The 144,179-nt window shown below is 36.1% G+C and overlaps 2 protein-coding genes across 2 annotated transcripts; one reads left to right on the top strand and one right to left on the bottom strand.

The window, feature by feature from the left end:
- Nucleotides 1-25,077: 25,077 nt before the first annotated feature.
- On the bottom strand, nucleotides 25,078-142,075 carry LOC145686648 (Golgi-associated PDZ and coiled-coil motif-containing protein-like). Its single transcript, XM_081760129.1, has 8 exons — nucleotides 141,949-142,075; nucleotides 132,613-132,740; nucleotides 58,744-59,072; nucleotides 46,390-46,660; nucleotides 40,287-40,412; nucleotides 39,555-39,682; nucleotides 36,019-36,168; nucleotides 25,078-29,985 (listed from the first exon to the last, which is right to left on the bottom strand). Exons 1-8 carry the CDS (start codon nucleotides 142,034-142,036, stop codon nucleotides 29,538-29,540), a joined length of 1,668 nt encoding a protein of 555 aa, XP_081616255.1. The 5' UTR covers nucleotides 142,037-142,075; the 3' UTR covers nucleotides 25,078-29,537.
- LOC145686647 (uncharacterized) lies at nucleotides 91,636-123,554 on the top strand. Its single transcript, XM_081760128.1, has 8 exons — nucleotides 91,636-91,968; nucleotides 100,754-100,930; nucleotides 102,232-102,402; nucleotides 106,221-106,595; nucleotides 109,605-109,922; nucleotides 112,657-112,807; nucleotides 116,778-116,988; nucleotides 121,800-123,554. Exons 1-8 carry the CDS (start codon nucleotides 91,873-91,875, stop codon nucleotides 123,391-123,393), a joined length of 3,093 nt encoding a protein of 1,030 aa, XP_081616254.1. The 5' UTR covers nucleotides 91,636-91,872; the 3' UTR covers nucleotides 123,394-123,554.
- Nucleotides 142,076-144,179: the final 2,104 nt, after the last annotated feature.

The raw sequence follows: 144,179 nt of genomic DNA, 5'->3' as shown, positions 1-144,179 counted from the left end.
AAAAACTAGTTGACTACCGACCTCGGTAGTCGTAAAGTCTAAGAGGCAAGGACATCGTTCACGAGGTTCTCGGTTTAAGTTCCGGAGTCACCTGCGCCGAACCGAACCAAGCTGATGGCTAACCCCAACCGAACCGATGGACTCGTTCGGCAGAATTGAGCCGAGTCGATGATTTATCCTAACCGAGCCGACTCGAGTTGTTCGCTTAGTTGCACCGAGCAGAGCCGGTTGACATCACTACCCGCGTTGGGCTTCTGCTTGGGCTCAAAAATTCGACCGTGCAGATCTCAGCATTGATCGTAAGAACTACTGTATATACTTATATTGGTGCTCACGACATTTGAGGCTGTCTCGTTATAAAAATCTATTGTCATCTCGTTATCGCGACGAGACGAGATGCGAGCAGTGTCCCCTCTCGTGAGCAACACTAAAAGTATTCGACAGTACTGCTTCTAATCTTATGGTTTCTTTTTCCAGTCTAATCAATTCATGATTTCAAAACGAGTTAAAACGAGCTGAGCAAGCGAACTATTTATCAAACTCGACTCGAGAGAATTACCTGTGACTGGAAACTTGATTTGAATTCGAGTCGAGTTTTTAGCTCGACTCGTGCCTATCCTTAAGCTCAAGCTTTTCAAGCATTTTTTAAAAGTTCATGCCATTTTCTAGCTTCTTCAGGACTAATTGCAATCTGTGGTCATGATGGATGTAAGTTGATTTTCCATGCTTCTCCGGATTACAATTGAAGCCCTGTCTCGCAAAAGCATAAAAACTAGACGTCGCAACTATTTTAAGTACACTCGGATGCTTCAAGATACGTGGTATACTCTTAGAAATGCTGCAGTTTAATTTATTATGCCAATCCTTCACTGGAGTGTGTCTTTGACTATTGCAGTTCTACATTTCTCTGAATGTTTGGAATGTTCACACATTGTTCAATGAAATGATCGTTTAACTCTTCGATTTTCTGGCCAGACGGACAGTCCTCCATGACGTTGAGTCAAGCTTCATCGATCCTGCTCGATGATATTAATGTTAACGCACTACACATAGGAACATGATGACGTACATCTTCATTGTTGAGGTATTCTTCGACGAGACCTAAAAAACTTCCATCAGATGCTCTGGTTAAAATGATAATTGCAGCCAGAAACCTGTAAGTTAGGAAACACCACATGCTATGCATTGATTGCAGCAAGCTCAAAATCAACTTTCAATACTCGACATAAATTCTAGCCAGACTATATTTTAAGAAATGTAAACAGTTCCTTGTATGTTCGCTCTATTTTACCTGGCATCGATGCATACGAAACTGGTATAGCCAATGTCTTATAATATGTAGGTCCTACATCTGCATGTATGGTGTACAATTGGGAAAAATACTTGAAGCTAGTATTAGTTCAATTGTTCGTATTTATTTTAATTTGTGTTTGCTTCTTTTCTGTTCTTACTTAGTTGATATTTGTTTTGTCCTCACACCCCCTACAGTGAAAGCGGTTTTAGGATGAATCACATGATTGACAGGTGGACCGTGTGAAACTGCACGACACCTGCAGAATGATTAATCCGATAAGAAAAACAGTGCGAAATTGCTCGATAATGAGCATCGTGTGAAACTGCACCGTGCGAAATTGCACGGAATCGTCTCGAAAGGGTTAAGCCCCGAACATAGTGATTTTCATCTTTATTTATATATATTTCGTGTGTGTGTGTCTATCTTTGTACTTTGGAAATTGAAACGTCCTGGCAGAAGTTCGCCTCCCATCACATTTGTTTCTGGTTATCAAGATTGGAGTGTATTCTTACTAATCAGTGTTGAGTAGCTACATCATTTTTATTCTTTTTTTTTAAAAAAATCCATTTCTTTTTAAGGGATTTAGTTTACCAAAGCTCCTTTATACATTTATTCTCTCTGAATGTTTGAGAGACAAAAACCTCAAGAACTACTCGATGGATCACCACCAAATTTGGTCAGGATATAGATGAATAATAGCTAGGAACCGAGTTCGTTGCTGGAGGCGATATTCAAACCGGAAGTGGTAGACATAAACCATCATCGATTTTTATGTTGATTGCTATAGTGTAGAAACGGTAACAGATATAGACAAGTAGTATTCTGCAATCGATTTAAGCGTCCCAAGAACACATTTAGTTTCAATCCTTAACTCTTTACTAGAAGCAAAACTGATAGAATTCCACTGCAACTTCCGGTTTCAATATTGATCTATACTGAGCAGAAAGATAAGAGATAGCGAGAAGCTATATTTTGTAATTTAGTTAACATTCTAAGGTATCATCTTCCCTCTTAAGCCTCTATTCAAACCGGAAGTGGCATAAATCAACCATTTCCGGTTTGGTGTTAATATGTACATATTCCATTTCCACTAAAACTGGAAGTGGTAGAATTCTTACATCCTCCTAGTGCTCTGCCCTCTTTGTGGAGAATTGGTACTACTTCCAGTTTCAATAATAATTGAGAAAATATCACACCGTATAAACCAAACTCTCTCACGGAGTGTACACATATCACTACTACTTGTTAACCAATAAGAAGAATGATATTTGTGTTTTCTTTGAAATTAATATAAATTTTAATCATATGATTTTACTGATTTCATCTTCCAATCTAGTTAAATGTTCTTTGCTTGATTAAAATGGATTTGCAATATATATATAATTTTAATGTTGCTAAAATTAGATCAGATTATTACATATTAAAATTATACATAAACAAATATAATTGTAATAAAGTGAGAGAGTTAAATAGATTTAAAGAAGAACAAACCAGTAAAATTCCACTCCATTTCAAAGAAAACACAGAAATGAATAAATCAACGGGCTAAAATGAAAATGAAATGAAATCTTTAAGTTTTACGTCCCACGCTTATGTCGGTTAGGCTAAAGGAGACGGTGATGATGAGAGATGAATGAAATGAAGAAAGTGAGAGGAAACGGGAGAACCCCGAGAAAACCCACGAGCACGGTGTTTGTCCACCACAAAGTCCACACGGCGCGAGCTGGGATCGAACTAGGGGCCCCAAGCACCGGAGGTGAACGCTCTAGCACTGAGCCACCGCGCCCCCACGGGCTAAAAGACAAAGATGGCACATATACTCCACACAGTTAAGTCAATTACTTTTTCAGTTGCTTCGCAATTCTGTGTTGCGCTCAAAATAATGTACTTCATTGGAAGTCGAACCCAGGAACATACGCTCGCACTACTAACCAATGACAAGAAAGTGCCGTACTTATGAAATTTCACGTGAAGTACAAAGAGAAGTGGTTAAATACAAGGTTAAATCATAAGTCTTGCAATATTGTGGAATACAACATACCTGCACTTATTATAGTACAATGAAAGTGGGTTAATGTTTTAAATATAGGTCCTTATATTGGACTTTTTTGCAGCCACCTTCTTACCAGTTACCCGATTCCACGCAGGAACAAAAAAGTCTGTCACTGCAGTTTTCATCTCCTGCTGGTTGGTGAAGCATCGTGATTACAGGAAATACACCATGAACCGAAACAGGTAGTAATCCGAAGGGGCAAGGTCAAGACTATATACTGGATATGGATCAGTTTGATGCCGTCAAGTTTTCTTGGATTTTTTGTTATGTTTTTCGAGCCGAATGGGGTTTTGTGTTATCCTATTGCAGCAGGTCGCGCTTTTGTTTCACCAATGCAGGAAACTTTTTGCTTAGTGCAGCATACATCCGATCCAATTGTTCGGAATAAAGGTCACTATCAATGGTATGACAGTTAGACATAAATTTGAAGTGAATTACCCCCTCATAGTGCAACCATACACAGAGCATGACTTTATACTCGAAACGGACGTTTTTGACGAGCAGTTTTGGATGTTAGCCCTTGCTCAACTACTGTTTTTGCACATTTGGACTTCGGAATACTTCACTTTTCATCTTACGCAACAATCCATTTAAGGAAACGCACATTACGCGGAGTTTGCAAAAGTTGTCGGTACACATCCACTATCCTCTGGGTCTGAACTGGGGTCAATTCATGTGGCACAATGCGACAGCTGCTGATGGTTTTCCCGAGTTCATGAAGGAGACACACTATAGTGGACTGGGACATACCGATTTGTGTTTGATAATTGTCGTGTGCTGGTGGATGGATTTTCCTCAATGACGTATAGTATGACTTCAGAATCTGTTACACTGGGGCGGTCAGACCTTCGCTGATCTTCGACATTTTTACAACCTACACGAACTTTGTGGAACCAACAAGTTGCTGTGAAGTGGTTCACTGTACCTGTGCTATCACATGACAGGTATTTTGGGTCACTACCGCAGCATTATGCCCAAGTTTTAACTAATACAATTACAGTTCACGTATCAAATAGCCTGCTGATGAGCACTCATCATCATCGCCACTAAAAACTGATTGAATATACAAAGTGGCGGCCTCCGTGTTAAATAGTTAGCTTGCCACACTACCTCTAGGGTTAATTTGACCTTGTACTTACGATCGACCACAGCGTATACCCGTCTACTGTTTGGGCTGTGGAAATATTACAAGCCTTATAACTCATCTTTGTGAAATGAAAAATGAAATCTGAGTTTTGCGTCCCACGAATATGCCAGATAGACTAAAGGAGACAGTGATGATGGGAAATGAATGAAATGGTGGAATGAAGAAAGTGGAAGGGAACGGGAGAACTCCGAGGAAACCCATGCACACGGTGTTCGTACACCACAAAGTTTACTTGCTGCAAGCTGGGACCGAACCAAGGACCCCCAGAGGTGAACGCTCTACCATTGAGCCACCGTGCCCAAACTCATCTTTGTATAACATGTGACAACATAAGTATTCACACTCAAGAATTTACAAGAATGTCAATAACCAATTATATCGTAGCTAGTTTGCACTTAGGAGATGAAATGGAGGCGTGGGGATGTTCCTGCTTCTCCAGATAGGTTATTTCGAAAGAAAAGAAAACAACTATCTAAGGTACCGGTATTTCTCGTCTACAAAGAGTCTAGTCCCTCCACTCTGGCGACATCTTTCGATAAACAAATTTGGATAACAAGAAAATTTCACTTTGAAACAAATCTCAACCATTTTCTTTTTCATACATGCAGTATTTCATTTCAATAGATAACATCATGGACCTCCACATGTTATAGGTTTGACAGTAAAGTTCAGGATTGCTGCTGAAACTTAAAATGTTGAAATTGCTGGAGCAAACCTCTTTCATGATTATTCAGAGTAGTCTCTCTTTTATTTAACACACAATTTTTTCACGAGGTGTCTAAAAATCATTCTCTGCGGAATGCGTTTGAAAATCTTTGAGTTTAACGTCCCATGATCATGTCCTTTAGGCGAAGGAAGACGCCGATAAGGCAACTGAATGGTGATGGAAGAATTGGTTGAACACGAATGTAGAAAAAAGTGTTCGGGAGCCAAATACGGGGAATAAGGAGAATGGGTGAGAGTAGGGCCCACATAGTTAGCTAACGAGGAAACGGTCTTAAGTGTAAACAACCGATTTGGCTGGGGTCGGGATATGTGTTACGGGAGACCAAAGTAGGAGACACGTATTTTGGCGTTTGGGCCCATACGCAGAAATTTCCGAAATACAGGGCCCCAAAGTGGCCCTACATGCTAAAACTAGGAAGCGAATGACATTACTTGTACACAACCGATTTGGCTGGGGTCGGGATATGTATTACGGGAGACCAAAGTAGGAGACACGTATTTTGGCATTTGGGCCCATACGCAGAAATTTCCGAAATATGGGGCCCCAAAGTGGCCCTACATGCTATAACTAGGAAGCGAATGACGTTACTTGTACACAACCGATTTGGCTGGGGTCCGGATATGTGTTACGGGAGACCAAAGTAGAAGACACGTGGTCAGCAGATGCCCCGTGGTCAGCAGATTCCCCTCGACGGCTCGTTCCAGCTGAACATATGTTCAGAATTGCATGGGTACCACATACGCCAACTTCATGGCCTTATTGAAAATCTACCAATATAAGACTGTACATTCGACATTCCTTTTTGTGGGACTTAACAACAAACACAAGTCTCATACCTTTGGATATATTATAACATATTCCAACCCAGGCCAACATTCTGTACCAGTAACGTCATTCGCTTCCTAGTTATGGCATGTAGGGTCACTTTGCGGCCCCATATTTCGGAAATTTCTGCGTATGGGCCCAAACGCCAAATTACGTTTCTCCTACCATGGTCTCTCGTAACACACATCCGGACCCCAACCAAATCGGTTGTGTACAAGTAACGTCATTCGCTTCGTAGTTATAGCATGTAGGGCCACTTTGGGGCCCTGTACTTCGGAAATTTCTGCGTATGGGCCCAAACGCCAAAATACGTGTCTCCTACTTTGGTCTCCCGTAACACATATCCGGACCCCAGCCAAATCGGTTGTTTACACTTAAGACCGTTTCCTCGTAAGAACTGTGTCACATTTACTGCTAAACAAGGAACAAACCTCCCTTTTTCCCAGATCCTCTTATAGGATCTGTCTGATTATTTCGCAGTTGATGTACAGGACATTCTCCATCATGCGAATAGTCATGCGATAGTTTGACTGCAGCAGGTCGCGGACAAGCTTCACGTTATCTTCTGAATGACTTTGTAATGTTCCATCAACTTACTTGATGGCATTACAAATATAAAATTTCTGTGTGTTATTAATGTCTAAATAGTCATTTATTTGTTGTTGTATTACTATAATTTATTTTATTTCATTCGTAATTATTAAAATGAATTATTCAGTTTAGTGGCAAATAAACACTTAAAATTCTGCGCCTGAAAAGCTAACGTTCCATGAAGAAGAAGAAATTTGATTGTGAGAAAAAAAAAGTGATTTTTAGTAATTGTGGAAATTGAACATTAAATATAACAAGAAACAAAATAAATATCTGTAATTAAAGCGTAATCCAGGTAAAAGACTCGTAATAACATTTTACTATCCATTGAAAGTTATAATTTGATTGAAGGTCAATTGATAATGAAAATCACGTGGTACTGAATAGTTAATTTCGTCCTCTAGAACCAAATTCGATAGACCTACAACCTGCCGCCTGATATCCAAACTTAAGCAAATTCAATGTGATTTAATTAATTAAGAATTTTATACAAGGAAATATGTTTACGAGCATCCTTTGCTTTCAGCATGTGTAAGCTGTTTGTTCGTATCTGTTCTGCACTTACTTTTAACTGTAAACAAGACGGGGATACTCAGCGTAATAATATAAACAATCACCCGATACGAGTGACAAAATATCAATTTGTGAAATAAGAAGAGTATTATTACGACGTTGCGGTAGTCAATGAATATATGACAAATAAAAGTAATATAATTGTGAAATGAATAATGTTTAATAATATGGATAATGAGTGATTAATTAATTAATGTTGCTGTTTAAGATTTGATCACTACGAATCCTGGTGTGTTTTCTGACTGATTGACTAAATCTTGCTCCTGAGTTTCTACAGGTGCTATTGCATTTAATAGCCTGTCAATGTTCCGTGCTTTTTTCTTGCATGTCCTGTAACCTCTATTATATTGTGCTTATGAATGTGGGGCCTGATCACTACTTACCATGTTTATAGTAAGTGCATATATTTAGCTATTATACTATATGAAAACATCTTATACTAAATTTACAGTGCCTATTGATAACAATTCAATAAACTTACAGTGAATGAAAGCAATTACTATGGGATATTTGGTGTAATTTGTTATTTAGAAATAATTTATTTAGAAATTATGATATTATTTTGTTAGAAATCCTCATTACTTCTCCGAATATTGGTCAAAGTTTAACCTGATGGGTTAACTTCCAAGGAGGGGTCCTGTTGTTCTGACACGAGTCCTGTGATCTTCCGGCTGGGCCAACGAATTCATTAATTCGTTTGCAACTAGAACATCAACGTTGTACTATCGTCACGAGTCATCTTGAGCAAGTACAGTGTGTTCACAAAACTACGTAAGATTACCTTCAAAGAAGTGGTGAAGAGGGAAGTGCTATGATTTGTTGACAGACGTCCATCCCTGTGGTGATAAGAAACGTGCTCACTTCCATAAGGAAATCGGGCGTATTAGAAGAGAAGGCATTTTTACGGTAAAGAGTTCTCATCATCTCGTAGATCTCTGTTGCTGATTTCCCTAACTTATATCGAAACTTAATGATCGCTCTTTGTTTCATGTTGCTAGCCCTTTAATCCATGATAATGGAAGCGAGTGTAACTTCGTCGATCGACGTTGAGAAGACCACAGATGCTCTCCTCACCAAATCTTCACAACACCTGCGAAAGAAGAAGATCATAGTGTTAATCCTACACCATAAACAATTTTCCGTCATCAGCAGACAGAGTACTACTTAGAGTCTTGAAACTCTATTTTCAAACCTTGTGTGTATACTACTATCATTGTTTCCTCTATTAATCGTACAAAAACTAACTAAACTAACTAACTCTACGACCTATGGAACCCGGAGATTCAATGCCGCGTTCACAAAAGCTCCCCACTGACTTCTATCCTTAGCCAACTGAATCCAGTTTCTACTTCGTATTCCTGTTTCTGCGAGATCAATCTTAATATTGTCCTCTCATCTACGCCTAGGTCTTCCTAATGGCCGTTTTCCGATTAGTCTTTCAGTCAAAATTTTGAAAGCGTTTCTACTTTCTTCCATTCTAGCTACCTGCCCTGCCCACCTAAGCCTCCTAGACATGATGACCCTGAAAATGTTTGGTAACCATTTCGTTTAGCTGAGGTCGTGCCAAGTTATCAGTCCTTGTCCGAGGCTTCTGTGAAAGTTTCTGTACAAGTACCTTTTTTTACACGATGAGGTTGTTAGCCTTATCCAAACCCCCAAGCTGGAGAACTGACCTTGTCGTTTGTCCACGACTGCTTATTCAGTATATTCGCAGCTAACCTCTTATCTAGAGGCCTTCTCCTCAGTCCGCAACCTGAGGACGCGCTATGCCGTGGTGATAGGAATCCACGTTACAGGGCTATTGTTCGTACAATTCTAATAAATTGATCAATACAATTTTCACTTATGCATAAATATAACTTAAGCCGCTTAATTGAGAGCTTTTGTTTCAGCTAAAAAGAAAATACTATTTGATTATTTATTGTTCATTTCATAACAAAAAATTATCTTACCTGAAAGCAGCTACTTTATTATCAGAAGAAAAATGTAGAAAATGGTCTATTGCAATTAAAAGTAACATTTCGTGTTGATGTACTTAGATGACGTGTTAAGAAAAAGTTTCCAAGTAGGAAATCAGAAATATCTCCTAGTCCTGAAGACGTTAGACTTACGTACACATTAACGATTAATATCTCATTAGACAAAAATTAAAATATGAAATCACATCTTTGATTAATGTCAGAGTAGACAAAAATTAAATTGTGTAATATGTTCTCTTATTTTCTTTTCATGTTTATTTTAAAACTTTAATTATTATCCCATTTTTTTTAATTTTATACTTTATTCATTTCTTGGTATACTACTTATAATTAAACAAATTCTAATTTCTATTTTGTATTTTCACACGTATTCAATTAAACATTTTTCAGTTGCAATAGAAGTTGTAGTAGAGTAACTAAGAAATCATCTAGATTTTTAAATATTAGTAAAGTTATTTTACATTTATGAAAATGAAAACAGAAGAACTAACAAAATATTCATTCTTAAAAGCAGTGACACTCAAATGCGTGGTCATACTATTTCAATGGTATATGAATTGCACATATTTTTCTTATTACAACTTAATATAAAGCAAATCCTTTTAAAGGAATGCCCTCCGTCAATACGTAGGAAAATTACAACTGCTCTTTCCACATAAAACCTTACATACAAACACCGACAACGTTTGGGAGGTGATTCCTGACACCAAGATAAGACGAAAAGTATAGACCAACTTGGGTGCACAAATGCTTCCTTTCGGAGTTGTAGGCCGCCGGAAACATGAAAAAAAAAAAAAAAAAAAAGAACTTTAAAGGTCCGTAGCTCCAAAACTATAGGACCTACCGTAGTCGGGTCAAGACTTCACTAAGGAACTCTATGTGCCCTATCCTAATATCCAAGTTTAAGGATCCTATGGTACTTCCGCAACAATTTTTATGAGGATTATTTGGTAAGTACTTCAAATTAAATGACCGTAGCTAAACTCCCTCTTTAAAAATTGTTACGTGAGTATGTTGGGATTCAGAAACATGTATTTTTGGATAGGGCACATGCTAGTTCCTAAGTGAAGTCGTTACCCGTCTATGTAGGTTCCATAGTTTTGGACCTATGCGACTTTAAAGTTCATTTTTTCATGTTTTCGGCAGCCTATAACTCCGAAAGGAAGCATTTGTGCACCCAAGTTGCTCTATAATTTTTGTCTTATCTTGATGTCAGGAATCATCTTCCAAATGTTGTCGGTGTTGTTTTTAAACACCCTGTATATATGGGTAAGACAATGATATGCGCTACTTTCGGAGAAATTAAGTTAGGCAAAGTCGGATTTAGGTTTGATGGGGACCTAAGCATGGCCGTGCCGTGCGGGGGGCGAGTGTGGCGGGGAGTCTTTAAGTATCACGATGAGCATAGGCACCCTATACACGGAAATTAAGAAACTAGTGATATTTTAGGAAATAGACATTACTTACATCATAGAAGTCTACACAACACGAAGCACTTCTACTATATGCACACTTTATTTTATTTATTATTTTTGTTATATTTTGGAAATGTACACCCAGTTGTTTCCTTTAATTTTGGGGGGCCCCAAGAGAGTGAGGCACCAAGCTATAGCTTGTTTAGCTCATACGTAAATCCGGCACTGGAGTTAGGTATATTAGGTGGAATGGATTGGGATTCGACTACAGAATAGTATGTAGGTAATTTAATTTCGCAAATGTTCCTATAGATAGCAAGGGAAATTGTTTGGTATGTGACATCGCATTGTACTGCAAGGGAACGTTGACCTTTCTTTTCCAGTGTACTCGAAAGTTAAAAAATATGCCATACCATTATCTTCCCCCGAACCGCTCATATATATATATAATGTTTCATCGAGTGCGTTCGTTAACGTTTGTGCGGCAGGCCCTTCAGTCAGTAAACTGATCTTTGAAAGGAGGGTAATTTAGTTTACTCTTAAGCAATACGGAAAACAAGGTTCTCATTCGGTACAGGTTTGCGCTGCGAAGACTTGTACATAATGGCGCCCTAGGACTTAATGATTTTTCCAATTTACAGCATTTTGTACATAACAAATTACTTTTCAAAGCTAAAACCTACTATATTAAGACACCTATTAAAACAAGGGTGAAAATTGTCCACTAAGAAAGAGAAATAGCAAAGAAATCAAGCAACTGATACTCAACATCGGACGAAATCAACTGCAAAAAGCATATTTTAACCGTGGTTCGACATCGGACTGGAATGAACAATATGTAGACTCCCACTTGACAAGGGACCACATTATCTGATTGATATGAACACCGATAATTGTATATTATTGAGATATGTGATTCCTCTGAATGCTGCAACGGAATATTACGGAACTCCCCAGTAGCTATGTGAATAGAGCATGCACTTTGGCATGGAAGAGTAGGGTTCGATTCCCGGCGGAAGTTCATGTGGTTCGGATTCCACGTTAAACTGTAGGACTACGTCTCATATAGCATCGCTGCCGAACAGGACGTTAGTCTCAAATCCAATCCAAGAAATTATTTCATTTGCTCTGTTTCAGTATTATTTATTAAATAGGCTTACTGTGATGAAGAAATAGCAGAAAGCTGAAGCAAATAAAAATAATCATTACATAAGATATTTTTACGGTAGATCTAGAGATATTTTGGCTTTCTGACCTGGTAACGCTCAAAGTAATTGCTTATGTATTCAAGGGAGAAAAGGTTTGTGATTACGCCGTGAACTGAGCTTTTAAAATCTGAAGCATTTGAATGTTCCTGTGAATGACATAATTACAATTACTTTTACACTACTGTCAAATCAGCCAATATAGTCACAAAATAAAGCAACAGCTACAAAAGAAATCTTCACGTGCGATGGTAATAGGGGATCTCGGCCACTGTCGTCACGAACAAATTTTGCAGTAATGGTGACGTGAGTGAAACTGCAAATGAGTTTCAGTTTTGAACTGCTTTCCCCCCCTCTTCGAGTGACATGATTTCACACCCTGAACATTTTACCTATTTCTGTGATCATGTTGATAACTCTTGTGCCACTTAAGTTATAAATTCGCATGCTGAACATGATAAAATATGATAACAGAAAGGAAACAAAAATATAGTGACAGTTGCTATGTTATTCTTAGCTGTAGTTTAGCGCCAATGCTGACCGTCATAAATAGACATCATGAGCACGTGTTTCAAAAATATAAAACTTTTGTCATGCTGATGTATAGTAATTATGCGTTTGACTTTATCGCTATTTTTACGTTACACGCTATGGTCAAATACGCAAACTTACCATATATATATTCTATATTTTAAAGCGCTGTTAGGCCGTGTCCAAAAGATAGGTCTACAACTGTGCATTCGAAGTAGGGTTATTTTGTGGAATATGGGCAGTCCGATAATATGGGCAGAGCTAAGCTTTTCATAGTACCACTGGAAGAGGAATTAGGTAGAAACGAAACCTTGTAGTTGGGAACACTGTGTGGAGTATTGGCACAACGAAGAGACAGCGTCGTGGTGTTCGGCTTCAAGTTCGTGGTATTTTGAAAGAAAAAATGGAGGCAATCTGCATATTTTCTATTGTATATTTTATTGTTTGTAAAATGTAAGGCATTGCAAATAAGAGATTCACGCGAAATAAACGTTTGGTTAGAAAAATCACCTTGGTGAGTGTAATCTGTGAACATTGCATCATAGTTATCCGAAATTGGAGGGAACTCGCACGATGGTTTCTTGCTGCAGTGTTGCAACTTACTAAATAATATCACTACGGGCAAAATGAGCATATACGTTTTGTATAAAACGGGCAGATGCATTGAACATAGGATAAGTACATTTTGGAGATAATCGAATGAAAGGATTCGCATAGTCAAGAAATTCTTCATCATGAAAGAATACAGGCATATTTGAAAATATATATTTCTGAAAAATTATGAAATTTACTAATTTATTTTCTTAGCAGCATGCCACCAATAAATTCCGTGCAACAGGAATTTGGCCGTTTAATCCACATGCAATTCCAGACAAGGCTTTCCTCGGAGAACACGTGAAATGTGGTATTCAAGCAGAGTCTTCTGCAAGACGATCTACAAGCTCCAATGCAGAAACCTTCACAACAACCTGATGGAACTCCTGGTCCTTCCGGCATACAACGATGTAGCAAAGGCTTACAGAGGCAACAGCAACAACAGCTCCCTCCCACAACACTTTTTTCATCACGTTCGTCAGATTCGTCGGTAAGTTTGGTGAAGGACCAACAGCAAAGTCTTCCAGACATTCTTCGTTCTATTTCTCCTGTTCCGAAGACAAAGCTCCCAGCCAGGAGAGTGAACTCTCGACGTCGATGCACAAGAGAACTTACTAGCGACGCGGAAATAAATGAATCAGTTGTTAGAAAGAAAAAAACGGGAAGAGAAGGCAAGTTTTCAGCCATCTAAACAAGGGAAGAAAGTAACAACAAGCAATAGTGTTTAATCGAAATGTCTTATTTGTGCCGTTGATTTTTATTCTGGAACACATGGAGAAAGGCGGGTTGAGTGTCAGATGTGTGCGGTATGGTATCACGAGTTGTGCGTTGGTACCGGGTCTAGAGGTGATTTTATCTGCGTTAAATGTAAGATATAATACAGACGTTGCAGTGAAACAATGCTCATTAGAGAACAACTGTACGTGGTGTCTAATGTATCCAAATATGAGCGTAGTTTGAGATCGTGGCTTTGATCTCTCATTATTTTCATGTTTCGTAATTTAGTTTTCTTACTTTTTCATATTTTTTGCATTTTTTTCGTGAATAATGGATTAAAAACAAATTGGTTAAAACAATTATTATTATAACCAAACAGTACGCCTGCCCATATTATCCAAATTACCTGCCCATATTACACATATACTTCGGTTAATATGGGCATTTGAAGTAAGGTTAGTATTTAATATTTCCTCGCAATGCCCTTATATATTGGTGAACATAAAATCCATGAAAGGGTAAGTAAGGTATCACTCTATGTTTCTGTAACATTTCCTGTCATATTATCTATTGATGAATATAAGTAATATTACATTTTGTATTTTTCTGCCCATATTACCCAAAATTACCCTACACTTATTTCCGGAATTGACGTCACCTAGTGTGCGTCAAAAGGTCCAAGTTCACAAATCAGTGAGTGCATAGTGCGTAGTGTGCGAGGATGTACACTACGTGGTATGTATACTTATCTGCTTAACATGGCGGTTCCTCGTAGTAGAAACAACGATATTGTCAAAATGACCTAATAAAATTTTAAAAGACATATTTTTAATATTTTTGTGAGCTGAACTTATAATAATTTACTTGGTAAATATGCAAATTAGTGATTTTATAAGTGGAATATAAAAATACTACACAAATAACAAACGTAATGTTATGTTATGTTTTCTGAGTAGCTATGCAATGGAATTTCAAATAGTGTAGGGTAGCAACAAAATAATTTCTTTAGTAATGCTATAAGAACATTTGTGCTTAAAATATTACATGATTTATGTAGCGTAATTGTGATAATTAGACTATCAGTAATGCAGCTATTTGCACGTAAATTACAAACTTTAATCGCATCCGACCCCCGATAACAATAAAATAGACTTCATTTTAGGAATTTCCTGGCCAGTCGCCTGTCAGGCAAGTGGTCTGTCTTTCTCCAGAGTTGAAAATAAAGGGCGCTGCCAATGTACCCCGGAGAGAGGATTTTTACTTGTTTCTTCTTATATATATATATATATATATATATATATATATATATATATATATATATATATATATATATATATATATATATATATATATATATATATATATATTATCAGCAAAAATTCTGCAAAACATGGTTTGACAAATAAAAAAAATAGAGATTTCTTTTCGGTAAAGAAACGAAATGATAGACATGACAAAATTGAATCTAGATGCAAGCCTTGCACAGTTGGAGAGTTTATTATTTTTTATTTTAAATTAAAATTTCAGTAAACGCAAAATTTTAAGACAGTTTTATGTAAAAAAAAAAAATGTAGAAACCATAGAAATACGTAATATTGGTCAAAATATGTAAAAATATGTCATATGAAACTTGAGTTGAAGCACTCTACAGGTGTGAATCACAAACATTTAAAGATTTGACGAACCTACATATGAAGGAAAAAATATGTAATTACATACAAATCCGAACATTAGTATCAATGTTCCATGTTTCACCACGACGAGGCGCCGAACGAATTGCTTATCAAAATTTAATTTGACGAAGTGTACACTATCTACTGGGCACTCCATTTGAATGCTCGAAGTGTTCCTTCGCATTTTTGGACACGACCTATTACTGTAAGAATTTAGCGTCTTATATCGAAGAAGTATAAGTCGATGTAGGAATGAATACTTACGTAATAAAGTCTTCTTAAGTATTGAGTTCTTAGGTACTTGATATCTGCAATATTTATTTTTAATTTGTCACTTTATCCTAGCTTTCTAATTTCCACCATCCCTAGTCCTATTTTTTAATCTCTCAACGCATTCCAGCTTCCTCAATTCCAATACCCGTAATCTTAATATTAATTTTTAACCCACAATTCATTGCAGCTTCCTAACTCTACTATCTGGAATCCTAATTTTTAACTTACCACTGCATTTCAGCTTCATAATTTCTACATTTTCACATACCTTTTACAAGCATAGGATGAATGAGATAGTTGAATGAGATGTGATGGCAAAGCCCTACGGCGTCATCATTATTGGTTAGCATCCCATGAATCGGTTCCAAAACAGCCGAAACTAGCACTGCACCAGAAGGACCTCCTGTGTGTTTGGTGGACTGCTTGCGGCATCGTGCATCGCTCAGAGCATCAATGCAACTGTGTACTGTCGGCAGTTAAGCCGTGTTCAAAAAACTCAAAACTCTGGATCCAGCACTTCTATCGCAAAGCGGTCCTCCTGTTACAGGACAACGCTAAGCCCCACGTGGCTAGGATGACCGGAACACCATTCTAGGCCATGGATGGAAAACATTTGTATCCGTCATACTCCCCGGACATTGCATTGTCCGATTATCACCTGTTCCACTCCTTGGACAATCAGTTTAGAGGACGCCATTTCAAATCCCTAGTAGAGGTGCAAAATGCACTTGATACCTTCTTTGCTTCATGACCCACCAAGTTCTACTGCGATGGAATCCATGGCCTTCCGGAACGTTGGCAGAAGGTCGTCGATCCTAATGGGGACTATTTTTGATCTTTCAGGTACATCTTAGTTGACATATCGATGTTCAAAGGTGATGGGTGAAAAAGCGACAGAACTTTAATTATTGACACTTTCGTTAAAAATCTAATACAAATGTTTTTTGTACTCGGTAGCCATGTTTCTTCAAGCTGTGAGGATGAAAAATGAAAGAATATTACTGTTGAGAATTAAATAAAATAAAAAATCAATTTTCTAGTAAGAAAACATTATGAAAAATCTGGACTATAGGAAATTGCAATCTAAGTAAGCTTTTGTGTGGCCGAATACTGAAAGAAATTCTGTAAAACAAATAAACATTTAAAAATAATTAAAGGTTAGGAAAGAGGTCATGGAGGGCAAAAATTAGAACAAAACACTACAGAAACGATAATATAAAACTTAAATTGGTTGATTTTAAGTCTTTCATAGTAATTTTTAACACTTCAATGCAATTTTAGTTTTAAGATACAAAAAAGAAAATAAAAAACGATATAATTTAAGGAAACTGGAAAGTTGGATGAGTCAAATGGAAGAAAGGAATGAACATATTTGTTGAGCTACATTTCCAAAATGGCGGATGTGCACTAATCATTACGTATTTAAATAATTATTTTTGCAACAGTGTCGCTTCTATCAAGTATCAATGTTCCAAATTATGCTATGCATAAGTATACGAAGTCTTATAGAACGGGTATGTCTGTTCACAGGCATTATTATGAAGAAAAAAAAAAGGTAAAAAGCAACGAGGAACAGTTCTCTGATGTGATTCAGTGTCCAAAGAACAAGTTCAATCTTCCTTCCTTAAGAGGCCTTATCCAGGCGAAATTAAAATACCGCTAATTTTACAGTAATTATGCGATATCTTCAAATAGATAAAAGATAATCGAAACGTGGAACAAGAGCGCCCTAGACAATATCATTTTATATGAGATACCGTTATCACGACTCACTTATCTCCTTTCGATTTCGAGCCATTTTGAAAATCGGCATTTATTTTCGCGTTTCTAAACGGCCGAAACCGGAAAGCCACTAGGTGACTTGCGATAACGGTACCTCACGCAAAATAATATTGTCTAGGGCGCTCTTGTTCCACATTTCAATTATGTTTTATCTATTTGAAAATATCACATAATTATTGTAAAATTAGCGGTATTTTAATTTCGCAGGGATGAGACCTCTTAACCTTCTACTCAAATCGGGAGCACTTAAAGTAACCCATTTACGGTTTCACCGAATCCGTGTCCCAAGAATAGTCCCATCTGTACCTTTATATCTCTACTAAAACCAGGTGTGATAGAAATGTACTTCCGTATCCGGTTCCAATATTGATTTCCAGAATGCGAAAACAGTTAAGATAAAGCGAGAAATTGCTTTATGATATGGATTCAGTTTATTCTAAAGATTAAGTTGCATCACCCCTTTATCCCTCTACTAAAACCGGAAGTAATAGGAATCTACGATTTCCGGATTCAACACTGATCATCATTGAGAAAAAAACTAATTTTGGGATAAAGATTCAATGTCTAGTAAACAGGCCCTATCACCGTTCTTATCTCTCTACGTAAACCGGAAGTAGTAGTGAATTTTTACTACTTCCGGCTTCAACATGTATCACCATGGAGCGAAAACGGTAATAGGATGTGACAAACGATTTTTGAAATGGATTCAGAACCCAAAGAATAAGTCCCATTTAAACCGGAAATGGTAAAATCTAGTAATAGTGTTGCTCGAAAACTAGACAAAAAAGAGTATTTTCAAATTTGAGATCAAACGAGAAATATTTCGAGTCTCGTGGACAACAGTAGTTCACTCAAGTTGTAGATCTCAATGCTACATGGTTCAAAGCATAAAAACTATAAATTGATAAAGTAATTGTGCGAACATAATGGAAAGCATTTATGAACATTTGGAAGTACTCAGGTCATTACACAACATATTCGTACTTCAATCTAAATGTGGTTTAAATGTTGTTATACCACACTTTCCCAGGACCTCTCGTAACGCAGAAGAATTCTGATAACTTCTAGATGAAATTAAGAAACTAGCAAACCCGCACGTTCTGCGCAAGCGCAGGACACTATTGTTGTCTGAATGATTGAATATGATACAAAATTAAAAATATTTATGGCTAGTTTTAATAACACGTTAATAACATCTTTAATTAAGAATTTCTCGATAATTACTCGAATTTAAGACGTCCTCGAATCTCAAACGCACCCCAATATCGTTGGCTGATCTTTATATATCCCTTTCCCCTCCTCATGTTGCAGAGCACGGCATGATAAAAAAATTATCCCACGCCCTAATGTCATGTATGTTGAAAATTTGATCGGGATCGGTTGAGTGGGTCAAGAGTTAAGTTCTACTTCTATATATATATACATATATATATATATATATATATATATATATATATATATATATATATATATATATATATATATATATATATATATATATATATATATATATATATCCTCCCCTCCTCCTATCCTAAGTTCTACTGTCAAAGGGATATGATGAAAACCACTTCAGGTCCGAATCTCATGTATGTATATACATAATTTGATTAACATCGGTTCGGTGGTTTAAGCGTGACAAAGACAGTCACTTTTATTTATTTTTTTTTACATATATGTCCTCCTTCCCCTCCCCTACATAGTACCGTCAAAGTAAAATGACGAAAACATCCCAGGTCCGAACTTTATATATGTTGAAAGTTTGATCCAGATCGGTCGGGTTGTTCAAGAGTTATTAAGTTTTATTCATTTTCATATATTTACCCTCATCCCCTCCCCCTAAGTTCCACCATGAAAATTAAATAATAATAAAAAGTTCCCAGGTTCGAACTTCATCTATGCTGAAAATTTGATTGAGATCGAACGAGTGGTTCAAGAGTTATTAACTCACGAACATGGTCACTTTTATTTTTATATTCATTGATTTTTGTATATCTCTCCCTCCTCCCCATCCCCTACGTTGTTCCGTCAAAGTGAAATGGTAAAATCCATCCCAAATACGAACGTCATCTATGTTGAAAATTTGATCGAGATTGCTCGTTTGGCTCAAGAGTTATTAAGTTTTACTTATTTTTTTTAGAATTCCCCTTCTCCCCCCCTAAGTTCTACCGTCTATATAAGTGAATAGCTTAAAAACACTCCCAGGCCAGAACTGCATCTACGTCAAAAATTTGATCGCGATTGGTCGGGTGGTTCAAGAGATTAAGAGTCAGAAACATAGTCACTTTCAATTTGGGTCTGAAGTTTTTTTTTTTTTTTTTGTTCACAGGCACCGCTATTATTAAGAAGAAATAAGAGCATAAATTTTATACAACACCAGACGAGAAAATTTTTTGAGACGTATAATATGAGGAAAGCTTTCCGAGAATTGAGACGAGGGAGAATGCTACAAAACTTTAAAAGAGAGACGAGAAAACCTTTTTCTCGTCTTGTCTTGTCTCGTAACTTATGCAACACTAAGCACCAACTTTTGGCTTCAATATCGGTTCCTAGCAGAAACTAAGAGATAGCAAGCAGTTGTTTTAGAATGGATTCAATGGATTCAGAGTCCCAAGGACAGATCTACGTTCATCCTTATTCCTCTACTGCAACCGAACCTAATATAGATTTATTACATCTGGTTTCAATATTAAATTCCAATAGTTTGGAAGTATACCACAATTTCAAACAATTGTGAAACAATTTTTTTTTTTTTTTTTAATTTTAAGTTGTACATTTTGCTATTATTCTGGAATTTTCTATGACTATGTACTGCTTTAGGGGCAGTCCACATATTACGTAACACTATTTTCGACCAATTTTTACCTTCTCCCTCCCCCTTGTCACATTTCGTAACGCAAAGCCTAACCTCTCTTCCCTTTGTTACGTAACACTTTTTGATTTTCCTTTATTCACCAATTTTGCTTATTTTGGGGGTTATTACAATTAAAAAAAAGAAACTATTTTTAATGGTAGTACTTACCTTATACAATGTTTGTATTCTGATTATACTTGTAGTGTTTTTCCACAACAAACCAAAGTATTAGAAAATGGCAGTGCCGTAATAATATTTCCGTAATGGCAGTCCATGACTTCATTTCACTTGCCTTAATCAACAAACTCCCTTAGCCTAACGGTCATAATCGTAGGACGTTAAACTGAAAAAAAGTCATGGGATCTTCTGTATACACAACTAAAGCAAATTAAAGAAGAAAAAGAAATGAAATTAATTTTCACAGATTAGGCCAAGTGTAAAATTTTAGCAGATGTTAATGCATTTTTCTTAAGAGAAGAACTTAACAGTCAACTTGAATTCCTAGAGAAACGAATTTCCATAAAAATAAGGTGTCTGGGGGCAGTGGCGGATCTAGGGCAGTGACAAAATAATTTAACCTATTATTTATATATTTTTGAAAGTTTATATATACCTATTATAATCTGGATAATGGCTGCCCCCCCCCCGTTTTCACCTTCTAGATCTGCCTCTGTCTGGGGGAGAGGAATGTAGTGACGGAGCTAAAGAACGTTCACTGGTTCCAATAGTTTAACATATTTTAATATTTTTGATTGTGCAAGCGAGAGTATTGAGGAGAGGTTTGTTCCAAACAAAAGTTTGCTTATTGATTGTTCCTGGCTGGATCCAAAAACGAATTATGAAGTAACAAAGATCCAAGTGGAGAATTTTCCTAGTGATGTCTTGCAGATTATTTCTCTTCTATCGAATGTGAATTGAATTAGCGTATTGATAGGAGCTAAATTAGTTTGCGAGTAGTGCAATAATTTCGTTTGTGTTCAAGGAAATGCATAAGAGAAACAACTGTGGAAAAGTTAAGGATGATATACGGCAAGTTTAGGGCCGTGCCGTGGAAAATCAGCGCCCGGGGCGAAAGTATACGACGGCGCCCCCATACATATATTCCAAGCAATTTTTCCTATCTTTTTTCTCCCGAATTTTTCGCATCCTTACTCCGGCGCCCGGGGCCGTCGCCCCGCTCTCCCCCCTCACGGCACAGCCCTGGGCAAGTTCTGAAACCGAACAAGATATGGAAGATGAAGTGACAAAGAGTGAAGCCAGTTGTTAGATGAAGAGAAAGAGTTTACCTGGTGCATTTCCTGTTCTATATGAACTTTCATCTCAGTTTGATCTATTCAGTAATTTATACACTGTGTTCAAGTTTGTAATAACTCTTCCATGCATCCAATGACTTGCGAGCATGTCTTCTCTACAACTTAAAATCTGGCATGTACGCAGGAATTTATTTCGAGAAGAGTCCAAAGCTTGTGAGGAGGGGATTCAAATTCAATATGAAAATAAATTATATTAAAATTTGTAAGATTACCTCTAAAATTAAACTAAATTTATAGAAAAGTCTGGATTTCGGGAGTCTGGATCCCCAGTATCCACTCCCAAGGGCGCCCATGTTGTGGTTTCCAAGGGGGAGGGCAAGTATAAGCGACGTTTCAAAAATAGTTTCATTTTGCTGTAACTAATGTAAAAATTCTATTGGATTTTCGATATTCTGAAGTACAATTTCCTCTAGGGGGGCGAGCGCCCCACCTTGCCCCCCTTAATGGGCGCCCTTGTCCACTCCTACTTATAATTAAATCCGATGTTCATTAAGTGAAAATTTACTGTTTCCCCTAATATTAATGAATGTATAGTAAGACTTGTTTTTGAATATTGATAAAATGATAACCAAATCAATGAAATTGCTTTATCAAATGATGAGTTGAAACAGAAGTTAACGTATTGAGTGCTTTTATTATTATTATTATTTTATAAGAAATAGCTTTCTGTTTCTCTTCGTCAGTATTTTTTATTCTTCGGTATCATTGCCTATGGGTGTACAAATTACAGAGCCAACTGGGCTCGCAAAATTTTTTACTATAATTTATGCACGAGGGTTTGTATTATGTTCCGGCATACAAGATGATTTTGGAACGGGGAGACTATAAAAATGATCGAAAACGACCGACATTATTATCGAATCGATTCCATAGATTCAATAATTACAGCATTCCTAAGCATAGATTAAAAATCCAGGATATTTAAAAAGAAGGTTAAATATACATGATATTTAAAAGCTGTTTTAATTGGTTATTACTAATAATAATCTCTACTATTTTGATTTTTTTTTAATTCTGGATAAAAGTACTAGAATATATTATAATAAGGTATTATTACGAGGGTAAGTCAACTGAAAACTATAAAAATAGAAATAAAAATCCGCATATGGCGCCAGTGAGCTGTAAGTTGGCATGCCTGTTTACGATAGTATGCCGGATGTCTCCTAGGTGGCAGCAGCCGGCAGATGCACAAACACCGGCGCAACAACAGTTCCAAAATGGCAGCCCCACTAGCCACATGCACCAGCGAGGAGCAGCGTTCTGTGATTCGGTTTGGAAAACTGCCGTGTGACAATAGACGAAATTGCAGCATGTGTACACATGAGTCATGGATCGGCACATCATATTGTGAATGATGTTCTCCAGTTTCATAAGGTGTCTGCAAGATGGGTGCCCCGACAACTGACGCCTGAACTGAAACAGCGACGTGTTGATGCGTGCGAAGACCTTTTGTGGCGTGCTGAACGTGACGGTAATGCCTTCCTGTCACGAATCGTCACTGGTTTGGTTTCGAATTTCCATCTGTTTGGTCCTCTCAAAGAAGCAATGGGCGGCAGGAAGTTCCACTCCGATGAAGAGGTACGCAACGCGGTGCACGAGTGGTTGCGCCGTCGCCCAAAAGACTTTTTTCTGTAGGTATTCAGGCTCTTCCGAAGCGCTGGCGGACTTGCATTGAACGAGGAGGGGACTATGTTGGAAAGTTATTTACTTCTGTACCCTGTGTGACCAATAAATATTTTTAAAAAAATATTTATGGTTTTCATTTGACTCCCCCTCGTATAATAGTACGTATTATAAACAAGGAAATTTAACAGTAATAATTCAAGAACCATAAATTTTAGTTACACAATGGGGGCAAACTGATCAAAATATGCAGTTTTTCAAACAACATAGATTTCCCAAGATATACATACTGAGGATAACAACTTATCGTTGAAACATTAGCGTTGATTTGCTATTCAGGCGCTTTAGTGATTACTTAAGTTTTAAACAACCGAACTATGCTATCCATTTCTATTGCTGCCTGTCAACAGGTATCAGAGCAAAGACGGTAAGAGATATCGAGAAGCCGTTTTCTGGAATCGATTCAGCGTTCCAAGAACAGGTTCCATCTCATCCGTTAACTATCTGTTTAAAGCGGTGTAGAAATTAACCGTTTTCGGTTTCAATGTTAATTGCCATACAACAAACACGGTTAAGAGATAACGATTAACTTTTTTTTTTTTGAATCAATTCGGCGTCTCAACAATAGGCTCCAACTACTCCGTTAACCCTTAATGCAAACCGGAAGTGGCAGGAATTAACTATTTCTGGTTTCAATGTCGACCGCCATAAAACAAGAACAGCACGAGATAGTAAGAAGCGGTCTTTTACAATAGACTCTGTGTCCAATAACATGTTCCGTTTCCTCCTCTACCTTTTGTTCAAGCGTAGAAATCTAATATTACTGGTTTCAAAGTTATTCGTCATAGATAGCGTAGAGCATTTTTTTTTTTTTTTTTAAATTGATCATGCGTTCCAAGAATGTTCCATTTCCACTCATATCCTTACTATATATAAAACTACATCAACTCCTTGACATAAAATAATGGGCACTTCCGGTTGACGTGGAAAATTTAAAATTTGGCATGATAGCAGCTTTTCGGAACCTTCAGGAAAATTGTCAAAAGTAAATATTTTTAATTTTTAGGGAGTGTAAAGGGGAATGAAGAAATTTCCCGTGTTATTTAAATGGCCCTTTTTTTAACCTCTAATCTCCTGTTTTAGGTACTTGGAATGAAAACTTGAAATTCGGTATGCTTGTACGTCTTCCATAGGATTATTTAGCAAAATAACTAAAAATAAATAAAAATCCAACTTTAGAATGATTTTATGGGGAACTGAAAAATCTTGAAGAAATTTCCCTGTTATTTATATGGGACATCATCTATACCCCAAAATGTTTAGGCATTTCCTGTAGGGCTACAATGATGAAATTTGGCATAATTGTAACCTTCCTAGAGTAACCCACAGAAAAATTGCCAAAAGTGAATACTTTTAGTTTTTAGGGAATCTAAAAAGGAAATGAAGTCTTCATGTTATTTAAATGGGTGTTTTCTTGGGATACAAAATTTTATTTTTTAGGTAGTTGAAACACGAAAAGAAACTTGATTGAAATTCGGTAGAATTGTGGGTGTAAAAGGTGCGAGGCCGTAGGCAGAGCAAACGTAGGGCGCGCTGTCAACACCCTCTCACAACGTGGGGCTTTGACAGGTATTCAACGGTTACCAGACATCTGGCGAATGGTTCAACAGGCTGGCGGAGACTACATCGAAGGACTGTAAGCTTCTTGAGATGAGTGATTCATTACACTCCATTTCACAACTATGTTGCAACTTCGAGTTAAATTACCCTTAATTTAATTTACATACCCTTTTTCCAGTAAAATGCACCCTGCTAAGTAATGGAAGTATTTTTCCTTTATTTGTAATTCTTAGCTAGAATTAATAAAATAATAAATCAATAAATAAACAATACAAAACAACTCCTTCTTTTTGCAATCTTTATTGTATTTGAGTGATCAATTTTACATTTCAGTTACTCACTGGGAGCAAATACAAAAACACGCAGCTTTTCTTGTAATGCTACTTCTGCTTTATATTTGGCATTTAAACGTACGCATTTTTGTTCATTAGTTCCGTATGCATGTCCACAAACAATTTAAGCGTACGGAACTTACAAAAAATTATTAGCTATCCTTTTTTGTTAAAATAAAAAAAAGCAAATCTTATAAAGAAGTATCAACCTTGCTTGTTTAGATATATCCAGATCAGAATCGCTTCAATACAATTATATGTCACGCTTACATCTCCTGGAGTCTAAACCAATAAGTGGAGGCTTAATTTCAGCATTAAGAGGTGATACGTGACAATAAAATTACTTATATCTGTCTATCTCGTTATGTAACCTGTCCCAGTCAAATTTCCATTTACATATTACTTCAAGGTCAATCAGCAACTTAAAGCTAGAATTAGACGTGAAGTTGGACGAAGAAAGAAAGAAAAACAATGGAGTTTTTGTGCGTATTTTATTATAGATCAAAGAAACAATGGAGTTTTTGTGCGTATATTATTATATATCAAAATGTATTCTTCACTAAAATTAATCGTAGTAGTGTGTTCTAAACTATATATTTCAAAACTCAAAATCTTACCTTGTAACCAGGGATGAAAGTGGATCTGAAAAGGTGGGTGAACGGTAGATAGCGGCATGTCGCCACGCCGTTCCCCGGCCTATCCTTTCCCATTGTAATTTTTTAGGAATTGGGGGGACGCCATATATATATTTTCGAGGTGGTGGGAACGGCGTCTCCCCGCACTTTTGTCCCTGCTTGTAACATCAGTTGCAATTCTCTTTAGGACATCAATTCACTTTTCAATATTTCAGTTCTCCCTGAGACTGTGTTTACGCGTGGGTGTGACTTGGGATCATTTCTTCTTTTGCAGGTTATGGAATTATAATCTAACGTAGTCGCACAGTGACTCCGGCTTATGTAATACCTGCACGTGAACACATTCCCAGAGAAAACTGAAATATTGCGAAGTGACTTGATATCTAAAGAGGATCAGCAACTTGGGTACAGGGTAAGATTTTGAGGTTCCACTAAAATTGCTTAATTAACATCGGTAATGGCATAAACAACCCAAGTTTACGAGGTCTCTTCCAAGCGATTCTGACTAATATTCGTGCTATCACTCCCAGTATAGTGCAAGTAAAATCACGTTAATTTTGAAATAGAATATACCACAAACCGTATATAACGAAAGTGAATAAATAGAATACATAGATGGAAAAGAAGAGTTCAAGCGAAAGTTTCAGCTCTCCGCGATGCTTAACTTCTAAGGGTTCGCAGACCATACATCAGAAACATTATGTACTTTCTAACTCAACCACACAAAAACAATTGCAGTATTCTGATTAAATTTACCGTATTTAAATTATAGCGTGTCACATGGTTGCTCCACATGTCACCGTAAATAAAACATTAAAAATAAAATCTAAAAATCTCCTTTGAAAGCAGACTGTCACAAAATGAACCCAAATACAATGGTATGGACTAAGTCACATTTTTTTTTCGAATATCAGGGGAAAAAATTCAGTATTCTCGAGTTACCTTCGGTCAATTATTATTATACACCTTTCTTCTCATCAACAATTTAATAGTTCCGAATTAATTTCTTTGTATAATAGTAATGAAAGACTAAATACTGACTCCTTAAAAATTCTCTGAACCCGCTCTTGCTAATTGTATAAGTTGGATATATTTGTGAAAATCAGATGGCCAATTTAGACAGGTTCTTTATTTATTTATTGTTTAATTTATTATTATTATTTAAGATCTTGTTTAGCTGTTCACTTATCAAGAGGGATGTTTTTTTCTTTCTTTTCAAAGGGGGGCACACAGTAGACAGAATCCTGTTGAGCGACACTCAAAAACATAATAGATTGTTTTGAAGAAAATTATTTTACAATGGTTTACAATAAATGTATTATTATTATTATTATTATTTGTAAATGTAAAATAATGACGATTTTAATCTTCAAACTATTTTCATGATTCAAAAAATTAGACGATTTACACACAATTGATACTTTTCTCATTTTAATGTATTTGTGTCCTTTGATAGCCAGTGCAAAATGATGATGAAGATATTCCTTTAACTTTATAGCCATAGTTCTAAGTTCGTACTCAATGTGTTTGCTAGAAAATGATTTAAATAAGTTTTAGTTAAACATTGAAAGGCTTTGGTTAATATCTATTAATAAATATACTCTTCTAATTTACACATATTTTAATTGTTTTAAAGAGCCTCAACTTTACAGCGTAATATCGCATACTTCTTGTAAGTAATAATAAAATGAAGGACAGTGCCATATTCTTTAAATATTTTCCCATGATACCGTGCAGAAAACAGCATTTGTCAAGACAATGTAATTGTTTACGTTTCGCCCATTCAATCAGCATTCTGTACCCTGTGGAGACGATCACCTCAACTGTTACCTCCTTTCCAAATTGATTTCTACATTTACTTTCGTTTTCTTGAAGATCAAAAATCAGTAAGTTATACTTCTCTAGGCCATAATAATTATTACATCTAACCATAGATCGCGTAAACTTCTCTTTTCTCAATAAACAACGAATCCAAGTACACAGTGAAACAGCAAAATTGTTAATTCAGATGCTAAATATAATCCGTAAAGAAGTTTTTTTCGTTATGAGGTTCATTCCATGACACAGAAGTAAAAGGAAAGTTTCATTATTTTCTTATCCTATTTCTTGAGACATTAGGAAGCGGAATCTTACTTTTTCTTTGTAAATAATGAAAAGAACAACAAACAAACAAACAAAACAAAACTAGCATATTTGAAAATATGTAGGAGATTGATAATTCATATTGTTTAAAAATTTATATTGAACTTACTGACAAAGAAGAAAAATCTCATCAATTAATTTACGTAGTAGTCCTAAGGCATTTTTCTTTGGTATAATTTTCCGTTGGATCTACCCCTCCCACTTGCGTAAGTTAGTTTTCTGCGGAAATCAGATAGCAAATCTCTCACTGTACTGTTTTGGTAATAATAATAATAATTATTATTATTACTATTACTATCATTTACTATTAAAACTACATGTTCATATTGTTCATCTTGTGGAAAATGAAGTATGTATAAATGAATTTTCGTATTTTATGAGAAATGCAAATTAATATTTTACCAAACTTCACTTACACTGTAATCTAGATAAACTAATAAACTAGTCTAATGAGTAAATGGGCAATTTATGGGAATACTAATTTCTTAATTTAAAAAAAAAATAACATTTAAAAATCCATTCCTTACATTCTTTACGTAATTTATTCCGTCTGATAAATAATTAAGTAATTTAATAAATAAATAAAAAAATAATAATAACATGAATACATGGGACTAGTTACCAAAAATGCGTACGTATTTTCACAGAAGTCCTTCAGAAATCTTACTTCAGAACATTCATAATAAATAAATTCATCTGATCCAAGAGCTTTATAACAAACGTTACTAAACAACGGAAAATTAAGGGCAAATATAAATAACATATGATAAGCAGGTACTTCTTCAACACAAAGGCACACAAATGAAACGTGATTCATTAAGAAGAGTGAAAAAAATAAGTGAAAAATAAACAGGGAAACCCACATTTTCTGGTATACCTTTTGCGTTTAGTTTACTATATATATATATATTACAATCTGCCACACGAATTCATTGCACATAATTAAGTTATTCTTCGTTCCAAAATAAGGATTCGCCTGTAATTACATGCAAACGCATGATTTTACTATGACCAGATACAAATGACTGAACAAACCAATAAGCTATCGAGTCCTGTTTTCCAATATTTATATATATATCACTGACTAACGCAAGTCCATCGCTTTCGTAGCCATTAGAAACACTTGGCCGCACACGTAACAAAAATAAAATAAATGCGCAAAAATGCACTTTTTTGTTATCGAGCAAGGCATTGCAATTGCTGCAAAATATGAAAAAAACCTATGCATGTATTTTCCCTCCATATTCAAAAACCTTCCATCATTTTACAAAATCGACTCTTCTTGCATATTTATGTATCATTAGAAAGGAAAAAAGGGCCTACAATATATTTTGCAACAACTATAGCAACATCTCGTATGTCGGACAGCGCCCTAAGCTTTGTTCTCCATAAATATTATGGTTTTTTAAATATTACAATTTCATATTCGTCTCCTAAATAACTTAGGAAACTACGCATAGTTAATCGCTAAGCATAGTTCTGAACAAAATAAGTTTTACAAGTTTCTTAACAAGTGACTGACCATGCCTTTCGTTCAAGCACTTTTACGACTTAATTTCTTCACCTGAGCTATCTAAATTAAAAGCTTACTGGCTGAATTATCAATTTGTAATTCTTATGGATGAATTTATCAAGAATTTCATACTGGTGTACCAAAATCGGGGTCTCCCAACCCTTCGGCTTCAATTTGGTAACTTTTGGGATTTCGAACGGCTGATGGACTTTGGCCTAGCACTGTTGGATGCCTTAATCCACTTTTCTTTGAACTGTGACGAGGTTTTGGCACAGAAACACGTTCTTCTATCAAATTCTTTGTAACACTATCTGCTTCAGTTTCTTTTACATGTCCGCTGGTACTCTGAGGACTACTTGATTTTCTCGGCGATGGGGGGTTATTGTTTAGCTGGGGCGTTGGCGTTGGGGGCATGGAACTTGTTTCACTACTCGTTACTTGTCCAGATGGTGTTGAGTCTGACGTATTTGTGTCTGTTGTATGCATAGGAGATCCAGCAGAAGGCTGAGTGGATGGATCTTGAGTACTTCCAACCTTCACTGGACTATCTGGAAGGCTACTATCTGATACATTCCTGAAAACAAAATTACAAAAATAATTATAAACATTGCCTACACAAAATAGATAGCATTCATTCACCGTCTGACGTTATATAATAAATTAAACAACTCTATGAGAAAACTTACTTTTATAATGAAATTTATACTTTAAAAATAGTACGAATAAGGTAAGACATCTAAGTATTTACTTCGCAACACATTATAACTATACCTATTGCCAAATTAAAAGGTACTTCTGTTTCGATTTAACAGAACTCAGGCGTTGGGAAACGAGACTGCCGGTAATACCAGTTTTTATGTCCCCTAAATATAACATAATTGATTCAGGATAGATCATTCGCTCTCTCGACTTTTAGACCTTTCCATTCGCCTTTCAAGCTCTCACAAACCTACAGAAATTTCAGTCTAGCTATAGTTCAATATTTGATATCTTTGAGAACAATATTCGAGAAAATGTTCATTTAGGTACTTTTCTTTCTTTTATTTCTGTAATTAAAGATGTTTATTCGTGAAACTGAGCTTTGGAGGTGTTATATCTTTTATTGAGGTTTAGAGTAAAAACAAAAAGATACGTATATGACTGACTGGATCATGAACGAACTGAAAACGTGTGTCACTATCAGTCACGTTGTACATTATTCCAATAGACTGAGTAAAGCTGACAGTAACACATAATTAAACTTTTCTTTCTAATATTCATTATTATTTTTCTCGCATTCTACATTCTAGTAGTGAGTTCTTTCAGAGAGTGTTTGTATTCCAATATACAGGGTTTCCATAAATGATTCATTCGTTTTGAAAAGGCTATGTTTTTAAAAGTTATTACACGTACACACATGAAAGATATATATGAAAAGAACACAAACTTATCAAGTTTGTACTGTGTGGCAGCACGAGTGTATTATCTTCCCGATCGGGTGTGGCAGTGTGGCAGTACGAGGTTAGTATCTGTCAAAAATAGAGAGAAAGCAAGAAAAGTTTTTGTGTGCTTGAATATGCCAGATGTTCGTCTGTTATAGCTGTACAACGCGCTTTCAGAAGAGAGTATGGAAAAAAACCGCCATAAAGTATTTTGCGGTGGTATCGGTAATTCAAGGACACTGGTTGCTTCTGTAAAAGGAAAAGCACCTGGCCTTCCAGATCTCCTGATTTAACGCCTGCGACTTCTTCCTAGGGGGATGGGGATGGGATTTAGATTTCTGGGCTTTCGGCATCAAAGGCCATTTAGCCCTTCACGTTTTGAGGGATGACCGGAGACGAGAGCGTTAGCGACTACGCTACGCGGGGCCACTTCTTCCTAGGGGGTACGTTAAGGACCTTGTTTACTTAGTCCCACTACCGCAATCCTTAGTCAAGCTCCAAGAACGCATCAATGCTGCAGTGCAGACAATTGACAGGATTATGCTACAAGATGTACGGAATAAGCTTGAGTATCGCCTGGACGTGTGTCGCGTCACCAAATGGGCACATATTGAACATTTATAGAAGGTGTATAAATTTGGTGAGTTTGTGGGTTCATATATCTTTCACGTTTGTACGTATAATGCTGTAATACTTTTGAAAATATAGCCTTTTTAAAATGAACGAATCATATATCCTAGCCCTGTATAAAGCAAGTATCTTTTACATGAATGTCTTTCATCCAACGTTCGGAATTCTGTTCTAACTACTTATTTAGGATTAATTGATATTTGGATGCCAATTTTCATTATCAACGATGATAATTCCTTTTTCTCTCTCTCTTTCTTCAAAACACGATTTTTTTTAAAAAAAGTTTATTATTCCTAGACATTAATGAACATCGTGCAGTAAGTCATTACACTTACATACTGTTAGATTCACCCGTAACTATTACATAGTTTTCAAATAATTATGTATATAATCTGACATAAATTAACTTCTGAAGAAAATTGCTTTCTGCCATGATAGTAGTTAAATGTGGTAACGGTGACGAGTATTAGAATTCGGTGTGAGTTTTTAGACTGGACACACGGAATCACACTGAAATTCACTAAATGCTGCTAGTGAAACAAATGGTAGTTAGAAAGTTGTCGTGGAACCTTTAATAATCTTCATGAACCAGATGCTACAACCGGATATATTTATACAAGTCTTCCAAGTTCAGCTTATTGAATCTGGTACGGCTAACAAAGCAAGAATATCGTATTATTGCATCCTAGAAAAGCCTAAGTAATTATAATTACAGCAATTTCGTGCAATTATTATTATTATTATTAATATTATTATTTTGTGTGTGTGAACTGAGATTCAATTTCTTTTCACGGTTTAATAACACTGAAATCACGTTTCATCTGGAATTATCAATTCATGAAACACAACTTTTATTACATTGCAAAATTTCGTGAGTTTTTGATCAACGGTTAAGAGATACAGCAAACCAACATAGCTAACTAACTCTATGGCCTATGGAACACGGAGGTTCAATGCCGCGTTCACAAAAACTCGCAACTGAATTCTATGCTTAGACAACTGAATCCAGTTTCTACTTTGCATTCCTATTTCTGACAGATCCATCCTCCCATCTGCGCCTAGGTCTTCCTAATGGTCGTTTTCTGATTGGATTTCTAGTTAAAACTTTGGACCTGCCCACCTGAGCCTCCTAGACTTGATGACCCTAACAATGCTTGGTGAGCGGTACAATTGTGCAATTCCTCGTTATGAAAGGACAAACTGATAAACTGCTACATAATAAATTGGCTAAGTATTTACTATGTAACCTAAAAATGTGTACGTTTTTAACACATCTTCGGCAAGTTAAAGATCTGTGTAATTATCGAAGTTTAACGTGCAATTAACAACTATCGTTTAATCATAAACGATAATTATAATCATAAGTATAACAGCATCTTCACAAAATGGATATTAGAAGTGAGCAAGATTTCCACATACTAGTACAAAATTATAGGTCTTCACAAAAGTCTTCTGCATAAGTTTCTCACAGCAACAAGACTTTCAAAGTAAGAGGATTCTAGTGCAAGGAGTTTACACTATCAAGTTTTTAGACCTTATCATTGTTTACCGTGCACACAAAATTCTAAGCAGTGAGAGGAGTTGCACGTGTGTTACCCAGATCTGCTGAGAAAAGTGCCAGAGAACACTGAAGCAGTACATTAACGATATAGCGTAATACAAAAGAATTTACAAATTATTGTAACATACATCAATTAATTTCCTTAAATAATTATTCAACACAGAGATAATTATGTGTACGTTCGAAATAACTAGAAGTATATGAATTTCAGATTTTTCATAAACACTAAACTGTACTCTATAACTCAAGACGGGTTATGGACACTCAGATGATGTACATTCAACAGTGACTCGTGTGTTGTTACTGTATTGACATCCAATAGCGTTTCAAATTTCAATTCAACTAGTCCAATTTTCATAAGCACCCTGGACAAAAAATTACGAAGTGTGTACATTATTGGTCAATAAGGCGTTATATCACCACGGGCGCGGATTACAGCTTTGCTTTTCTGTTACATACTGTCAATGTGAAAGAGGATAATGTTCAAGTTCAGTTTGGCCCATTGCCGAAACAACTGGTCCCGCGAAGCGGTCAGCTTGGGGGAATGTTGATGTTTCCTCTTCACGGCCTGTTCCAACATGTTTTTTCTCGATACGTTGAGGGGGAGATCACACAAATTTGCTTCCCAGGTGAGATTTGGGATGTCCACTTTAGGTTCAGCAATTCCCTCACAGTTCTGGTTCGGTGAACGGTGCAGCTGTCGTCTTCATACTGAGACTCTGGGATGTGACCATCTCGCAGAAACTGGACAAAAGGCAATACTTCATTATCTAAAAGGCAATACTTCATTATTTAGAATGAAGACGTAATTTACAGCCTTTATATGGTTGGGCATCTCTACCATTGAAATAGAAGCACAACCGGAATTCATTTGAACAGAGGATGCATTGACACTGGTCTCTAGTCCATGACGGTGTTCCCTCTGGAGGTCAGCCTGGGGCGTACCCTGGCAACGCGACTGAATATGCTTACACCATGTAGTTTTCATCGCAGGGGTTGCTCACAGATCTGACGACTAGCTCCTGCATTATACTCCTGCAGCAGTTCCTGATGGGTTTGGAACCGTTTAGAGGTCGCTAATCTCCCCAGATGTCTACGGTCGCGCTCGGACATGATGGGTTTCCTGCCACTGCTGCTCCGAGAGGATTGGTTTCTGTCAGATGCCTTTCACTCTCTATGGACAGTACTGACCGTGGATTCGGATATGTCAACGAACTGTGCCACCTCCCGCAGGGTATGCCTATGTTCACGCCCGAAGGCAATGGCTCCCTTATACCACTCTGTCGCATTCCTTTTTCGGCCCATGGTTCAATTTGTAATGAAATGATACCTCATGTCTTACCAGCTGCAAATTGTCACAAATAACATACATATTCATATTCGCGGTATCTTCAAGCATATAGCTATGTCAGGCCACATCCCACAAGGCCCCTAGAATGCCCACACTTCGTAATATTTCGTCCGGGGTGCTCAATAATACATTGGTTCGCACAACAAGGTAATATTGATTAAAATTACGTAAGAAATGAAGTGCTCCTTAGTGTGCTCTTTTTTAATGCGTGAAACCTCTAATTAACTTCTGTGATGGCCAACTTGTTATATAAAAGCAAATGGGACACAGCACAGTAACACATATACTCAGCTAAGTATTTCACTGAAGCGGAAATTATTAATTATTAATGTAATCTGTGATTTCATTGCGAAAATATATTGTATTAGTAATAGAATACTACAGAAGGTAATATTACATGGTATTATTGCAAGAGAAATTCCATTACCGCTAAAGTAAGCGATAATCGTACTTACTAACAGTCGGTCAACCGAACTTAGAAGTCCTCAGTGTGCAAAGATATGGCCAAGCCGAGCCTGTCCCTGATCGAGCTACGCCACCAAACATGGTGATCTTTGTTCTTTACACGATGGACTACTTGCCCACCAGTAGTTACCGAGAAATAAAGTACCACATACTATTTGAGTGAATCTATAAGTTCCCGTGCGCTTGCACTGGGAGCTAAATTGATATTCACATATGCTTATTCATACGGATAGAAAGTGAGTAATGTAACCGCGTCTATGAACATAAATTAATTTGTGTAATTCATACAAATTAGTGAGCCTGCACGAGCAAATTTCGTACATTACCACAGCCTAAATGTTCCACCGACTAGGCAATATCTTATGTTACTTTATCTATCTTGTCCTTAGGTATCTTTTACATATCAATTTTATATATATTCAGACCCATGTAACTCATGAGAAAAAATAACTCAATTGAATAATATTAAATATTACAACAAGCAACCTCAGTTTTTAATGCATGTACACTATACAATATGAGACAAATGTACCTTGTAAGTTTGAAAATACGATGCTAAAATACTACACAAATATTATGAAGGTAATGACTATTACATGGTTAAATAAAAGTCGGAAACAACCTCGAAAAGTCGGAACAAAAGCTACCTCGAAACGATGTCACATGACCCTTTTGCTATTTTTTTTTTCTGAATCCACGATGGCGGACTTCAAGATGGCCGCCATGGTGCTAGTATACATTAATAGATGAGGTTCTACCTTCATTATTCCTATCCAAGATATGATGTCATTCCCTCTAACCGTTTCAAACTTCCAAGATATCTTTCCTTATATTGTATACTGCAAATGCATTCAAAACTTGGTGCACTGTTAAATATTATTCAACTGAATTAATTTTTCTCATGCATAAGTTTGGTCTGCTATGGAGCAATTTTAGGAGGTAAGACTCAAAAAAGCTCGGAGGTTGGAAAATAAGGACTACCCTAATATACCTACTTGCTAATTCGGAAAGTTCGTGTAATAATAAAAAATCGCGTTAGAGCAAAATCACGTTATGTAAGGTATTTCTGTATTTTCTTCTCTTTTTATGTGGAGTAAACTTTAACAAATAGCCGGAAACCAAAACATAAACATATAAAGCACATTAAAACACAAGATATAGAAGATAAAAGAGACTCACCTGCTGGTTGCGTTTGCTGAGTCTGGAGTACGTGGGGCAGTAGGAGTTGTAATAAAGGCACAATTATTTTTATTGTCTGAACCATTGTTCAGTGGATGAAGATTTATAGTTTCATTTGAATCTAAAACTTCATCATCGAAGAACCTATACCTATAGGTGAAACAAACATCGAAACATAATAAAACATAGAACATGCAACATAAAGATTCCAGATATATCAGCAACATATTAGTACATAAAAGTAGGGTTGCTAATGGTAACGGAACCGAAAATGTCCCGAAACCTAAATAAATATTTTTGATTAGGAGTGCTTCGGGAAGAGAATCGAAATACATTTCAATAGCACAACGTCGATCAACATCGTTACAAGCTCCAAACGATGTTGAGCAACTCTGAAACGAAACTCAAGGGAGCCAGTTACAGCAGTCTTGTTAAAATAATAATAATAATAATAATAATAATAATAATAATAATAATAATAATAATAATAATAATAATAATAATAATAATAATAATAATAATAATAATAATAAGAAGAAGAAGAAGAAGAAGAAGTAGTTCCGGCCATCAAATTCAAAAAATTGATTTCGGTACAGAGTATGAAACAGTTTTTATCAGAGCATCTCTTTCAATTCTGCGCCCGGCATCGGTTTCCGGAACCGGTATTCCTAGAAAAATCAAACAGACAGAAATTTTCTGATGAAGACTTTCAGACTCGATACCGAAACCAATTTTGTGAAATTGTAGCCGGAACCGAAACTGCTTTCTGTTCATCAAACAGAAAACAATAAGTTGGTGTATTTCGGGAAGAGAACCGAAATACATTTCGCCATTACAACGTTAAGTCAACATCGTTATAAGCCTCAAACGACGTTGAGCAACTGTGAAACGAAACTCAAGGGAACTAGTTACAGCGGTTTTGTTACAAAACCTATTTTTCTTTTCTCGGTTTCGCTTCCACTTCAATATCGGTTTCGGCTCTAGAACCAGAATGATTTTCTCATAAAAACAGTTTCGGTTCCGGGCATCAATTTTGCAACACTGATTTCGGTATAGAGTCTGAAAGTTTTTATGAGAATCTCTTTTGGTTCTTCGCCTAGAATTGGTTTCCAGAACCAGTATTCCCGGAGTAACCAAACCAAAAGAAATTTCCGGGATTCCGACTCACAAGTCAGTACCGAAACCAATTTTCCGAAACCGTGACCGGAACCGAAATTACTTTTACGAGAAAATCGTTCTGGTTCTGGAACCGAAACCGATATTAAAGTGGAAGCGAAACAGAAAAAAGAAAAACAGATACTGTAACCAAATTGCTGTAGTCGGTTTCCTTGAGTTATCGGATCCGAATTAAAGTACCTAGTATCCCCGGAACAAACCCAGCATAACCTATTTATGCCTATCGGTTCAAGAACCATTAGCAACCCTCCACAAAAATGCTTCCCACAGTTAGTACTGAGTTATCATAAGCTTATTTACAAGCATGACAAAATTTTTTATCGTGATGTATAAAAGCAATTAATGTGTGTTTTTATTAGCCACCTTGGTCACAAATTAGGTTCTACCTTCTGATCGAGGTTTAATATACTGATTGTTTCAGAAGTCCCGTTACCTATGCAATCACTTACAACTGCCAAACCAAATGACACATGATATAGAGTATCGCGCTTCTTTGGACTAGGTATCACACAACTTACTCAGTTTATTTACATTGTTTCGTTTCAGGTTGATTAAAAAATAAACGAAAATGACCACACCACCGGAGAAAAGTCCAGTGTGTACATCAGAGACCAAGTTTTCAATTACTCTACAAGGAAATTGTGCCGCAATATGAATGTGTTCCTACGTTCGAGCTCAGCATTCTGGGGTAGGAGACAATTTTATGATGGCTGGTAGTGTTGTGACTTGCTGTGGAGCGGATCACTTATGATTGTTGTAGAAGGTCCATTTTTCATCACAAATGACAAATTCATGCAGGAAACCTTCCTGGTTATTCCACACACTCAGCGAATTGTACTCCTCCAAATGACGATTTTTGTTGGCTGGTATCAACTAAAGTGGGGTACCCACGTGTTTAAATTTTTCACCTCACCGATTTCACAAAGCTGTAAATTCTTCACCTCACCGATTGCACAAAGTTGTCAAACGACAGTCCTGTAGTATATGTCTAACCATCAGCAATTGCACTAACAATTACTGAACCGGGACGAAATTACGAAATTTCACAAACGTACGACTTATGCTGCATTTATTCACCACTTCTGGCCTAATTTCAGTATTGGCATTTTTGACGGCTAGATGTACAAAATGTCCCAGCTTCAATTCATGAACGAAAATCACTTGCAATTGTGTGTTCACTTTCGCAAGACCCTGTTCAACAACACACTCCCTTCTGACTAACTTGACACTCAAGCCTTTTTTCTGAATATGTACGTTGTTTATGATGCACGCAACTTCAGTCCACATATTGGTTGCCTTACAAAGGATAGTTTATCACCAGATGTAAAATTAAACATTTCAATCGCATCAAGCCAACAGTTATAAGCAATTGTTAACCATCTACACACGTCTTTATTTCGTCGCACAGTTACGTTCAAAGTGGATCTCCAAATATAAATTTCCATTTTCAATATTGAACACTTTTTCGTGTGTGAGTCTGTGAAAAGATACTTTAGAAGTAACAGATTACGGAAAAAACATTTTTTCCCCGTAAGTGTTGATTATAAATGAAAATTGAATCTTAATCTTGCACTTATTGAAAAATAACGAACCCTTTGTTTCTCCAATTAATCTATGCGCTTCGGGAAGACGTGCCTTCTGCTACTTTTTCGTGGCCAACTAGTCAATATTTGAAGTTTTGCACGTGTGAGCATCATTAAAGATAAAAGATAGATACGTAATATGCACTAAGACTGCTCTTTAAACACATTTATCTCATTACCAGATTACCAAAATAATTAACATAGTACGTTAATATTACTTATAAGGATTACAAAACACTTTCCGAGCCAACAAGAACGTAATACACACACAAATCACCAAGACAACATAAACTTTACTTAGCTTTCATAAATAGAATTGAAGACTCGCTGTAGAAAACAATGTAAGTGCCAAACACAAAACTTACTGTAACAGTAGAGACAAAATATAGTAAATTGTGCCCAAGCGTAAAAGAAATAGAAAATATTATTGCTTAGAACGACAACCTAGCGTATAATCAAGTATGAAAATCTAAGGCATAAATGTATTCAAAAAATAAAATACGTTAAACAATTTCAAGGTGGCACTTACGTTGTTTTCTACAGCGTGTCTTCAATTAAAGAAAATAATACTGTTGACTGTGTTCTTTTTATGCAACGTATATTCAAGACTATACTAAACAGAACACATATACTTTCTTTAAAAAATAAATAAATAAATAAATAAATAAATAAATAAATAAATAAAATAACAACGAGATGAAATTAAACGAACAAATTCGCTCTGCGTAAGTGTACGAAGAATAATTAACTACTTCATTATTCAACTTAGTTACTTACCTAAATCCATACATATCTTCTGCTAATGAGTTTTCTTCATCACTATCATCCGCCGCAACGTATTGCACTTCGAAGACAATATCTCCTGTCTGAGAAGATAGGATTTCTACTGCTTCCTGATGACGGACCTGTCAACATCAAAGAAAATAAGGAACTATGAATGAATTCTTCGTTGTTTACAAGAAAGTTATTCCTAATCTATCTGTCATACAAAAACATCTCAGTAACGCTAATGTCTAATATTAACAATCACCGTAATGAGCCTGAACATGAATGTGTGTGTTCTTTATTATTAGGACAAGGGCAGTATTAAACGTAAATAAGATTGTAACTACTTATCTAAAAGCCACAAATATTTATTCTACATCAATTACAGTGTGTTTCGATTCAACAGGAAAATTCAAAATTCAAACTTTTCGCATGAGAATGGATTCAATTTATTCCACAGTTCTAGAAGTACTTACAATAATTAACCTGAATGTCAGCAACAGAAGTTCTGCTTTTAAAAAAACTGTTAATAATTGTTATATTCATTTATCAATTTTTAAAATTAACTGCTGTACAAAATAGATGATATTCTAATATTCATTTCTATTAAAGCTTGCCGGAATCATTTGAAAATCTTTCTTAATGAGAGACCAAATACAATCAAAGAGTCTATCATAATTAATACAGTAAAGTTAGATTGCAAGTTGGCTCATAAATTTATGTAATTAGTAAATAAATTGTTACCTGTTTTAGGCTGATACCATTGACTGAAAGTATTGCATCTCCTACGAAGAGGTTTCCACTTCTTGTTGCAGGTCCATTAGTTTCCAATTCTGATATTAATATTGGAACACCATGTTCCCTGCCACCCTACAGATAAAAGTCAATCAATTTGAATATGTAGCTCTCAGCTTCTTATACACATGGTATTAAATATCGATGGTAAAAATGTTATAGATATTAACAAAGAGATGGACACTCGTATTCTTAAGTCTATAATCTTGTTAAGTGAGTAAATATAAATCACACTAGTGATAATTTCACGATACTGTGATTTTTGTTTTACTTTTTATTTATTTATTTATTATTATTATTATGTTGTACTACTTGATTTGTTGGAACTTCACGAAAAAATCTTGAAAAGAAAGGCTTCAATGAAGACGGAAGAAACTAGAAATACAAGAAAGAAAGAAAATCTTAGTGTGCTGTCCCAGCTTTACCTACAGGCTAAGGAAAGTTGATGAAAAATGTTAACTAATAATTTTGACAGAATTGGTATATTGAAAATAGTAAGAAAACTCCCAGAAAGCCCAGAAGAGAGGAAAGTAGTTAAAACTGATAGAAATCTACAATAAAGCAAAATTCAAATTAATAATTGATAGTATTTACACAGTATAAGTATTTATACATTTTCAGGACTTCTGGCATACTTCTATTAATTGCATTATGTGGAATTTCTCATGATCATTAAATTTCTAAACCACAAAGATACGAGGTGTGTCAGAAAAGTAATAATTAACTATGAATGTTATTATTTTTACATATCAAGGTTATCCCCTTTAAATTAGTCCCACTGGACAACTATGCAGCGATGGAGCTTTGTCTCTATTCTTTGTAGCAGTGTTGGAAAGCTTCTGCGGTTACGCTCTTCTAGATATTATCCGAAGTACCAAATTGCTTTTTTTTTTTTTTTTTTTTTTTTTTTTTTTAATCACGGGGAATACAATGAGGTCATAAGGGCTGAGATGTGTCGAACAGGAGGCTAACGAACGGCAGGAATGCTAAAAGTTCATTGATAGAGATTGCCGTACGTAACATGGTGCGTTGTCGAGACTCTACTCTTTTTACATTGTCATCTGTTTTTGAGGTTGAAGGTCTCTTCGCACGAGGTTCATTTTCCACTTGTTCTCGGTCTTCTCAAAACGACTGGGCCATCTGAACACAATCTTCTCCATAAGCCCTTTGTCAATTTTCCGCAGTCACAGTTACAGATTCACCAAGCTTTACGTTAAATTTGATGGCACAACGTTGCTCAAAACTTTTGCTGGTTCATTTTCGAAACGCATCTAAAAACAACTTCGTTTTAGACTCTCTCAACATTCGTGTAGCAACTTGACAAAGTTCAAACTTGTACTGAGTCAACCCCAACGGTTAACTGTCATGTGTAGGTAGAGACTGAACGGTTGTAATTTCGTGCACAGTGCTGCCAGTCTATTACTTTTTTTAAACACATCTCGTATACATGTGTAATGCTATATCCATGGAACAAACACAAGTGAAGGGTAAGGGGAAAAAAGAAGGAATGTCACAAAACTGCATTTTCGAGAAAACGGCGTTTTACTATTGAAAACCGCGTAAAAAGAATAGGATTATTAAATCTTTTGCTCCTTTTTACATGGTCATTTCTACATCTACAAATGCATGGCATACACAGTCAAATAGTACCAAGAGTTACCAACACATAGGACAAAGCACCCAATACAACACATACATAGACATTCCTTGTTTTATCCCCTTACTGTGATTTGTTATAGTGGTTATCATATTAAGTATAATCTGAACATTTCAATGCGCAAAAGTTAAAAATGAAATGAAATATACACAAGCTGACAGTCTGGACAGTATTTGCTGAAACGCCTTCTCTACTATTGCTATGTACACACAATTATAAAGTTAATACACAAAATAAATTCACGTTCGACTTATTGAGTTGATGGATATGAAGCATCTATCGCCACTTTAACACTTTCAGATGCTGACACAACGAAAACAATAATACCTTGCTATTCAAAGTAGTACTCCTTTCATTCACACATACTTTAACTGGAAAAGGTTGTTGAACACCAAAAGAAATCAGACTGCTATAATGCACGTGAGTTATTAACAATGAAAATGAAATGAAATCTTTCAGTTTTACGTCCCATGGTTATACCGGCTAGGCTAAAGGAGACGGTGATGATGAGAAATGAATGAAATGATGGAATTAAGAAAGTGGGAGGAAACGGAAGAACTCCGAGAAAACCCATGCACATGGTGTTTGTCCACCACAAAGTTCACATGGCGCGAGCTGGGATCGAACCACGGACCCCATGCACCAAAGGTGAACGCTCTATCACTGAGCCACCGTGGCCCCATTATTAACAATGAAACAAACCACTTTACCATCTATGAATTTTCTTTGGATCAAGGAATTGTTGAGCCGATTTTAGTTTAGCGTCCCATTCAACAGCGAGGCTATATGAGACGTGGACCTATTGATTAACGTGGAATCCGAACCACATGAGCTCCCGCCGGGAATCGAACCCGGGTCTCCCGCGTCAAAGGCGCGTACGCCCTTTCAGGAACGAGACTAAATGAGACCTACAACTTTATGTGGAATCCGAGCCACATAAGCTCAAGCCGGGAATTGAACCTGGGTCTCCTATGCCAAAGACGCGTACGCTAACGTTTAGCCACGAGGAAACTCAACTACATATTGAAGTTCTACATAAATTAATAGAACTAATTTATCCTCCCTCCCTCTTTGGATCAAGGAATGATCACAATCTCGAAGAATAAGAAGCGAAATCCAGAGGATGTGAAAATACACTGAGTATGACCACCAACAACTGATGACCGATGACAAATCGGTGGTTATTTTCCACAGTTCAGCATACTAATATTATTGTGTTTAGTACCACTCTGTTGACTGAAGAAATTTCTATAGTAGACTACTGACTGCCAAACGGCAATGAACCAACTTTCAAGTTGGATGAATAAAAATGACCTAATCATTAATGTAAATAAAACATGTGCCTTAAATTTTAACAATGGCAAAAGTAATCAAGCCAATGCAATAATAAAAATAAATAATAAAACAGTTAAATATGTAGAAACTGCTACCTTTCTCGGAGTAAAATATCTAATAATTTCAACTGGGAACCACATATAGAACATGTAAGAAGTAAGCTAAGCAAACTATGCTATGCAATTAGATGTGTAAGAGATAAGATTAATGTAAAAACAGCTAAGTGTATATATTACTCAAATTTTCATTCTACAATAAAATATGGCTTGATGTTCTGGGGAAATGCACCTAAAAGTATTGCTATCTTTAGACTACAGAAGAAAGTAGTAAGAATACTGCAGGAGTAAAATGGAACTCTTCTTGCAGAAATATTTTTAAGGAACTTGGAATAATGACTCTTCCCTCAATGTATTTGTTCGAAATATTAATGTATTTGAAAAAACATAGTAGTGAATTTATTGTTAACAAAGACTTTCACAGTTATAACACAAGAAGTAAAGACGACATTCACTTGCATGCACATAGGACAAATGTATACAATAAATCAGTTACGCACAAAGGTACTCTATTATACAATCTACTTCCATCATGTATAAAAAATCAGGTCTCTGTCAATAGCTTTAGATCCAAACTGAAAAGGTACTTAATAGAACATTGCTTTTACTCGGTTGAAGAATATGTAGAAAATAATGTAAAATTAAATAATACGTAAAATTAAATGTATAGTAAGTAAATTAGTGAAACCATAAGAATCTATATGTAATAATAGTATGTATGTTTATGTATACTGGTATATATACATATAAATGACATGTCCAATTTCGTTGTATGACGATGAACGGATGCAATAAATTATGATTATGATTATGCAGTACCTTAGGTAGGAATAGACCAATTTTAGACAGCAGCTTGGACTTACATTATAACATTCTCAGACAACAGTAACGATCATGTACAACTGTATTTCCACTTACTGTTGCACATGATAACGTGATGCTAGTGTCATTAAGGAGCATAATAAGAGTATATTTATATATTACTTTCATCTCAAGAAGTGGCCACCAATTCTCGTACATAATCCATTTCTAAGTTTACAAATTAATTATTTTTCTCCATTTTCTCAAAAACTACGGATAAGCTTTTAATTTATGCACATCACCTTCTTCTATTGACTGATACATAACTCATCCTTAGAGAACATAATACGCTAAATGTACATAAGACTGTAGAATTGTTCTTTGTCCTAGGACATGTAGGGCATCCAGCCCTCCCCGCTAGTCGAGTGGATAACGTGCAAACCTTTGATGTACACTGTCCCGAGTTCGGTTCCCGGTGGCAGAGCACTGTAATTAGAACGCATTAAGGTGGTACGGATTCCGCCTTACAGTGTACGTCCACATTTCAAACAGCCTCTATATTGAAAGGGACGTTAAACCTCAACAAACAACACATGAGCCAGCCTAATTTCCATGTTCTACTTTAACAGAGCTATTTCAGCGTATCGAGTAATCCCTTGGCAACCTGAATAACACAGCACGTCTAGTTGTATTGACGAGACGGTTGCTGGAATTTTCTCCAGTCTAAAAATACCCAGTGGTTTATCTTGGATAAAATTCACATTAAAATAAATAAATAAATAAATAAATAAATAAAAACACCTCAACAAAATACTTCAAAACATGGATTGAAATTATAACCTTATTGTTATTATTAGTTACTTCATTCAATCATGTTTCTTAGTACACGTCTAATTTTAGAATTGGCTTATCTCCAGTAACACCAGAATATCATTGAAAAAAAAAAAATATTTGGGAATCATGCATAACGAATTTTGTTAGCGCTCGATCAAAATTTTCTGTTACGGGGTTATACTGTAATCTGGAGCAAAAAATAATGTGACCACATTTCCTTTATATTTGTAGTACATGATCGTGTATTAGTATTAACAAATAATAAAATGTCTTTCTCCACTTGTCAATTAATTACAAATCTAAAACACTCCATTTATAAACGAAAATTACTAAAGATATATCTATATATTGTCAACATTACACTTGGATAATTACACACACACACACACACACACACACAGAGAGAGAGAGAGAAAGAAACAGAAAAGAGTTGTATTTAAAAGGAGATCGGAAACTTCCGAATTTTTCTTGTGTACTTGGTGGAGTATGTGACATATAGTACGATTATCATGTTACAAGGATCATTTAATCGTAAAATCTATTGAAAGAAAGCAAACTGGAAATTGGAAATAACTTTTTTTTTTTTTTTTTTAAAGAAAAAGTAAAGTTTCCAACATTTCAGTTCTTCCCAAAAAGCCGATTTCTAATTTTTTTTTTTAAATGTCCATTTAATAAAGCAGTTTGTTTTCGTCTGTGGTTCCTGACTTTACGGCACTATCCCAATATTTGCCAGACGCGTTTTGAGAGAAACTAAAGGAATCTTCAGTCAGGATGGCTGGCCCAGAGATCTGAATCCTGAATATAATAGGATCCTATTCTATTCTATATTATATAGAATTACACACCTCTTTATTGCTCTACAAAATGATCTGCTTCCTTATTTCTAGAAATGACATGTAAATGTAATAGTGTGTCAGTGCAAAATGTATCCCACAAAAGGGATGGGGTTTCACGGATTCCTTTGTCCGGTAACGGAATTCCATAGTTCTATGTATACAATAGAACATGAATTCTTAAATGATATTTCAAATAGGAATACAGATTTAAATGTAAGTGCAAAATTTAATAAAATCCAATTATACCCAATAAAACAAATTTTATCCCATAAAATCCTCTGGGTTGGGTATTTCACAGCCCTGATTGAGAAAACATTGTAACATGTCACATGTAACGTCATGTACTATCAGTCTCTTTTGGATGATAATTTTTCACTTTGTGTGTGATCAAAATGTCAATTACACCAACCGAAAAACATGCCATATTTCGCAATCCCATTATCATACCAGAAGCTGAACTTGCTAATAGGAGTAATTCATTCATAAGTAATTCATACATATAAAGCTAATTAACTCTGAAGTTTAGAACTTACAGTAATAGACATTCCTAATCCTTCGTCCGGATCCTTTATTATTTTCACAGTTCTTGTTTCTCCAATTCCTTGAGATTTCTTATTATGTCCAGGAGGTTCTGGAAGAGGAAGATCTTGGCCTTGACTCTTACTCCAGTCCCGACTTCTACTACGACATGCCCTAATAATAGTTTTATGACGATGTAACAAAATCTCAGCTTCCAACTGTCGCCAAAGTTTATCTCGCAAATCTCCTCGCATTTCACGTCCTAACAATTGTAGCTGCTGTATTCTGAAAATAAACATCTTTGAATTAATATAACAGCAGACAAATATAAAATATATCTTAAAGTTCTCACGTTAGCACTAGAAGCCTTAAGAGCCGTTGCAGTATACCTGACGTTTTTTCCTATATTTTTAATATAACGAAGACGAACAGTATCAAAATTTGATCACGATAATGATCAAGCATTTAAAATTCTAATATTAAATTAAGTAGTCAGTATTAGCTTGGACTAACGTTGGTATACGTATATCATTTAATAAATGCCGAAATTTCAATGGGAACTCCCATTTTATGGAATTAATCTTTATGGTTTAGAAGTATCAAACAAAAACCTTTCTTTTAGAAATAAATAGTGTATAGAAACAAATACTTCGCTATGCATCAACAAACGTTGTACTCCTAAATACATGAACTTTCACAAAAGCACACTCTGAAACTTCTTTTGAATTCAAAACTGTCTAGATTGCTGCAGATGTGCTATATGGGTACAACCTTGAGACTATAAACAGAACTAATGTTCTCCTTATGAATGACGTAATACACTCAATAAATTTCCTATTGCTTTGGCTTGTCGTAAGTTTTCACAACTTAATGTTCCATTATTATATTTTTCGTGCGATATAAATCTGAAGATACAATTTCACTGATTTTTCACAATGCCTCAAATTGGTTTTTGATTGATTTTGAGTTTTACGTCCCGTTCAGCAGCGAGGCTATATGAGACGTGGACCTACTGATTAACGTGGAATCCGAACCACATGAGCTCCCGCCGGGAATCGAACCCGGGTCTCCCGCGCCAAAGGGGCGTACGTTAACCGCTTAGCCACGGAGGAGCTCAAGCCTCAAATTGGAATACCTCTAAAATTAGTTTCTCCGTACCTCTGCCTGAGTCTGTAAAAACAACGAATATTTAAAGTAAGTCGTTTGCTGATAAATGAATATCTACTGAGCAATATGATGTGAGTCGAAGTTTGCAGTGGATACTTTACGAAACCGCCGTTGAGGAGGATAGAAGTTTCCATTGAAACTTTCGGCAATTATTAAATGATAGAAGTATAACACAATTAGTTCAAGTTAATATTTGTAACCATACGTCAGCAGTCAGTGTTTCTGACATACTGTTTGTAATGAATAATTTGACCATCAATTAATTATTATGTCATAAAACGGGTCATCAATTCACGTGGTAGAAACGATATATTGAAGACATTAATAATTATATTTCCTGGTTTATATATATATGAACTATCTCCCTTTGGAACTTTGAAACACCATATGTGTCATTGTCATTCATTCTTCTAAAAAATAATTTTTAAAAAAAACGTAAAAGTGTTCGACATATGGAAATATCATATGCATGTGCAATTAGGATGCATAGCTGTTCTCAGAACGTAAAAATAAAGTTTTATTATTATTATTATTATTATTATTATTATTATTATTATTATTATTATTATTTGTACAGCTATTTTGTCTGGGAAATTTTGGGCTGCTCGTGTAATAATTTCGCGTGAACTGTTGAACGACTGAAAGTGACTCGAATTTCTAGATATCGTGGACATGGGTATTTGAATATAACCCAAAATCAGTAAGCCAAAGTGCAAAGTGGCACACGAAGGGTTCCCCGCGCCCAAAAAAGCAAAGATGAGCAAGTCTCGGGTGTGCATGGAACAAATACAAATGAGTAACTCAGAAAGTAAATATGTCCTGTCGCTTTACGTAGACATAGAAGGAGCTTTTGACAACCTGTGGGTCCCATCATTGATCGAAAAACTAGTTAATCTAGAAATGCCAACCTACTTGATAAATATCATTAAACATTACTTTCAGAATAGAAGGATCTCAGTACAAATGGAGCAAGATGAGTTGCAAATTCGTAATGAAAAATGTTGCCCAGAGGGCTCAATACTAGGGCCCTTAATGTGGGACATTTTGATACAATCCTGCCTGAAAAAATTAAATGCTAACAATCTAACAGACAGAATAAAAGCCTTTGCAGATGATACTGCGATAATACTATCAGCTAATTCAAGAAGAGAAATAGAAATGAAAACAAATGTAATAGTTGAAGAGCTAAACAATTGGTGTCAAGAAAATAAACTAAAATTATCGGTTAAAAAAATAAAATATATGCTTTTCGGTAGAAAATTGAATAGAGACTCACAAATAAAACTATACAATCATAAAATAGACAGAGTTAAAGAGTTTAGATACCTAAGAGTAATAATTGATGAAAATCTGAACTATGGTAATCACATACAAGAAACCGTTACGAGAGGAAACAAGATGACCAATAAATTGATAACCCTAGGTAAAAATAGATATAAACTGCCTAACAAAATATTAAAACTGTACTACGAAACCCTGCTATGCGCTACAATGACTTACGGATCTAGCATATGGGTGCACAGACTGCTTCCAAACAAAAGAATAAAAGAAAACTTTGTCAGACCGCAAAGAAATCTTCTGATGAGGTTAAGTGGTGCATATAGCACCACTCCCAACAATGCCCTGTGTTTGTTACTAGAGGTTAAACCTTTGAACTTAATAGCAGTACAGACGGCGGCAAATTATTGGATGAAGGGGAATAATACAGAAGAGGTAAGAGCATTGTTGGGAGACGTTTTTGAAAGCGCTCAAGAGATTGAAGAAAGAATTAAAAACATGTGGAATATTGAATGGACACACACTGATAAGTCTCAAAGACTTAAAAATATTATCCCAACGGTAGACATAAGAGAACAAATAAAGTTTCTTGACCCAGGCCCAAGACTCATTCATTTTTTAACGGGACATGGTCCATATGAAACCTACCTCCAAAAAAATACAGGCCAAAGACGATTCAAATTCTGAATGTGGTGAAACGAGGACACCAGACCATCATATTCTCTGATGCCCCTTGCTCGAGGAGTTATTTAAGGAAAGAGTGGACATAAGACAAAAGACGATAGCTGATATAATGAGAAACGAGAAAGATTACAATTTCCTAAAGAAAATAACAGACCTTTACTCGGAACTAAAGAAAGAACAATTCTAAAGAGAAAAACATATAAGGAAAACAAGAGCAGAATGAATGTGGAAGGATGAATGGAATCCAGTTTCTCCTCTGGACCGGAGACCCCAGGATGTCTCGTGGAAGATACAGGAACTCCGTATCTGCCGGGGAGGATGAGTGTGGTTGTGCTAAAGCGTCTCCAGGTATACATGCCTTGGAGCGGAACTCCGGACGCACTAGAGTGTGTTTTCTCGAAGTGTGTCTTTCCTTCGGGTGGCGGGTTTATCTGGTGTGACCATGCGCATGTTGGTTGTGACTGTGTCCCCATATTAGACAAGTTTGACTTCGTGAATGGCTCAATTACGGTTTGTTAATAAAGATTGATCCCTACATTGAATCAGATGGAAGGATATCTTAGACCAGGGTCCACACTAAGTACCCCTGAGTGGGCCCTGGGCCTCAAATCTGTGTTATTGGGAGAAAATCTATTGCAACCACGAGAACATTCAATAAACGAAGACCCAAAGGGCTATCAAGAGGAACGCGTTAAGGATTAGTGTAGACTAATGTGGTTTAGTGTGGTTTGGTGAATGCGGAGTAAGTGTCAAGTTGGTGTTCTTAATGCTTTTAGTGTGCAAAATGGACAAAATTAAATAAAACACACAGGGAAAACCAGTGTATAAACAATGAAAGAATTTAACATGATCACACGAGAGAAACCTGAAATAGTAAGTGAAAACCAAGCTCATACAGGGAAAACCTGAAGATAGAAGAAGTCGACCAAAATAAATAAAATTATACAATAATAAAAAGTAAACACTAAATAAACATCTAATCAAAAAAAAATAAATAAAATAAAATAAACAAAATAAATAAGAAACAGAATAAATAAATGAAGCACAAGAAAATTAAAAGAAGAATTAAAACATAATAATCATAGCCAATAAACATGGACTCAACCAAGTTAAAAAAGAAATAACGTATAAATAACTTTAAAAATGGTAATAATAATAATAATAATAATAATAATAATAATAATAATAATAATAAAATATAGACATATAAATACCCACCAAAAAACAGAAGCAGCTAAATAGTTAGGAGTAACTAACTAAACATTTCTAGGATTAGGATTAAATAAATAAAAATAGCAAACAGAGGTAGGAAATAATAGGATAGATCAGATGGAATTTAGATAATTTTGATTTGATTTGTAATCTATTTAGTATTAGAATATGCTAGGGTTCTTGGAAATTGTATTAGTCGATAGTTGAGTTTAGCATAATTTATTCTTTATTTTGTTTGTTTTGTTTTGTCTTTTTGTTTCCTGTTCGTAGTTTTGTTTCCTTTCCCTTACCAAAATCCCCTTTTACCAATACCAAAATGGAAAAAAATAAAAGACAACGATGATAACCCGTGCCGGTTTTAATTTTCAGATACCGGTTCTGAAAGACGTGCCTGAGCCTATCAAAAAAAAAAAAAAAGTATCGGGTGCAGGCAATGTTTATCGTCTTTTTCGACTCAAAAGGCATTATCCGCAAAGAGTTTGTGCCCCAGAGACAGACAGTGAACAGTAAGTTTTCCGTGCAAATCCTCAAAAGGCTGCAGAAAAGAGTGCAACGCGTCACTGTCAACTTGAGGCTGCACCACAACCTCGCGCCGATCCACATCGCTTTCCTCGTGACCGAGTATATGGCCAAGCACAAGGTGGCAACGCTGCCCCAGCCACCCTATAGCCCAATTTGGAACTGCCGGACTTCTTTTTGTTTCCAAGAATAAAAAAAGTTTGAAAGGCAATCACTTTGGAACGCTGATAACGTCAAAGAGATTCCCGTAGATGTCTTCCAGGAATCGTACGGCGAAAGGCAAGGGTACTGACAACGGTGTGTCGATGCATAAGGGAGCTATTTTGAAGACTTTTAGGTAATTTGTACCTTGATTTGTAATAAATTTCTTTCCCCGGATTTAATCACTTATTTTTGGAACAAACCACGTATTACTTCACTGAATTGAGCGGGCAAAATAAGAGAAGTTCTTTATGGTTTACCTGTACTACTACGCGATTATTGAAAGCAGGTGTCTTGACAATTCGACAGAATACAAAAGTTCTGTTGATACGCTGACGTCGAAAACTTGACAACAATAGAGACAGAAGTTCTGGTCACAAACTCAGAAAGTTTAACAAGTCGTAATTCTAGAATTCTATTTATAATGCAAAACATGTGAGTCTGTGAATAAGGCTAATATCCTGGAATATTATACAACCCTGCTTAAGATGTATGTAATGTTGGTTGTAGAAAGACAAGGGACACTGATAATTTTCAAAATGCAAATGTCTAAAGCAAAAAACGTTTATAGATGTCGCTACGTGCGGCAATGTTATGTATAACGAAGTCTTTGAACAACCGTATAAAAATATGTAAGGTGTTTTCGATAGTTGGAGGGCAAAGTCAAATAAATATGTTGAATATAAACAACTAGAGCTTTTAAGCAGGATATTAATTTATAGTGTACAACGAGCCGAAGGTCTGGGCCAATAACTAACCGTAATAATATAACAGGCCGGATTGCAACGTATGGTTACCAAATAACGAAAATAATAGTACTTGAAATAGTTTACAGAAGATTCAACGGTCTTGGACCGCGCGGTCAGTGATCTTGGTTGCCTAATGAAAATATACTACAGTAATCAGCAAACAACCCCCCTCGTTTTGTTTGCAGCACATGCAGCTGTCACACCGTCAATTTCGTTAACCACGCAATATCTTGTTATGGCATCTCTCTGTCGCATTTTATGCAACCTCTAATTTTACAAGTTGTTTGAGATCACCGATGGGAAGGTTATTATGCTGAGATTTTTAGAACTGATCCAGTCATTGAAGAATGGTAGCCGTAAAACAGCCTCATATATTCAGCATCGTATGTATGCAATCTTTGGAATCGCAGCTACTGGTTAGTTTAGCACAGACCCGGACTGGTCAAGGACCCCGAAGACTAATAAAATAAAATAAAATAAAATAAAATAAAAAAATGAATTGGTATTATTTTGTATAAATGCTAATATTTAAAACTTTCTACGAAACTGAAGAAGTACAGTACATTAGTTTACGGCTAAAAAAAAATGGAAATGGGAACTTCGAGAAAAAAGAATTACCCAACAGAATAAAAATAAATGAAAACAAACTTCATTCTCCGATTGTAAAAACGAAAACAATATATTTTAACATTTTAGATATAGTTACTTACAAACAGCATGAAAGATTTGTCCTAAACAAAAGATATTTTGACTAACTGTTCTTGGTTAGACCCTAAAAAAATATAAGAAGAGTCTAACCACCGAAGAAATCGTTTCAGAAAATCTGCACCCTCATGGAATGAAATGGATCCAAACTTAGACAAGAAGTTAAGCAGTTTGCAACATATTATTCTTTATTCATACAAACTGAAAACCCCTTAAAGCAACAGGATGCAAACAGTGAAGAAAATGAGAATGTCGAACAATGTAATAATACCACACAGCCAATAATCGTAATCGAAGTGTTCCAAATGTTTATCGTGTGCACTCAAAGCTATATATAAGCTTTCTCCTTAATCATGCTGTCCAAAATGCAAGTAACTTACGAGTTTTTTTTTTTTTTTTTTTTTTTTTTTTTTTTTTTTTTTTTTTTTTTTTAACGAAAATTTGTGAAGAATCGTTTACAGTCATTTTTAACCAACAAACAAGATGCTCTCTCTTCCAATGCTAATCACACTTGTACGAGATTTGGTTTCAAATACTGACAAAGATAAGGAGCCTCATTTCATAGCGATCTGCGTCAACACAATGCAAATTTTGCGATAGTCGACATAGCAATTATAATTACTTGTTCCATTATTTGCATTGCGTTGCTATCTGCAAATCATGAAAACAATTATGAAAAGAGGCCGCTGGTAATAGATGGAATAGACAGATCAAGTTACGAACTAACGTTGAAATTAAAACTCACAAGTAAAGAACATGAACCTGTCAACGGGACTTCCTAATCAAACCTAGTCCATTCGATAAACAGAACATAGATACGTTCATGCACAAACAATTAGGTGCCATGGAAAACGGAGTAAGTCCCTGGGGCCCATTAACCCTGTTAGCACAAAGAAAATCGTAGACTCGCAGTGAAATAGCTACTGCATAAACAGTGTTCATTGGAGAGACTTGGTTTATAGTTCATTCTCTTCAGCATGAAACAAGCTTTCTAGAAGCGCTATGTACTGGACCCTTATTTGAACAGGGAGAATTGGGAGAATGTCGGGAAAATTCCCTCCAGAAACCCCTCCCATTAATTTTGGACCCCTCTGGAGTAATCCCGGGTAAAAGCACACAATCCAAATGTTATCTCAAAAAATACTGTAGGTGATAAGAAATGTATACGAAGTTTTATATTGATAAACGGAACAGATTATAGGGAAAAGCTTGTATACCAATACATGATTTCCCTTCATATCTATTCTGTCTAGCATTACAGCAAGAAAAACCTCAGCAGTTTTAAAAACAATTGGGACACGCCGATTTTCGTACTAGTAATGGCTGGCTGGAAAAAATTAAAAAAGGAATGATATTGTTTTTAAAAAATATGTGTGGCGAAAGTGCGTCAGTGTAAAGCAAGGTATGCGATGATTGAAAAAAAAAAAAATGCTGATATTACTCAGGGGTATCACCCGGATGACATATAATGCAGACGAGACTGAACTTTTTTTCAAGTGCCTACCAGATAAAACAATGACGTTTAAAGGAGACCCTTGCAATCGAGGCCAACACAGCAAAGATTGAATAACTGTGTTGTTTGGTGTCAATGCATCTGGAAAAAATAAAATCAAGCCTTTGGTTATTGGCAAGTCAAGGAAACCTAGATGTTTCAATAATGTGGGCAGTTTACCGACACTGTATATGGCCAACTCAAAAGTGTGGGTGATTGGTGATGCGTTCAGTGTGCATGGCTGAAAACTGTAAACACAGAAATGAAGAAGAAAAAGAAAAAATCCTGCTGTTTATTGACAATTGTAGTGCGCACGGAACCATTCCAAACCTGTCAAATATCTCAGTCCAATTTCTTCCTCCAAACATCACATCAAAGCTTCAGCCACTTGACCAGGGAATCATTAAAAATTTCAAAGTGAACTATAGGAAGGAGGTTGTTCGGCAGTTTTTAACAGATATGGATCGTGACGAATCGACTAAAATCAATGTGCTAGATGCGATGTGGGTGATAACTAAGGCCTGGAGTAACGTGAGCGAAAAAACTGTTTGTACCTGTTTTAAAAAATGTGGCTTTCAAGTGACGGACCCCGAAGATGAGGACGATGATCAACTTCTAATTCCCGCACCCAAAGACGCAGAAGTAGGCCTAGCTCACAACTGAAGCAAAGTCAGCAAAACACTGGGCGTCCAAGAAATGGAGTCTGAAGAATTTGTTAACTTCAACGATGATGTACACTCATGTTCAAAATTATTGTCGCATGTCTATAAATATGTTGCAGGAATATAATTTGATAACAAATTCGCCGGTATTTCTTATAATGTTAGTATGTGTATAATCAGCAAAGACATGTAAGTGGCAAATTTCATGTCAATAGAGCAGTAAATAAGAAGAATAAACCGAAAATAAAACTTTCTTGTCCATTTAGCAACATTTTGTTTTACTCACTCTAATTTTCGTATTTATAATTCTTTTCCTATGAAATTTACCACAAATATACAGTTCCTGATTATACACATAATATCAGTATTAAAAGTACCCTGCAAAATCATTATCGAATTATATTCTTACAAGAAGACAGTTATAGATATGCGACAATCATTTTGGACATGAGTGTACAGCAGTATGTGGAGAGCTAACGGATGAAGATATCTTGGCTTCTGTTCAACCCTCAAGTCCTGAAGATGATGAAGCAGCTGAAGATGATGATGAGGATGCAGGGGTGGAGAGTGATCGACCTGAACTGTCAATGAAAGACGCAAGAGAAGCTATTGATGTGCTAAAGTGCCTTTTCGTAAAGAAAAATAGTAAGTAAAAGTGTAGTGAAATCCATCATCGAGTTAGATTGCGCTTTGAATATGGTAGCCATTCATACAGGTAAACAATCAAAAAAATTGATGACTTTTTTAAAGATTAGTCAGGCTTAATCCTGTTCAGTAGTTAGATTATTGTATGACTTCTCAATTGCAATACTTTATTTTTGGAAAATCCTCTAGGTACTGTATTGACCTGTTACATACAAGTTTCTAAAACCATACAAGTTTGGTTTTCATTTATATTTTGACTTCAGATTTGTTTTTATTTTACATGAAGGTGTCATACAGTAATGTCTATAGTTTGTTTTGATACTTAAGTGATTTAATACACGGATACAGTACCGGTACGTATTTTAAAAACTGTTACTGTATGTTCGCTTTTTTTTTTTTTTTTTTTTTTTTTTTAAATCTAGGCCTACATTGAAAGAATAACTTCAGTTACAGTAACAATGGCCGTATTATAGATGTTGGCCACAAAAATCTTCGTTTTATAGAGGTGGAGAAACCTCGATAAAACGAATTTCTTTATTAAGAATACCTCGATAAGACGAATTTTTTCCCTACCCCTTGAAATTCGTTTCATCGAGATTCGACTGTACTGGTTTATGTTTCTTTCCTTTAAAACGTGTATGATATCTATTTACTAATGAAATTTAGGCCTAATATGAAACTTGCATTTACAAAATGAATTCTGATACTTTGTAGGCCTACCTATTATTCATTAAAAGGTTGAATAAAAATAACAATGTTACGTAGAATTACTTTGGTTGGTTCAACAAAACTATGATATTTTAAATTCTCATTGTGACACTGTTTGAAGCGGTAACACGAATTATTAACGAAGTTGTTAACTGTACTGTACATTTTTTAAAAGGTGTTCCTAACAATGATTTAATGTTTAAACCTAACATAACGTTACAAACAGATGGAAGGGAAGCCAAACGGTTATCAATGCCAGGGTTCTTCGACATAGCCAGCCCGAGCGTGGTTTAACCATTTTGCCCGTTGCAAATTATCTGTGGTGCCTTGCGATTATATTATAAACTTCATACATAAGACACACCTTTATTCCGTGGCACAGCTGATGAAGTCTAAAACCAACTTCAAACTGTTATGTTTTAAATAAACAACAATTTCATTTACACTGAGTTGTTACAAGCGGTCTTAGATTCATAACTCATGTTTAGTAACACTCAGCCATATAAAAATGGTGCCAATAGTAAGAGAAACTCAAAAGGTTTACAGTGGGTACTGAAATTTTGCGTAGTTATACAGTTCGCCGCTAGGTGCGATGTAAGAGAAAACTGCTGTCAACGAAAATAGGAGAGCAATCTGTATCGTTTGCTTTTACATCAATTATTCCGTTATTAGTGTGCAACGTAATTTTTGAAGTCAGTCTGAAAGATCCACCCAATGGACACAAATCTGAAAGTTGTATTCTGTTTGTAAGGGAAGACGAGAATGGGAATCATCCAGCTGTCCTCAATAAGCGCTGAAACAGTGCATGTTCACAATAAGTTCACGGAAATCTACGGTCTGAGCAAGCACAGAAATCGATCTTATGCCCGCCACAGATGTTTAAACTCGCGAGCCGAAATTTCAGGTTGAATTTGAGCTCAAACGTAATAATGAAGCTTAAAAAAAAAAAAAAAAAAAAAAAGTGAATAAATGTAGTAATGAAGCCACCTCAAGATCAGAGTGGATAGTATAGCGGTAAACTTTATTATTATTACTATTATTTAAGCGTGTCCTTTCCAGCTATATGAAACCTGGGTCTACAGTATAAGGTGGAATCCAAACTATTGTAATGCGTTCCCTTTAAATTCTCTCCCACCAGAAATCGAATTCGGGACCACGTGTACCAAAGGCGCACGTGTTAGATACTAGCCCAGCTGGGAAGGCTGATTACTGAAGAATCTATCTTTCAGATTGAGTGAATAAATGTAATGGAAACGCTATCTCCCACTTTTCAGGTAGAATGAACAAACGTAATGTTAAAAAAAAAAAAAAAAGTATTTCATTTTCGATAAAGTGAATTGCAATACCATAACCAGGAACTAATGCACAAAATGAAATGAAATATTTCAGTTTAAAAGTTCCACGATTAAGCCCTTTACGCTAAGGGAGACAATGATTAAAGCAAGTGAATGATGATGGAAGAATTGGTGGAATGAGAAAGTAGGAGGACACGGGAGTATCCAGCAAAAACCCACGGGCACGATGTTGTCCACCACAAACTTATTAGGCCAGGGATCGAACCAGAGACCCCATATACCAGAGGTAAGCGTTCTACCACTAAGCCTCCGTGCTCCCCAGTCTAATGCTGAATTCGAAAATAATAATAATAATAATAATAATAATAATAATAATAATAATAATAATAATAATATATAAAACTCTTTTTCAACCGAGTAAGAGGTCAAGTTTGCTGTCCCATCGATAGTTCACACGATGGGAAAGCATGTGAAATTGAATTGAGAGGCATACAGTCAAGGGCGCCCATCAGGGGGGCAAGGTGGGGCGCTTGCCCCCCCCTAAGAGGAAATTATACTTGGGAATATCAAAAACCTAATTGAATTTTTACATTAGTTACAGCAAAATTTGAAATTATATTTGAAACGTTGCTTATACTTGCCCCGCCCTTGCATACAGTCAAGATCTTTTAACTACTTCATGAACAGTTATACGCAGAAATATCAAGGATTGATCATTTCCCAAGGATCCTTCTAGTAGACTTAATATTATAGTTGGAATATAGGTATTTACGAAATGTTTGCTTGCACTAGCCTTCAGCTCACTCAGTTCAATATACAGTACGAAACTGAACTGAGTGAGCTGAAGATTAGTGCTTGCCATAAATGTCAAGCTCGTATTTTAAACGCCATTAAGTATCAGTTTACCAATGTTGTTGGCAACTCCTGATCTTTCAACTCCTTCTAACTTTTAAAACACTCTCCCAGAGAACATGAATTAAACTCTGTCTACTAGATTGCAATCTACTTGTTAAACTTCGAAAAGAGCACTGAACGAACAAATTAACCCTACCTTCCGGCTAGTTCTTTATCAAGATATTTGGCTGCTAATCTGGCTCCATACACTTCGCTATGTAACGCTACAATTGAATTTCGGAGCGCTGAGTTCTCATCCTGAAGTTGAGCCACTTCACTCCTCAGCATTTCTTCTTTCATCACATCTCGACGATACGTTGCCATCTCTTGTTCCAACCGACGGCGGATGTGCTCAGCATCTCGTTCCGGTTGAATTTGTAATTGGGCAGCATGAAGTTTCAATAACAACGAATGTAGTTCATGTTCTAGGGACGCTCGCCGTGCTTGTGATTCCACCAGATCAGCCTTTAAGTGAACTAATTCTGCCTGTAAAGAAACAGCAAATATCTGATTAAATGGATTACTCCTTTCACTTAACAAATGAGCAAATTTCAACAATATTTCAACAATAACCAATATGAACTAAATATAGACTTGTTGAGAGACCAGATTCCTCGCCACAAAAACTAGGACCCCCACTGAATCCCATCATACACTATGTGATCAAAAGTATCCGAACACCTGGTTGAAAATGACTTACAAGTTCGTGGCGCCCTCCATCAGTACTGCTGGAATTCAATATGGTGTTGGCCCACACTTAACCTTGATGACAGCTTCCACTCTCGCAGGCATACTTTCAATCAGGTGCTGGAAGGTTTCTTGGGGAATGGCAGCCCATTCTTCACGGAGTGCTGAACTGAGGAGAAGTATAGATGTAGGTCGGTGAGGCCTGGCACGAAATCGACGTTCCAAAACATCCCAAAGGTGTTCTATAGGATTCAAGTCAGGACTGTGCAGGCCAGTCCATTACAGGGATGTTATGGTGGCGTAACCACTCCGCCACAGGCCGTACAGTATGAACAGGTGCTCGATCGTGTTGAAAGATGCAATCGCCATCCACGAATTACTCTTCAACAGTGGGAAGCAAGGTGCTTAAAACATCAATGTAGGCCTACGCTGTGAGAATGCCACGTAAAACAACAAGGGGTGCAAGCCCCCTCCAAGAAAAACACGACCACACCATAACACCATCACTTCCGAATTTTACTGTTGGCACTACACACGCTGACAGATGACGTTCACCGGGCATTCACCATACCCACACCCTGCCATCGGATCGCCACATTGTGTACCGTGATTCTGGGGTCACTCCACACAACGTTTTTCCACTGTTCAATCGTCCAATGTTTACGCTCCTTACACCAAGCGAGGCGTCGTTTGGCATTTCCCTGCGTGATGTGTGGCTTATGAGCAGCCGCTCGACCATGAAATCCAAGTTTTCTCACCTCACGCCTAACTGTCATAGTACTTGGAGTGGATCCTGATGCAGTTTGCATTTCCTGTGTGATGGTCTTGATAGATGTCTGCCTATTACACTTTACGACCCTCTTCAACACTTTAGGACCCTCTCTGTCAGTCAACAGACGAGGTCGGCCTTGTGCTGTACGTGTCCCGTCACGTTTTCACTTCACTATCACATCAGACACAGTGGATCTAAGGATGTTTAGGAGTGTGGAAATCTCGCAAACAGACTTCTGACACAAGTGACACCCAATCACCTGATCACGTTCGAAGTCCATGAGTTCCGCGGAGCGCCCCATTCTGCTTTCAAGCGATGTCTAATGACTACTGAGGTCGCTGATAATGAGTACCTGGCAGTAGGTGGCAGCACAATTCACCTAATATGAAAAACGTATGTTTTGAGGGGTGTCCGGATACTTTTGATCACATAATGTATGTCAACCAATACATTCAAGATTTTACCCATCTTCCTAGTATTTTTATATTATTCTCATACTTTCTTCGTTTATTTGTACCCTTTAGGTGGCTAAGTTGTCTTAGTGCATATTTTCTTTTGAAACAGGTTCAGTTCAGTGCCCAGTGGGATACTTCTCGGATAAAACCCAAGTAGTGACTGGTTCGGATCCCACTTTTAAGCGGTAGGTTTCATCTCATAGGGGTCCGGAATATCGAAATTAGTCGGTAATTCTTACCAGTCAATGAATCAATTTTGATCTGTCGGATCCTCTATTCTAAGAACTTCCCCACTAAGATCTCCACGCAAGTTTCCATGCCAACAACGGATGTCCGTGTCATCCCTAAGCACTCCATGAAAATGTAAGATGTCTCCAAGTAATTAATTATTCGCTCTATATTTATGGCATCGTTACGTCAGTTTCTGCACGCATCTTCGTCAATATTTGGTACAACAGTTTTCCCAAAATCTTATGGTAAACTTCCTCGTTAACAAAAAACTGTGACAAACAATTACCTACATATCGTATGCTATAGTTTACTAGCTTACGTTGAAGGGGCAGCGTAGAGATGGTTTTCTATGGGAGGGTTTCCCAAGAGTTTTTTTTTTTTTTTTTTTTTTACTTTTTATTTTTATGTTTCAAAATCTTGTTTTTGAGAACATTCCGATTATATTCTTCTCTGTGAGTTAGCGACTAATTTCTCGTTACAAAACAACAATTAAATCACAGACATACGTATTATATAAATTCAACTGCGAAAATAATTCTATTATTATTTGCAACAATACATTAATCACCATAGTAAAAGAACCATATTTTAACGAGAATCATGAAAGAAGATAAATTTATATAAACTATAAATAATCACACCAGAAGAACCATTTAATCAAATCTACATTGATCTACTTATTACTGAAGAAAGTACCATCCCTGCTGAACATATGGGTATTAAAAAAGTTTTTTCAACGGCAGAGGTAAGAAATGCATTATGATTTACATGACATGAAACTTTCGATACCAAAGATCTCTACTTGCATCCTAAAATAATGAAATCTTATCACTTCTAATTTAAGAATAAAGATCTCGGCTCTGGAAATATTGTAGATACGAACAAAGTAGAAATCAATATAAATCAGGTTATTATTATTATTATTATTCGAAGCGAGAATAAGACAATGTCGTTCGCTGGATATCGTCCATCCCACACATATACAAGCAAAATTCTGTCATCCACCGTGAAGCAGCAAATCTGAAAACATATCGAATGTAATCGAAGTGTCTAAAAAGTTCAACTACGTGATGTAACTCGATTTATCCAGATGAGTTCTGAGTTGTCTGAAATTCCAAGGTCAGACAGTTCAGAAACTATTATCTACGCTTTTCACGACCCACATGCATTAATTCAGATCGTCTACTGCCATAGATGTTCACCCTTTTCTACTCTAGTAATGTCTGTCGGTAAGACCTTCTTCAAATTCTTCTTGTATCCTTCCAAAAATTGGAATGATTCCTATAAGCTTCCCAAAAATAGTACCAAACAAAGGTTCAATCATATAGCGCACTGTTCTATACACACATACTAGAAATGAATGCTCTGGGTTAACCAAATACTAACGCTTAAATCCATTGCACTAACAGTTTAAAACAAATAGATTTATCTTCCATATATATCCTTTATTGACACACCAAAACAAATATTATCCACCACACTTACCGAGACAGGATTAATACGTATAAATGACCACCATTTAGTCACTGGTCTCAACGATTTTTCATTATAGAATCCCAAATAATTAACAACAAATATATTTTCCCTGACAACGGGTTTTGCCTCTATAACTATCACATCTTCCATCTACTTATAATATTTAATTACATTTTCATCTTTAACAACTCTCTGCAGTTATCACTTACAAAGTTTCCTTCGTAATGCTTATTCATTCGACGGTGTATCGAATTACACCACTTAGCTCACATTTGGCAGGCAGTTCAAGTTTGCTACTTCACAATGATTGAATAGCCAAGTCTGTCTACCGGCGTGGGAGTGGGCGACGGCCAATGTACAGCTCTGGTGGCTTAACGGAAGTGGAAAAAGAACAGTCCTCGTATACTTTATAACAACAACAATGCACTTATGCCTTATGGTCTTGTGCAACGGACGTTGGATATGAATTATTACTGACGTGGAACCTGACTTTTATTCAAAGTGCTCTCTTCCAGCAAGGTTTAAACGTAAGAATAAGTGCAGAAGAAGCGAGTGCTTCAAATGTAATTCTCTGGGTGGATTGAAATCATTACCAGAATCGACAATAACAAAAATCAGGGTTCAACTAGCATTTGGATTAAGAACCTTTAAATTGAATGAGAACTTTTAGGATATAGCAATTACGGCTTTCTCTGGAACACAACAGCATTTAACAGTATTGAGATATGAAACAATTTTAATTAACTTTGGTTACCCCTAGAAACTTGCTTGCACGATGTCTATTACGAATGTTATGTCATGCAGTATCGGTGTTTTCGATCAATAATGCAGCTTATCGAGTTTCAGTGTACAAAATTTTTGATTGAAGAATTTCATGTTTCATAATTTGGTTTCAGATAGTTTCTAAATTCTATTTCTTCTTTGTCAGTAGTTTAACATTTTTTTTTCCTCCACCGATAAGATGAGACATAGACCTATAGCTTAACGAAATTTTCAAACCTTATATACTTCCACCAGGAATCAAACCCGGATTTCCCTCACCAATTCGAGAATGTCAATTATTTTGCCATAAGGAAGCCCGGTTCTGAACTCTTAATTTTCTACTTAAGACTCAATACTTGTATATGAACTATTTGCTTCCGACTCGATACACAGTAGATATTACTTATTCAACTGCTTTATAACAAAGAAACTGTAACCAGCCTGTATACACACGTGTAAGTAATATATGATCTTTCATTACCAGCAATCTTCAGAAACACATACCTGCAATGTTCCCAATATGATTCCTATACCCATTAGTTCTTGCATTTTAGTATTTATTGAAAACTTGGAGAGTTTAGGGTTCCTGGTTCAGTCCCAGGCATGTGAATTTGTGATAGACATCATATCCCTGACTTTTCTTCGTGTACTTCTGTTTCCTCTTGTATTTTCATACCACCAAATTCTTTTATAATCACTCATATAAAACATGTTTGAACATGGAAATTTAGGTTTTATGTCTAGTATTTCCTTTCAAAGAAATTGATATCACTCTACAAACACACTAAACATATCACCAGTGGCGTATTTACAATTTTGTTTCGGGAGGGGCTTTGCTAACTTTCGGGGGGGGCTTTGCCTGGAAATGTGAAAATTCTGCAAGATATTTCATTTATTTTACTATACTATGTAAGATTTCGGGGGGGCTTAAGCCCGGAAGCCCCCCCCTAAATACGCCACTGCATATCACATAAACATAAAAGGTAAGTCAGTGCGGATGTTCCGTGAGTGAAATTTCCTAACACATTAAACAATGTAACGAAGATGTCACATCAAGATAAAAGGAGTTAGTATGGTTCTGCGAGTGAAATTTCCTAACACATCAAATAATACAACGTGTCACATGCAGATAAAAAATGAGTCAATAGGGATGTTCTGCGAGTGAAATTCCATATTCTTGCTCATGCTTTTCTCGAACATACAGTAGTTCGAAAGTATGTCCGTAATTGCAAAATATTATGGACATTACAAATTCCTGTACCCAATAGTTCTTGCATTTTAGTATTTATTGAAAACTTGGAGAGTTTAGGGTTCCTGGTTCAGTCCCGGGCATGTGAATTTGTGATGGACATCATGTCCCTGACTTTTCTTCGTGTACTTCTGTTTCCTCTTGTATTTCCATATCACCAAATTCTTTTATAATCACTCCTATTCATTAATTGTAGCATAAAGGGCATAACGTAGCACGTAAAACTGGGAGGTTTCGTTTCGCTTTGTAGGATTAGGAATTCGTACTTATTTCACTCCAAGTTGAAACATGCATCTTAAACGTATTTATACAGGGTGTTTCGAAACAACACGGACAAGGTTTGGGAGGTACCGTAATTCCTTACACCAAGATAAGACAAAACGTACGGGCCAACCTGGGTGTAGTAATCAGTCATTTCGGAGTTATAGGCTGCTGAAAACATGAAAAAAAAAAAAAAAAGATGAACTTTAATGGTTCATAGCTTCAATACTATTGGACCTACCGTAGTCGGGTCAAGACTTCATTTACGAATATGTGCGCTATCCAAAAATTCGTGTTTCAGAATCTTGCGATACTCACGCAACAATTTTTATAGACGGTGTTTGGCTACGGGCATGTAATTTAAAGTACACCAACTACGTCTATAAAAATTGTTGCGGAAGTACCACAGGATTCTGAAACATGGAAACATACACACATACTACTTTCTTGGATAGGACACATACTAGTTCCTACGTGAAGTCTTGACCCAACTAGGGTAGGTCCCACAGTATTGGAGCTATGGACCTTTAAAAGTTCATTTTATTCATGCTTTCGGCAGCCTATAACTCCGAAACGACGGATATGTGCATCCAGGTTGGTGTATACCTTTTGTCTCATCATGGTGTCAGGAATCACCTTCCAAACGTTGTCGGTGTTGTTTTGAAACACCTGTATAATTTTTGTAATGTCTCATATTAGGAGCTTAAAGCCAGAGTGGGCCATCTTTGCTTTTATGAAAAGGAAAAACCTTAATCTCACCTCCAAATAACTTTTATATTGGGTTTGAACGTTCCTGTAAAGAGAGTTCTAAAAGCGATATATGTTTTTCAAGTTTATCGTCTTTTCAGCACTGAGGCTATATAAGACGTAGATAGGCCTATACAGTTTCCAGTAGATCCGAACCACTGTAATGCGTTCAATGCTTTACATTGGAGGAATTGAACCAAGGGCTTGTGCAAAATCTGTGTGCTAACCACAGACTAGCAGAGAGGGCTGTCAGAGCATTTCACTCGTGGATGGAAATTACTCCATGTGTCTGTACGCTGTCATTTATATATATATATTTTTTTCTCTACTTTCTGTTTATATAGCCTCGAAGGGCTATGGCTTGCAACTGATATGTGGTCAGAACATATATTCAATTGCCGTTATATTCGTCTTTGCAAGCTAATATACTCTAATTACATTTCTCACAAGTATCACCCAATCAAAATACCAACTTTTTCATTCATGCAGAACTTGAAGATTATAATTTACTTGATTTTTTTTTCTGGATCAATGTTAAATCGAAGGAAGACGCCGATGTATAATTCTACAGATGACTTGATTTTACAAGTAGTTTGAAATCTGTTGTACGTTGAGTTCGGACGACCACCCACTTTGTTTAGACTAAGCGGAACTTTTCCCAATTCCCGACCTCACACAACATACGAAAGAAAAAACGCGCATCTCGCTGTGCTGTGTCATTAACTTCTCATCATTCTAGATACTATTACCACTTCATTAACCACAAAACGTCTGAACTTTCAAGTGGCTTTATCTCAGTGAAAGGCAACCTCCAAGGAGCTCCCGCCCCAACATCAAACTACCGACAATTCTCTTGGGATGGAATCAATGTCATGAAAATTACGCATATTTTATTTTGTTTTTTATGCAGTCTCTGTCTCATTCTTCCACAACCAGTTTCCACCACATGATATTCAACTTCAAAGCAAGTATGCATTTTATTTGAGGGATAAAGTCTTTCGCGAACATTCTTTAATTTTTGAGCAACAATGATTTAACTGACTTGTACTGATGTCAGTTTTACGAACCGAGAGCTAGTTTAAAATACAATCTAGGCCACAATGGTTCAACAGTAGAGCCTATCTGTAGAGTCTTGGTTTGACCCCAGCTCCCACCAAATGGGCTGCGGTGAGCAACCACAAGTTCTCTCAGAGTTCTCCCGTATCCTCACTTTTTTTTTTCATTCTACCATGTTCCTCATCATCCCTGTCTTTCTGAGCCTTGAGCATAAACTTAAAGACATTAAAAGATCTTTATAAAATTATGATCTGAAACCAGAGATGGCTACTTTGCAATTGGGGCTCGCACTCGCTCGAGTTGGGGCTCCGTATTCTCAACAAGGTTCACGTCAGCTCAGTTACGCGCCCACTCGGTTAGTGCTCGGACTCGCTACCCTTGCGCTTGCTCGAAGTCCGATTCTAGTTTGTTATCCACTTATAGCGCTCGTATTGCCACCTGCTCAAGCTCAATTATTGTGCTCGAAGTTGGCTGAGCCTGAAAGCCGAGCTTGTGAGTATTAACATTTCTGATCTGAATCACTGTAGTGAAATCGGTGCTCTCTCATGGAATCGAACCCGGAACTTACTCGAAAGATAAGGGATAGAGCATTCACCTCCGGTGTTTGGGGTCCCTGGTTCGATCCCAGCTCGTGCCGTGGATTTTGTGATGGACAAACACCGTGCTCGTGGGTTTTCTCAGGGGTTTTCCGTTTCCTCCCACTTTCTTCATTCCACCACTTCATTCATTTTATTCATTTCTCACCATCACCGTCTCCTTTTGCCTAACCGGCATAATCGTGGAACGTAAAACTTACCCAAAGATTTCATTTCATTTCATTTCGAAAGATACGGGCGCTAGCCATTAGACCAATGATAAAGGCAACAATGATCTGGGAGCAGGCCGGTAGCCAGCCCAAAAATGTAGGGGGAGCCTGGCTGACGTTAGGGGGGCCCAATCCAACCATATTATAGCACATCATATTATAGTTTATTTGCAAGCCTACCGTGAAAATTTTAGGGGGGCAGCAAAAATTTAGGGGGGACTGGCCCCTCTAGACCCCCCCAGGATAGGGCCTGTATGGAAGGTAATCTACATACGACAGCTCTAATTAAATTTCCTTTAAAATGAAAGCTTAAAAATTATGAAAGAACCATCAAGTGTATCCAGTCTTCTTGTAAGGAGGTTCAACTTGGGGCAACTGAAGTTTTACAGGGGTGAACAGTATTTCTTTAACACTTCTCTACCAAGTTACTCTTGTAATGCAGTGCCAAATGTTGAGGGTATTCGTAACTATCAAGAATCAGAATATCTCCGACAACGCAAATTTTCGTAACCGACTATTGGACATGAGTTTCTTAACTTTTAAATTGTCAAATTTAAGAAATAATTCACCGACAAAATTATTATATATTTTAAAAGCAGATGAAATCTTTTTAAAATTCACAGCTTTTGAGTTTCCTCGACTAATTGCATAGTTTTAATGCTACTTTCTTTGAATAGCTCTTCCCAGTAAAGGAATTCCAAACAAATGTTTTTAAAATCCTTCGAACTGTCATGCAGGTAAGAGTTTGAATTAGCTTATAACTGCACTTAACTGTTGGAGATTATCATGCAGTTCTTATTTTAAAAGATTGACAGTTTAACAGATTGATTAATAGGAATTTAACGTCCTCATTTAGACAGCATTGAGGAACTCATTGATTAAAGTGGATCAGAACTCCTACTCGAGGCTCCTTACATCTCAAAGCATCTCCACTGAAAATCAAACACAGAACTCCGCGCATTAGCCACTTAGTCACGAAGGAGAGCTGTGTTTAAAAATTATCCTAAGTTACACATATTCGAGCAGGTGTTCATGCAATATTGCAGAACTAGCACAGTACTTAGCACGGATATGTTAGCTAGGATATTATTCCACATTAATAACATTAAGAAAATACGTATTTTAAATAATAATAATAATAATAATAATAATAATAAATACATATAATATATTTTAAGCAAGGAAGTTTAAAGGCCCTTCTCCAAACGATTGAACATTGCTCTTGGAAAAGGGGTACTAGTAGAGATGCAAAAAAGCCGGCTTTTTTGAATCGATAGTTTTTTTCACATAAAAAGCCGGCTTTTTTGGGAAAAAAACGAGAATTTTGGAAATTTTGGCTTTTTTCAACTTCATGATTTTTCTATCTAAATAGCTTTCTTATAGTATATTCTATAGTTAGATAAGAATTCCATGACCTGAATGTGATATTTCGCTCTGAAATTCACCATCAAGATGGATGGAGCACATGTTTTACGAATTACAGCTAACATGAAGAATATAGTATTTGAGGGTAATTTTAGAGGCTATTTAACTTTATTTTAACTTTTGAGTTATCGACATCTTTTTTCTTCTCTAGTTTGTCATCCGTGTTTCATTTCTAAGAGCTTTTAGTACTCTAGCTTCTAGCGCAAAAGTTAAACTTGCCCGTTTTTCTATTTATCCGTCAAAGCGTACGTTTTTCAATATATCCGTCAAACCGTACTTCCACATTTCTGTTATACTGTAGCTGTGAAGTGATTTAGCAATAATTTTCCGGACACAACCTTGAATACCAATTTATACAAATAATCAGTAGCGGATTTAGAAAAGTACTTTAGGAGGGTTTTTTCTGATTGTTTCGTTTCCTAAAAAGTCCTAATTTTATTTGGGAAGTGCTTGAAGTTTATGAGTACAGGCATAACTAATATTTCGTTTCGTTTATATGTTTAGCACTAATCTTCCGGATACAACTTTAAAAATCATTTTATACTGAGAATCAGTGGCGGATTTAGAAAAGTATTTTGGGAAGGGTTTCTTACTAATGTTTAGTTTTTTTAAACATTCGTAATTTTTATTTGACGGGAGCTTAAAGTTTATGAGTAAAGGCATAAATAATAGATATTTAGTTTGTTGTAGACATTCCGTAACTTTGGGGAACGGGCTTCAGTCCGAAAGACCGCCCCCCTAACCTTCGCAAAACCGTCACTGCTGGTAATTAGTAATAATAACGATTTAAAAACAATAAAAAAGGAAGTCGCCCAACTCACAGTACACGCACTATTTCTACATTCACAGATGGAATGAAGAAAAGCTTTGTCAGAATGGTCGAATGCTGGTTGAGTCCCGGACTTCCCGATAGAAGCGCAAAAGCTAATCACTCAGTCATGTTTGTTGTGCAGTTGTATTTAGCTTAACTTAAATATATTCCGTAGTCTTTTTTTTGGGGGTGGGGGGAGTTCCGTAATGAGATGTTGAATCCCTCTTGTTAAAAATTCAGAAAACTTGAGGATTGGGTAAACTGTGATGGTGGTTCTATAAAACTTAACTGTAGAATTTCAAGAATATACAGAACCAAAAGCTCTAGATGTGCAGCCTTTAAGTGTATCATATAAATCTAAGTATTTCTCTTATGTTTTATTTTAATTTTATTTTGTTTCAAAAAGAGGGTATGGAATATTTTGAAGTAAAAATACTACATACTATTTTGCTAGTTATTTGTGTATTCTTTAAAAAGAAGTGTTTACTTTTAGGGTTGGCTGGTTTACACCAACTTTTTTTTTTAATAACTGGTTTAAACCACAAAAATAAAAAGAATGAAAAATGCGAATCGTGTGAACTTCATGGTAACATTTCCAGATATCAAACCACCTGCAATAGTTTTATTTCCCTTTCACCTTTTGGTCAAGATGTCCCATGTTCAATTCTCGGTCGAACCACAAACCTTCTTTCATGCGTAACCCAAGTAGCGGTTCGGATGTCAGTTTAAGCGAAAGTCTTCTCCTTGATAACCTCGGTATTTCGTAAGGATGTTCAGCCTAAATATACGAAACAAACCAAATTGTATATTTCTACATGCCTAAATGCGTGTTGTTTTATAAAGAAGCCAATATTGCTTAAATATATTGATAGAAATTGGCAAAATTTATCGATTGCCTACGTAGCTTCCAACATAAGCTTGGGTTGGACTTTCAATGATATCTACGTACCGGTACTAAATTTGTAATTTAATACCTCAGTTTTAGCGTACTGATTATGGTACGTTGGCCTTTAAATTTTACATGCAAAGCAATAACAGGATTTTCCCGTTATTGTCTTACATTTCAAGTAATGACGGGATTTTCCCAATGGCTAGGGCGGGAGATTCTCAACTTAAGAAATTTACTGACCGCACTTCTTTAAGCTTATGGGAGTTCTTCCGGCATAACCCCGCTATTGCATAATAACATCAAGGCGAAACAAACTTATTTCTGTGAATATGTAATATAAATACATAAGGGAAAAAATCAAAGTCAAAAAAGCCTGGTTTAAACCAAAAAAGCCTGGTTTAAACATCCCCCCAAAAACGAGTTTTTGGCATTTTCAAAAACAACCACGGTTCTTGCCAACTCTGCTTACTTTTGTATATAGGAGGTTAAAAAATTCTTATTAAATACATTGGTTAATCCTGTGGAATTCATAATGTAAATATGTTGAAGAAAAATTGTTTGAAATATTTTTTCGAAATTCATAGTTTATTTTCGATGTTTTATATTATTATCAGCATCAACCACTAATTAAATGATTTTTTGTGTTATAGAAAAGCGATACAAAGTCTGTTTTATCAATTTAAAGCAGTATTTTGAAAAAAGCCCAAAATTTCCGAAGCAAAAAAGCAAAGCAGAAAAAACCGAGTTTTTTTCCCCAAAAAGCCGGTTTTTTTCCGAGTCCTTGCATCTCTAGGTACTAGAGGAGCCATAATTACCAGGTAACAAAAGTTCGTGCGGTTCCAGTATAAAAAAGTTCCAAAAAATGCGTTTACCTTATGTGTATTCCGCAAAATATCCACCACCCGCTTCTACAACCTTCTCCCATCGTTTTACAAGCCTGTAGATGTCATTTTTCAAGAAATCTTTGTGTTGCGACTCAAAAAATTCGCCAACGCGTTTTTAACCTCTTCTCGAGTTTTGAATTGTCGATTGCGCATATAGTTGTCCACACACACAAAAAAGATGGTAGTCTGATGCAGAGGTGACCACTTTGACCTAACCTCACTCAACCTCGGCTCACAAACTCATTTCGACCTCACGCTCACAAACTCATTTCGACCCCACGCTCACCTCAACGGTCTGACCTCACACTCACACCACCAGTCTGACCTTACGCTCACTCAACCTCACGCTCGCATCACCCGTCTGACCTGACGCTCACTCATCCTCACGCTCACAATATCATTCTAACCTCACGCTCACCTCACTAGTCTGACCTCACACTCACTCAACATCACGCTGACTTCGTGAATTTGAGGTCGAGTGAGCGTGAGTTCCGAACTCGTGAGCGCCGATTTCGTGAGTTTGGGCACAGCTCTTCCCGCTATCCAATTGGCTAAGCACGCGCACCTTTGGTGCACAGGGTCGTGGGTAGGACTTGCGATATTTCGAAGTATCGATCGATAGTTTGAAATATCGGGATTTTTCGATAGTTTTCAATATTTAGAGAGTTTTCGATGTTTTCTTGTTTTCAATATCAAGGTATACCGATACCACTTTCTCAACATAACGAAACCTATTCATATAACACGACCTACACTTTCAATACTTCAACGTTCTCTGTTCCACAGGATTACTACCTAATACAACCAAATATGACAAACACACGTCGATTTATCAGGATCACCCAAGTGGAATTTACAATATTGTAATAGTTTGTACGCCCATACGACTTTTGCTTCACACGCGAACTACTAAATGCACGTGAATTATTGAATCCCGTCTCCTGGGATCGATAGCTAAATAATTATTTCGTAAAGTTCGTTAATGAAGATTATTTACCCATGGGTAGAGGTAGAAATAAGCCACTTTCGGTTTAACATTGATTACTATAGAGCAAAGACAGTAACATATAGCGAGACATGGTTTCTTGCAATTAATCCAGCGTCCCAAGAAGACCTTTCATCTCCATCTTTAACAATGTACTAAAATCGGAAGTGATATAAATTTCCTACAATTTCCAGTCTCAGTATTGATCTACATGGATCAAAAACTATATAAAAAAGATAGTTTTTTTTTTTTTAATCGATTTAGTTTTCTAAGAAAAGTTCTCTCATTCACTCTTAACCTTCTATTCAATCTGAAAATGGCAGAAATCAACCACGTTCGGTTCTAACGTTGATCACTATAAAGTAAAAACTGTAATAGAGATAGCCCCCGCCAAGTGAACTTTGTGGTGGACAAACACCGTGTGCGTGGGTTTTCTCGGGGTTCTCCCGTTTCCTCCCACTTTCTTCATTCCACCATTTCATTCATTTCTCATTATCACCGTCTCCTTTAGCCTAACCGGCATAACCGTGGGACGTAAAGCTCAAAGATTTCATTTCATTTCAAACTGTAATAGAGATAAGCGTTTTTTTTTTTTTTTAATTAATTAAACACCCTTTAATTCTACTTTTAGTTACCATCCTTATCTTTCCACCGAAATCGGAAATGATAGAAGTACATTACAACTTGCGGATTCAGTACATATTGCAAAAAAGATAAGAACCAGCGAGAAGTAGGTTTTGGAATCTGGTTAGCCATCTTAGAATAGTTATCATCTCTCATAACCCTCCATTCTTTATTGAAATCTTTGAGTTTGAAGTCCCATGGTTACGCCGGTTAGGCCAAAGGAGACAGTGATGATGAAATAATGAATGAAATAGTGGAATGGAGAATGGGAGAAAACGGGAGAAACCCGAGAAAACTCACGCACAAGGTGTTTGTCCACCACAAAGTCCACTTAGCGGGACTGGGATCGAACCCGGGTCCCTACGCACCAGAGGTGAACGGTCTACCACTGAGCCACCGCGGCCATCGTGAGGTTGAGGTCGAGTGGGCGTGAGTTCCGAACTCGTGAGCGCCGACCTGATGAGTTTGGACACCTTTGGTTTGATGGAGCAATGTCTGGTGAATACGCTGGATGTGGTAGAAATTCCCAGCCGAGAGAAGAAATCACCTCCAGGGCCATCTTTGCTGTATGAGGTCTAGCGTTGTCTTGGTGGACAAGAACACCCTTCCTATTCACTAGTGCAGGTTGTCTTTTTGCAAGCTGTTCGGATACTCTTTGCAATTGTGCTGAGTACACCTCTTTGGTTATGGTTTTACCACTTTCCAAGAACTCATAATGCCCAATCCCAGCAGTAGTCCACCATACACACAGCATCACCTTCCGCTGATGAAGAGCAGGTTTTGCACTTAAAGGCATGGAGTCATTTGACGATAGCCAATGGTACGAGCGTTTTTTTTTTTTTTTTTTTTTTTTTTTTATCGTACATTACCCACTTTTCATCACACGTCAAAATGCGATCCAAAATTGGATAGTTGTTGTTCCTAGTCAGCAAGGAAGAGCAAACGTTCAGTCGTTGGAGACGGTTCGCAGCAGTCAGCACGTGAGGGACCCACGTACTCAGTTTTCACGATTTTCCAAGCTCATGCAAGTGCACACGAATGGTTTAATCGCTTACCCCAAATCGTTAAGCGAATTCTTGACACGTTTGACTTGAATCATCTTCAATTGCTGCCTTGAGTTGGTCCAAATCGAGAGATTTTGATCTGCTCGATCGAGGTTTGTCTTCAAGTGTCTCATCGCCGGTCGAAAAAGTTTGAAACCACTTTTGAGCTGTCCGTTCACTGATTGTACCTTCTCCAAACGCTTCCGCACCTTTTGTGCCCAACTTGAACTCATACAATAAACAAGCCCTGATTACTGCGTTCGACACAGACATGGTTCACTGTGAATGCTTGATCTCGAACTGTCGAATGCGAACTGTTATCTACGTTAGCCGACGTGCCAAGGACTCAGCTTTCAGAAACTGTTACAAACAGATACCCCTGGCGGCAGAAATGATTCCTACCCCACGAAACATAGAGGCAGGTGTAAAAACCGCACGAACTTTCTTGGTTGCCTGGTATTTGCAGCGGACGGTCGGCTAAAGCCATACTCATTTTGCTTCCTTATTGATTGAAGGTTTGTTTCTTCTTCTTTAGTTTCGTAACAAGAGAATTCTACTTCTACCCAATTATCCATATATGCTCACAAACATATTTGATATTTTTCCTGGAATTCCAGAAAACTAATTAAAGGTCTGAATATATAACGATGCTTTGATAAATACTAAACCCTTAAATGTTGAAGCACCGAAAACTTAAAGATAGACCCGCATATGCGCTTGACCATGTGCAATTTTAGCCTTTCTAGAAAATCAAATAGTCCCCGGCCCATCAGCAGCAATAGCAGATCTTCAACGCTTGGCAGACTAGGATCCTACAATAGTAGAACTTAATGGGAAAACGTGTGGGTTAATTCGCTGAGGAATTGGAAATAATCCCCACAGATGGATGTCTAACAAATGGGAAGCAACGGTGCACTATCCGGAGAATATAGGATGTGCAATGCCGTCGGATATCACGTGTGAGGATACTAATATGTGGCACTGCGCTGTTTTGAGGTTGAATAACATCTGTGATTCACAAGGACTGGCTCTGCTGTATGCAATCTTCCAAGCAAATGTCCCAATTACGGCGAATATACAGTTGCATTGATTGTCAACCTGTTGGAAGCAGTTCTCTATGCAATATACTCTGAGTAGTACACCGAACACAATATAACGTTTTGTTGATACCGTGGCAATGGATTCATATGTTTCCAACCAAGATGACGGCGCTGTGGAGTATCACAATAAACCCATTTTATTTGCACGTCAGCACTTTGGCTAGAAACGTATTCTATCTCTGATGAGACGGATATTCACTCGTGTCGCTTTCTGAGCCGGAGTCAATTGATTTGGAGTCCATCGCCTTACATTATGCACGATGGCACTGGCGTCTCTGGCATGTAAAATTTGGGGGGACATCAAAGAAAGTGATTTAAATACTACTACCTAGTCCAATCTTTTTATTATCTTCGATTCCATTTGTTACCTTTCTGCTTACATTCACGGACCCCCTAAAGTATATTAAGTACTCTGTTATAATCGTTTCACAGCCCGAATATTATATTCCAAATAAATATAATTATTTTTATTTGTTATTCTGTCGTTAATAAATAAACTAAATTAGAATGAAATATTGAATATTTTGTACTTCGAAATATTGGGGGAACGCGTCCCCTTCGTCTCCCGCGCCAGAGACGCCCGTGCAGGATGGCTATTTTTTTCTTTTTCTTAACCTCCACTAAGCCATCAGGGGAAAGCCGCGTGAGATGGCGAAACGGGTATAAGACAAAGTTGTTCATTGGACGTTGTCCGACCCCCATACCGATTGACAGACTCTGTTCAATTACTGTGGAGCAGCGAGAGTGAAAACATATTGAGTGCAATCGAAGCCCCCGCCAAGTGACGTAATCCAATTTCTCCACGTATAAGGGCATAAGACAGACGCAATTCATCGTAGAATGAGTGAGGATTACGGCGGGAATTATAAGAATTACGTATGTGTGCACGATGGACTCCAGAGAGTTTAAAGGGAACTTTAGAAGTGATTGCTGCGTGCGCGACTACTGCAGAGAATTTAAAGAGAACTTTTAAGTGATGGCTGTGTACACGATACTGCAGAGACTTTAAAGAAGGGCACTTCATAAGTGATGGCTGTGTGCACGACTACAGCAGGAAGTTTAATAAAGGACTTACAAATGTACACAATGAGGGTGGACGAGGGTGGAAAATGGTGGCAGCAGACGACCTTCCTAAACGCGTGAACTGTGGTTCGTGAAAGGCGTATAATTTTTGAACTACCTGGTGAGATTCTTGAAATTTCAAGATCAGTGTCTAAGAAATGGAACTACACTTGGCAAACGCTCCGATTGGACTTTATATATTTCAAAGCTCACTAGTACTTCACAATGGTTCGTGGCAGGGTATGTCTATCGGCGTGGGTGGTGGGCGATGTCCTCGAACAGTTTTGTCTTGTTTCCGTTTTCTCACCTCAATTGGCTCTTCTCCGGTGGCTTAGCCGAGATTAAAAATTTTAAAAAATGCTTCGTACGCTATTAGATTTTGTAAAGATCTATCGGTATATACAATTTGGTGGTTGTAGGTGACTCCTTTCCATAACAAAACCTGATGCATACAAAGACACAGACACATGTTCTTTTATATATAAACAATGTGCACTAAATTCGTGAAAGTCTACTACCAAGCCAAGTTTGATACAGATCGGATGAGTTCTGTTCAATTTGTAAGATATAGTAGTGATCAAGAAGGACGAAAATTGCTTATCTGGAAAAGAGCAAGTGGGCAAGGTGCAGTACAAAGTGCTTATCTCTGATGCAAAGATCTCTGTGTCGATTCTCGGCCACGCAAGTTTCTCTGCTTTCACGCATATTTTCAATCCATCAATTATTTCAAAATCATTCACTTTTAAAAATCGTTTGCTTCCTTTAGCTTAAAGAGCAAAACCCGAGAAGTAAAACTGGAAACTTACTTCATTTTCGGAAAACAAGAGGGTAGACTTGAAAGAAATCAACAACCATGAAACGACTGCAATCTCCACTCTGAACTCTAACCAGATCTTATTTACAAGAAATCTTGAACTTTGCAACTTCGTTGGTCTAGCGTGGAATAATCTGAAATTAAATGTTTTCATTAACTCAACCTTAATATAACACACATTCTGATAATGTTCCAAAAATATTTTAAGCCTCTAAGAAGCGTTAGTAGGCCGCATTTAGAGTATATTATATATATACAGAGAGAGAGAGAGAGAGAGAGAGGCCTAAAAGCGATTCGGTATTACGGATTTGTCGTTCGGTGAATCACCAGAGACTGATTGCTAGTCTTTGAAGGCGCGTGGAAAGGGTAGGAAAGGCTGATCTGTTCTCTGTCATGACAACTAACACGCCGCCCTCACATACAGAGGCATCTTTGTTATCTTCTCATGTTTATTTAGTATGACGTGAGAGATACAGCCACAGAATTGCCTTGCAGTCGCCGAAGAATACTCTGCTATGCATCTATATCATTAGAATATTTTGAGATGTTTCATGAAAGCAACCCAGTTTTGGTACACTAACGAATTTTATGTGCTTAATGAATTCGCAGGTTCATCGCTGCAGAAATAGAAGTCAACATTAGACCTTATTGTTCCACATGTAGTTCTAACTATAGCATGGACAACAAGAGATGGTCTCTGACGTTTTTTACCACATGCGGTGGGACATTGCAGCCCCTACTTTGACACTATTGTTACCAATCAAGATCACTCTGTCTTATACCATTAATTAAATTGCCATTACAGTTACACCGGAAAAAAAAAAACTTGATACATGGCAATGTCACTGCGAGCTGTCAGAGACGTTCTCTTACTGGCTATCCTGGTGTCTGATCTCGATTCTCGAAAAGATCTCAAATTTTCGTCTCGTTTTGTAGATTTGTAAATTGTTCCCTGATTTTGTTCTCAATTTCATCTAGAAATTATTAGGATCATTCAGCGTCACGAGGGGTTCAGGAAGGATCATAGTTCGAATATACGGTGTAATGACTTGCATACGTTGATAAAGTTCTTCATTGCATTCGTATAATTACTATATCAATTTATAGTTTTCACACTATGAATCACGTAGTCACTGAAACAGTGTTTGGGTGAACTAGTGTTGTTCATGGGACTCGAGAAATTTGTCTCATCTCGATTCTAGTCTCAAAAACGTTAGAGAATTGTTTGTTTCAGTTTCTAGCCTCGTCTCAAATTTAAAAACGTACTTTGCATTTTGACTCTTCGTGGGCAACACTATTTCTAACTTTATATTACGAGGTTGAGTCTTAAGTTTTCCAATATTTCCAGAAGGAAACAGCATGTACGTGTATACGCCGTGCTTGATCGTAAGATGAAGGTCAAATTGGCCGAAGAGGTAGTGTGCTAAGCGGACTTAAAATCGAGGCCGCCACCCTGTCAGTACCCACAGTCAATTTTGAATAGTGGTGTCGACAAGTGCTCACCAACATCTGATACGTAAACTGTTACTGTACAAGTTCGAACTCGGGCATAACGCTGCGGCAGCAATCTAAAGCATTTGCCATGTGAACTCGTTGGTTATAGAGATTTCGTGCAGATTGTAAAAATATCGAAGATAAGCGAAGGTAAGGCCATCCAAGTGTAGCAGATTCTGACGTCATATGACACGTCATTAAAGAAACCCACACGACGATTGTCAAATCAACTCGGTTTATCCCAGTCTACCATAGTGCGTCCCCTTCACGAATTCGGAAAGTCCACCAGGAGCTTTCGCGTTATGTCACATGAACTAACCCCAGCTCAGACCTTGAGGAAAGTGGTTGTGTCGGTAACTGCTACAAAATCTGCGTGATGTTTGTTTGCTTAAACAGATTGTCATATATGACGGAAAGTAGATGATTATTTTTTTCGAATTCCAAAAGTGCAAAAACAGTGGTTGAGTAAGGGTCTACTTCCACAACCAGTCATACGAGGGTCACTACGAAAGTTTTGAGAATAACTTACATACTTAAAATCAATTTAACACTTACATTTTCTCAAAGTATTCACCATTACACTGTACACACTTTTGCATCCTCGAAAACCACTTTTGGAAGCAGTGTTGCCAGTCTTTTTCTTCAAGTGTTGAAAGTTTATTTTCGTAAGCCACTACAGCTTTTTCAGGGCTGCAAAATCTCTTCCCACGCATGCAATCTTTGATCCTGGGGAACAGAAAAAAATCACACGGGGCCAGGTCAGGGCTATACGGCGGATGAGTCATAAATTTGACCTCCGTAGATTCTAAAAACTGAATTGTGATGCTGGCCGTGTGTGCGGACGCTTTGTCATGATGAAGCAGGATCCCACGCAATCCAGTTCTTGGACGCCGTTCCCGAAGCTTCTAGAACACTTTTGTTAGGCAAACAGTGGTGCACCACTGAGCAGTAACAGTCCTTTGTTCTTCAAATGGAACAGTTGCAACATGGCCAGATTTGGTGAAGAAAGTTGCGATCATCTTCCCCACATTTCGCGATCGCTTCACTTTTGTGGGTGGATTTTCGTCTGGAAAGATCCAAACTATAGACTGGCGTTTATTTTCAGAGTCAAATTGATACATTCAGAGTTGATTCGTGTATAAAGTCACGAACTTATTTGCCTCAAGAACAAGACGTGGTATCGAAAGCCTGGCAGGAAGGTAGCTGTAGACAATCCAACACTTTGAACGTTAATTTGTTTTCACTATAAATACAGATATCCTGTGTACCAGAATATTGCACAACTTATGACTTATCTTATATCTTAATTTTCTGGGCCAAGTCAAAGGTATTTTATACAGAAATTTGTTATCTAACATTATGCACCAAGTATTTCTCATTCTAGCGATTCATTTCTCCCATCTGAAGCGTCTCGAGTTAAAATATTTCAGAATCTGAGCTACTTCATGTTGAACTATGCCGGATATTTCCCTCGACAAACTATTTTCGGAAACTATCAGCTTGTATTCACACGTGCAAATTTATGCTCAACTTCCACTCCCCCCCCCTCCAAAAAAAAGTACAATAGGAGGTAAAATTTTGTTTGATAAATTTATATTTTTAATTTCTGTTGCGAACACAAAAGGTTATGTATGAGAAGCACCAAGTATTCCAGCTATTAATTTATTCGTTTTATTGTGAAGTATAATGTTTTTTTTTTAAGCCCCGATGCTATATGAAACATACACTTGTGTTCTCTCTCTTAACCCTCTATTCAAACCGGAAGTGGCAGAAATCACTTACTTCCGGTTTTAACGCTGATCGATATAGAGTGAAAACGTGGTAGATATCCAATATCACTTCCGGTTTCAAGATTGGAAAAATATCACACCGTACAAGCTAAACTCATTTACATAATGTACATGTGACACTTTTTTTCTTCCATGAGTCAAAAAAATAAAGGCAAAATTTGTAAAACTGATGGACTTGTTATTTCATTAACTGCTTAAAAGTAGCGTCCTTTTTCAGTGATACAAGACATGGACCTACAGCTAAAAGTGAGATCTGAACTATAAGCTACCCCTGGGAATGGAATCCGTGTCATCCGCATAGAAGGTAATACTGTCAACAACCATTAGCCATGAGAAAGCCCTCCATTACCTCTTACGAAAACGAAACGACTGAACTAACATTTTCTCTCTTAACAGCGATTGTTAAAGCCACAAAAACTTCCCTAGGAATGAGAGAGAGTGTAAATGACTGTTTGTTCTTTATACTGACACTCAACTGTTAATTCCTGTTGACATCATCCGGAGTCCATGGCCTTACAGCATACAATATTTCTCCCCCTTCTGCAACGTCTAAGGCTTTTGAACCGCTTATTGTCGACTTTTTTCCCCCTCTCTACGCAGTGTTTTGTTTTAAAAACTTACGTACAAGATTCTGTGAAGATTACATCAGAATTCTCATTTAACAATTACTTCTGCAAATATAATTTATTATTAAGTTTCCTTTTGATATAGTGTGGTCCAGCCAATAATGGGCACAGGTCCAGTAATGAGCCCTAGCTATGGTTTTCCGATGAGAAGTTTTCTATTTCAGCAAGTACACGGAATGCAATGCTCGGAATTTGAACATTGATTATTCAGTTCTGCCCTACCTTTTTATTTAGCACGTCTGTCATTCGATTGTGTGTTGGTGGGAGAGAGAAGAAGGTGACCTGGAACTATGTGCGTGTTTTGCTTGTTTTCGGAATTTTTTTAAGTTCGACGAAGATTATTTCAGAAGAATATTAAAGTTAGTATTGTTAAAGGTAAGTGAAATACATTGTTTTACTTTATTTATGGAAGTCTTAATATGTGATAAAACGTAAAATTTCAAGTGTAGAACCATTCTTGTACCGTCTGACCTGGGGTGATCATTACTAGATGGCTATTTTATCTCCTGACAAGTAATGAGCCCCCCATGCCCACTTCTGGTTCAAATGCTTGGCATGCTAATAAGGCACAGAATTGTTTTAAAATGTATCATAATGTGATCCTTATTTGCCTACGAAATATCAAGGAAATAACTTAACTCCTTTCAGTATTGGGCATGGGGGTGCTCATTTCTGGTCGGGAGGGGCCCATTACTGGTTTTCACTTATATTGAAGACGCAGTAATTTTCTATTTCGAAACTTTAGGCCTTAGGCCTAGAGTAATATAGGCTAATTGATTTGTTTCCCTTATATTAACGTTACTAATTGTGGGTAATAGCTTTTCGCATAGCGCTGCTAGACCCAACTCAGTCATAAATTTCTCTGTATAAAATTCTTTTTTACTCATTATTTTGTAGGGTATATTCATTACTGTAGCTAATGTGCACAGAAAACTAAAAGATTATTTTGTTTTTAATTATTCATATCTTTAACTAGTTGTCATGAAGTGCCCATGTAATTGAAATAAGAATAGCTTTTATTAAATTATGTAAATAAATCCTAAATTGTTTTCTTAATTTTGTTCCAGGATTATTTTGGATCCCCAGCTTTGACAATGGAAGGCACTAAGAAACGTAAATCCTTAAATTACACCACTGAACGACTACAATCAGCGTTGTCAGCTATCGATTTAGAAATGAGCTTTAAAAAATCGAGCACAAAATTCAATGTTCCTAGTGCAATATTACAGAAGAGATTAAGCAGCCCACCGAACATCAGTTAGAAACATGGGTCCTTCTACTATCCTTACACATGCTGAAGAGGCAGCTTTAGAAAACTGGATTTTAAAGATAACAATATTTGTGTTCCAAATCAGACAAGAAGAACTTCTTGTCATAGTTAAAAGTCGTAGATGACGACGGAAGAGAAAATTCTTTCAATAGCAACAAACCTAGTTGTAAGGCAGCAGGTATATTTCCATTTGATGCAAATGCCGTAGATTATACCAAGTGCATAGATGTAAGACAAAATCTTCAGGAAAATCCAGAAGAGGAAAGACAGTTTGTGCCCAAGGACTTAGGTTATAAAGCACTCATTTCTTCACGAACTGGAGAGTAAAATTGATATGCAATTATTGGAGCAGTTCTATGCGCAAAAGGAAAGTACCGGTCTGAATGGAAAGGAGATTTAGCTTCTAAGTACTTGTTTGTTGTGTGGAAATCATTTTACACGTGAAGCGCCAGGAAGAGAGGAATGAACAGTCGCTACCTGGTCCTGATCCTGATGTTCCAAGTTGTTGATCAATGCAAAGTTGAAGAAGTAATTCCTAAAAAACAATCCGAAAGTTCCCCGAACACAGAAGATCCTATGCGTTTTAATATTGATAATAGGATGTCTCAAAGCAACAACGGAAAGTTCACATTCTCAGAGAGCAAGAAGAAATTATCGGAACACCAAGCGAGTGGTGCCTTTGCAGACCATCTTTTCTGGGAGGACTTGAAGAAAGAACCCCAGCCCCTCCCCCCCCAAAAAAAAGGAGCGTAGGAGAGTTCTAATGGCCAATGCTGCGAGTTCTGAAAAATAGCAGCAATACTACGAAGAAAAAGAATATAATAAAAAAGCTAAAAGTAAGAAACCTCAAACTAAGAGTCATCCCAGTGTCATTTGCAATTCAGCAAATAAAGTGTTGAGTGAAAGTGTAAAAGTTCGAATCCTTCCTCGAAAGAAATCAAAGAACTTGCTGTCAGAAAGTGATTCCTCGTCTGAACATTTACCAAGCCGGAGACACAGATCTCGAAGTTGACCTTGTTGAACATATTGGGCCAGATGAAGATACCGGCAACTTGCCTAATATTAATGACTTTGTACTGGTTAGTGTTGACCGTGGTCACTCCAAGCAAGCAAGTGTTTCATAGTGTAGGTAAATTCACGAGCATTGCAACCGTTAAAGATAACAACAACAGGAAACAAATCATTCCAATTTCAAGTAAAACTTCTGCGCTATGAGACTGATAATTCGTTCAAATGGCCTGATCCTCAAGAAACAATAGAAGTGAAAGATTGTGATATTGAATTTACTTTGAATCAGCAATTTATTGATAAAAGGAGTAAATGTGTGTTTGGAACAGGATTCCATGGGTTTTACAATCATAAATAAAGCATCATTGATGATGCTCTTTTTCATACAATATTTCCAATAATTATTTACTTCTGTTGTATACAATTGTAGTGTTCTTTCCTTTAGATTTTTGATAAGGGGAAAACTTTGGTGGAGAAACTGAGAAATATCCAACCAGAACCTGCTTTTTTCTACTCCACGCTATACTTTAATGAGTAATACTTTGTAAGCTCTAGTAAAACAATTTAGGAACCTTTACACAAATATATAAATCTACATTAAATTGAAAGGTGCTCATTACTGGCATTGAACGTGTCCACTACTGGTATTTGCAGTGCCCATTACTGGACTTTTAGTAGTTCTTTGGCTTTAGTTTCTACTGTGTCCAAATTACTTTCAAGAAACAAATCTTAAATAGCTGATCATGAAGAGGGATCACCAATATATGCACAAGAAAACTTTTGTTGAAATACATTCAATATTTAAGTCTAGAGAGCTAAATATTTTTGCATGTTTCGAAAAAGTGCCCATTACTGGATGGGTCACCCTATTAAGTCAATGCTCCTTTTAAGATGGATCTAGAATCGTATTTTGGTCACAGCATGAGAAATATTCTTTGCTTAACGTTATTTTACACGCATATTAACCATAATACAATACTTAAAAATATATACTTAAATGCTGTACTGTAGTGTATTCAGGCCCGTATTTAGGTAAATGCTATTCTGTGCTCGAGTACAGGGCGGCAAAATTTTGGAATTCTTTTTAAGATTCACAATAAAGTAATATTTAAAACTAGGAACCCACAGAGTCCCGCGCAAGCGCGAGTATGTATGTGTTTAATTCGCTCTAATTAAAGCAGTTACTAATTAGCTACCTTATCTGATTATTTTTAAAGTCATCTCTCCCACCCCAAGGGGTGGGGATGAACTTGAACATCATGAAAAATGATACCGTTAAACTGAGCAACCTCGAAACTATGAATTCAACACTATCTGTCGTTTTCGATTATTTTTAAAATTTCTCCCCTTCCCTGGGGAATGGCGTATGGCCTTGAAGTTGAATTGGATTAAAACAGTCACTATTCACCTCAGCGACCCCAAAAAGTATGAATTCAACTCTAATATTGGTCGTTTTCGGGAAGGGGGCGGAAAATTATTTAGAGCACAGGGGCGCACAATACATAAATACGGGCCTGAGTGTATTATACTATAAGAGTAATAATCCCAAGTTCCACGAGGGGCATTGGTTAGTAGATATCGTAAGATGGGATTACTTTGCACACGATTTAAGGCATTTTAAAGAAAATCGCATGTAACTCATAAATGTAATAATTTAGGACACTGTATTTTAAATATATAATAGCTAGACATAGTGCAAGTTAATTAGTAAACATTCAGAATGACCATAGTTATTGAAATATAAACTTTGGAGCAAAATAACCCCATAGGTGGGGTTATTTTGCACAACATACGAACATAAAGTTTCTGTGTATTGTTTTCCCTTCAGTATTTATAATTTTACTTTCTACACAAAACTGCAATGCAATCTACAAAAATTGATATTAGACTGAGGGTACCGGTATTGATACTTAGTATGAGTTACCAATATTTGTAAAGAAAATTATGTATTTTCCGGTACCGGCACAGGAACCACATTCAACAAAAATGTCACATGTTCCACAAAAATGTCAACTCACGAACAGAAAATAAATCCCCGTGAACTGATTTGCCTTGGTTATTCCTTATGTCCAAGAATATCATCCCGACTGTAATCAGAGGATGATTTACGGGATTTGGGACTTTCAGACTGAAGTCCACCCAAATTGCATGATTTCTTTTTAAAAATATCTAATGTTAGTCATTCCTATACGTATAACCTTCAAGCTTCCCCCAAAGTCTAGTGATTTCTAAAAAAAGAACCCTTTGTGAGTGCAGCCCCTCTCAAACTTTTTTTTTTTTTTTGATCAGCCACTGTTTATAATTTATTTTCCAACAAGACATTCATTCCGACATCTACCTACATGGGAAATGTATCCAAATTTAGAATGCAGGAGGTTCCAGTAGTAATAATTTCCCATCTAAGCGGTATTTTGGACCGGTGCAAAGTAATCCCGATTAGAAGTTACTGAAACCGCCTTCTACGAGTTTTACTTTTTTTATATGACTTAAAACATTTCACATTTCAATTTCAATTATTGCATCAAAGTCCCATTATACACAGTAGTATTCTACGAAATTGACTTAACTTTGACGGAAATTCTTGTACGTGATATCTTTCAAATTTTGGAGGCCTTTACAGTGCCAGTCGAAATTTCCTCTTTACAGTTCATGGTTTTACCGACAGAGGACTGTGAAACTCTTTTTATATTTTGTACAAAGTAACCCTTTATGTGCAAAGTAACCCCGTCTGACGGTACGTTAGCAGGAACTTATTTCGGGGAGGGAAGATTTAAAGCTTTTCGGGGGGAAGGGAAATTCAATATGAGAATAAATTGTATTAAAATTTGTAAACTCGCCCTTAAAATTATGCTAAAGTTACAGAAAGTCGGTATTTCGCGGAGGGGAGGTCCGGACTTTAAGAACCCACCCCCTGCCTATGTCCCTGTCAATTACTAATTATATGGAATATTTAAAACTTGTAAATATTCCCAGCCTGTTTTACTTATGGTGATATTTTTCCTTCCTTAAAAATCGTCGTTAATGACCCATGATGTTACAAATAGTCATAAAGACTACGAGAGTTTTGTGTAAAATTAAGAACGGTAAAACAAGTTTTTATAGAAACCGGTTCGGTTTATCATCGTAAGAGTTTTGGATTTTTACTGAAACTAATGTAATTTTCGCTGAAGCTGGTATCTGCTCTTGTTCTTTTGCGGAGGCTCGGTAAGTCAACAGACGGGCTTCTGCTGAGTTAGGCATTGCACATCGTTCTCTTCAAAGTATGATACAGAAGAAACTGCAGTTACTTCCATACAAAATTACAGTGTTGCATAAACTAACCATGACAAAGGTGGCCGAGTTCAGTTTGCTGAATGGACTACAGCGCAAGGTGATACTGTAATTCATAACATATAGTTCTCTAATGAGGTTTATGTTCATCTAAACGGTTGTGTGAACAAGTAGAATATCAGATTTTGGGCACGAGACGCTCCTGATGTTGTGCATGAGACAGAAAATTATGGGTTTAAAGTGTGTGTGGGCTGCGACTTCAACCCACGGAATCATTGGCTCTTTTTTATTTTTTTATTTTTTTTTTTTAATTAAACAGTTAACATTGCACAGCTACACGGACATCTTGCAAAACAATTTTTCCCTCAACTCGATGCAACAGGACTACCAATGAGAACTCAATGGTTCATATAAGACGGAGCTCGACCTCATATGGTAAACATTGTACTGGCTGCATGAACATTTTCAGCTTCGTGTGATGAACCATTCATTGTATTCTGAACGTTTTCCACGTGGTGTAATGGGCCGCAACATACTCCAGATCTTAATCCTTATGATTATTTCTTATGGATATATTTTAAGGACCAGCTGTTGTCTACATATTATATTTTACCAACACTCTTTTAATTTGGAGAATAAGCACGGACAGATCTGTTCCTAGTTGTTTAAATATCGGCAGCAGCTCGTGGAGAGTGACCATTGGGTGATGTTCAGAGAGATGGGTCGTGCGTTTGTAAATGTTGCTGCGAGTTGCTTTAGCTTTGAAACATCACTTGATGCAACGGCAACGAGGTCATTCCATAGGTGCTACCTGAAGGCAAATCATCAAATCTTTCCTTCCATATTTATATTCTATAAAATCATTGAGAGAATTCCAATTTAAACTCGATTCATTAGTGCACGCAATTATACTAACAATTTCGTCCTTTCTCTTTCGTATGGCATTATACACTCGTTTGCTGCCTTTCTGTGCTAGAATTTTTTGGTTCCTGGTATACATTAGTTGCAATACAGTTTCAGTTGCATTGTAGATGGGCTTTGTGTTTCACGTTTACCATGAACACATCCAGCCAATCTTTTCCAGCTCTATCATTACGAAATGCATTGGTAATAAGAGTCTTTACCATCACAAACATCTTTTCTGGTTAAACACATCTAACTCTCAATTATCCTCCGTTTTTAAGATAGTAAAACACACTTTTAAAAAAATCGCATTTGCTGAATCATAATCGCATACTGAGGTTCAATGTACGCTGAAGAAATATATACTAAATTAATGGAATACTGAAAAGAAGATTCAATCGAATAATTCTAAAAGCACTACATTGGATGACTTGAAAGGGTAGTCCTTAAATTTCGACTCCCAAGTTTTCTGTTTTAAGCCTTCTCTCCCTAAAATGGTTCCATTATCAGATCAAAGTATCTTATGACAAAATATAGCTCAACTGAATATTATTAAATGGTTCTCAAGCGAACACAAATTATGAGTGCATTTACAGTGTACAATATGAGACAAAGGTATCTTGTAAATTTGGAACAGTTAGAGGGGTAATGGAGGTAAAACCGCATGCATTCCCGTAAAGAAACATCATGGTTGCCATTTTGAAGTTCATCATCTTGGATTTAGGTCCTTTAAAGATATATATATATATATATATATATATATATATATATATATATATATATATATATATATATATATATATATATATATATATATATATATATATATAAAGGGAGAAATGTAGGTATCGTAACTACAACAAGATATTTGACATTATTTCTAACTTGTCTCTAATCATTTAATAATTATTATCTTCAGAATATCCGTTTATTAAAATTACAATTGTCTTTCCAAACTTACAAGGCATCTTTGTCCCCATATTGAATGCTATAAATGAATTTAAAATTAAGGTCGCTTGAGGGGGGGGGGGTACCATTTAATATATTCAACTAGGATAATTTTCTCTGGTCTGATATAAGGTCCATTTTACGGGATGACATACAAAAAGCTCAGAGGTTGAAAAAATATAAGGACAACTGTAATATAATACCGTACATCAGACCCGGCCTAGGCAATTTGCCGCCCACCTTCTCCAGTAAGAACAAATTTTAAAAGCCACGGTTTTAAGTATGCTACCTCATCATGAACAACGAAGGGGAGGGAAAGAGCACTCACACTTAGAAAGGCCTAAACACTCGTTGTGTGTTTAAATAGAATCTTGTGTCTGCTTTTCTTAAACAGTAATCTATTATGTTAATGAAAGATAAAGCAAATACACCCGCAAAGGAAAGATGGTAGTCCTTTTTATATAATTAAATATTGAGCTTCAATCTTCAATCAGTTTGCAATTCCAGTGCAACTAGTTTTTTTTTTTTTTTTAATCTTTATTTCTTGATTTTCCTTGTACATCTGTTAAAAAAAGTTGCTTCCACCTTCAATGATAAAGAACTTATTTGTAACAGAGACAAGACTAGTTTTCATATTAAAACTGTGATAACTAACTAAATGGAAGGTGTTCGCTGCTGTTCGAGAACTGAGTTCTTGTATTTGACAACGCAATTTATGCTCGGCTTTATTTGACCATTTTCTTTAACACTGTCCATGTGACCTTACTCTAATGCGAGCTAAACATGAATGTAGTATTCAAATAGAAGATCAGCTTAGTAAATTTAACTATCATCATCATGAAGTCTGTTTCCAACAGGAAATATTTATTTTAAATATATAGTTATGACAGATTTTTTCGCCTCTCGAGACTTGTTGCCCTGTACAAATGCGTGTGCTGTATACATATGGTAGACTGTAACACTATTATTTGTTAAAAGTAATTTGCTTTGGTCAGATTTTAGTTTCAATTAAGACTAAAGAGAAATCGGTATTTATTCATTAATATCGTTATGTATTAATTAAAGCTAAAATCTGACCATAGCAAATCACTTTTAATAAATAATGTATAATTTGCCGAAACATGAATGTATCTGAGCTGAAGCATTGCCGAAACTAAAACACTATTAATTATTAAAAGTGATTTGCTAGGGTCAGATATGCTTTTAAATACTTGAAGAATCCAGTGTTCGAATAATAAATTATACAATTTTTAACAGCACTGATCCAAATCTACCTCCTCTGTCCAGTTTACCAAACCTGAATGAAACTTTTGAGAACTAGTAATACGCAAATTCATTCAAACTGTATCAAAGAACAAAAGAACAGTCCATTTAACGTTAAGATAGAGTTACATGTTTTACATCTCTCATCCACGTTCTTTCTAATTTTACTTTAAAAAAAAATAATTAAAAAAATGTTAAATTCTTTTATCAAGTGATATGTTGGGGCAAAATTTTCTCCTGCAATGACCTGTATCGATGTTAGCATCGCATCTGCTGAGATGCCATTGAATTCTTAATGGTTATAGGATCATTCGCATCGCCCTTAGTAAGTCTGTCCCTGCCATGAACTCTGACCAGAGCTCGTGTTGAAAACAAATGACGCAAGTTTCTCAGTGATAATACTTGGAAATCGTCTGTTGGAAACCTACAACAAATGTTCACCCGACAACAGAATGACAAATTATGTAATAAAACACTTGAACTTTGCTACAATATTCTTATTTGTAAATATAAGATCGAATTTTATTACTTTAATGTCGTCAATAAGTGGGAGTCGTTAAATTGGGACAACACGTAGCATTAATTCCTTCTAATACTGAATTATATTATAATCAAACCAATGTAAGACAGTACAGTAGCCAAGGGCGGATCCAGGGGGAGCAATCGCCCCCTCCCTCGAAGAGGAAACTTTCTTATTTTATATATAAATAAAACCCATCCCAGAGTTAGGAGCTCTTAAAGGTAGCTCTCAGTAGCAGTATTACAACCCCCCTAAAATCCCCCCGACAGTAGCTGCTATTACGAGAAAGCATTTGATTTCCCTGAATCATTTTACTAATGATAGAATATTTCGTACTACAATCGTCCAATTCTCCATATTGTGCAAACTATTGAAGATCATCAATGGTTCAGTTATCCGCAGTTAACTCATGATCTTAATTCTTGATAATGTTTATTCTTTGTTACGTATAAAAAAAAAATCTCCATAAAGATGACAAACCAGTTCAATGAAACTATTTAAAACTTCGTTGATCTCAAAGAAGAAGAAGAAAAAAAAGCTTTCCCGTACAAGTGAAGAGGCTGAAAAACAGATTATACAGGTATTCGATGTCCTTAACCAGGAACCTTACTGTATCGTATTTGAGAAACTGATAGAGCGTCGTCACGCTTGTATGTCGTAATTTTTCACATGCCAATGTTTAATCAGCTATTCCATACTTTATTATACAGAGGAGTGCATTTTTGTGTAAGTTTCATGTATCCACTGGCGTCGTTAACTTTTTAAATCTGAGGGGGGTGGGCGTATAAATCAAAATCAAAATTTTCTTTCGACGAAAGTTACATATACACAAAGTAGTATCGTTTGTTTAAATATATTTCACTAAAATCTGGAGGGGACGTGTCCTCCGACCCTCCCGCTAACACGCCCGTGAATTGTATCGTCGGTCAATATACAATGTCCTAAGCCACAAAATGGCAATTTTGAGTTATCCCCAGTAGAGAGCTTCTCGAAGGTAACTGAAGTGCCACAAACAAGCGTAAGTGAACTGCAATCATATTGTTGGGCATAAGCGATATTAAAAGCTATTTCCACAACACAACATAAGGGGACAATATTGACAAATCTCAAAGACATACGAATAAATATTATTTCTAGGACCCCTAATAGTAGACATTTTTTACTAAAAGTGCCCATGACTCATTTTTGTTTTATCTACCTTTTGTGTGCTGTTTTATTTATGTAATGTAGTGAACCTGTTTGATGCTTCATTTCTAATTTCATGTTCGTATCGTACATGGAGTAAGAAAATTTTGTCTTAAAGTGGGCCCCCCTCGCACGGCGGGGAGCTTCCCTGGAGAGCAGTTGCCCTCTCTGCCTCCCCCTCCCACGTGTTACGGTTCTGCATTTTAAATCATTAAAAATGAGTTTTCATTTCGCCAAAACCTAATTAAATCAACGAAATGTAATCTCGTTATTTCACACATTTTCAATTTCCAATCGTATCTTAGAGTGAGACAAAAATGGGAGTGTAATTTAAGTGAATTAGATAAATTATCAGAGAAGTTGATATATGTATTTGTCACTGAAAAAGACGAAGAAGGAATAAATTTAATGAAGGAATAAGTACGAAATTTGTGGATATCACCCTCAGCTGCCCTTGTTTATAAACAGCTGATATCAATGATATACACAGTAGCCGCGCTTATTGATAATAATACAGTTTGCACTAGAATTACACATCAAAAAAAGAGAGAGAGAGAGAGAGAAAACAAATGAGAACTCTGACCTTCAGATCGCATTAAACGACCATCTTTGACCTCTCTAAAGCACCGATCCGCTGAACAGTTTATTCCTAGTGTTCTGTATCAATAAGCTGTCAACAACTTAGTAAGTTGGGTTTCGACCACCTTGTTAAAGGCCGCTTAACGCTTGGGTGTTCCTTGTTACTTGGGGGAAAAAGTGCTTCTCTCTTTCTTCCTTTTCGGAGCTAAAACAGTGTCGATACTGTGAAGTGGATCCCTACTCTCCGTTCGCAAAAGACAGCCAGTGGTTAGTGAGGTCTGCTGGAACAAGGATGTTATTACTGTTTGCTCTGGTGTTGGCTGCCGAAGCAGCAAACAAACACATTGCCGCACCGGCCAACTCTCCTTGGAACTTCCATAGCCTCCAGGTAAGTGAATAACACCATAAAGTAAGTGAAAAAGATCTCGCTTCTTTTCTCATAGAAAGTTTGATAACGTTTTACAAAAACAGAGAAACTGGTTAAAAAAAAAAAAAAAATAGAATTTATCTCGACGATAGAAATGTATCATTATAAAAGTTCTAACGTAATTCAACATTTTTTTTTTTTTTTTTTAACAAATGAATGGAAAATAAATGAATACGGGTGCGGTCTACTCATCATCCTAGAATTCAATGATTGAGGGTTTGATCTCCCTCATTATGCCTGATTAAAATGAGATATACTAGTATTAAATGTAGGGTCACGGTGATTCAGTTGTAAACCGCTCGTTTCTGGTGCGAGCGGTCCCTAGTTCGATCCTCAATCAAGCAAGTTTGTGGTTAACAACATCGTGTCAGTGGGTTTCCCAACATTTTCATTCCACCAATTATTTCATAATAGGTATATCACTTTCATTAATCATCCTTCAGCCTGTAAGGCATAATCATGGAACGTAAATGAGAGTCACTATGTTTGTGACTTCGTATCCTTTGAACCACCCGACCGATCTCGAACAATTTTTCAACATAGATGAGCTTCGGGCCTCGGATAGATTTTATCATTTCACTTTGATGATACAACGTAACGGAGGGAGTGGGGAAGATATATAAAATAAATAAAACTTAACTCTTGAACCACCCGACCGATCTCGATCAAATTTATCACATAGATGAGATTCGTGCCTGGAATGTTTTTTTTTTTTTTTTTAATTGTTTCTTTGACGGTGCAACTTAAGGGAGGAGGAGATATTTAAAAATGATAGAAAATGATCAATATTAGTGTCGAATCCATAGTTTTCGGATTCTCTGAGATGAACAGTGAAACTTCTGATGCTCATTAAATCCAAATTCAGCCCCACAATTTGGGGGAGGGGGATATATATATATATATATATATATATATATATATATATATATATATATATATATATATATATATATATATATATATACAAGTGATCGAAAATGACCGATATTAGTGCCGAATCCATAGTTTTCACGGTCGCTGAGACGAACAGTAACATTTGCGATACAGTTTAAGCTCAAATTCAATCCTTTATGTCCAAAATAAAAGTACTCTCCCCGTGCGAAAAATGGGTATTCTGCTAGTTTAATTTAAATGTGTATTAACACTTTCACTCCTGGGCTTAGTGCATTATATATATATATATATATATATATATATATATATATAAGAAAGCATGCGAAATATATCTTTAAATCTTCTGTTTTACAATGAATATAACATTCACTGGCACTGTTGGATGGAACTGCTACAATATTACCAAGCTAGGGTTCGGGCTTCGTCCATTTGCATTATTAAGTCGTCCCGAGTCCTACTCGAACTTAGGATTGAATTTTTTCTTTCTCGACATGTGTACAGTTGATATGAATCAGTGGATTCTTATGATACACAGAAATATAGATGAAATTTTGACATTCCCACCAGACGATTGTCACTGTTACATACGTAGACTCTTTAAAGTGCATAAGACAATTACGCACACCTAAGAGTGGGTTATGCCTCATGGCTACACAAATGCATGGTGTCTCAACTTGTGGTACACGCTTCATTGCCGGCGATTCGTGTGATTTATGATGGTACGCCAGTGGAAAATGTCAAAAATCCTCTGATCTAAAGAATTAGACTGGCAATAGCAACATCTGTCTGGGTTCGAATTCACCCTGAACCATGGGTGTTAAGCACTATCTTTCACCATTCACTTTTAATGTTCTCTTTTACCGTCAAGGATACAACCACACGACGTAAAACTCAAATAAATAAATCCATGCTCCCCTCGTTGCTAGCACGCTGCATGCTATCAGTGCACGCGATTCTGAGTTCGATTTTACATGGTGATTCTTTTAATAATTATACTCCCGTCATCTCCTTTAGTTAAAACCTATTCCCTTCTAGCGAGCGTGCCTCACGGCTTTTGAAATTACTGCTACATATAAGGACTTGAATTTTTCTTCTTTCTAAAGACTACTTTCAACATTCCTAGGCTGTATTTTATTTCTCATTTAAACTTAGTGCTACCCATGTGTCAAAAACTAGTTACCTATTGTATTTGTTTCCATTCCAACTTACATAGTACCTTTAATTAAACTTCCTCTGAGAAAGAGAACTTGGAATGATTAGTAAGGCGTCTCTCTACCAACTTGTCGACATGGACTCGAGATTCTCCCCGTTCGTCTAGTGGCTAATGTACGCGGACCAGGATTCGATTCTCAGTGGAAGAGTTCTCTCGCGGCTTTGTGGATAGCGTGCGCTCCTTTAGGTGGGATCACCGGCGGGAGCTCATGTGATTCGGATCCCACGTTAAGCTATAGGTCCAAGTTTCATATAGCCTTGCTACTGAAAGGGACACTAAATTCAAATCACATATAACATCAATTTTCGGTGGGAGATCAATGAGCGGATTCATTACGGTGGTTCACACTTCACCTTGAAGTGTAGGCCTCATCTCATATGGTTTCGGTACTGAAAAAGGACGCTAAACTTGAACATACAAGCGGCTAAGAGATTGAAGAATACTGACGAGTAAAGGTCCCCCTTCACCTTGCACTGTCAAATGGGTCATAAACAGTTAGGGTTATGATTTAGATTTCTGGGCTTTCGCCATCTAAGACCATTTAACCCGTCACGTTTGAGGGACTACGTCCCTCGGCGAGCACACTATCCGGGGAAAGGGAAGGAAGGGAGCGGCCTGGGACCTATAAGTTAGGTACCACCCCGGCATTTGCCTGGTGTGAGTGAGGAAAACCTCATTCAGGGTGACTGGCCTGAAAAAGCGTTTCACACTTTTTCGACCGAATGCCCCACCGGGAATCGAATCCGGAACTGAGTCAAACGAAACGATCAACAATAATTAACTGTTGCTGACTTAAAGACTTTCTATTCATAAGGATTATGAGTTAATTTTCTGGACTTTCGACTCTATAGCCATCTTAGCCGGTCATGTATGAGAGATGACGTCTCTCGGCGATCACAATGACCGAGGAATTGGGGAAGAAGAAAGGACTGGGTATGTGAGATACCATCCCGGCATTTGCCTAGTGTGAATGAGGAAATCACCGGAAAATGTCACTCAGGATACTTGGCCTTAAAAAGCTTTCACACTTTCCGACTGAATGTCCCCACCGGGAATCGAACCCGGGACCATTCGCCTCAAAGGTGAGAGTGTTAGCGACTACGCTAAGTGGGACCACTTTCTATTTATAAAAGATATCGTCAACCACTTCTGTATTATCTACCAAGTTTTCAAGTGAAAAGAAATGAACAAAACCATATTTTACTCCAAAATCTACTAAAACGAACATCTGTTATTAGGATCCTCTAGTGGGCCTTATAAGATCGTAATATTAGTACGTGCGTCCATTACTCTATGCAACAACTCTTGAACGAAAGCGAGTGTTATTATTATTATTGCAACAGGCAGAGGATTATCTCGACCGAGTTCGTTAGAGTAAATCTGTTAATATATTCAAGGGTAACGGTAACTTTACCGGTAGCTATCCATATACCATACATGGCATGGAATACTAACCGTTTCACCTACCAGTATAGATATTTCATTCATAAATTTTCGAGTTATGCTCTTTACTGTCTTTAGCAGAGGTTATTTTGAATGCAGACATACTTGTAATCCATACGACACACACACACACACATTATATATATATATATATATATATATATATATATATATATATATATATATAATGTCTCAAAAACATAGGGTACCCCTGGCATAGGGTAACTCAGAGTTAAAACAAAATGAAAGAGGGGAAACCGTCTCCAAATATAAAGTTTTCAATCTAAAGTGAAGGAATATTTTAAATCAGACGAGTCGTTTGGGCTGTACACTCTTTATGCGCCCAATGTTAAGTGAAACTTCCTCGTTGCCATTTACCTGAGGCTGTGGAGGGAAGGACGGGAGGGGAGGTGGACAAATTTTGTAAGAATGTGGTGAATGGGGGCATGTTTGAAATGGGGACTGGCTATCGACACGTTAGCATAACAGACAGTAACTTCATTCACTTATGTTATGGATCCAAGTAAATGGCAACGTTGAATTTTCATTGAACATTGGGCGCATACAGAGTGTACAGCCCAAATGGCTCGTCGATTAAAAAAAAAAAACAAAAAAAAAACTTCACATTCGGAGACGATTTCCCCTCTTACATTTTGCTGTAGCTCTGATAGTAACAGAGTTACCCTATGTCAAGGGACTTTTGAAACACCCTATATCTCTCTCTCTCTCTCTCTCTCTCTCTCTCTATATATATATATATATATAATATGTTTTTTTGATATGCGTAAAGGCGATTTGGGTCGAGTTTATTTAAAAGAAATCTAAGGATGAGCTTATGTACCGCTTCTCTCTTTTACATTCCCACAGTAATATATTATAGACTATGGCGACCAAGAATTGAACTCGATGCAAATTATTTCGTTTTCTTAGTAAATGAACGAAAATCGATTACAAAAATAATGCCTAACTGCTGATATAATGCGCTATATTTATTAGAACACATAAAAGATGATTAATTTCTCAACTACACTCTGTAGGATTTTACAATAAAATCCTTTAAATTCTGCTTAAAGCAACAAACCTATTAGTTCATTCCGTTTAAACATTCATTGATACTGGCTGCTGATGGAACTCTTAAGGGAAAAGACACAACGCGGACACGACTGGTACTTTGGACCTGAGTAATCTCTAAAACAATACAATGAATTATATATATTTAAAAAAAATAAACTTACTTCCTAATATCTATTTTGTACACAACAAAAGCAGAGTAAATCAAGAAGGCCGCCATATTGACCGAAGATTGAGGACAAATTTTCCTCGGTGGTTTTTTTTGATAGGAACAGTTTCAAAAGAGCCTGCGAGATGTTTTTCCCCTCTTCAAGTAGAAACACAATGACTTGAAAACACAGTCAGTTAGTTTGTAAACCTTTACGACATGTTCAAAGTTTTGCTGATTTGATTACAACTAGCAATAGCATACAAATAAAACATGTGATCAATTTCTATGCTATCAAAGTATGTTTTAAGTGTGAGTTGAGCCAATTTATTCCTGGAAATTTGAATCCTAAAAACCGGTTTATCTATCTCACATGAATAGAAGGCAGCTTAATCTTATCATTTATAAGACGAAAAATTAGCAGTATCGCTCACATAATTTACTTTTCTTCTTATAAACGATATAGAGGCACGAAGAAATGTATGCTAGGAGTCGCCCACAAAGATAGGGGGGGGGGAATCACATGGATCAGAAAGATGACAGGAGTGATGGATATTATCATAGAAATAAAGGCATTGAAGTGGCAGTGGACCGAATATTTTGCAAAAAGAAATTATCATTGTTGGGCAAAAGCAATTCTTGGCCGGATATTAAGAGAAAAAAGTATCTAAGAAACGTCATCACAATGTGGTGTGGTGAAATCAAGGAGCACTGATGAATAACGTGGAAAAGAATTGCCCGATACAGATGATTGTAGAGGAAAGTTGGGAGACATCATCATCCCGTAGTGTAACAACAATATATATCCGCAAATTTTGTTTTATATGAAATTCTTTGATAGACAATGGATCAACACCGAAAAGACCTATCTTGTTTTGTCAATGGTTCTTTGTATTGTAAGCAACAATATTAATATTTCAGCTGCTATTGATAAGAACGGTATGTAATGCAGACATCTTGACATCGCATTTAAACTATTTTATTATGAGTATTATCGTGATTGTCTGTATTATGTCCAAACATCAAACAATGATAACTTAAGCTGTTCTTTTCTTTCGTCCGAGTTTTACTTCCACGAGTAAATCCAATTCCTAACATTTCAAAATCTATAATTGTTTTCACTGTTGTGCCTACAGTATACAAAAAAATGTTTATTGATAGTTATTGATAGATATTGAAGTCCTATCTTTAGAGATTTGAGCAGATACAGATATATCCACAGGTATTCGCATTTATATAGCTTTTCCCGAATATACGTATTTTGGGGAAGAGTGCGGGACAAATGGTGGATAAAACTGCGGATGCTCAGAATTTTTGTGATTATTTTTCTAAGCACTATGACTTCCTGTATTAAAGTGTGATTGGTAGCCCTAACAATTCGGAACAACAGCAAAAGTGTTTCGTTCGATTTCTTATTTTTTCCCTACTGAACAATTTTCAATTTTATGTACGGAACAAAGATGCTCATGTCTTAGAAGATTAAAAAAAAAAAAAAAAAAAAAAAAAAAAAAAAAAATGGCCTGAAATTATTTGACACATATGGTATTATCAGCTTGGTATTCTTCTTGCCAGAAATCTGTATTTGAGATTGCTTGAACTAACTCCGTATTTCTTGTATTAATTTCATAAATTGTATCTCCATGGATTTTACTACATTATAGTAAGCGTGGTTACTTAAAATCGGAAGATATTATACTTAATATTAACTTGAATTTAATTAATATCACAGCATTTACAGAAATACTAAATATATATTTATAATTATTATGCCAGAAACTATTTTTCAAATCATAACTGTTATAGAACAAACGAGCTGCATTCTGTAATCTTATTATCTGAGGATGCGGATGCGATACCTTGTATTCACCTCTACTAAATATCTGCTAGTAAGTTTCCACAGATGCATAAGAACATTGTATAACACTCAGTAATATGTACCTGTTAGAAGTGGAGCCTTAACACAAGATCCCAGATTCAATGTTTTACTTCTAAAACGTGTGGTCCCTGATTCAATTTCCATTAAGGGTACGTGTCTCGGATACAATCCATAGAGCTGATTCGGATCCCTATTCGAAAATAGATTGCCAATCTCACATTGCCTAGATGCTGAAAGAACATTAATCTTCAATCAATCAGAGTAAATCGACAACACAACACAGCATCCTGATCCTGACTGAGGTCTCTTCTGTTTTTCTTCGTCATCTTAAATATAGTAACAGATTTGATTTGATTGATTGAGTTGTACGTCCCGTTCAGCAGCGAGGCTATATGAGACGTGGACCTACTGATTAACGTGGAATCCGAACCACATGAGCTCCCGCCGGGAATCGAAATTATAGTAACAGAAATAAGAAAATTCAGTAAAAGAAGAAACAATTAACGATATAGCCCGTGAAGAGTCCAGTTAGTTCCTGGTGAACATTTCTTTTCAGCTAAATCAGATGTGAACTTGAAGGTTACAGTGGAATCCAGACTACCGTAAGGCGTTCAATGCTATCCCATCAGGAATCGAACCTAGGATCTCTGCTCCGAAGGCACGCGCGCAAGCCACTATCTCAGCGAAAAGTTTGTGATTAAAGCATCTGCTCTCATGATCAACGCCCAGGTTTATGCCTGTCTTGGTTCACAGTATAACTTCCTCACTCATGTAGTTCATCATTCGTCCTTCCGCTAGATTAATTGAGGAAAACATTCAGCTCTCATCGAGAATCGAACACAACACCACGAGCACTAGAGGCAAGCATGTTCACCAGTAAGATTATACGGGAGTTTTGAATTCAAGGGTAATAATTAATAAATGAATCTCTGTTACGAATGTTGTACTCTTGACTACAATATGTCGGAAGTATATTAATACAAGTAAATAGCTGGGAAATGTAGTCACTAGGCATCACCAATGGGGTACCGAGAATCCGGAAGTTACTCATCAGCATTCATTACACCCTGTCCAGTGTACGATATGGTAGGGTGTTACGTCTCAGAGAATTCTTTACTTTACTTCTTTGGCAATGGCAATGCAATGACACTCACCTGTCACTCATACCGGGCGATGATTCACGAGTTTTTGTGTCCTGCAGTGGAGAAGAGGCCAAAAGTTTGGATCCAACAAGATGGTGCCACAGCGACACATCCAGAGCCACGATGGCACTTCTTCGACAATCGAATTATTTCACAAAGTGCAAACATACATTGGCTTCCATGATCACCAGCTTTAGAAAGCGCCTGATTTTTCCTTTGGGAACACCTCAAACACTGGACCAGCTCAAGGAAAGCATATGCGCAGAAATTTAAGCGAGAACTCCAGCAACAATGAGACATGTAATGATAAATGTTGTGCCACGAGTTTATGTGTGCGAACTAAATAATGGTGGGCATTTACGCGTATTCACACGTACACGACAGAAATATCCCTTATGTAATATATGTAATACCAGCAAGTCAATACATATTGCTAACTTTTGAAAAGAGTATGTTGTTTTTGAAACTCCTTCGTGACTTGTGGCCCATCCTGTGTACGAATGTCGCTCTTGTTCTCAAGAATAACATCTTTAACGTACAAATACACAACATGGGAATTATAAACATCTGTACAGAAACGGAATTAGTACTGCCCGTGTATTATGCGCATCCTATTTTTTCCTTTAAAATGTTGGGAAAGAGATATATTGAGTTTCAATCGATTTCTTAATATTAAGAATATGTTAAGATTGGGCTAACAAAAATAACCATAAATAAAATTCAAGTACATACATAATAACGCTTCATATTCACATTAAAAATTTTCTTTTGGCTTGTATGTGTGTAATTATAAGAACTCACAACTTACTCTAATATTAAATGATCAAAAAGGATTCAATTTGATACACATTTGTTTATAACATTTATATACTCCTAAAGTTTCTACCATTATATACTCTTATTAAGTAGGTGTGACTGCCAGATATTATAGATACTAATATTTTGTTTATTTATTTCAGACCATTCTAACATCAATTGACGACCGACTACGTGCCCTTGATGCCCTATATTCAGTTCGACTAGCGCCTCGATGGGAAATGAATTTAGATCAGTTCAGTCGACGATTAGAGGCCACAGAAACACGGCTTGGACGAATCGAAAATTTACTGGAACTACGATTAGATAAAATCTCCGAGGTTTGTACATCTTCACTGCACTATTATAATTTTAAGCAATTAAGTTTTCTTCTTATTTCTTGCTACAGAATGCTACGCTCTATTCCACTGACTAGAATTCACAACTAAAGAATAGCTACAGAGTACATTAGAAATTTGAAAGCACACAGATACTTTAAGACAAGCAGTATTTTATCATAACTCTATCCAGAGGTAAAAGTGGATCTGAAAAGGTAGGGGGACGGTAGGTAGCGGCATGACGTCACGCCGTCCCCCTGCCTATATTTGTCCATTGTGATTTTTTGGGAACTGAGGAGACGACGTACATATTTTTTGGAGGTGGGGGAACGGCTTCCCCCCTGACTTTGTCAGTGAATATATATTTGCATTTAAATGTTAAATTAATAACTCCGTTGGAAAGTGTCAGAGCAATGGCCGCCAAACTTACGAAGCTTCTGAGCTACTGTACTGTTTTTAAATCCTATTGTGAGCTATCAATCAACGGAACTACCGATTTTTTAAATATATAAATAAATAAATATGAGACTGAAAATGGCAGTTGCACGGGAGAAACAAGCAGTTATAGTCAGCGCCCCCTGCCGTTAGCGTCAGCTCAGTGGGGAAATCAAGGATAACCAACCGGAGCGTTAACGCGATCTACCGAAAATGTCCCCGGTAGCTAGTAGCGATCGACGGTTTGGCAATCACTGCTTTAGAATTTGAGTTTGGGGGGTTAGCGTTCCGTTCAGAAACGAGGCTACATGAGACGTGGACTTACAGCTTAACATGGGATCAGAATTATATGTGCCCCCTCCATAGATCGAATCTGGGTCTCCCACGCCGAAGATGAGTACGCTAACCATACGAGTACAGCTACGAGGATGGGAAGTTTTAGAAGCATAACATATGGAAATCAATAGTAAACGTTACTTATTCCGATCCAATATCTGACAACACTAGTACTTCCCTAAAGATGAACAGAGAAAAGAAAAATGCTATAAGGATCGTTCAACTTGAAGAACTTACGAAAATAACATGTTCTCTCTATGAAAAATAAGTTCCCTTTCTTGGAAACTTCCCGAATACTGAACAGGTCCAAAAGAATCATTTGTGTAACCAAATACAAATAAAGTCATTTCCTTATACACTTCATCAGAATAACATAAAATGTGATCCATTTTTTTTAAAAAAAAACCAGGTCTCAGTGGGTGGTACTGTGACTTGCTTCCTCAATTCAGAATGTGATCATGTTTTTAAAACCACTTTATTTTGTCTGTTCAGTTTTTTTGTACTACTGTCAAGTATTTTTCTTGTCTCTACAGGCAATTAATGGCCGCCAAATGAAGGAGGATTTTTCCAAAGACCAGCTAAACCATAAAGTCGAATCTCTATATGAAAGAATGAATTACAGATTGAGCTACATTGAGACCAGGATGGAGCTCGGGACAGCAAAAATGAACGCCAAAATAGACACAGTCTCTACAGAAATACAGGTGAAGTATGTTCTACTCATTCGTCTTTTTGACATTGTATATGTCAATATTGGAAGTTTCCGATCAGATAAAGCTTGTAGGTCGAGAAAACGATAGGAGGATAATATAAAACACGACTTTGGGAGATAGGTAATCACAAACTTGAGTAGATTCAACTAACGCATTAAGCATCCACTGGTAGCTTATTCCTACGGTAATGAACTTGCGAGCTATTTAAGCTGTAACATTTTACATTAGTGCGTAACGAAAAAAAAAAAAAAAAAAAAAAAGTCTGAAGATAAGATTGATTTAAACTGTTCGCTGAGTAAAACGTTTATTTAAAAATTATCAACGTGTAATAGTTTTGCCAACTATCCACTTTGGGTTAATCAGACACGAGGAATACACAGGTAGTGACAGATTTAATATGAGAGAGAGCGAAAAAATCCTGAATACTGATTGGTTACTATAGGCTACTATAGCCAATCCCCTTACATCACACACCAAAAATTAAAAAAAAAAAAAAAAAATGTAGGCTGACTATGGATCAGTTAAACGAACATAATTTAGCTCGCCAAGCTCCTTTGTTGGCCGAGTAAAACAATTTTACTACTTTTTCAGAAAAAATTGAAATAAAGTTACCAGAAGAAGTATTTTTTAAAAATATTTTTTAAACCATTATCAAGTACATGTCACCTTATTATAATGTCTATACATATGAATTTGGTAAGATTAGGTAACACTTTTTAAATCATCTCACAGTATTTTTTCCCTCTTTTTATATTTTGTTTTGTGGAAATTGTTTTACTCGAAAGCTCGAAATTACATTACTGAAGTAAGTAATCATTTACGTAAGTATACCAGTAACTTTTTTTTAATTACATTAGATTACATGAGACTTCAATACATAGTATAACAGAAATAATAAAACTGATACTAGTGCATGGGTTTATCCATAGTTATCCCTGTAGGTTACACCAGAGAGATGCAAATAGGTGATGATAAAACAACTGGTAAAGAAAAAGTGGGGAGGGGGGAAAGGAGAGAACCTTAAGAAAAAATTCTCGCAGAGATCTGGCCTGGAGCAGATTATTACATTTGGTATGTGTTTAGAAAGCTGATGTACGTTATTTTTAGAACTTTTCATATTAAGCAATTAAATCTTAATGGTAACTTCGTCACTTCCTGCAGTTATGCTACACTGGCTCAAGGGATGAATAAAATGTGAAATTCTGTAACCAAACAATTTTCCGAAACAACTCAGAAAACGGGAAATATTCCATTAATAATCCAGAAAATGATATGACGAGAGTTCAAATTCAAAGTTGGTTCATTCAATAAATGAAAGTTCTACTCGCACACTCTAAGAGACATCTTTCTGTAGTCACGATACTTGTTCAGCTAATAAACGAAAATATCTATTACATATTCATTAAGGAACACTACTTTTATTTTATTTTATGGACCAAGGCGAGGAAATATTTCCACCTTTTTCGTTCTTTGTTAAAAAAAACAGTAAAATATGAACATCAATCACCACTTCTATTATTAACTGATCTAATGGAATGCATATTCATTTACAGCAATTAAAAACTCTCATACCTGAAAAAATCCGAAAGTTAGAAAATTAGCGAACTGTTTCGAAGCACTCCTCATCTCTTCCTCAGCGCGTCTAAAGAAACTTGTGCTGCTACGTGAAGAACATAATGTGTGAAATTCTCTGTTTATCCATTTCTAGAATAAAAGTGAAGGGGTAAGTTTGTGGCTAATAGTAAGAGTTCCTCCTCTTCCTAATTTATGAGCAATGGAAAGTCCTTTGTATATTTTTACCTATAGACTTTTCATTACCCATAAATTAGCAAGACATGAAAATCTTACTACCAAACTACAAACTTATCCCACCACTTTTATCCGTATTTACTCGCGTAATTTTCGCACTTTTTTAGACGAAAAAAGTTGTTTTGAAACAAGGGTGCGTAAATTATGCGGGGAAAAAAATTAGCCACATTAGTGAACATCATCTAATTTTTTTCCCCAGTCAAAATAACACGAAAATACCGGTACACATTTTCTTTGTAGCAAGAATTGACAACAAACAACTAATTCTAAATTTGTAGAAAAATAACATTAAAAAATTGATTAAGAAGTCGTGTGGTTTCTTACCTTAGAAATCACTGTCAAATCCTTGCGTGCGCAAATTACGCGAGGAAAATAAAATATACAGAAAATGACCTTCAAAATTGGGATGCGAAAATTATGCGAGGGCGAAAATTACAAGCGTATTTACGGTATATGATAGACAAGCAGAGAGTTTCACTTATTTTGTTCTTTATGTAAAAGCAAGCGTTGCTTCAGATGTGCCGAGGAAGAAGTAAGTCGTGTCTCGAAACAGTTTGCTAATTTTCTGATTTTTGAATGTTTTCCAGGAACGAGCGCTTTTATTAACTGTTATCACTATCTCTAGCTCAGTTGGTCCATTAATAGCTCAACTGGTCACTATTGTTGATTTACCTCTAATAATAACCTAAAAACTATGCTCAAGACGTTTGGGCTTCCCAAATGATAAAGATTTTCTGATAAATCTTAAATTACAAATCATTAAACCAATAATAATTATTAACAAAAAATAAATAAATAAATAAATAAATGGTTACTTACCAATATATCCCAACCGTAGGAAAACTAAATATTCTCCAAACGTATCGGAACAAGCTAATTCCGTCTTCAGTTGTAAGGTAACAAAGATAAAGTGGATAAGAGAATTATGATTGGGAATAGGAATACATACCACATTTCTCTTTTATCCGTTTTTATCCTTGTTACCTTACCACTGAAGACGGAACTAGCTTGTTGATCCGATACGCTTGGAGAATATTTCGTTTTCCCACGGAAGAATATATTGGTAAGTAATATTCTTCAAACGTATCGGAACAAGAGAGTTCCGTCTTCAGTGGTAAGGTAACAAAAATAAAGTGGATAAGAGAATTATGATTGGGAATAGGAATACATACATTTCTCTTTTATCCGTTTTTATCCTTGTTACCTTACCACTGAAGACGGAACTAGCTTGTTGATCCGATACGCTTGGAGAATATTTCGTTTTCCCACGGGAGAATATATCGGTAAGTAATATTCTTCAAACGTATCGGAACAAGATAGTTCCGTCTTCAGTGGTAAGGTAACAAAAATAAAGCGGATAAGAGAAATATGATTGGAAATAGGAATACATACATTTCTCTTTTATCCGTTTTTATCCTTGTTACCTTACCACTGAAGACGGAACTAGCTTGTTGATCCGATACGCTTGGAGAATATTTCGTTTTCCCATGGGAGAATATATTGGTAAGTAATATTCTCCAAACGTATCGGAACAAGATAGTTCCGTCTTCAGTGGTAAGGTAACACAAATAAAGCGGATAAGAGAAATATGATTGGGAATAGGATACATACCACATTTCTCTTTTATCCGTTTTCATCCTTGTTACCTTACCACTGAAGACGGAACTAGCTTGTTGATCCGATACGCTTGGAGAATATTTCGTTTTCCCACGGGAGGATATATTGGTAATTCATTTTTTGATAATCTGAATCATTCTCTCATGCGCCTGTGTAATTTTAAAGATAATTATCTTCGTTGGTACGAACTCAAATGGACTTGTTATATTATAAGCGCCTGAACTTACATTTGATAATTAACAAAGAAATAAACGAAAATCGAAAAAGGTGGAAATGTGCCCTCATATTTTACATCATTAGGCATAAAATCTATTGAGTTAGTAAGTGAATATGTGTATATGTTTCCATTAGGTAGAAAATTTATTGTGACAATTACATTTCAGTCTGCTTTAGATTCGTTATCGAAGACCACCAGTCGTATTATGGACAAGCAAACTCAATTGGGAACCAGTGTAGATCAACTGAATGAGGGTATCACCGAACAAGATTTGAGTTCAGCAGAAAAGATCAGTGAATTATCCGAGAGGATACAGGAACTGGAAACTGAAGTTTTAGAGACAGGATCCGGAATTGACGAAATTAAATCACAGATCAAAGACCTGGAGGATAAAGGGGATCAAATAATCTCACATACTAATACAAGTCTTGAATCTATTCGTCATTTACTTCAACGCCATCATCATCAGTTGGAAAATATTTCTGATTCACGGAAACAGAATGAATTTACTAGTATTCAGAGACAGCTCAAGAAAATTGAGGTAAGTTGCTATAATTATTTTTAATTATGATTCCCACATAATAACGTTATAAAACTTTCTGGGTTTGCAGCCCGCAAAGACCAGGAAATCTTACCAATTTTGTAGAACTTCCTAAATCTAGAAGTCCTAGAATGTTAATCGAGAAATTGATTTGCTTTGTTTTAAAATTATAATGAAAAGAATAGACTTGATATGCATTTTAATTGGAAATGACTCGTTTTCTGTAAATAGAAAGGATTTAGCACTGACAATGGTGGGTCTGAACACCTCACTGCTCGTTCTCTTATAGATATCCAACCAGTAACATGATATTCATTCGAACCAATACAATAATGCACCTGACGCATAAATCTAAAAACAAATTTCCGAAAATTACATTTCTCGGAGTTTCAAGGGACGAGACGAAACTTAAATAAAATGAACATATCCGTTTAGTGTCCAATAGCAAGTAAAAGGATCACCAGAATCTTTTAAGTGCCTTGATGGTCCTTGAGGAAAAAAAAAGCAATATGATTATAAATAAAGGAACTGCTATCTTAGTTTCTTATTCAATTAAAATACAGTACATGGAGAGCAGAATTGTGCCACTTATGTCAAAATCAGAAAAGCGATGAATATTCAGTGAGTAAATAATTTTATGCTACTAATATTCAGTTTTCGTGGGGCCGCGGTGGCTCAGTCGTAGATAGTTCACCTCTGGTGCTTGGGGTCCCAGGATCGATCCCAGCCCCCGCCAAGTGAACTTTGTGGTGGACAAACACCATGTGCGTGGGTTTTCTCGGGGTTCTCCCGTTTCCTCCCACTTTCTTCATTCCACCATTTCATTCATTACTCATCATCACCGTCTCCTTTAGCCTAACCGGCATAACCGTGGGACGTAAAACTCAAAGATTTCATTTCATTTTTAATATTCAGTTTTCGTCCTGCGTTAGGGAAACATTATTTCCCATATATCCAGTAGGCATTGCTACGATCGTTGAAGGATGGGGTTAAGATGTGCCTTTCAGATTTGAATTTGATAGGGATACCTGCTTTTTAACATACTTTTTTATACTCAACAACTTTTGACTACACGTATATTAAGTTCAAACTTACAAAACATCTTCCTTGGTCTATTCCTTTACGAAGTAACTGTGCATACCGAAAAAATTAAAATTAACGATTTGCTCTTAAGATGTAAATTTGGCGTCTCTTTTTGACCAGTATATACAGCGTAAATTTATTGTAATTTATCATATAATCTTTAAAATGAAATTAGTTTTACGTTCCACGCGTACGCCCTTTATGTTACAGAACAAAGATGAAATAACTTGTGGAATACGAATATGAGGAAACGGGAGAACCTCGCGAAAATCACGGGTACGATGTTGTCTTCACCACTAGAAACTCGGTCTGGAATCGAACCAAGGACAAAGATTAGCTTCAGAGTTGAACGCTCCACCATTGAAACACCATGTCTCCATTGATTTATTAGAATCAAATTTCTGAATTAAGAATTCTAGGATAAATATATAGCTTCCCCTCAATTGAACTGAGATATTCAACTAACTAATATGAGATAAGTAATATAAGGCATAACGCTATAATCTAAATTTAAAATATGGTATTTATAATTCAATGAAATGAAGAAAAGTTTTTCCTATAAATTCGAATGTAATATGCAGTAATTATTACCGAAGAAAAATGATTCTTTTTTAATATTAAGGTGGAATTCTATGAAAAACTAATAAACTAACAGAAATTAAAAAATAATAAGTTCCTTTCTTCGCAGATTTTTCTCTGGTTTGAAGTCTTCTTTCGTAACACACATACTGAATTTTGTCTTAAACGCGCTGAAGTGCTTGTTATTCTTAAACTGCTATCCCAACTTTTTTTTTCTTTCTTTTTAACTAACATAGTTTCCTCATCTGACTACTGAATAATTCAGTTGATATTAAGAAAGAAATCTTTCTCAATGCACAAAACTGCAATGTTTTAAACTATCTTTACGTGCTCCTGCATCACCAAATTGTTATCGCGCATGCCTGTTCTTGGGTAAGATTCCCGGTGCTGACCCAGGATTATTACACAATAGCGAATTAAGAGTGCCGAACTCCGGTCTAGTAAGGTCAGTATTCACTAATTAGTATTTTTTAAGTGAGAACAAAATTCTGAAGCGAATATTCGGAAATAAAGAGACACGAGAATGAGGAATGACAAAAACTTCACAACTAGGAACTGCACAATTTATCCCGTTCATTTGACATTGTCAGAGTCATTAAGTCTAGGACGGCAGCTCATATAGTCAGAATAGAAGAAAGTGGTAATGCTTGCAAGATTTTAACTGCAAACCCAGTTGGAAAAAGATTAGGAAGATCTAGGCGCAGACGGGGGGACAAAGATGGATCTCGCAGAAATATGAATACAAAGTATAAACTGGATCAAGTTGACTATGGACAGAAGTGAACGAAGACATTTTGTGAATGCGGTATTGAACTTCCGAGTTTCATACGACACAGATTTAATTAACTGTCTTAATATTCTGAAAAATGTGAAAAAGTGGGCGCAGGCGAAGTTTATGAAGCCCGTTTGCGAAAATTCCAGAACAATAACTTTTGTATAGTAGCAAGGGGAGGTTTCTGCATAAATATACAAAACAAATATAATTACTACGAATTGAAGGGTGCGTGAAAAACTGAGTGTACACAAACAATTTTTCTTTCTTTTTTATTTATACGTTTTTGTGTTTACTATAATACTTTTTCTTTTTTTTACTTTTTAACACGTCATTTTAATAGATTAAACACATCTGATTGATTAATAGAATTATAAAATTGATTGGTTAATCGGTTAACTTATTAAGTGAATAACTTCATATATATATATATATATATATATATATATATATATATATATATATATATATATATATATATATATATATATATATATATATATATATATATATATATTGCGTATTTCAGTATCTCTAACTTTGGACAATAACACCAGTAAAATTTATTTCATTAGGAAACCCTTGGACAAGACATGGAAACAGATCAAAATTCTGCAGAAATTCAATCCCAACTGCAACAACTATCAGAAGGCGTCTCACAACTCCAAGGCACTTTAGACAATCTCAATTCAAGTTTGGTTTTTGACTGTGCTACCTGCTCCAAAGCACCACAGAACGACGGAGCTTCTTCAAAGAATTGTCAATCCAACGTTCGAACGGATTTCAATGATCATATTAAAAATATCAGCAACATCATCAGTGATTCTTTCAGAATGGGCCACGATAAGCTTGTCAATGGCCTTAACAGCGAATCAAGAAATTTTGGAAACAAGGTAAGTTTTGTATAGATCTCATCGTAAAGTAAGCGTAAAATATGTAAATATGTTAAAATGGCATAAGAGAAGGACATGAAATGGAACGTTTTGGTTGTGAATAGCGATTTTTTAACTATACAATATTACTTTTATGTAATACCGGTAATTCATTTAATGCAAATCACATATCATGAGTAAAGAGAAAAAAGAAATATTTTTTTAACATCCCACAGTTAGGCTAAAGGAGATAGATGATTAGTGAAAGTGGATGATTATGAAATTAAATATTTGTGCTCTCCCACCCGGGAATCAAACCAGGGACCACGTGCACCAAAGGCACACGAGCTTGCCACTAGATCAGCAGGGAGGGCGTGACTAACGAGGAATAAATGTGATGTTACATAACAAGAATAAAAGTACAAATATCATATTTTACGTTTTCAAGTAGAGAAAATCTATGATTTTAGTATATTGACATTGAGCTTTTCTTTCTTTTTTTTTTTTTTTCATTTCATTTACCTCTAGAGTTCGGGTGCGGACATTACGCGAGCGTATACGTATACTGAGATATCTATAGGCTAATGGAAAAGAGAGACATCATAAGATAATGAAATTATTAACAAAATAATAATACAGGTAGATTCGTACATTACAACGCGCATCTCACGCCACCTGCATGTGAAGTATCAGTCGAAAAGACAAGAAAATTACGTCTTTTCTAAAGCATCATATGAGGAATTAAACAAACATGTAATCAGCTGGTTTGGGATTTAGTGTCCCTTTCAGTACCGACTATATGAAATATGCATCTACATCTTAACGCAGAATCCGAGGCACATGGTCTCCCATCGGAGATCAAATCCGAGCCTCCAGCGCCGAAAGTGTTAGCAAAAATGTAATGAACTAATTACATGGAATATATGTTTCCCTATAACTCTATTTAAAGTATTGTAAAGGTCACAAAGAGAGAGGATTATTGTAAAATACACTGCTATGGAGAATTCATTAGTCACCAACGGTATTCAAAACCATTATTGTAAAGCTTGGTTATATAGAACCTATCGACTTCTGTTCGTATTTCAACAAAAATCATCCTTACTTTCAACAGATATTACTTGCAATTAAGAACTTTACCGAAGAACATTTACAGCAAGAAAGTAGATGCAGTATGATGCCCTTGACACGGAACTGAAAGAAGATGAAATTATTATAAATTCCTCTTACAAACTCTTTCAGTTTGAAGAAAACGGGAGCAGGCAACCAGACACTAGATGAAGTTAAGTAGCTTCTCTATCCTGTTTTGATCTTTGATAATAATCAGTTAGCAAAACACATCGTCAAAGACTCCGAATCAATCCTTTAATTTTAATTATACCACAATCTTGTAGCTCTATACCACAATCTTTTTGTAGCTCTTACAGAATATCCGATCTTCACCCTCAGACTTTTTTTTTTCATTGAGTCGGTGTAGGGTACTTTGGAACACTCCATTATATAAACAAAAAAAGAAAAAGTTACATAGTAATAAATCCCCCCTTGGGGAAACTAAACACACTCTACACGTATTGGTACAGCAAGTTTGTTTTGTCTTCAGTGGTAAGGTAAGAAGGATAAACACGGATGGAAGAAAAAAAGTTTGGAAAAAGAAAAACATGCCATAGAATACATGAATATAACGTGAAGGATGCTAAAACACCAAGAATGAGCTGAGCACAGTGCGGAAGAATGAGCTGAGTCGAAGGAAGCGCGATGTCTATGTTACGTTACTATTACCAGATCCAAAATATACATCAAAGATACGGAACCAGATTCTATCAATGTTGCCAAAATCCAGATTTAAAGCTGGTTAATATTTGTGAATACAGAATAATTCTTTAATCTCCCATTACTTCTTTGTTTTTGCTGAACCTATCACATAACCTGATTTATACTGTAAGAATGTTGTTTTAAGTGAAGCGCCAATCCCGAGATGCCCTCTTCTTGTGACTAGTTTCCTCAAGGGAGGATTTAAAGGTAAGTAACCAATTTTTTGTTAATTTCAATTATCTTCTCATGCGTCTATATAATAATTTTACTCCACTGTATAGATTCAACTCAGCCAGCCGTCCAATTTATTATTTATTTATTTATTTTCCCCCTAATTGTGTGTAGCTTAATGGAACGAAATATAAGTGTTTTTCTATGTTCTTCGAAACACTTTAAGTTTGTGTTAGCACGTGCTTAGTCACGAATGTCTTTCTTCACAATTATTAGCGACATTTACGTAGATGTTATGTTTTAGATTAATATTTAAAAAACGTACACTCATGTCCAAAATGATTGTCGCATATCTATAACTGTCTTCTTGTAAGAATATAATTTGATAATGATTTTGCAGGGTACTTTTAATATTGATACTATGTGTATAATCGGGAAATGTATATTTGTAGTAAATTTCATAGGAAAATAATTATAAATACGAAAATTAGAATGAGTAAATGGACAAGAAAGTTTTATTTTCGCTTTATTGTTCTTATTTACTGCTCTTTTGACATGAAATTTACCACATACGTGTCTTTGCCGATTATACACATACTAACATTATAAGAAATATCAGGCGAATTCGTTATCAAATTATATTCCTACAACAACATATTTATAGGCATGCGACAATAATTTGGACATGAGTGTACCTAGAAGTTCGCTACTTTCAATGAAATCAATAACGATCAATATGAAAATTTCATACATTTACCTGTAAATTCAATTTCAGATTACCAATATGTATAACGACCTGTGGAAAAGATCTCAAAACGTCGAATCTCTTCTTAAAGATGTTTTAATAATAACCAACTCTACCAGATATGCATTAGAATCTATGCATCCCCTAATGCAACCGGACCATAATTTTGGATCTACTGATGGTAAGAAGCATTGACTAGAAATTTAAGTTATAAGTTATTTGATTAATAAATAAAAAATTCACTAATGCAACTTACCTTAAATACAATACCACATCCAAGTATTGTGATACTTTTTTTAAGTTATGGGATTTTTGTTATTTGTGATCTTCCATAGAAATACATATCAAGGTTTATTTATTACATAAAAACCGAAGAGAGGGAAATCTTACTGCCAAATTTTAAACTCAAAGTAATCTTCCTTAAAATTACAAAAGAAGAACTTATAAAATTGTAATATTAGTATACACGTCCAAAATTGTAATATTAGTATACACGTCCGTCCGTCCGTTGTACCACATGATCTCTTGAAAGAAAGCGAATTTCTGAATTCTGTTTTTGTAACAGAGAACTGGGGCGATTAACTCGGCTGGCTTCGTTAATGGAATCAGTTTAACATCTTCATGGGTAACGGTGAATAACGAAGGCTATACCATATTTTACACAAGTAAGGTACTTATTTTTATTCTGTTTTTACCAGGGTTGGCTGGTTTAAACCAAGGTGGTTTAAACCAGCTGTTTTTTTTTTTTTTTAAAAAAAAACTGGTTTAAACCAAAAAAGAAAAAAAACTAAAACTGCTTTAAATCGTATGAACTTCTTGGTGACGTTTCCACATATCAAACCATCTGCATTAGTTTTATCTCCTTTTCACCTTTTAATCAAGGTGTTCCATGTTCAATTCTCGGTCGAACCACACAACCCAGTTTTCAAGTGTAAACCAAGTAGCGGTTCGGATGTCACTTTAAGCGAAAGTCGTCTTCTTTATAACCTAGGTATTACATAAGGATGTTAAGCCTAAACATCAGAAACGAAACCAAATTGTATATTTCTGCTTGCCTAAATGCCTGTTTTAAAGAAGCCGAGGCTGCTTAAATATATTGATTGAAATTGGCAAAATTTATTGATTGCCTACGTAGAATCAAACATTAGCTTGGATTGGACTTCCAGTTTTAATTTAATTGAATGATATCTACATACTAAATTTGTAATTTAATACCTCAGTTTTAGCGTACTGATTATGATATGTTGTCCATAAAATTGTACATGCCAAGCAATAACGGGAATGCTTTGCATTTAAAGGAATAACACGAATTTCCCAATAGATAAGACGGGAGTTTCCCGATTTATATATAATTCTGTATAATGGTTTCATTTGTGCAACTGTTTATTTTCTTGTCCTTCTGAAATGACTCTTATATTAATACGTATGTAAAGATCAGTACAACGTATTTTTATCAGGAGTCCTTCGTGAATGCGTCGGCAGACTCATCGCTTTTGTGGCCAATTAGTCCCGGTTCCGAGTCCAAATGGAGAACAGTTTATCTTGGATGTAAGCCGAGAAGCGGTTTGGATTCCGCTTTAAGCCTATGTGACCCCTTCCAGCATAACCCAGTTGTTGCATAATAACACCAAAGTGAAACAAGCCTATTTCTGCCCATATGTAATATAAATACATAGAGCAAATAAGTTAAACCAAACAAACCTGGTTAAAAAGAAAAACGGGTTTTTTGGTTTTTCAATAAAAACCATGGTTTTTGCCAACCCTGGTTTTTACAATAGATAGCTAGACCGATTATCTCGGCCGCGTTCGTTAATGGAATCAATCCATTACCATCTTCACGAATAACGGTGACTCTATCCATCCGTTACTCCCTACGTTAATGCTTGAATGAAAGCGAATTTATGAGTTCTGGTTTTGCAATAGGCAGCTGGAGGAATTATCTCAGTCGAGTTCATTAATGGAGTCAATCCGTTAAGAACTACACTTTTTCGCGTGATTCTCTTTAATGTCATAAACAGAGTTATCTTATATTAGTTCACATACATCATCCCACCATTTTTAATATACACGATGGACAAAGAATTTCATACATCATTTAAAACAAAAAAAAAAAAAAAAAAAAAAAAAAACAGCAGCAAGTTTTCTTCAGATACGCTAAGGAAAATGTGAGAACTGCCTCGACACTGTACACAGATTTTCTGTCTTTCGGGTGTTTTAGGTACGAACGATTTACAGTTATCCTTCCAACAACTTTATCTGACTTTCCTACTTTCGATTATTATCTTCCCGTATACAAAAAAGCCTCCAGACGATGAACAAAATATTGCTCCTACAAAACCGACCAATTCGTAGAACATTAAAATATTTCTTTAGTTCATTTACTATGCCACATGAAAAAAGTCACTTTACGATAAGCTTTGTTTAATTCCATTGATGCGATAACTGTTAGAGGAAAAGCAAAATGTCTACCACAAAAACGTAAGATCGATCAACATGGATGGCCAGAGAGAAAATCTTAGGATGATTACTTAGCCCAAACATCAACCAACAAATAATAATAAAAGGAAACAGAAGAAAATGAATATATTGACATTTTCCCAATGTGGAGGATTTATTTTCTACATCTAAAAGTAAACAAAATTTCAATATATATCTTTTGAGTGTTTATAATTTATACTATCCCATATTTCACTTATAATTTATACCATCCCATAAATGAAAAAAAGAAAAAAATCATTTACTTAGCACCTTGCAAGATCACTACTGCTTAAAATGCACACTATACTAGTTAATACTTTTATTCATGTGTTTCATGCGATTTTCATACGGAAAATAAAAAGATTGTAACTGCAGCAATCTATAATTATTGCTGAGAATGAATGAAAGATCGCAATAACTAGCAGTAATTCCTCAGAGTTGCGTCTCTCTTGAATTTCTCGTTCCTCCAATTTCTCTATAATCATTTGCTTGCGCGTATTTGTCTAGCCAATAAACAGTAATCGTCGGATGGTAAACTAGGGTTTCATTTCATATTGCGCCTCATGAGGTCTTTTGAAAACTAACGTACCATAGCTCCCGAAAGTTGAGAAACTTTGGTATGAATTATCATTCTGTTTTATATCCTATGTGATAAATACTAAACTATAACAGTGATATAAATATAATACAACAGGTTTTCACAGTTGTAATATACGACGGTCAGTCAGAAAGTTAGTTGTACTGCTTAAGAAAGTAAAACAGGATAGAAATTTTACAATAACTTTATTTGTATCGTAAGGTTCCATTCACAATCTTCTTTTCAGCGTAATTACCCCCGTTAGTTAAGCATTTGCTGAGGCGTGGTACAAGTTTTTCTATGCTTTCTGCAAAGAAATCCTGTCCAATGTGCGATAACCATTCTTGGGCAGCAGCTTTCACCTTGCCATGCGAGTGGTATTATCGCTTTGAAAGTTCGTTTTTCACGGGACCAAACACATAGAAGTCACACGGTGAAACGTCTGGACTATAAGGAGGGTGATGGTCTTCCCTCACGCTTAATATCGTCAACATCTGTACATCCATTCTCAAACATGTTGCACCACTTCGCAATAGCTTGACGTGACACTGCATTTTCACATACACTTCCTGCAACTGCCGATAAATTTCAGTGTAACTACACCTTTTCGCCCACAAAAAACGGATCACTGCATGCATTTCCAATTTGGACGCCACTTGTAGTTGTTGAGACATGTTTATGACGGATTATCAGAACACCTCCACTTGCCTCGTGAAAGCCGCTACGTCACACGATACATGTTTGCAGTGTTGCCACACAGTTTCAGCAAAATAGCTTTTGACCGAAAATATTTACGAAGGAGTGCACTAACTTTCTGACTAACCCAGTACTAACTGCCTTAAATAATTTTAAGTTACACAGATCTCTTTTAAATGAATACAAATTTGTTGATGAAAACAACTTACCAAATCTGTGAGAAAAGTACAATTTATTTCAAATGAAAGTGAGCCACCTATCTTAAAGTATAAAAAAGCATATTATAAATAACATTAGACCCTTTCTTAATTACCGCGATATATATACTTTTTTAAAACATAATAATTGTAAATTTTGATTTGCTATTTTTAATATACTAAATAAATCTCATTATTTCCAGTTCCTATAGAAGTTTCCCTAGATGCTTTAGCAGCACTCATACAAGAGAAGTTCAATGATCTAAGTCAACGCTTCCATTCAAGTTTAAAAAGGTTAACACTTGCTCAACATTTGTTCCTGGAAAGCTGTCATCGAATTCAACTGGGGGAGCCTCAAATGGAAGCTAAACTTTCTCTTCTACTGGAAAAGCTTCTAGATATTATTACGCACAGGTAGGTACAGTACTGCAAAGAATGCATATGTAGTTATAATTACTACTAAAGCCCAGAGTTTATGCAAAATATTACAAACACATTCCCATATTGTCTGTTTCTAGATTCCCGTAAGAAAACTGGTTATTCTGAAATTTTCAAGTTTTAGCTCCCTTTTCTCTCTCTCTCTCTCTTTCTCATTTCTTAGTTTCGTTACGCATAAGAAGTATTAAACTAAATGTGCAATTCACAAAGAAAAACTATTCATACGTATGAAGTGATCAGTATATTATGCATTATTATAACAAGCAACAGATACGTGGTAAGGTTGTTCAAAATTAACATATACACAGACCCGTATTTATATATTGTGCGCCTCTGTGCGCTCTAAATAATTTGTCGCTCCCCTTCCCTCCGTCGAAACTAGATTACCAAATATTTTACAATGTACAAAGAATGGAAAGTTAGCTATTCATACACTCGTTATCAACAGACATAACAATTAGTAGTGTCACGATTAACCTCATGAAGGAGTTTGTATGGCGTGATATTTTTTCAATTAATGTTGAAACCGAACGCGGTAGTAGATTTCTCCCACTTCCGGTTTTAGTAGAAAGATGGAATATAATCTTGGGACGCTTAATTTATTACAGAAAATCGCTTTGGTTTTTGGTCTATAGCGATCAACCTAAAAACTGAAAGTAGTTGATTTCTGCTACTTCCGGTTTGAACAGAGAATTAAGAGAGGAGATTATACCCATTATTGGAACGTTAAACCGATTCTAAGAAACCATTTGTCTATATCTATCTTTTCTGCTCTGTGTAGATCAACACCGAGACTGGACTGCGCATAATAATAGGATAATTCCACTATAACACTTCCGGTTATAGTGGATTTCTACCACTTCCGGCTTCATTACAGGGTTAAGGATGGAGATGTAATGCACTCTTGGGACACTTAACCGACAGCAGGAAACAGTTTCTCGCTATATATTGCCGTTTTTATCCTATAGTGATCAACGCTAAAAACCGAAATGGTTGATTCCTATCACTTTTTGTTTGAATATCACTTTCATCATCGAACACGATTTCTTTTACATCCTGGCCAAAACAGATTGTGATTCATCAAGTATTATTTGTCTCCCGGATGGACAGACAGGGTCAATATAAATTATGAAGAAATTTTGGTTCATCAACCGAACTTCTTAAAAAACAATAAAAAGTGCCAGTATCTCCTGTAGTTTTGGAAGATTAGCTTTCAATTGACATTTTTTCCTCTTTTTCTTTTGAGTTTATTGATCTTCCAAATCACAACAATACAAGATATTCTTGCAAGGATTTCTCAGAAACAAAGATGATTCACACACAGAAGTAAATTTAACACTAACAGCATGGGAATAACATTGCTTCAAGATGGTCAACTTATAGAGTAATAAGTAACACATGCCTTACGGAAACCAGATCCAACAAAACTGGGACCAAGTTAGGCAAGTGACCAACTTCGAGAGGGTGGTAGGCATTAAAAGATTTTACTGACATGTCGAAAGAAAGAAAGAAAGGAAGAAAAAAAAAACTTAACTGAAATTAAGTGGTGTGAGTCATCCCTAAATTAAGTAACATTCATCAATAATGTGTACTGGGAAATCTAAAATTATTTTGGAATGTAAAAAATACTTGTGAAGCTAAAGCTCTCAATTACTGATCACCCGTCGAAGGCAACATAGTTGGTTGCCGAAATTATACTAGGGATATAAAAAAAATACTTTTGGGATTCCCACGACATATTATAGGTGCATGGTTAATCTTAACGAAATATGCCAGATGGTATTTATATTATCCCTAAATTGTTTTAATGTATAATACAGGAGATTTATTTATTTGCTTTTTTTATTAGTCATTACTTACACAAATTAGTTCAAAATTTACGCGTACAGCAGGGGTGCCCACAAGGGGGGCTATGACGCAAACTGCGTCATTGAAATATTTGGGGGGGGGTTAAAAATTACATAAATATGTTTGAGGGGGTGTAAAAATTAATCGAAAAGTTTTTTTTCATGGAAGAACACCTATGGATAGACAATTGCGGGGGGGTGCGTTATGGACATAAGGGGGACGGGCACCACGGCGTACAGTATTACGTAGAAATCTTAGACGAAACTATTTACATTTCTAAGCGTGTAAATATTTGGAATTGTACATACGTATAAACATATTTTAAATAATTGTATATATATGTGTAAATATATATATGCGAGTTATAACAATGAGTTCCTTCTAGTGGACGTCATTCACGTCTGCCTATGATATGAAATTTGGATTGGTTGAAATGTAGGCTTACGTCTGATTAGCGGTTAGAATTATCCTATTATTACGTGGATTGTTTTACATAGATACTTTCCATTGTTACTAGCATTGACAGTTCTAATGGTTTTAAATGTATTGTTTCTATCGTTACCATGACAAAAGGAGTTGGTTATTTATTAACAATTCTTTGAATGACAATTCCTCAAGCGCAAGTCCCAAGCAGTTGAAAATAGTTCATTGGACGACACCTCCAGGACGGAAACAGCGTTTCGCTAACAAGTAAGGAGTTGCAAGAAAGGAGAAAGGAACAAAGAGCGACGAGCGAACAAGATAGGAACAAGAAAAATGACTTAACGAAGAATATCGAAAAGCGGTTTGCGTCTGTAGTGTCGTGGTTTTGTTATAATTTATACCAGCACAATCAAATTCCCAATATACAACTCGCACGTTCGATAGTGACACGTTCCGCTTATTTTTAATGCACAACTGTTACCTTTAAGATTTAAACTAGTGTGTGTGTGTGAGTGCAGGTGAACACAAATAATTTTAAAAAAGGGATTGTAAATATTAGTGTTCCCTTTGAAAAAGATTAAGGTAAATAACATCCAATAATAATCTTTGAAAAGCCTACGCCCTATATTCACTGTCTGATAGCTGATAACAACTGGACTGGTACTCCAAGAAAGTATCCACCCGATAAAAGGAGGATAGTGGTTGTTAATCTTAACTGTTGCACACAGATGAACTTAGATCAAAAATGCCATCTCTCATGTCACTAAATTAAGTTTTACTAGACTGCGTTTTCAAAACCGGTTTTCCCGTCAACTACTACTTCCTTTTACGATAAATATGGGATAATGAAAATGCACTTTCATCAGACCAAATACTGATGTACAGAACAATGTACAGCAAATCTTTATAGTGTTTAAGTTAGCAGACAGTAAATCTTTATAGGTTTTAAGTTAGCAGACAGTAAATCTTTAAAGTGTTTAAGTTAGCAGACAGTAAATCTTTAAAGTGTTTAAGTTAGCAGACAGTAAATCTTTATAGGTTTTAAGTTAGCAGAAAGTAAATCTTTAAAGTGTTTAAGTTAGCAGACAGTAAATCTTTATAGGTTTTAAGTTAGCAGACAGTAAATCTTTAAAGTGTTTAAGTTAGCAGACAGTAAATCTTTAAAGTGTTTAAGTTAGCAAACAGTAAATCTTTATAGGTTTTAACTTAACAGACAGCAAATCTGTATAGTGTTCAAACTAATGTTTTCTGTGTGTGTGTTTGTCAATACTTTATTGTATACAAGTTAAACGATACTGTACTATTATCAAAGAGAACTTGTAAGAACTAGTAGTAGAACTGAACAGATGACAATTTACCTGTATTTTTAATTAATATACTTTTTAGGTGACTATGGATATGAAATTTCTTCTTTTACATCCCACGATTATGTCCTGTAGGTAGTGGTAAGAGATGCCACTATATTTTTCCAGAAAATTTTCCGTTCTAAAGAACAAGCATTAACTAATGAAATAGTTTGAATGTATGAATAGGAATATTAAATAATAGCAAATTACAATTTTCCAATAACATTTGGAAAATTTTCAAATACTATTTCATATTTGGCAGTGAAAATCTTGGTCATTATTATAAATTTTTGTCTCAAAAAATGTAGTCAGAAAGAACTTTGTATTGAAAATACATAAATACCATTTATAAAAAATGTACACAAGATTAATGAAAGAAACTATAACAATTATATGATAAAAAACACGTATATAACCAAGGAGTAAGAAATATCATTTTATTTTATAAATTAAAATGAAGTTACTTATTTCAAGTAATTTCGTATTTTTTTCTTGCTTTTTTTCTTTTTTTAATTGGAAAAACAGATGCAAAAGTCAATATGAAACTGATAAAACGTCAATATTATGACTTTCTGCGATCAAAAATGAATTCTATGGAAAAAGTACATTAAATTTTTCGAACATACTTTCCCAGCAATGAAGAAATGTTATATTTTTCACTGTAACTACCTTTTCATGGGACTTCCATTGCAAATGAAGTTGTATAACAACAATGTAGGAAAAACTGAAACAACTTTCATGAAACGGAAAATGTTTATCATTACCTATAGGCCAAAAGAATACGGATAATTAATGAAAGTGAATCATTTATAATTGGTGGAATGATAATGTAGTAGGAAAGGGAAGAACCCTGAGAAAACCTCACACATGATACTGTCCATCACAAACTCAGATGGACTGGGAGGTGAGTGTAGCGACAAATTATGCATATTAAAAAGAAGTGACCACACGTAAAGTTGAGAAAACTTTGCTGCAAGTCGTAAAATTTATGCTTAGCTAATACTTATAACTAACTCGATAAACTTCCAGATGGCTGCTTCATTGAATTCGGCCTATAGGGCAATAATTCACGTTATTTTTATAAGCCACGTTCTACATAAATTAATAAACAGAAAATTGTCAATCCCGTAATGTAAAATTCTAATACTATCTCTTCCTCTTCCTTTACAGAAGCAGTGCAACTGAAAGAAATGTGGAGCACTTCCATGAAATTTTGAAATCTCATAATGACCTCGTTCTACATAACATCAAGAATTTAAGCAGTTTAATTGCAAAATACAGCAATCAATCTAACTTCACAGCTAATGTTAACGATACCACGTTAGCAACAAACATTTTGAATTTGGAGGAAAAATTCCTACTACATTCAAGAGAAAAGGATGAATATCTAACGGAGAAATTATATGCAGTTGAAGATAAACTAAACCAGTTAATGGAACAAAAAGAAAATGCATGTGTAAACAGTAATGACTTAGCACAACAAGTAGTAACACGTCTTCAACAGGAATTACTTTTTTCAGCTGAGAAATCGAATCCAGCAGAGCATTCCAGCAATGTCGCTGCTATCATTCACAATACAGGGGATAACAAAACCTTTCCATCACTAACTTTAATCTCCTCAAAATCACCCAAAACACCTCCTCTTCTTTCTTCATGGGATCAATTAGGGGAGTTTGATGACATATGGAGTAACAATTCGTTATTGGAAGAAGTTATACAACCTAATAGCTCTTTAGAAGACAGGAATGACACTATGAATCTTTTAACAGCTTTAGAATACATCTTACAAGATGATAGCACGGATTCCGACAATATTCCAACACACATTAACAATACAATTAATAAGTTAAAAAACAGAACAGATGGAAATATTACAGGTACGGTAAGTACGAAATTAGAACCTGAACACTTACTAGAGCCACAAAACACAAATAATGACACCTATACTGAAAGTACAACAGGAACAATCGACAAACGTATTCTGTTGACACAAAAATCTACTAATGATACTAGTACAGATGTTCTCCAAGATGAGTTGACACATTTCACTGAAGAAGGAGAGAAAACACACGTTTTAATCAACGAACACAATATATCAAGTTTTCGCGATAAAAATGATTCAAATAAAATTACACAAAATATTAACAATCAGCGAAAAACTAATATCCCAAACGCAGATAATTCCACAACCATAATTCTGCCACAACGTCATGAACAAGCCGTACATACCAACAACACCAGAAACGCAACTGTCACTGATAGTAAGAATAATGCCCTATCATCTACCACAAACAATACGACAAAAATTCAAAATAAAACATTACACAATCAAAACCACCAAACTACAACAGTTCTTAAAGTAACCAATACAAGCATTACTAATACTGATTATATAGTCGATTCTCTAATAGAGATATTTCAAAATACAAGCATAAATAATACTTTACAGACATTGTGGCAGAAACTTCATGAACTAAAAATGGAACAAGAGCTCATCATAGATAAACAAAACCAAAAAGTCAGTGCAGAAACCCATAATCCATCAGATTCTCTTTACAGAAGCGATATAATATTTAAACCACCAGTAACGGACAGTAGTGGATCTTTCGATGAATTTCACACCGAATATCAACCTATTTCTCAAGACTTAAATAATCTGGAAGATCCAACAGCGGAATCAGGTCAGGAATTAAATTACACACTAACATCTCAACAATATTACAACAAGGATAATATTGGTAATCATTCAAATGAACAAACGTGATACAGACATTTATACTCCTAAAATGAATGAAAAACCAAAGATAAGAAGTATATTTATATATATACTTCTTGTTCATACCCTGCTCAGACAGTATTAACATTATTTGTAATGATGTATTTTCTTCGCACAATAAATTTTTTTGATGAAAATCAAATGTGGATTCTTTTATTTATTTAGTAAGTCGACGGAGTCGGTTCCGAAGTCACTTTAAGACAATATCCTCGCAATTACTTGTAACTATTTACAATATTAGAGAACTATATTTTAGCTAAAGTTCACAATTTCTGTATCCTGATTTTCAACGTTTCCGGAAACAAATTGAGACTGGACCATGCATAGAACAATTTCCTATATTTAATCTTATGAATCAACATTTACTTACATCTCGAATATTTATCTTATAGATTTCCTGTGTTTTCCATTAAAAAGTAACCATCACACTATTACTACATACAGTACAGAATGCTAGTGATTTAACATTAAATTGACATGAACAAATGTGTACAGAAATCCTGAATGAGTGCATGTCTTTCGTACTTCATCTCCTCGAAGAGCACAATCAGTGATCATCTCGTTCCCCAAGACAACGATAATGGCCGATACAAAACTAAATTTGCGATTGATTCAAAATACGGAAATACAAAGATTGCCAGAATACTCAACAGAACTCAGTCCATACCTTATGTGTAACGCAAGAGGAAACAATTTTCTAAAAAACGAGGATGGTCCTAACTTCACTTTCACAAGCAATGTGTTGTCCACTACCTGTAAGCGAAATCGCGTATAGAAACTACTTGTGTGTCAAATCACGTATAAAATAGCAACATTGAAGCTAATATTTCGTTGCCTTGCCGGGAACATTACCAAAGAAATGATTGGTAAATAAAGTAATGATACACACATAAATAAATAATAATCCGGTAGCAACGAATAGCTTATTCAATCGCTATCTAGACAACCCCTTTACTGTCTGAAGAATATCTCTGTCTTTCTTCGCCTATCGCATACCTTATTTATCATTTTTCCTTTGACATTCCCCGCAATGAAACAAAATGGATGGACTAGAGTCCCTTTTAGCGTAGAGTCTATACGAGACGTGTACCTACAGCTTAACGTGGAGTCCAAATCGCATCAGCTTCCGCCAGAAATCGAACCCGGGTCTCTCGCGCACAAGACGCGTGTGCTAATCACACAGCCCCAAGGAAGCTCGCAACGGAACAAAATGTTACATTCAAAGCTGATATTCTGTATGTGACTGCAGTATGCATATCTTATGCACTACAAATTAATCTATTGAATACATCAACAAAAATATCTGTCTCCTAATTAAACCGAAAATTTCCTTGTACTTCAAAGGTGTTTCACAGCCCTTCGTAACAAGTATGTAAGCGACGAAGTAACGGAAAATAAGATTAAATGGACGGAGAAAGAGATGCATGCTTTAAAGAAGCTGTTCACAACCAATATTTTTCATTTCTTCTCGTTAACATGCTTGCACTTCGTTTCCATATTTTGTCAAGATATCTAATGTATTATTAGAGGCATCAATCTATTTTCATCCTAGACTCCTAAGTTTTCGCACTCACTTCCATGTTCCCTAAAGACAGATATAGTATACAAACATCTAATATTTCAACAAATAGCATTATCAACTTGCGAAGAAATTTGCTGTTATAGTGTACCCAACGTGAGAACTGAAGTTTGAACTTTTGCATTTTCCCACACCCTTCAATGCCCACTCAAAAATTTCAGTAAGATGAATGAATATTTGAAAATGTAAAATATTTAAGTGTTTAAATTTGTCGTGTAGAAAGTCATTTAGTTTCATTTTAGCGTTGTATTTCACGGTCAAATTAGTATTTTGGATCCTGAGTATTATATATAGGTTGGATAAAAAGTAACGGCAATACTGTTTATACATCAGAGGGCTTTGCATCAGCACTACAAGTATTATGTAGTTGATAAGGAAATGTGAGACGATGAACTGTGACGAATTGTAACGACTCTGTAGTATTCAGTCAAAAGAAACCAAAAATGAAATGAAACCTTTAGGTTTTACAAAAATGAAATCTTTGAGTTTTACGTCCCACGGTTATGCGGTTAGGCTAAAGAAGATGGCGATGGTAAGATATTAATGAAATTGTGAAATTAAGAAAGTGGGAGGAAACGGGAGAACCCCGAGAAAACCCACGTACACGGTGTTTGTCCATCACAAAGGTTACTTGGCGCGAGTTGGGATCGAACCAAGGACCCCATACACTAGAGGTGAACGCTCCACCACTGAGCCCCGCGGCCCTGTCAAAAGAAACAGTGTCGCAAAGTAAACGACGCAAGTGGAAGTGACATAATAATACGTTTCGAAAAGACGAACACTGTGCACACATCAAGACTGAAGTGGCACGTGGACGCAAATGAAATCTTTAAGTTTTACGTCTTACGGTTGTGCCGGCTAGGCTAGAAGAGACTGTAATGATGAGAAATTAATGAAATGGTGGAATGAAGAATGTGGGAGGAAACGGAAGAACCCCGAGAAATCCCACGTACACGGTGTTTGCACACCACAGAGTTCACTTGGCGCGAACTGGGATCTAACTAAGGACCCCATCCACCAGAGGTGAACGCTACCACTGAACCACTGCGGCCCCACACACGGGCGCAGTACACAACAATGTTTTCAGGGACTTCGTGACGACATTTTCGCCAAAATGAAGGAACCACTTTGCGGGAAGTACGACAAAACAAGATATGATGGCCTGCGAGACATCGACAAAAATTAACACGCTGACGGTGTACGACACCTTTTACACGTGTGGCAGAATGTAATAAAGATGGAAGATGATTACAATGAAGAAATATAATGTTAAGTGTTCTTCTGTTCATAAATCCAGGTACAAATTATAATAAGGTTGTCATGATCTTTCATCCAGCCTTTGTACTAACCCGCTAATTTCAACGCACATTGCGCTAGTCTATCAAGCAAAGATGATATTCATAATTACTGTACTCCCATACGATTACATAGGCAACCTACTTTTGACTGTCTATATCTTGGGATTAACTGAATGCATCACCTCCATTGACAAATTCTATTCCTAACTTTTGACCTTGCATACTCTGGCCAAAATTGATGGTGATCCTTAAATAGCTCTTGCGATTTCGTTTCCCGATGGACAAACACGCTTTTAGTAAACCCAACACCTTTAAAACGAAAACTTATATTAGGTTTTTCTTCTGGCACAAGTAAAGTTTTCAATAAATTTAAAAAAGGTCAATGAACAATGACAAAATGCTTCAATCAAAGGATCCCGTAAATGATAATATGTTTTAAAAGTGTACGAAGTGGTGAGCCATTTAGGTGCGACTAAAAAAAATATAAATAAATAAATAAATAAATGCAAGTAAATAAAAACCACTGAAAAACTGTAAGTTTACTTTACACATTCCGTAACATCAATTATCTCTAAGGAGTAACTTGGAAAACGTAACGAACTCTCCTGGAGTCGATATCTTCCCGAATCACAACCCCTTGTGCTAGTCAAGTAGGTAACCGACTGAAAAATGACCCAAGAAGAAAAATATGAAGCATGAATTGTATATTGAGAAAGTTGAAAAATGGGGAAGTGAGAAACACTCTGAGCGAAAATCTGAAGTACTTAACTCGAAAGAAAGAAAGAAAAAAAAAAAACTAACTCCCTAGTTCTAATAAAAGCATCAATCAGATTGCTGCTTTGATCTAATAAAAGCATCAGTACGTAGGTAGTAAGGTGGGACCCGCGAACACAAAATAGCTAAGCAATCATGAGTTATGGAAAAGACGCAAAAATTATGGGAATAAAAATTCTGAAAAAATATACCGAGAAAGGAATAAAAATTACATCAAGTTAATCAACGAATTATCAAGTGAAAAATATATCAATCAAAGGAGAGTTTTACAAAAGAGAATATGGAAATAGAATTAGCTAAAGAATTTGATCTGATCTGAGTTTAGCATTCTTTTCAGTAGTGAAGCTATTTGAGAAGTGAGGCTACACCTTTACGTAGGATCCAAACCATATGAGCTCTCTCAGGGAATCGAACTCGGGTCTCCCAAGCAAAGGCGCGTACGATAACAGTTTAGCCATGTGGGAGCTCAAGAATCTACAAAAGTTGGGAAACATGAGGAAATGTAACGTGAAATCAACAGAGATACAGAGATAACATGTCGTTAAGATAACAGTAGAAAATAAGAACAGGAAGATGGTCAGCAAACGGAATGAAATTGTGAGAAGAGGGAAGAAAGAATTGTTGCAACTCAGAAATTTTACATGTATATACTGCATATATGATGATATCACCAGACTTGTTGAAAATAAAGATACTGTTGACTACGATATTTAACCTGAAAAGATTTGAGCATTTTACATAAAAATCACTAGTCTTACATCTCATGCAACAAATATATATATATATATATATATATATATATATATATATATATACAAGAACATTTTAGGAAGTTGAAAAGCTTAGGTTTAGGAGGGGTAAGGGAACAAGATGTATTATTGGCTTACTAAGAGTAATCAATAAAAGGTTCATAGAAAATTACAAGAAAATATGTAAAGATAACGAAGAAAGTTCTGTCTCTTTTTGTGGAGGTCTGTGTTCCATTGGCCTTCACACCGTGAGTTGGATGCAAATGAAGATAAGGCGAAGGTTAGTTGTTGGTGTGGGTATATCCAACATACTACCTGGTTGTGGCAATTCAGTTACACAGTGAACTTGCGTAAGGACGGAGTGAACATGGGATCTCCACAGAGCGTTATAAGGACGTCAATGCTGTATAAGTTCAAACTGGGGTCAAACGCCGCTGCAGCGGGGAGGAAAATATGTCAGGCCATTAGTGAGGGTGTCTTGACTACGCGGACAGTGCAGCGGTGGTTTAACAAGCTTAACCCGAGAACTACCAAGCGGGTCCATTGGACCTGTGATTATACTTTTCAATATTTTTATTTTCTTCATGAAAGTTAATTTGTTGCGCTGTTTTTGTTTTTTCATACAATAAAACAATGTGAAAATCTTATAAAATTACTCCATATCTTCGATTCTTAATTAGGGTCCATTGGACCCGAATGGTAGAACATGTGTGTAAAAATGTATGGTAGTTGCAGGGTTAAGGACATTGACAAAACACTCCAAGACGCACCACGTGCCGGAAGACCAACACATGTACAAAATGAAGATCTTCAGGCAGCAATTGAGGCGAACAGTTTCCAGATATGCGAGGAACTGGGACTAGAATTCAGTGTGAGTGGAGAAACCATTCGGCAACACCTCCATCAACTTAGGAAGCTTTACAAGTTGGATCGATGGGTCCCACATGATTTGACCCGGGCCAGAAGGCAACGCGGGCAGACACCTATGTTTCTTTTCTGTCTCGTCTAATGAAGCAGACATTTTTGGACAGGGTGTTGACATGTGATGAGAAGTGGGTCCACGGCGCCATCATCATTGGTTAGCATCCCATGAACCGGATCTAAAACAGCCGAAACCAGCACTGCATCAGAAGAAGGTCCTTCTGTGTGTTTGGTGGTCTGCTCGCGGCATCGTGCATCGGGAACAGCTACCAGCTGGTCAGAGCATCAATGCAACTGTGTACTGTCAGCAGTTGAGCTGTGTTCACGAAAAGCTCAAAACTCTGGAGCCTACACTTCCGAATCGCAAAGAAGTCCTCCTGTTACAGGACAACGCTAACCCCCACGTGGGTAGAATAACCCGGGATACCATTCTACGCCTTGGATGGGAAACACTATTGCTTCCGCCATACTCCCTAGACATGCACCGTCCGATTATCACCTGTTCCATTCCTTGGACAATCACCTTAGAGGACACCAGTTCAAATTCCTAGTAGAGGTGCAAAATGCACTTGATACCTTCTTCGCTTCACGGCCCACCAAGTTCTACCGCGACGGAATCCATGCCTTCCAGAACGTTGGCAGAAGGTCTTCGATGTTAATGGGGACTATTTTGATCATCTGTACGTCTTAAGTGACATATCGATGTTCGAAGGTGGTTGCTGGAAAAATGACAGAACTTTCTTGGTTACCTTTATACGTTGTATTTATTGATCTAGAAAAGGATTTTTTATCTGTATGACGTTGGTGGGGTGGGAAGTAGTAAAGAAGTTCGGTTGAAATGAACGGATCGGAGACTTACATATGAATCAAGTGGTAAGTATTAGAACAAGAGAAAAAATAGAACAAGAGTAATAAAGTCGGTGGATTTGACAGGGATGTTGTCTCTCATTACATTTTTTAATATTTATCTATAATATATAATGGGGACAGGTCTGTACAGAAGAAACGATATTAGGTAGAAGGTTTGGTGTTTCGAGTTTGTAGATATCGCTCTGAGCAATCTGAATGAAACCATAGTATACGAAAAGTTGGATGAAAATAATCATTTAAATGGAAAAAAAAAAAGTCCATGGTTATTGGAACGAAGTGGCCTGTGTGAATTATCGAAGTAGGGGGAAGAGGAACAACAAGTGGATAATTTTCGATACTTAAATATTATTATTGTTATGGACATGAATTAACTTGCTAATAAGTACAGAATACTTACAATGATTATTCTAATGCTATAGGGCTCATTTATGTACTTATTTGTTTAACAAACTTCCAGATACAGCCTCTGATGCCAATTTACTTTTAAATTATTGAGAATCAACAATAATAACAACAGGAAAGAAAGTGGAAGTCGATCAGAGCTTATATTTAAATGTCAGGATTTGCTTTGTATCATGCGGATTTTTTTTTACAAATATTTCGAAAACCCTGAAACTGGTTTTCATTTTTCATGTCTCTAGTACGTCTTCTTAATGCCATGTTAATGTTATAGCTTACTCATTTATTTATTGTGTGAATGTTATGACAGGTACATGTACAATTCCATCCCTAATTGAGAGAATTATGTTTTCATAGACATTAGTAACATTTTTACAATGTTGCACGAGCCTTCATATATTAATAAATCAAAGAAAAAAGTCACTCTATCCCCAATCATTACATTTGTGTAAGATGCCAAAGGAAACCTTTTTTTTTTTTTTTTTTTTTTTTTTTTTTTTTTTTTTTTTTTTTTTTTTTTTTTTTAATACAGAGAATGTATTTCGAAATAACACTTTCGTATAGTATAAAGTATATGATACGGAGAGTAGTTTCCGATCTCTGATGACAACTTTCAAATACAGTATGCGGCCAAACAAACAGTACTAAAATCACAGTGTTAACATTTATTTATTTGTTGTACAACATGATGAAACATAAGAAATGTTGTATAATGGATGTCCACTAATTCTTACTCAACACACATTGTAAATTTAAAAGGAATCGGGCCTGTACATCATGTGCTCAAAATGTTGACCATTACATCGCACACACAATCCTGTAAATCGATGAACATGTTAGTGAACACGGATTGCTGGAACGACAAAGCAAATGACGCGATCTTCTTTCTTATCTCCGGTATAGTGGTAGGGGGTTATCTGTTCGGAAAACTGCTTCCTTCAGTGTACCTCATATGTAGCCATCTAGAGCAGTGAGGTCAGGGTATGGAAGGATAAGGAAAATCCGTTCCACGGGAAATCAAGTAAAGTACAGACTTTTGTGGACAGAAGGAGAAGTGACTCACTTGCAGTGTAGGCAGTAGCTGTGTCTTGCTTCATTCATTGTTGTTGTAACGAGATTTTTTGTGCGGTAAAAACCGCACAAATCATGAAAGAATGGGCCAACAATCAATTGTCGATTGACATAGCAATCAAGGTATACGCTGAAATTAGAATTTTTCCTTATACTGTTATATCGGTATATTATTAAGAATGAAACTGAGAATGTTGATACTCGCATCCTGATGTTAAGATATGTAAATAAGGAAGAAGTATCATGAGATTGTTAAAAATAATAAATACAGTAAGATTTCACCATGTCGACTGTAATGTATGAATCTAACATTAGGAGAAATGAGTTCATACCAGTGTATCCAATTGGTTTAAACCTTTGTAATAAGAATTAGCCATAAATCAGAATAATACTCATGGAATATATATATATATATCTATATCTATATCTATATCTATATATATATATATATATATATATATATATATATATATATATATATATATATATATATATATATATATATAATATTAATATTGTAGTTATTCAATATTATTCTTATCAACGGAAAATCAAAATCACGGTGTTAAATGTACTGTGCAATGTAATCGTCATCACGCTGAATTTGTTCATATTTCCTTAGCACTTACCTGACTCTTCTGATCGTATAAGATATAGTCAGATTCGATATGTCCACGTCTATATCAACATGGTGGTGATCCAAAAGTAACAGTTTATTTCACCCTTCAGAAATATCCTTGTGCGCAAACTTTACGAAATTCCCGTGGAATGTGACATGTCGCTACACAAAATTACGAAAGATAAAGCCCTAGTATCTCGCTGTGATACGTCCACAAATAAACATTACAAGTGGATATGCAGTTGCCAAAACATCACCAAGAAGTTTATAAATTGTTGCTTTATCACATTGAGATTCCTGTTAAGGAGAAAATGAAAATTTAAAGTTGTGTTTGGATAATGTGTATGCTTCTCAGTGACTGCAACTAATCTAGCGCGAGTTATTACTGCTCAAGGATAAAAATATTTCCATGATAAAACTCAAGGATAAAAAAGCAATGACTTTTTTTTTAGAGAATGATCATGATTACCGCTAGATTCAGCGTGTAACTATTTAAAGAGAGAGAAAAAAAAACTATTGAACTGAACTCTGATACACGCACACACCTCTTTGCCCCATTTTATAGCACGGAAGCACGAAAAAAAAAATCCTTTTATTAACATTCCAGTGAAGGCACCGGATGCATCTTCCACAGATTTGTATGTCTTTTAAACCTCTGAAAAGATCCTGGGAAACGGGTATTGCACTTTCAATGGCTTATGGAAAACTTTAAAAAGAGAACAGGACAAAAAGGACAAGACTACTGTGCGGGTCTTCTATATGGAAATTACAGGGCTTAGCTAAGAACGAAGAACAGATACGTTTCGTGCTCGGGACACACTATTTAAATTATACTGAAAATTGTCACTAGAGGCCGACAATAGCCATCCGGAAGCAAGTAAATCGTCAGGCTTCAAAATAACAGTCTAATTATAATAAAATACTTACCTCAACCTTTGCACTATTCTGAAAAATGGTCTGTGCCTTGTGGGTTAACTGAGCAAAACATGAACTCAGAGTTGACATCTTCTGACGAGCAGTATACAACAAATCGGTGTCTTCTGCATCTAAATCGGCTGTAAGAAAATAATGTATCAGATGTGACACCTTCGACAACTTTAAGTCTGAATAACAAGAAGTAACTATAATAATACAGCATTGAAGAAAATAATAATAATAATTATTATTATCAGAGTTGGCAAAAACCATGGTTTTTATTTAAAAAAAAACGGTTTTTTTGGTTTAAACCAGGTTTTTATGGTTTAAATGATTTGCTCTATATATCATATATGGACAGAAATAAGTTTGTTTCGCCTTGATGTTATTACGGAATAACCGGGTTATGCTGGAAGGGGTCACATAAGCTTAAAGCGGAATAAAAACCGCTTCTCGAGTTACATCCGAGAGAAATTGTCCTCCATTTGAACTCGGAACCAGGACTAATTGGCCACAAATGCGATACGTCTGCCGACTCACTCACGAAGGAATCTTGATAAAAAAAAAAAAAAATACGTTGTACTGATCTTTACATGCTTCTTAATATAACTGTCAAGAGTCATTTCAGAAGGACAAAAAGATAAACAGTTGCACAAGTGAAACCATTATACAGAATTACATATGAACAATTTCAAAGTACTACGGAGTACAGAAGAACTAATTTAGTTTAAGTTAGTTAACAACGACTTTTATTGGTCCAAATTAAAGAAATACCCCGACTTAATCTGCATATCAATAAGAAAAGTGAATAAAGATACGAATTATTTGAGTCCACTTTGGCTCAGACTCATTTATACATAAATAGATACCAAAGATACTTATTTCACTAAATGCCTCTCGTGGGATCTGTATGACTCCCCCCCCCCCCCACACACACAAAAAGTACCGCATTTTCGATGTATTTTATCCATAGTAAACATTGAAACGAAACAATATTTAGAATTTTTCTTCGATTGCAATTACATAATAATAATAACAACTACAAAAAAATCACAAAATAAACATTCAAAAACTTGTAAAAAAAAAAAAAAAGTTGCTTTTGTAGTATAATCTTTTTGAGTAATGAATGGGGAATTAGGTCTGAATATAATACGAATAATATACGGGAGTGAAACGTGATAACTCACAAATGTGTGTTCATCAAGATTTTACAAACACTTACACTTTTACGAACATTTTTTGTTTTTTGGTTTAAACCATTTTTTTTTTTTTTTTTTTTTTTTTAACTAGCTGGTTTAAACCAGCCAACCCTGATTATTATTATAAACAATTGTCGAAAATAAGCACTGCTCACTGCTCTATAAGATGTGTGTATTTAGCTGAAATTACCATTACGTTCTCATTGGAATTTATTTATCCCTTTAAAAATATTATCTTAATATAATTTTTATGGAAATAAAATATAAATTCCAATTTAGTATGGAATATAGCAATGAAAAATAATGTCACGGTTTCTTGTAACAGTATATTTCTGTAACGTAGACGCTGTGTTGTTCAAGGAAGGACAACAGTAATTGTGCAACAGTCCATGTAGCCTAAGTGGCTAAGTTTCGACTTCAAGAATGTATGGCTCTCTAAGGATCGTAGTGGTCAACACATCGATCGATCATGGTTAACCGAACATCCGGCTTCAATTCCCCACCTAGTCTTTTATATATATATATATATATATATATATATATATATATATATATATATATATATATATATATATATATAACCCTTTGCAATACAATGAATCATTGAATTTGGAAATGGCGCGAGCACTACACAATAATTACTATTCTATCACTAATAATTATTATAAAGATCGTCTTATCACTTAATAAAATTCTTTAGATCTTCAAATAACTATAATCTCAGTTACGCCAATTTCTGATTTATTAAAATTTCTTACACTTAAAAACTTTCGACTCCCCTGAGGCCTTTTTCAGTGGAAAGACGAAAGCTTTTAAGTGCAAAGAATTTTCAAAAATCAGACTTTAACGTAAGTGAGATGATGGTTAAAATTCCTGAGCGTCTTAGCATATTGTTCAAACAATTAATTAATTGTGTAACATGTGGTTAACACACCGTTTTCCATTGCCGTAATTCTGGTTTCAAGCTGGGACGAAGCGTAAAGATAACATTAATTCGGTGCAACGACATTCCGCAAATTTTTCTAAGGATTAGATCGTTGATCTCTGTAATCTATGGCTTATTAACAAGGAGCAGAAAGTGCTGACATTACGCAAATTTCCACTGCGACATTGCCAACAACAGGATTTAGGAAATTGTATGAAATTTTGCACCGAAATAAAACTTATAAGCGCCATTCCTTTGTAAGGCATAGCCTACTTGTATTCCATTCTAGTATTTACAAAGCAAACATATATATATATAAACAGAACATTTCACGTTTACAATTTGAATCCTTGGAATTTAAATCCTACACCTTTTAAAAATGTCATATGTTCCTTCTCACGGTTTATTTGCGAATTTCTAAACTTAGTGTAAATTTCCTCATGACGAACTCGCTCCTTTTGACTTCTGTTGGTCTTTGGACCTTTGAAATTCCTTTCATTATGGACGTCATTTTCGTGGTAGTTTCCATCCTTAAAGTTTCACTAATGATTCTCTAGTTTATTGGTTCTTGTTTGTATTATCCTCCTCACTAAAATTTGGTATTAACTCTCGATCCTGATTGGCTCGTTGTGATTCTTGTTTCTCAATGGCTTGTTATGTTATTGTCTTCTTATATCCGCAACCAGCACACTGACCACTCATCCTTGTAACAATTTATCTATATATATAAAAGAGAACGTACAAAATCCTTTGTCCGCTCATCACGCTAATACGGCTGAACCAATTTCTTTCATTTTTGGGGGGTTATTAGGATTTGGACCCTAGATGGTTTTTATCATATCACTTTAATTTTTAATTACCAGTGTCTTGAGATAATTGACCATTCAAGTGTCCATAACGTACAAATCCTTTGTTATTAGTTCATCATAGGTAAAAATAAACGTATTTATATGCAACCCGCATGACCGTGTCACTCGGCGGGTTAACATAAATGACAGGCGATATACAGCGGAAAATAGCTTGAATCTTCTGTTTAAAATTTTTTAATTGATTTGCTTATTTTTACAGACACTTTTACAATATGCCAGCACCGGGATGACCGCAGCGAAGCGGGGCGGGTTAACATAAATGACAGGCGATATAATGTTAAGATTTACTGCAATCTTCTATGGTTTTTATCATATCACTTGAAAGCGAAAAAGTAAAAATTATCTAAGTAACAAAGTTTATTGCGTTCCGGGGTGACCGCAGCGAAGCGGGGTGAACGCTGCTAGTATGATAATAAATAATATTGTGAAACCCTAAAATAGGTTCGGAATCTACCTTAAACGTGACCGATTTTGTGACGTAAAAGGCAGTTAGAAATTCCCGGATGCATGTCAAACGGAGACCTTTTGTCTGGGTTGCGAACCCCAGACCATTCTCATACATGAAATTACTGAATGGGCTTGACATCCACCCAGTTCCTCCGAGAAGAAATTTGAAATAATGCACGTCTTGGGGGTGTAGAAAACGTAGCTCAAAATTAATTATAAACATGGGAATAGAAATTTAGAGATAAAATTCGATAACAAAAAAATAATTTAAAATAAGAATTTAATGATCTGATGTTGAATAATTGAATAATCACAGAGCATGGTATGGACTGGTATGAGTTTAAGGCTAGTTTTAGACGGAAGCATTTATCGTAGCAAAAATCGTATCATCGATATCCTACCGTGTAAAGTGGCAAATGTTATAGCATTTCCCATGCCATGGCATATCCTATGGCATTTCTTGTCGTTCTTACCTGCTCTATTTCGTAGCATTTTCCCCAGCATTTCTGCTCCGATTGCAGCGCCGTGGTGTGTTAAAAGGAAGCGATGTGTGGGAAATTGAATTGTAGTGAAGAAAAATGAGTTGGAGTAGGGATACTATTATTATGTTGTTTAAAAATTATGAGGAACATCCTTGTTTGTACAAAGTTAAAAGCGTGCAGTTTCACTATACGGATACACACAGAAATTCATTTAAAAAAACTTGTTCGTTTCATTTATTGGTGTGCTCTTGCATTCTCCGGTGCAGGTTCACTTTAAGAGGTGGTAACGTGTAGTTTACTATACGGATCCATAGTATAAGTAGTAGTAGTAGGAGGAGGAGGAGGAGGAGAAGTAGTAGTAGGTGTATTCATAGTAGTAGTAGTAGTAGTAGTAGTAATAATAGTAAGAGTAATAGTAGTAGAAGTAAGTAGTAGTAGGAGGAGTACTTAGTAATAGTAACAGTAGCAGTAGGTGTAGTAATAGTAAGAGTAGTAGTAGTAGTAGTAATAGTAGGAATAGGAGTAGGAGTAGGAACGGGTAGTAGTAGTAGTTGGAATAGGAGTAGTAGTGGTAGCAGTAGTAGTAGTAGCAGCAGCAGCAGCAGCAGTAGTGGAAATGGGTTAGAAGTCCCGAAGGGGGTGGTTGGGTTCTGTTTTCGATAAAAAATGGGCAAATTACAGACTTGCCAAAATTTTATGGCATCTTATTGAAAATTACGTGCATTTCAGGTTCGACTTTAATTTCTATATTTCCACATAAATACACATCTCAGATGTAAGTGCACACCATATTTCCATTACTTATACACTACTCTATTAAAACATTAGAAATTTCTTCTGTAAATTTTAAAATCTATGGATCTGTATAGTATAACTGCACCGTTAAAAGTCCTTTGTATCATAATAACCATATGCGAAAAAGGACTTTAGAAGAAATAGTGATTGAAATATCTGTTTTTAGTTTTGGAGCCATAATTGCGCTCTTCTCCAGTGATTTGTTTGCTACGTCACAAAATGCTTATCAAAGTGCTACCGTGTAAAAGCACAATATACTTTTGATGCCATAGAATATTATACGAGATTTTTGGCAGCACATCTGCTACGAGAAATGCTACGATAAATGCTTTCGTCTAAAACTGGCCTAAGACTAGAGACTTTAGACTGGTAAGATTTTAAGAAGACAATGCATAATCACTTACTTTTGGTAACGGTGATAAGCAGAACCTCTGATGGACAGAATGACGGAGCAGAAGAACTAATAATGAACGCTCTGACTCACAAAGTCTCGACGTCAAAATACAACTTCCAATCCTCGGAAGAGAATCCGGTAGTATTTATATGATTTTTTTCCGTCATGTCAACATTCTTTGTGCATCTTCCTAGTTCTAGAAATCATAGCCGGTCATTTGCATTGTAGAAGTCAAGGTACTCTAAATTTTCCATTGGATTATGAATCCTGAAGAATATTCAAACTGCATACATTGCCTATTTTATATACATTTTCCAATTCAATTAAATATTTTGTTTGATTACATTGTGGTACACAATAATATATAACAAGACTTTCTTACAGCAACTAAGAACAGTAACTAAAATGCGAGTGCAAATATAAGGATCGTTTATAGAAAGGTAAAAGAACAGTTACTAAGATATGTAGTAGACACCCTTAAAATACGTAAACAAATGCTTGTTTGTGATTGGTTAAAACTGGAAAATGTAAACAAGTTTTATCTCTGATTGGTCAAATGCCTATCCACGATATTAAAACGGAACTTCTAGAAATATTTATATTTTTTTGTAAGTTTGTTTCTTTACAGTTTTCCAATAACTACTTTCTTACAGTTTTGATTTTACAATCTTACAGTTAGACAAAACACAGAAAATTAATCACTGGGACATGTTCCCCCGTCCCCCCTCTCTAATGACGCCCGTGTACACACATAATAGCGATAACTGAAAATGCATTTGCCATCCATTACTTTGTTTGTTGTTGTTTTTTTTTTCCTAAAACGAATTGCGTTTTGGTGACTGTTTTTATTAGTCGAAATGCTTGTGGTATTGATGGCGACGTTGCACAACATTTTTTGCGCAATTTCCAATTTTGTTGATTGCTCATTAAGGCTTTATCTGTGTCAATAGATAAGGGAGTGAAAGTGTAATATTACTTTTATACTAGTATTTAACCATTTGGTTATAACACTCCAAAATGGAACAAGAACATTTTTGTTGCAAATTCAAAGAGTAGTTGTGTATAACATTAACCTCAGGACCTACTCTTACAACTGGACGTACAACACAATGTACTTTAGTTTAAATTGCAGCGTACAACAGCCAACAGAGTGGTAAAGCACGTCGTTTTACTTGTAGTGTTTACTGTTATCACATTTCTCAGACCATTTACGTTTGTTACTTGAGTGAAGAAAGAATGTAAGTGTAAGAATGAACTCTGTAAGTTTTTATTTCATTATTATTAGTCAGTTACCTAGAACACCAATTAGTGATTACGAAGATAGATACAATGATAATTTTATAAATACTACTGCAATTAAGTTTTAAATTCTAATTCTCAATTCACTGCCGCACTCCACTCAAACCAAAGGGCAAAACAACGGTCACTGTTTAAAGGGAAATATATGCCACATTAATTTAATGAAACATCCTATTTTAAAAATGGCCGATTCAACTGTCCAATTTATTCCTGTTTTAATGTCATTGTGTCCCCCTCATCTGTTCGGTAAACGGGCTAGTACTTGCTTTCGGGAAGAACACCCTCATATACATATCTCTAAAACTTGCAACTGCAGATTTGAGTGTTACTCGTCTGGACTGTGTAAAACACCTCTATTTCTGTAGTTTTGAAATGCTCCTTAAGAACCTAAAAATACATAACGACGATGAAATAACATAGAACAAATTCAGTCATAGAACATAGAAAAAATTGTGAAATTTCAATCTCATTTAACGAACAGAAAAGCTGGCCACTTCAGTACTAGCTCAGCTTAGAACAACAGCTCAACAAATGTAATATCGGGGTCAACACCGGCCAGAACAGCGTCCAGATTTTCATGTTATTTGATTTAAATTCAAATTATTGATTCTCCTTTGATCAAATATACTCTTTAAACAACAAGATGCAATGATTATCTAAAACACGAAAAATAAATCGAAGTTACTCTGAATATTTTCACGAACAAGGCACAAATTCGTGAATGTCTGTAGCTAATTAAATTTACAATAAAAGCTATACTTTGTACAGCGGGGGACACTTCTAAATGGTACAGCCATATGGAGATTTACGGCTAAGGTGTACCATTTAGAAGTGTCCCCCGCTGTACATTAGATTTGATTATGTTGGATCTTCGGAAAACTGGAAATATTTGGATATTAGCCTTGTACTAAAATCTTGAATAAAATTTACAAAAGAAAAACCGAAACATGTAAAAGTAATCCAAAATGACTGATATTAGTGTCAAATCTTTAGTTTTCGCGGACGCTTAGATCAAAGATGACACTTCCATTAGCGATGACTTGTAAATTCAGCTTCCATTGTATCCGGCCGGGGATCAGCGGAAGGGGGGAGGACATACCGAGGCATGTAAAAATAGCCCAAAATGACTGATAGTGTCAAATCCACAGTTTTCGCGGTCACTGAAATGAATGGTGATACTTCCACAGGCGTTGACTTCCAAATACAGCCCCCATGCGAAGAATGTGTATATTCAGCTAGTACAGAAAATAAATATATATTCGATCAGTATAAAGTTAGATATGTTATAATAACGAAGACACAATTATTTAAATGTGTTAATTAATTAATTTAATTTCCAAAAACTGAACTAATAAACGGGGTGAAGTGCTGTATCGCCTAAATTTTAGGAAATTTACCGGGTCAATTGGATAATTATTTCAGTTTGCGAGGGAGAATGAGTGAAAGTCAGGTAAGGGGAATAGCAAAAGTTACGAAAGTGGTTGTATTTGTTGGTTGTTTTTGGATGTTGTAAGGGACACTGTAAGTGGAGGTGGATAGACTATTTCGCGGAGGGTAATAGTATACATGAGAACCCCATGATCTGCGTTTCTTCTGTGTTCTATTACCACTTCTACATGAAATACCCTAAATTTTCTACGTAGTGCAATAGTAAGAAGTATCCATGTGCACAACACATGCGAATGCGTTAAATCCCCCCCCCCCCCCACACACATAGTCATAGATAAAGTATAAGGGCACTACACATGCAGATATAAAATACAGGTACGTTCTTTTTTATTTTCGTATTAGTCGATAAGTAAATAAAAGTCGCTTTGTTACCCCCTTTGTAAGTTCGTACATACTCAATGAATAATCCCTAAAAGTATGAGCGTCCTGCTCCTTCGGGAACTGATGCAGCTTCATGTATACTATATCCGTACAGAAAAATTTGGACAAGTCTTTAATTTGCCCATTTCAAGTCGAGAACAGAACCTAACCAATCTTCAGGGCTTCCAACCAATTACTACTACTATTTCCTACTCCTATTCCTACTTATACTATGGATCCGTATAGTAAAACTGCATGCCTAATAACGTAATCTAATGTAACCCAACCAAATATAATGGAATTTAGTACATTTTGGTACTTTTTTCTCGATTTTCAAATTGGTCCGACGATGCAGCAGTAATGCCAATAAACGAATTGTCTTTAGTAAAATCCTGCTCAACTGTGCAAATTTTACTGATCTAATTCCGGATCACGTGACAGGTTAAGCAATAACACGGAACTGGTCGCAACCAGTAATCGATATAATATACAGGTCATTGTACGTACTGCTTGCGTAGAATGTAAACCGTAAATAATGCAAATGTACAGCATACTGACTTATTAAGAACACTCTTACGGGTGTTATACTGAATAATTTTCTTTCAAAATCTACAATAAATACTGTACATATGCTTCCATTTCTTATAAATGGTGCCGCCCACTTTTTACTTATTTTTTTAAACAATATTTACGTAAATTTCATGATAGTATTTCCTTTGGTGTTAATAATTCCTGTGATGATTACGTTTAAGCGTTTTGATAACCCAACTAGTTAATATGTAATATTTCAGAATTGTTAATTGACGAAAAAGAATGTGTTGCTTTCTACTTGCAGACAGGAAACATATTTCCGGTAATGTTATACTCTTTGTCCCTGCATGGAAATAATGTAACACCATACGTAATACGTAAAACAGACCATGAACATTTCGAACGTCCATACATGCCTTGATTTTGGCAAACCCGATTGATAATTCATTTGCAACCACACTTATTAAGTTTGTTGACAAATGCACTATTGCACCGGCACTACAAACATTTCTTAAACAGTTACATATTTACTAAAACAAATCACATGACATTATAACTATATAGCAAATATCCATAATATAGCATTAACTATGCATACCAAGTAACATGTCCAAGTCCACAAATGCTTTGTCAAATTCTTTTTCTAAAATATCTAACCAACGAAAACTTAATCCCGTAGCAGCCATGTTTACTGTCAACAGCTGACGTGTGAAGCGTCCCAGAGAACCATATTTAGGAACAGAAGAAAAGCGGACTGCGAACAGAATATCTTCATTTATTTTGAAATGGGAAGTATAAATAATTCAGTCTAAAACACGAATTAAGTTATTCATTTAAACATAACAGGTACTGAAATGTTATCCAAGTTATTTATGTTTAAATAATAAGATATACAAATTTTGTCGTGCATAATTTTCTCGACGTAATTGGAAGCAATATTGTTCTGACAAACCGACCCACAAGTTAAATTATTTATGTATTACTTGATATAATTTACTTACTGGTCCATCACTGAGCAAAACATGGATAGTATCGTGTCTAAACTTTAATTAGACTGAGTTTGAATATCTAGTAATATAAATGGATACTGAAATAATTAAAATAACTCCGATAACAGGAAATAGGCAAAGTTTTCAAATCCCGCAAATAAAATGTTATATCTCGCAGAAATCTGCAGTTCGACACAAGTATACAAGGCTACCAATTTCTCTGCAAATTTGGGGGTCCCATTCAGATGCAGAAGGTATATATGAGGATTTTAAGACAAATTTCATTCAAATTATGCCAAATATTGTATATTCATAAATACAATGAGGGGGCCCACATGAGCTTTGGGGGGCCCGGGCCCCCGCACCTCCCAGGATCGGCGTCCTTGTAAGTATATTCAGTCTACGCACAAAATACAAAGCAGAGACAAATTAATGTAAGAAATAGGTTGATAATTAGTACTATTCTGCTGTAATCATTCTTCATATTAGACTGTCTGTAAGTATTGTTATTGCGACTAACAATAATCCATTTCATTAAAGTCTTAACATTAGTACACCAACCTATACAATCTAACTATTAAAATTCAGCTAAACATTCTGATAACCACAAGGTGACCAGACGTCCCGTTTTAGCCGGGACAGTCCCTTTTTTCCACCGTTGTCCCGTTTTTATCCGATTCGCAAACGGGACGCCTAAATGTCCCGTTTCTAAGCAAAAATTACCCAGGTGTCAAGTAATTATTATTCAAAATATAAATGGTCAATGCAAATTCTACACTCTTCCGTACCAACAGTCATTGGGAAGGTTCAGCTGTGTCTGGAACTTCTGAATGTTCAAATGGGAATTGAGTGTTCTGTGCTTCAAGTGGAAATTGAGTTCGAATTCTGAGTGTTCAAGTACTTAAAAGTATTGTAAGTTAGAAACGCTGTGTTATCATTCGTACTTGTATATTTTGTAAATTGGAAACACTGCTGAGTCTCAAAATGCAATGTGGAAGTCAGATATATATATATAATCCCCCCCGCCGGCCGCCGATTCGTATGCGTCCCGTTTTGAAAGTAAAAGTTCTGGTCACCTTGGATAACCATAAAATATGACTTTCCACTTACACGAGGACTGACTATATGTTTTCTTGAACAGTGAAACAGTATGAAACCTTGTTGTTATCATCTCAAAATTAAAATATGATTTCTAATATTTAATCCACTAATTGCTTAAAAATTGTAACTATAGCAATAAATAGCTTTGTTATGCGGAACTCAATTTTTTTGTATGTATTTATTTATCTAAATAAGTGAACAATTACTAACAAAGTAATCGGCGGATACATCAGTGCCGGATTTAAGTTTGATAGGGCCCTAAGCTATTGAAAGGGACATTTTATACGTCAAGCTTTAGTGCCCCTTTATACGTCAAGCTTCCTTTTTCAGCGACAAAATGTCGCCTTTTGTAGGTTTGAATATATGGTGTATGCTAATTTATGGACCTAATGGATATCTAAATGGAAACAAGGGCCCATTACAAGCAGGACTGGGAAACAAAGGCTTCATTATAAACGTGGTTGGATAACAGGGGCCTTATTACAAGTGGGGCTGAGAAATAGAGTCCTATTATTCTCACGTACAAACTTATGTGCATTTTCGTCCCGAAATTTAAAGGAAGTCCTACTACCCAGAGCCGTAACAATAGGACTATAGGACCCCCAGTCAGGGGTACTACACTCATTGTTATCAGTAGGGTTAGGATTTTTATGTAAGCGACTTTTTTTTTTTTTTTTTAGCAAGAAAGGGTTCTCCTAAAGTACCGATTGCACCAAATGTTGCATCTGAATAAGAAAAT

Source organism: Thermobia domestica, chromosome 5 (genome assembly GCF_964235325.1).
Source record: "Thermobia domestica chromosome 5, izTheDome1.hap1.1, whole genome shotgun sequence".
Taxonomy (NCBI): domain Eukaryota; kingdom Metazoa; phylum Arthropoda; class Insecta; order Zygentoma; family Lepismatidae; genus Thermobia; species Thermobia domestica.
This window is presented reverse-complemented; position numbering and strand designations above follow the sequence as displayed.

Excerpts from the sequence above, each read along its gene's own strand:
- LOC145686647 (XM_081760128.1), top strand. The coding sequence starts at position 91,873 with ATGTTATTACTGTTTGCTCTGGTGTTGGCTGCCGAAGCAGCAAACAAA. Across the intron at positions 109,923-112,656 it reads CAAGAAATTTTGGAAACAAG|ATTACCAATATGTATAACGA; the intron begins GTAAGTTTTGTA and ends ATTCAATTTCAG. Across the intron at positions 116,989-121,799 it reads CTAGATATTATTACGCACAG|AAGCAGTGCAACTGAAAGAA; the intron begins GTAGGTACAGTA and ends CTTCCTTTACAG.
- LOC145686648 (XM_081760129.1), bottom strand. The coding sequence starts at position 142,036 with ATGGCTGCTACGGGATTAAGTTTTCGTTGGTTAGATATTTTAGAAAAA. Across the intron at positions 132,741-141,948 it reads GGACTTGGACATGTTACTTG|CCGATTTAGATGCAGAAGAC; the intron begins GTATGCATAGTT and ends ATTTTCTTACAG. Across the intron at positions 36,169-39,554 it reads GAAGATATGTATGGATTTAG|GTATAGGTTCTTCGATGATG; the intron begins GTAAGTAACTAA and ends TTTCACCTATAG.